Below are 144,179 nucleotides of genomic sequence, written 5' to 3'. Positions count from 1 at the left end.
GTGGATTGTCATCCACCACCCGATATCCATGAAATGCTGCTTGCTCTGAAAGAAGCCCCAGTCTTCACAAGTTTGGACTTGTCTTTTCAATACTGAAAACATACCCCTCAACAAAAATGTCTTTCTTCTCCCCTCAAAAAAAATTGTGAGGAAGCTGCTCCTCAAGCTTTCCCTCTGTCTGCATCCCTGCTAGTCGAAACTCTATCACAGACTATTTTTCCCTAATTTCCATGCATTTTTGCAGAACAAACATAAGAATGTGAATCAACAATCCCTTCCATATGATAGGGGGCTTTTAAATTTTTTTTAAAAAGGTTACTTTAGGAAAATTTATGATCATCTTATCCTCTTAATGAGTTCAAGAGCATAATGGAGGCATTTCTCCCTCTAAAGTATGCCAAGAACATGCTTTGGGTTAATGTAAAATTAAGCCTGTGTGCCTTATAAGCATACATTATATGCTCCAATTGCACCATATGACAACATGTTGGGAAACAGCATTCATGCCATGTGTGGATTCTGTCTGGGTAGTCTGCTTTTTATGAAGATAAAAGGGAAAGGAGGAGGAAATAGGTGAGTTCTATTTAGGAAGAAACTAGGAGCGTGTGTTTGGTGAGTTTTGGTTTTCAGCCTCATCTTTTTTGGTGGAATCCTCACAAGGTCAAGAATGGAAGATGCAATGATTTCAAAGCACCAGCTAGTTCCCTAGAAAGAGAGGCAAGGATACATGTGAAGATGTTTGCTGAACTTACAATGCATTATATCTAAATTTTTCTTTTTCTGTCTTTTTTCACAGAATCATGCAAGAGGTCACGCGCATTTTAGTTTTTCTGGCCTTTAAGCAAAATCTTAGTATGTTAAGTGACTTTCATTTTTTAATTTGTGATTTAGTTTGAGGTTATTCCAGCTGGGGTCCAACTCCTCCTTGAATTACTCATATATTGAAGAGAGTACAATAAAATGCTTTTGTCACAGCGACACTGTAGTTGCGGAGCATTCGAAATGCAATATCTTGTTCCATAGAAAACACTATGATTCCAGATAACACAGTCATTGATACACTGATTGCTATAAGGACCGTGATTGTACAAGCACCAGCCGCCTGTGGACATTCCCTCCTCTGCCTAATGTTCCAACTTTTACACTTTTATATTTAAATTGTGAAGGATTGCTTTAAAGATAAAAATGGCAGATAATTGCATTGTCCCACTAGAAAATATCCAAAAGGAATAATAGGATCCTGGCTTCTACTATATCACACAGCATTCCACCGAAGAATGGGGCACACGCAGGCTCCGTGAATGCTGAAAGCCTATTAACAATGCTTGCAAATGCACAGAACCTTCCTAAGCCTTCCTAAGGATTGCATCATGGCTGTAGGATGCTTCTCCTATCATTTCCAATAGAAGAAGCATCCTACAGAGCTGACATGACTCTTAGGAACTGCAGAAGTTCTGCATGTTTGCAAACAGTATCAACAGGTTTCCCACTTTCACAGAGCAAACACACATGCCCTGTTCTTCCATGGGCAGGGTGCTGTATGGCATCTAAGCCAACATCTTTAGTAGGACCAGCTGAAACATCACAGCATAATAGGGAATCTCTCAAGCTCACCAGATGTCTTCTTCAGTCTGGATGTTAAGCAGTCCCCACAACAAACATAAAAATCCAGAAAAACAAGAGGGGGGAAAAGGAATTGAGGAGAGGGGAAAGAAGTAGGTGCCATGATAGAATAGCTCCACTCTGAAGATTGTAACAGTCCAAAGATATTGGAGAGGAGGTGCTTTGCAGACTTAATTGTCTTTGTCATGAACCTTGCTGCCTGTTACGAACTTCTGGAGTGGTCCGGTTACGGTTGCCACCGGCGCGTCTGGTGGCAGCCTGGGACCGGGCTTCTCTGTGGCCACCCCGGGGCTTTGGAATATGCTCCCTGTTGAAATAAGAACATCTTTTTCTTCCTTTGTTTTCAGAAAGACCCTCAAGACTCACCTGTTCTCACAGTCTTTTAATGAGAATTAATTTTAATAATTTGTTTTAATAACTGTTTTATGCTATCTTTTTAATTGTGTTTTGTGGATTTTAATCTGTGACTTGTATATTGTTTTTAAATATTGTACACTTCCTAGAGATGTATATATCAGGCGGTATAAAAATATGATTGGTAAGTAAGTAAATAATAAATTTGTTTGATTCTGATGTAACGAGGCATCCTGGAATGAAGGCACAATTGCTGTAGGGGTGTGCAGAACTAGATCTATTTGAACTGGGCTAACTTGAACTCTAACCGAATGGGTCCCAAAAAAGGCGATGCCCGTTTGAGGTTGAACTGAGTCAAGCCCAGTTCAAATCAAAATGGTTGGAACCAGTTTGATGGCTCAGATGGCCTAGTGGCTACCATTTTCTCTGCTTTGTTTACTTTTTTCAGTTGTTTATTGATTTACTGTCAGTGCCTTCTGATTGGCTAGCAATCTCCTTTATCCTGGTTGGCTGCTTGTCATTCAAATCTTTGTGTTATAAGGACAACTCTGCCCCCATTGGCTAGGGGGGAGGGATAAGGGAGGGCAGAGCAAAAAGGAGGGAGTTTCAAAGTTTATTTAAAGCCAGGCAGTGCCTGTCTGGCTTTACTATGCCTCTGGATTCAGATGAAGAGAGAAAGCCTTGCTGTGCATTGCTACTGCCTTGCTGGCTTGCTTTGGCTGGTCCCTGCTGGACCCGTGCCCAGCTGCTTGACCCTGGCTATGGATTAACTGGCTGAAGACACCAAAAGGAGAAAACAACTTTAGTGAGTTAGCCCATTATTTTCTTTTAAATAGGGCCCAGTATGAGGGAAGGGATCCAGGTTGGTAGATACTAGGAGGGTGCTCGAGTAGGGCTAGGGCTGTAATTTAAATCCCTCCAAGGAAGATGGCCTCCATGAGGGTGCTGACCAAAGCTCAGACCAGAATGGCAGGCAGAGGGAGGGGTGATAAAGCTGTTTTGGGTGGTGGGCATGGGTGAAGGCAGCAAGAGGGGCAGCCGCACACTCCCAAGTCTTTGGCCTCACCGAGACTTTTGTGCGCAGGCTCTCCTTTCCGGATGAGCTTGGACTCACATTGCAGCCTCCTGTGGTAGAAGGGGGCGGCCCTGTCAGGGAAGAAACTCTTCCTTTGATGGGAGCGGAGGAGGAGATGTTAGTGGTTGCTAGCCCAGCCACACCCTTCTCTCCATCCTCCACCAAATTAACCCCCCTTCTCAGTGCAACCCCCACCCAGTCTAAGACTAAGGAGGAAGGAAGTCATTCCTGCTGAGCCTGGACCTTCTTGGCCCCTGATTAAGGGCAGTAATGGGGGGTCGCCAACCAGCAGGTGCTCCGTATGGGACAGTGCTCCCTGTGGGGCCACTTTGAGTACTGCCAAGGTGAGTTGGCAGTCGGCTGACAAGGTGAGCCAGTTGTGCAGTTGGCGGGCAAGCAGTCTGGTCACCCAGACATACTTCTGGTTACCTGGGCCATTGGAGATATGATGGTTCTGGACTACTAGCAGGTCCAGATAGTGGAGAAAGCTGTCTTCCACCTGCTGTTCCAGCTACTTGCCCCTGACGACCAGATCCCCTCATGTACCACTTTCTGTAGGTGGGTGGTATCCTCCCTGCGCTGGGCATGCAGAGTACTTGTGTTGGGCCCGCTGTAGTCAGCAGCACCTGACACTAGCCTGCATTTCACTACAGATGTAATGGGCAGTAATGGACCAGCTGTAATGGGATGCAGGCTGCTTTCCTGTCCCTCACTGCACACTGGTGGGGGCAGGAGAGAGAGGGGACCTCATCTGCTGCTGGTGGCATGGCCAGCACATCGCATGCAGGGAAGCCCAGGTAGGCTCAGGTGAATGTGAAGCCTCTGGACACAGACCACATTGCGGATGAGCTGTTGGTGATCATTGGGTGCCTGATGGAGGAATGGCTATCTAGGCAGCCAAACCTTTGTCGAGGCTTCCTGGCTACCGACAATGGGGCCAAAATGCTGAGGGCAGCACACTAGATGCAGTTTGTCTCCACACGCTGTATGGCTCACAATCTGCACCTGGTAGTGATGGATGCATTTGGCCTCAAGGAAACATTGAGGGAATGTAGAGGGCTGCCCCCTGCAGGGCCTGCTGCTTCCATAGCTGCTCTTGTGGACAAGTGCCACAAGATAGCAGCCTATTTCCACCTCAGCAAGAAGCGGGGTGGATGCTCAGGGAGAGGCAGCATGAGCTCGGCCTACCCTGACACATCATCCCTGGGGATCTTGAGATGTGGTGGAACTCCACCTTTTCTTGCTCCAGTGCCTGCAGGAGCAAGAGGTGGCCTTCCATGACCTGGCAAGGAACTGTAGCTTGGGAGTGTGCAGCCTGTCCAGTCAAGGACAACTTGCTGCTTTCTGAGCTGGTCTTGACATGCAAGCCATTCTTTTTTGCAATGAGCAGTTTGTATGCCAAGGTAACAGCTCTGAGCCAGGCTTTGTCCCCCACTGTTCTCCTGGAAAAGATGATGAGTGCGCTCCAGACCTCTCTGTCCACTGGGGAAGCACATGCCCTGGCAGGTCGATTGAGGGCTCTTGTGGTGGATGGGCTCACCAGCAAGTTGGGACAATCAGCAGAGCATGTTTTGACCTGCCTCTGTGACCCAACTATGAAGGGCAATGCCGTCACCCCTGGCACGCTTCCCAGATAGAGGGCCCTCCTGGTTCAAGAGGCAGAGGAGCAGAGGCTGGGTCTGAACCAGGAGGATGATGCTGGAGCAACTTCCAGTGCACCTTCCACACCCAGCAGTGGTGTAGGCACTGCTTCCCAGACCAGCAGGATGGGGTCCCTGGCAGCGCCAATGAAGCTGGTAGTTCTACCTGTACATCCCACCATGTTGTTCAAACAGGGGTGCTGTGCTGCCTTACCAGGAGTACAGGAGACACTGTCCATGCCCTGCAGCAGTGCTGAGCAGAGTGTTCTACAGTACCTGCAGGAGCTGGGGGTGGTGGACCCCGAGACAGATCTGGTCCAGTTTTGGACCACACTTGGTCAAGTCTGGCTGGACTTGGCAGCAGTTGCCAGATGGCTCCTCCTCCTGCCCCCTAACCAGTGTCCAGCGAGAGGGGGTGCTCCTTGGCTGGAGATGTGGTGACACCTCACCAATTGCACCTGGATACTGGTTTGTTGGAGCAGCTGGGTCTTCCTCAAGGCCAACCTCCCACGCTGGGCTTTCCTCAGTTGGACATAGAGGGTGGTCACACCCACCTGCTGTAACACCACTGTCAACTCACCCTGGCCAATCAGAAACCAAATGTGTCACAGTCTGCCTGTTATTTATTTATTTATTTTATTTACATTTCTATCCCGCTCTTCCTCCAAGGAGCCCAGAGCGGTGTACTACATACTTGAGTTTCTCTTTCACAACAACAACCCTGTGAAGTAGGTTAGGCTGAGAGAGAAGTGACTGGCCCAGAGTCACCCTGCTAGTTTCATGGCTGAATGGGGATTTGAACTCGGGTCTCCCCGGTCCTAGTCCAGCACTCTAGCCACTATATCACGCTGGCTCACACACAGACATGCACTCATGCCACTACCAGGCCTGTGATGATCATGGACTGGTGCTCTTGATATACCAAATATCAACAAGGGCATTCCTCCCCTTTGAACACTTGCAACTTGACTGTATTGCTTTGCCTCCCACCCAGGATTGCCGCTTGCCAGCTGACCCACTGGGATTATATCACTCTGGCCCACCACCAATCGGAGGCCGTGGTGGAGCATAGGTTTGATTTTTCAGAGCTGCACAGTCAGGCACACATGCACACACACACCCCATGGCCCATGATGAGTGTAGACTGGTGCCCTGACATGTGTCACCTTGGCAGGCTGTCAGCACAGTCAGGCCGAGCCAACCTGAAGCCAACTTACTCCAAGCATGAAGAGAAGAAACAAGACTTCTTATCAACTATATTGTTTTGTTTTTCTCAGTACTGTTTAATATGCTTGCTGTGCTATTGCTGCTGCTATGATTTATAAGGACTGACTATTTTGCTGCATCTCAGAACTTGGTTGCCTGCCTTCCTGACAGTCTTGTTGACTTGAGCTTTGGTCTGTGGGATGGTGGTGTTGTGGCAAGAAAAAATGGACAGTGAAGTTCAGTTCTCTCTAGTGTGTGTGTGGAGGGAACCCTGGGAGTGGGGGAGGAGAAATGGGAGGATCAGGCCACAGCCCATGGCAGGAGATGCCTTACGGCAAGACAAAGCTTGTTGATGGTGGGGGCTTGCAAGAACTTGGGAGCATCTCATGGGATTTTGGCCTGAGATCTTGGCCAAGATCTTGCAAGATGTGTCAGGGGCTATATAACAGATGGCAGGTCAATGATGAGGGGCCGGTTCTCGAGGAGGGCTCAAGCTGGCAGGAGCTTGTGACTCAGGTTAAAGCCATGGGCAGCAGCTCACTAAGGGTCTTGTGGGAGGAATAAGCCCTTATTGCGGGTGGGAGCACCCGCCCTCAAATAACTCTGAGGCCCAGTGCACTACCAAACACTGCCCCCCAAAAAACATGGACTCAAGGAGGGGTGTGACAGTATGTAATTTTTCCAAGGAGGGAAATTTTTCCAAGGAGGGGTGTGACAGTATGTAATTTTTCCTTGGTGGTGATTTGCTGTGAGAAGAGCTCCATGTGTCTGTCCTTGAGACTTAGAAATTTGTGCTACACTCACTGGTCTGGTCTGGTGGTCTCTGTGCTCTGCCTGCAATCTGCATTCTGCACTGCAAGATGTACAGTCAGTCAAAATGTGACTGAAGATGAAAAGATATTTGTTCTGCTTGAGCTATACTTGCAAAAAGGGTGCTGCTGCTGTTGCAATGGAGTCATAATTGTGTGTTTCTGTGTGTGAGAGAGCAACTTGTGCCAATGATGCAGTATGGGCAGGGCACTGGCACTGCATGGCTGGCAGAATGTGGGTCTGTGTCAGTGTTTCTTTTTAAGACTGTGTTTTACACCATGTTCTGTGTTGGGACTTGGGAGATTCCTTTTTTCTTTTTCTTTTTGGTACTGTGTGTGTGTGTTTCCCCACTTGGGTGGCAGTGCGTGCTGTTTCTGCCATAAGGAATAATGGGGATTTGAACCGGCCCATTATTCACCATGGGTAGTGCCTAGCAACACTAAAGTGGGTTGGGTGGTAGGTTGTGTTGGTTGGGCATAGTAGATATGGTGGGCATGGTGGATGCTACGTACCACCCAACCCACTAAGCAATCGGACAATTTTTAATGAATTTTTAACTTAAGGTTGACCTATTGACTCAGAAAAAAATTCATAAATTCATTAAAAATCACCCAATTACTTTGCAGATAGGGTGGTAAGTAGTACTCACTATGCCCTACCATCCAACTCATTTTGGTGTCCCTAGGCACTACCAATGGGAAATAATGGGCTGGTTTGAATCCCCATTATTCCCTATGGCAGAATCAGTTCAAATTGACTCAACCCCGAATTCAAACTGCACCAGTGGTCAGTTTGATAGAACCGGTATTTGAACAAGTGGCCCCAGTTCGAATTCTAACTGAACCACAGGAACCAGTTCTATGCACAGCCCTAAATTGCTGGTCTCATTTTGACCATATAAAAGCCATCAGTTATTCAGATCTGTCTCAAGCACTAATTGTAACACACATGTCCCTTATAAGCTAGAGCACTAAAGAAAATTGTGGCAATCTTTTAAAGCCTGAGTGTTCCCATATTGTGATTGATTAAGTGCCGACAAGTCAGTGTCGACTCTTAGTGACCACATAGATAGATTCTCTCCAGGATGATCTGTCTTCAGCTTGGCCCTTTAGGTCTCTCAGTGGTGCATTCATTGCTGTCGTAATTGAGTCCATCCACCTTGCTGCTGGTCGTCCTCTTCTCTTTCCTTTAACTTTTCCCAGCATTATGGACTTCTCAAGGTTTCTGGGTCTTTGCATAATGTGTCCAAAGTATGATAGTTTGAGCCTGGCCATTTGTGCCTTGAGTGAGATTCTGGATTGATTTATTCTAGAATCTATTTGTTTGTTTTCCTGGCTGTCCATGGTATCCTCAAAAGTCTTCTCCAGAACCAAAGTTCAAAAGTGTCAATACTTTTCCTATCTTGCTTCTTCAAAGTCCAGCTTTCACATCCATAGAGTGTCACAGGAAAAACCATGCTCCAAACAATTCTAATCTTTGTAGGTGTAGACACAGTGCTAGTCTGCAGCGCATTTCTTGATGGCTGGATCCTTTTACCATTGATGGTCGATCCTAAAAGACAGAAGCTATCCACCACTTTGGTGTCTGCATTATCAATTCTGGGGCTGGCTGCTGTATCTGTTGTCATTAGTTTAGTCTTCTTTACATTTAGTTGTAGTCCCATACTGTACTACTTAAATTTTAAAAGTCCAGCCCTTAAAAAAAGTGGCCAGCACCACAAAACATCATGAAAATCAGACTCTCTTCCAGTGGTGGCCAGTGCAGTGTTTCATTAGCTGAAACCACCAGTGGCCACTGTGTAGCACTGAGGAGGAGAGAAATTTGCTTCCCTTACCTTTAGAAGTTGAGAAGCAACAGAGGAGAGCATCAGCAGGGATGACTGACTGTAGCACCCTTTGTCTCTCCCTCCTCTGGCTTCAGGTGCCTAAAGGCAAGAATAGGAATTCCTCCCTCCCCTTGATTACCCCACAGTGGCTGCCAGTGATGTTGCCTAGTGAACCTCTGCTCTTTTCATGGCAGTATTTTGTAATCCTTTTGCATTTTAAATTTTTTGTTTTGTCTGAGGTTTGCAGACTCTTGCAATCCAGCACTGGACTGCACGTCTGTCCTGATCATTATTATTTTGTATACAAGAGAAATAAGAAGAAACAGTAATAAGTTTTTATTTGTTTTTCTTTATTTATGGGATGTCTAGACCTTCCTTTCAAATAAACATTTCCCTAGGAAATGATCTCCACAAGTTTGGAGACAACTTGTCTCCAAACAATGATCTCCACAAGTTTGTGATACCCACATCCCCAAGCTCTCCCCCTCTGTTATGTGTGGACTGGTGTCAATCATACAGTTGGCTTGGAATTGGGATGCAGGGGGACAGATTTGTCACTGTAATTTGGGTAAGGCTTTAGAATTCCACCAACCATCATTAAACAAGTGTTTATTATATTTCGATCCCACTTTTCCTTTAGAGAGCTCAGAGCAACTTACATGACTCTCCCTGTGGTCTCTCATCCAGTCAAGGATCACGTCCATGCACAGACTCATACAATGCCACAGCACTGGGTTCTCCCACAGCTTTCTTTCTTTCTTTCTTTCTTTCTTTCTTTCTTTCTTTCTTTCTTTCTTTCTTTCTTTCTTTCTTCATTTATTTATTAAATTTATATCCTGCCCAAACATACGTCTCTGGGTGGCTAACAATTAAAACATATATAAAAATTAAAACAATGCAACATATAACACATATATAAAAGTTAAAACAATACAATAATTTAAACACCATAGAATTAACAATCAATATTTTTAATTCAAAACCTGAGAAGGCTTGGGTTAAAAAAAAGCTTTCAGAATGTTTTTTAAAGATAGCCAGAGATGGGGACGATCGTAACTCAGCAGGGAGCGCATTCCACAATCTCGGGGCAGCAGCTGAGAAGGCCTGTCTCTGTGTGACCACCAAATGAGTTGGCGGCAACTGGAGACAGACCTTCTCAGATGACCTCAGTGGGCGGTGGGGTTCGTAGCGATTTGACCCCACTTTAGCTATTCTCTCCTCTCTTTTTTTTAATGACAACACACTTCTTTGCACTCTCTCTCACTCTCACTCTCAACCTGCTGTGAAAATGGAAATGGAAAGGTGCTTTTTTCAGCAAGAGAAAGAAAAGTCTTGTTCTGCCAGAGGCTGGCTTCTCTCAGCTCCTATTCACTTTAATGGACACTGAGAAAACTCAGCACATGACAGAATTGTGCCATCGCACAGGAAATTGCTCAGCTGTTCTGTATTAAACTGTTTCTGTAGCATATAAATCTACACAGAGTCCTGCTTGTAGTCTCTTAAGATTAGCAAAGCCTGCTTTAGATTAGTTAGTATATTAAATTTTCAGTTCAACTGCATTAAATAAAATATATTGGGGAAGGGCAAGATGGGAATGAAGCTTATATACTAAACATATGTCTAAGGTACTAGGGGAAAAGTTAATTGTTAAAACAGTTCACCAAAGTGCAGAGAACTACAAGATATGAGATAGAGAAGTGGACTTGATAGCTAAAAGGGCACACTGTGTACTAATGGAACTTCTGCTATAGACATCCGGAGCTAACACTTCTTGCCCTTGGAATTAGCACCTCAGAACTTTATGGACTGGGCAGTTGGGATGCTTCCTTCCTTCCATTTTACATACCGATGTTGCACTCCAGAGAATTATATGCACACCATCAGGATTTCTAGTTAACTATGGAAGGCAAAGGAACCTAATAGTGTGCTGACCCATAGTCAGCCATGGAAAAGTCATGGCTGTGCTCAAGTTATTCCCTCAGTGCATTGTGGCCCAAATCATATAGTACAAGTTTTGGGGGCATTTTTAATGTAAAGTGCTTACGATCTATATTTGAAGGCAATCCAGTCCCCTTCTCTCCTCCCATTCCTGGGCAAGATCCTCCAGGCATGGAATCTACTACAACCATTATCCTCCCCTTGTTGGCAGCCCTCCTGAGCAGGAAGGCTATGTACATGGCAGGGCTGCACATCCTCCGTGTCAGATGTAGAGCTGGACTTGGGAGGACCTGAATTGTGATGAATACAAATCTCCAGACTGCAACATTAACTGAAGACAACTTTGGGTTGACATTTAGAGCCTTAGGTGGAATAACACTGGGCTGGGTTAGCATTTTGATTTGGAAATCCAGGATCCAAAATCAGGCGTTATGAAGAATTTAACTGTCCATGCCAAGGTGCCACTTGCCTTCCTGTTTTTCCATACCCTTTGCACAGAGTCAATTAAAATTTGGAGAAGGTTTAGAATTTAAAAGTATGACACTAATATCTACAGCTTTCTGTTTCTGAATGCCTGTGCAAAAGTGATTTTAAAACACACACACACACACACACACACACACACACGGTGTGCCACCCTTTATAAGGCATGCCTGTATCAATCTGTATCATACAATATTTTTTCTCTATAATAGGCTCATGTCTTTAAAAGCCAATGTATTACATTTTACTTTTTTACTTTTTAATAATGAGAGCTATAACTGTGCCACAAAATGAATAAGTGTATTAATTATGAGACAAATCAAGCCAGATAATGTTTCCTGCTCATTTTCCTTTGAATTTCAATGAATACAATTTTACTTTAAAATTAAGGACCTTTTTATGTATCTAGCAATGAATAAATGAACTAATTAGATATAATAAATATATTTTTATTGAAATCTGAATGACTACACTTGTCGTTGGCCCATGGAAGTATGCTGTACGCTTCTGAATTATGCACCTCTATGTATATTAATTATACATTTGTCTTATTACTGACTTAAATATCCATGTTCAGCAAACATTCATTGGATTCAATATTGCCCTGAGCTACATAGATAAAACTCTTCTTGATTTAAACAGTTGTATGTGTCTATCTGTCAGCAGAATTGGCTCATTTTGTAACACTTAAAATATCTTTTAATTTTTACAACAGGAAATATATGAGCTTATAAGCTGAGAGTAAATTTATTTAAATCTAATGACAAAGGCAGAAGGAAGAATGGGAGAATCTTGCTAGGATCGTGATAAAATGATTGGTTTCAAAGTATCATAAATTGCGCCTCAGCCAGATTTTGCTTTGAAATGGAAACCCACTTGAGCTTCTCTGCTCCCAGCAGCCTTTGTGGCAGAAGGCTGGAAGAAGCTTCTGTTTAGAGCTTCTAGGCTGTACTGCCGCTTGAAGGTATACCTAGGACATTCTTACTTGTCTCTGTGTTTGTTTTGCCTTGCTCTGACCTGTCCTTATCTGAATCTGTATCTGCCCTGAATCTTGTTTGGTCTGTTTGCCCTTCCTTTACTATAGCATAAGGCAAGGTGGGCATGTCCTTCCCTGCATAGAAATGTATCAGCAGGTAGGGAAGGTGCTGAATAAAAATCAGGATTGTCACATAAACATTTTGTGTGCCCCAGCTTAATCATACTGCCCCAGATCCCAAGGGATGTGTGTATATGCATTTCTTATAAAGCTGAACCGAACATTTCCCTACAAATAATGTTGCTCAGACTCAAAAGGTTCAAGGGAAGTAAACTAAACATGAGAAGTTTCAGGAGAGGGCAAAATGTTTAAGATTTCTTTCTAAAATTTTGAGACAGGTGGCTTACTGCTGTTTGGCAGTATACAGTGGATGCAGAGGCAGCATTTCCATGGGTTTCCCCTTCTGCTTCCACATCTGCTGCTTCTGAACAGTGTCAGAGCTTGCTTTAAAGTCTGCAGCAGTCATGGGGTGGACCATTATGGCGATGGAAGGCTGCACATCATGTCAGTCATTGAAACCTTAAAATACCTGTGTTTTAAATGGAAGAACATCTAGCTCTTCCTCCTGACTGCTTAAAAACAACACCAATACAACAATTGAAACAATGGTGTTAAGTAGATTACTTAATCATCTGTTTTGAGTTCTTCACAATTAATATCTCAGCATTCATGGTACATGTGAGTAACCAGAGTACTCTATGTGAGTGATTTCTCAGAGGAGAGGAGGAGAGGAGAGGAACTGGGGCCAAGAAAAACTTGGCAAAAATGGGTTCATCTTCTAAGAAAGGCAGGATATAGAACTGAAGCCAACTGAAGCCCAACTGAAGCCCAATGAAGACTCATTAAGAAATGAATCTATTGTTGAATTCTACTGAAGCCCAATGAAGATTCATTAAGAGATGAATCTACTGGTCTCAATCATGATAAAACATAAGAATTATACAGAATTATGAAGCTGGAAACCTGGGTTAACTGAGCCCCACACTTCCTGCCATAAAGTACAGTTAACCTCACTATTGATAAAATCTCAATTTTATGGCATGTTACTTCTGGCTACTATAATGTGCTTCGGTTTGAAACATGAACCTTGTAACAATTTTGCAACCTTTCATTGCTACTGAAAGTTAACCAGAGATGGAAGAATTCTATTAATATTTCTAATATTATTTTTGTAAGAAGATAGGGTAAGCTGATGATCCCATCTCAGTGGTCTTTTGGCTGAAATCGCTGACACATTTATTTCAAATATTATTTATTTTTATTGAATTTTTTGGAGGGGTTTGGATAGCTAGAGCATTGATGAAATTTTGTGATGTATATGCTGAATTTGAATTAAATCCTAAGTCAGGGGTGTTGCAAAATTCTGAGGGGTTCACTTAGGAATGCAAGATCACAACCATGTTTAAAAGAAGAAGAAAAACCAAACAGATGTGCTGGAAAGAGTTGCATGATTATTTCTTATGAATTCTGCTTTTCATTCCAAATTAGTACCCGAAGTGTCTTACAGTTTAAAAGTCATCATTAAACTACAGTGAATGCTCAATTAAAATCTAATGGATTGATAAAAATTGACACCTAAATCTAAAGACAACCCACTGCATATGATGAGAGGACTTAAAATGCATGGTCAAAGTAAAACATCCTGAGTGGTGCTGCTATAGACAAAAAAGGCTTTCCTGGAAAGGAATGTTTTTACTAGGCCTGTATATGCTTCAGATTGGAAATGCGACACTGGAAACTGCATTCCATCGGGCTGGAGTTGATGGAGGAAGCTCCTCCCTCTCTCCATGTGTAGTTGGCTGTGCAGGCTGTCCTTCAAGCAAGAAGGAAGCCCGCACAACCAGTCCCCCCATCTCTGTACAGTCTCACTGATTGCAGAGAGCCTGCTCTCCATTTCATCCAAATGCAGACAGCAGAGAGGTGGCGGGGGAAGGGGGAGCAGAACTACAGGTCCATTGGACCCCTGGTTCCGTATTACATGCAAATGTGCCTCCCCTTCTCTCTTTCTCCATTAAAATATTATAACAATAGTTATAACTCAACAAAAACAACAGCAGACATATTCTTTTACAAGTATAGACAATTTAATACAAAAATTAAACACTTTTTTAAAAGTTATGCGACCACTGGTTCTGTAATTAAAAACAAAGAGTTTCTTTTCCATATTGATAGTCATGTGGTTGGTGCAGATGTACTCTTCTCCATCATCTAACCATGGTTAGGTGACTGGGAATGCTCTAGGTTCATGAGCTTACAGGCTCCTCCTCCTCCCCTCCTTTCTCTGCTCCTCTTATCTTGGAAATTCCATGCTGATGTTTTCCTGCAGCCTCAGTTATTACTACAACAAATATCGGTATATGTTTTTCAACAAGAAATTATCAAAGCAATTTACATAGAAAAATAATGAAGATGGTTCCCTATCCCAAAAAGGCTCTCATATGTTAGAATGGGAAGCGAAATCATACATATAGAATCCATTGATGTGTGTGATTCTCCATCTAGCTGAAGACATGTATGGAGATGCCTGTTTCAGTGTGTATGTGGCCCCAAGGTTGATATAGATTTGAATTGTGTCACCTTCCCATAATATAACTACATGTATGTTTGTGTTTAAAAAAAGAAAGGTCATTGTAGTGATAAGGGGCAGATGGGAAAATGAAGCTGTTAAGATTAAAGATTATTTTGCTTTCTTCTAGGTGCATTCAAGAAAAAAATGGTTCATATCTCTGTTCATTTTCATGTCTAAAAATTGTGTTCATGTCTTGATCATTCATGGAAATACGTTCACGTCATCATGAAATTCACTTGTTTTCATTCACTGATTTCTCAATTTGTTCTCATTGGTTTCTGTTTGGGGACTACTTCCAAGTTTCAACCCATAACTCTGCAATTTTCAAGTTCATCTGCATGAAATTTGCAGGCATTTGAGGACCTTTCCTAGAGAGCAAACCTGCCAAAGTTCAGATAGATAGGGCCAAGGGACCCCCCCCTTTTAGAGACTATTAAAAAGAGTAGACAAACCCAGTCTAACTGCTGTCTGAAGTAAGAGGATACAGAAATTACAACTGGAATACTGTGCTGTTGAATTAGCCAAATCTTTGCAGGCTGTATTTCTTCAAATAAAACATTTCAGAATAATAAGACAAGGCAGGTAGTGCACCCCAGTACATATTGCCCTAGTCTCTATTCTGCTGGGGGAAATGATATTAAGAGGTGGTTGGATTCTTTAAAAAAAAAAAAAAGGAATGCACTACTCCAGCTAAAGCAAAGTCAAGCCCCCATAAAAACATGACCACAATATGCTGGGAAAGAAGAACTAAATGAGGTGTGGGGTGGGTTAGTACTGGAAAGGGTTTTAAAATAAACAAAACCTAAGCAAAAACCAAGAAACTGCACACACATAGACACACCCAACTCAAGCAACCCAAGACAAATACAATCACACCACCTCAGAATAACAGCAGGGTATAAGGAAGGTGGGGATGGAGTCAGATCAAAAGAATATTGATTTTAGAAAGAAAGAAAGAAAGAAAGAAAGAAAGAAAGAAAGAAAGAAAGAAAGAAAGAAATGTTCTGGATCTAGACAAACCAATCACAAACAGATTCCGTTGCAACTAAAATCCTAAATGGGACTTCTTCTTTTTTTTAAAGCCAATAATCAAGCATGATATTCAGCACTTCTCCCTTCCCTCCCTTAAGATTCAGCTAGACAGAAGAATGAATATATCATTTGTCTTCCTTGGGTTTTATGTTTTTGCACACCTCTTTCTGAGTCACTCTGTGACTGGAAATTTCTCCATGAAGCTGCCTTGTCATATTACTGAACACTTTTGTACAAATGTTTCTGAGTTCACAACTGAAGATTTTCCATTGTCAAACTTTCCTTCCCCTCCCCCGGCCCCCACATACTTCATCCTTGCTGTGGCTCACTATCAGAATCAAATTTGAATGAAGCAGACCCAAACAGAGATGAATGCTAACAGGGATTGCTGCTCCCTCATAGTTGGTTCATGGCTATTGTGTTTGGCTTGGATGAATGCTGAACAGAAAAGAAGTGTTATTCTCATAGTGTCAGATGAAAGTACATCCCTATTTTATCATACAACTCTAAACAGAGCTGGGGTGAAGAGTAAGGAACAAATGTTCATAGTTATTTTTGCCACGTTTTGCATGGCTAATGAAACTACTATAAACATATTTGAATTGTTCAAATTTATTTATTTTTTAAATTTATTCGATTTCTATACCGCCCTTCCAAAAATGGCCCAGGGCGGTTCACACAGAGAAATAACAAATAAATAAGATAAACAAAATGGATCCCTGTCCCAAGTTAACCAAGTTCCTGAAACTTAGGTCTGTGGAGTGGAATTAACTCACTCTAATTTTATCTAATTTTATTCCCTACTGCTGCTTGACACAGAACATCATAATAAAACTTTAACTTATGACACATTTACGAGGAATTTGACAATTTTACTGTAAGTGATTAAAAATCTTGTCAAGCCATTTTATTCATTTGATTGTCTTGTTCTCAGAGCAAGGTAATGATTAATTTTTTTAATGATAATGATTCTTTTAAAAGATATATTCACAGACAATATTTTTCACATTGAATTAATTTGCTAAATAAGCAAATTTAATATGCTCTTTCTGGAAAAAGTACTTCTTCCAAAGGAAGTGAAAAAGATACTTTACTGTAACAGTGATGCTAATGTGAGTTGTTTTGTGTAATTGTTTGGAACAGGGACTCTGGCAAAGAAGCATAGTAGCTGTATTGGTATATATGTGTGTGTGTGTCTATGATCATATACCTCACATTGTAGGCTTGTGTATTGTGGGCTTGTTGATTTCTTGTCTACAGAAATTTTAGAAAGCATACATCTTATGTAAGTATACCTTTTAGAAAACATACATTACACAGACACATACATATATATAGGTATTACTATTTATTATTATAATTATTGGTCTTATTATTATAAGATCAAGCTTACAACCATATTACCTCAGAAAGTGAAACGACAGGAGTCATGTTCAGACATCATGTTGAACACTCATACAGTGAGTGCACAGTGCACACAGGTCTATGTCTGTACACAGGTAGATTTATTCACACATTTTGTTGAACACAGGTATAGCAGTACACCTGTACTCTGCATTTGATAGCCCTGTGCCGAGGTTCATTTTTTAAATGAATGCAGGGTGAGTCACTTGTTGCTGCCATTAAAATGAACTTGAAGGGGCCCCCACACTGGCTGATTTGCCCCAGGTCCCACACCCTACTGGTGTGGGGCCTCTCTGAGGACACCCTTGAATTGTTGAAAAAATTGCCCCCTTTATGTCAATATGGGGGGGGGCACTGCAGGAGTGGGTAAAGGGTTTTGCCAATTCAGAGTGAGGGCAGCACACATTGTTTTGTGAGTCATCACATGACCAAATCTAATTGACTATGTGATCCTGTCTTGGCTAGGATTGCTGTTTCCTGGAGAAGACAAGACTACTTGGACAACAAAAAAAGGGTTGCTCTCAATTCATGTATACTCTGCTTTTTCTATCTTCTAATTATGTCAGATTGTTTTGATTAGTTTTAAAAGAAAAAAATAGTAAAAAAAATCAGAAGATGTCTAAGTTCATATCGGCTTACATGACTAAAGATAATTTTCAAGTTTGAGTTTCAGCTTGTGATGCTTTGGGAGAAAATCAGATGCTAAACAATACACAACAGAGCATGAATTGATTTTGTGTGTGCACATTTCATTTTACATAGTGGACATTGATCCACCCTTCCAATAGGGCCATTAATAATAAAAGAAAAGAAATGTTAAATATATTCCAGTATGTCTGTAATAAGACAGAGTATCTTTTAATAAGAACAATAATTTGCATGCATTCTTACTGTTTATAAAATGTCAGAATTACTGTTATATATATGGAATGGGTTGAGTACAGAAACTGCAAGACTATGATTTGGATACAGAACTGATTAAAGAAAGTGGAAGATTTTATTTCTTTTTTGTATTTAAAATATTTAATAGATGGTTATTATCCCATTGTGGAGAGCAATTCATTGAGGCTATTCTCATGACTGCGGAAAACCAGGCTGAAGTAGGGCAGTCCGGTTTTCCATGGTCATGTGCAGCACCGGGAGTCACACGACTCCTGGCTGCTAGCGCACCTAATCCCCCCTCACCTAAAACAAGGTTAGTAGATCTAGTGCTCCGCTAACCCTGTTCCCCTGATTGTGAATTGCCATGGTACAAATCCATGCCATGGTGACTCATGAGGAGACCCCTGACCAGGAGGCTACAATAAGCCGCCCGGCATCAGGAGGCTCCCCAAAATGCCCCACACACTCACACAGGGCATTCTGGGTATTCTAGGGGCCGGTGGGCCCCCAATCCCCTCTGCCCCAACCGGCTCCATGACAGAGCCAGTAATTGTATGGCAGTCGATCCGCCCAAAGAGAAGGCAGTGATCATCTGCGGGGAGGTAGGCACTTTCAGGCTTCCTCCCCGCAGAAGGGTGTAGCCTCCTGGAGCGATTGTCAGGATTGCTTCATAGATTCCCAGCATTCATGCTTCCTTTTTTTGTCTTTCACAGAGTAACGACCTCCAAAGCTATTCCAGTGATTGGTAAATATTTAACATCTGTTTTGTTGAATGGGACAGAATTAATCATAGCCTACTGAACCCTAGTATTGGTACCTCAGAGGACACAACCTTGGTCTGGTAATCATACTTTTCGGAACTGAAAACACTAACTTAACAAGTGAGTGAGGTCATTCTCACAACCAGCCACAGCAGGGTAGTAGCAGGAAAATCCAGGTAGAGAGGCTTGTGTGGTGCCTGGGGACCCACTCTTATCCTGCTGTTCCAGAGAAGAGCTACCCTGTTCTTTCACCTTGACTTTTACTACAGTAAGAGGGGCAAAGCCCCATCTTACCTCACAGCCCTGATCATGTGTGCGATTGGGGCTGTCTGCAGCAGCTCCCAGCAGCCCTGCTCGCTTCCAGCAATTGACTGCCACTTATAGAGTGGCCAGCAAGCTGGGAACTGCTGCATCTTCCACTGCCTGCACAATGCGTCATGAGATACTGGAGGACTTCCTCCTCCAGATCTCTATAAAGAGATCTCTGCAGCATTTATCATGTGGGCACATGGCACAGCAGAGTGCTGGCAAGTCCATAGTTAAGTTGAGGAAGTTAGGGTTCAGTAGGCCATGGCATTTTAATCCTACGTTTCCCCCAGCCATCCCTAGTCCCAGGGATTTTGGTCGTGTGAATGACCTTAGTATCTTTCTAATCACTGGGATGCAAAAGAATCCTGAGAGTTAGAGAATGGCAAGCAATGAGTCCTTTAAAATGAGAAATCTGTCCAGCAAGTGGGAGGGAGAAGGTGAAGGTTAGCTACATGCTGAATAATAATAATAATAATAATAATAATAATAATAATAATAATAATAATAATATAATAATAATAATAATACATAAACAGCTTTATTTGTTAGCTGCCCCATAACAAATTGTTCTCTGGGTGGCTCACAACACAACATTATAACATCCAATAAAAACACATAAAACACATCAAATCACAACACACAAACAAAAAGTACAAAAAAATTAAAAAAAATTAAAATAAAAAAAGGATTTTAATCAAATATAAAAATCAAATTTAAAAAGCCTGACTGAACAGAAAGGTCTTCACCTGGCATCTAAAAGAACAAAGTGATGAAGCCAGGTGAACCTCACTGGGGAGGCTGTGCCATAAATGGGCTGCAACCACCAAAAAAGCCTTCTCTAATAGCCACTAGGGTTGCAGGTGTGTGTTTTTTTTCTGTTTCAATTTGTACCAAATCCGAATCAACCCCATTTTGTATTTTGTCCAAAATTAAGCCTTCTGAATCACCCCAGTTTTATTTTGTATCTGAATTAATCCGAATCTGAATCTGAATTAATTCAGATTTTAAAATGGGTCACATGGTCAAAAGAGTGGGTGGAGGTTATAGTGCCCAGTGAGTGGAAGCTACCACAAAACTTTCAAAGGAATTGGGCAAACAGCTGGTGAATTTTTTAAGTTTGCACGTCTTTCAGATTTTCCCCATAGGGTATGATGGAGGTTTCAGGAAAAGTATAGCTTCACTCCGGGGTGGGAGGGGTGGCCCATATTGGAGTGTGGTTGGCCCAACACTGTGGACCAGTTGGTCCAAGGAAGCTACCACAAGTTTTTCAGAGGAATTTGGCAAAGGGCTGATTTTTAAAGAATTAATGAAGTTATGAGATTTTCCTTGTAGGGTATAATGGAGGTTTCTGCAGTCCCATAACTCCACTTGAGGGGCACTGGGGTGACCCAGAGCAAGTGGCAGTGTAGTGCACATAGGTTGGGTTGCCAACCCATGAAGTACAGGGTTTTGTTGTTCTAGAGGTGTTCTGAGAGTAGATTCTTTAGTAGCATATGAGAGTGGATTCATGGTTTTTCATTAAAAATCTCATTTGCTACCACAGAATCTAAACTCAACACCTCAGAAACAACAAAGCCCAGTACCCCAATGGGTTAGCAATCTAGGGGGGTGGTTGGCACCCTCTGTGCACTACACCACCACTCGCTTCAGGCCATCCCAGTGCACCCCTGGTGGAGTTATGGGGCTGCTGAAACTTCCATTATTCCCTATGGGGGAAAATGCGTAAACCTCAAAAATTCCTAAGGAATCAGCCCTTTGCCCTATTTGGAATCTGGGTGCACCACCCTTGGGGCACTGCCACCCAACCCAGTTTTGCCCCTGAAGCCCCACATAAATAAGTTGAAAGAGTGAAGAGAATGATGAACAACAACGACACTTAATTTTTTGGCACAGTTATTTGAGAATTTTGCAGCAGGGAGCCTGTCCCTGGGGCACTAACACAGCAGCACAGCCCATTTGTGTATTCAAGCAATCTTAAAAAAAAAAAAAAACACTCCCTCCCCATGGAACAGTGACCACAGGTCATTTGAGATAGCAAGATAGACCAATGAACTGCCTTCATACTATGGAACAGCTTCAAATGTTCATTTAACTGAACTGGAGTGAGCCGTAGCCCAAAGAAATCAGCCTACTGTTCAGAATTGTTGAGATTTATCATCACTGCATTTAAGAAAGTGCATAACCATGGATCATGGTTACAAGAAAGAGAGAAACAACTAAGATTCCTGGGGATGTCAATAGATTGACAGGGGTATTCCCCACCCCCCTCCTTTTGTCTCCTGTAGTCCCATGTGGATGACCTGTCCCTTCAATGGCAAAAGTTGTGAACCACTGGCTTAGACCACTGGCCTAACCAGCTTCTAGAAAAGCTTCTCCACACAATTTATACCATGGCTTTTAGCAAGAGCTTTGGAATTGCATTGAGCTCCCAAAGATATTTGGATATTTCTGTCTCAAAATGCTGTCTTCCAGATCCCTTTGCAATGTCAGTTTGCATTTCAATCACACTGAATGCAACACGTACTGAACTAAACCATTCAACAGCTTTTTGCATATCTTATCTTCTGCTAATCACTCAGAGCCTCAGCTGGAGTGGAGAGAGTCAGAGAAGTCAATTTCAATTGCAATGCATTTCCAAAGAACAAAACATTCTGTCTGAAACACAGCCATTTCGATTTGCAAACAAAAATCTCTGTTTTTTAATTCTTGATTTTGTTTTGGTTACAAAACGTCCAAAATTGCCATTTTTGGGCACAAAATGTTTTGTACCCGAATCAAAATGCACAAGCCTAATAGCCACTCACCTCACCTCATTTGGCAGGGGCACTTGGAGCAGGGCCTCCAAAGAAGATCTTAAGTTACAGGTAGGGACATATGGAGCAAGGTGCTCCCTCAGGTAACCCAGTCCCAAGCCATTTAGGGCTTTAAAAGTTAAAACCAGCTCTTTGAATTGGGCCTGGAAACAGACTGGGAGCCACTGCAACTGATGAAGCACTGGTGTGATATGATCAAAGCACTCATTCCCAGTTAATAATCTTGCAGCCCTAATTTGTTCCAACTGCAGTTTCCAGACAATTTTCAAAGCAGCCCCACTTACAACACATTGCAGTAATCTAAGAGGGTACCAGAGCATGAGTAACTGTGACCAAGCTATCTCTATCCAGATAAGGTCACATTTGGTATCTCAGCCAAAGCTGATAAAAGGTGTTCCAAGCCACAGAGGCCACTTGAGCCTCTAGGGACAGTGCTGGATCGATGAGCATCCCCACTCTGTGAACCTAGTCTTTCGGGGGAGTGCAGACCCATCTAGAACAGGCTGAACATTATTCACCTGGGCAGAGGAACCACCAACCAACAGTACTTCTGTCTTGTCTGGGCACTTTCCAGATTAGACCCTGCAACAAGGTCGCATCATATCTTGGAAGTGTGCTTCCACACTTCCAGTGTTGTGACACCGCAGTCCATATGCAGATAGCAGGGTGCCATTCACACTTCCAATGCCTTGTTTCAAATTTAATCGCTGCAATATAGAGATAGAATGTCATATATCCCGCATAAAGAAGTTTCTGTTTTTTCAGGTTGTTAGTTTCCACAAGACTGCTCCCCCTGCTGTTTATGTTTCGGATGTGATTTGCCCGAACGGAGGCATTTTGCTGCTGTTGAGCAGCTAGTCTAGAAAGCACCCTGAATTGAGTCTCAACTTGTTCACCCTCATCCAGTTCATTGCTCCATCCAGGTACTGATTCAGGACAGTCACTGCCTCACCTGCTTCAGATGAAAAAGAGAGGTTCAATTGAGTGTCATCCATATACTGATGGCACCTCAGGCCAAATCTCCAGATGACCTCTCCCAGTGGTTTCATGTAGATGTCAAACATCATAGGAGAAACAATGGAACTCTGCAGAACCCCAAAGCACAACTGCCAAGGGGTTGAGCAATAATCCCACAGCACCACCTTTTGGAAATGGGTCTCAAGTTAGGAGCAGAACCACCACTAAGCAGTACTAGCCTATCCAAAAGGATACCATGGTTGAAAGCCACTGAGAGATTCAAGAGAATTAACAGAGTCACACTCCCCCTGTCTCTCTCTCTTTGCACAAGCCATCCCACAGGGTGACCAAAGTAGTTTCTGTTCCATAGACAGGCCTGAAGCCTGATTGAAGTGGATCTAGATCAGGGATTCTCAACGTTAGGTCCCCAGATGTTATTTGACTTCAATTCCCATAATCCCCAGCCACGGTGGCCTTTGGTTCGGGATAATGGGAGTTGAAGTTCAATAACATCTGGGGACCCAATGTTGAGAATCTCTGATTTAGATAACCTGTTTCCTCCAAGAGTATCTGAGTTGGTCAGCCACTACACTCTCAAACACCTTGCCCAGGAAGGGAATATTGGCCACAGGCCTATAGTGGTTTACTATAGTTGCTGAGGCCCTCACTTCCTATCCAAAGCAGATGACAAAAACATGGCAAAGAATAACTGCTTTGTCCTTGTTCCTTCTCCAGTCCTCACTTCCTCCTCCTTTGCAGACTCATGCTTTTGTAGGACCAGAGCTCCATGTTGAAGTCACTGTTCCCTGGCATTAGTTATTTTAAGATATGTGTTTATATCTAGTAAGGCTGTCTGGAAGAGGGGATGTGACAATGTTCTTCACACCATGAGACCACAATGGATATAAGAACTGCAAAGTCATGCAAAGTCAGGATCCCATAGCTCAGCACTGTATCTTGTGATAGTGAACAAACATGCCAAATGGCTGTGGATGCCGATTCCATTAGACTTCACCATGTTTTGTACATGTGCTGTCCTTGCACACGTGTCCTTGGACAACTGAGTCCAAGTAATACAGATGCCGGAGGACTTCTTTAATATGCACAAAAATGTTTTATTTGCAAGTGCCATATTTCCAGCTGGATGAAATAGATCACCTCATATTGGTCATAGTCGTGACAATTATTAATGAAATATAGATGGAACTTCCAGAAAATGAGCGTTTTATTAGAGACAAGACATGATGTTGTGTTAGACTTTACTTCCTGTAACTGTGTGTTTTTTAACCCATCAGTGTAATTTCACAAAACAGGAGAAAAGTAACATCTCCAAAAGTGATGTAGAGTCAGAAGAGCTCACTGTACGGGAGGCCTAAATGACCTCCAAAAAGGTAATACTTTAAAAAGCAAAGTCACACTATATAGCACTAGAGGTAATGGAAGCAAAGGCTGGCTTTTTTTAAAAAAGCAATTCCATTAAATGCCCCTCAAACACCTGCCTCTACAATTGATCTGCCAAGACTGCAAGAATAACCACAGTTATGTATTTTTCCCCATTTTGCTGTTTATCACTCAGAAGCATCTGTTATCAAAACCATTGAGACTCTAAGACTGGTGGGGGGGGGGGGAGGGATGGTCCAGAACAGGAAGGAAAAGATGTTGTGTGGTGTGTGTGTGTGTGTGTGTGTGTGTGTGCGCGCGCACCAGGAATAGGCTATTGGGAGCTCTGTCAATATGTAAGGATATGTGAATGTGGCATTTTTGAGCCTACATACACACTGGCAAGACTAATAAATGGTGCAGAAGACTTAAAGAATATGTAATTTAATGCTAACAAATAATACAACATCATAGGTTTGTATCAAAATGTTTTTACAACAATACAATTAACAATAAAATTAACCAGCATATTCACATTGAACCACTATCCTTTCACATTACATTAAAGCTGAGCAACCAATTATTTTACTTGATAAAATATTTTTTCAGTTGGATAAGTCATTCCATAAGTTAATTTATCTGTTCAACAATATGATCCACTTTTCCTATTCTCTTCCAGTATCCAACAAAATTTTAACCAGATCCAGAACACTACCAAGGATGATTTAAAAGGTTGTTCTATGTACATGCACACTGGTCAGTTTGGAATAGGTTGACATAGGATGTGGGGAAACAATCAGAAAATTTATCCAGAGTCTGCTTACAGCAGGTTTTCAAGTATAGTGCTATTATTATAATACTACTATTATGACCCTTTGTAGAGATGCCAAACTTGTGTTCTAGCTTCTGGGCTGACTTGGGATGAATATGTCACAAAGATTTCTTGAAGGATTCTCATGGCAAATATGTGAGGTGAGAAATTCCAAAATATCCTGCCGGACTTCCAATTATTCTCAGAATGTTCTCTGAATAATTATCACTCTGTGGCTTCATTTGAAAATGGAAAGTTAATCTGCACCTTTTTGCAAATCAATTTTGGGCTGCAGCAGGAGGCTGGAGGCATGTCAAGGTGGGAGGCTTGAGGCAAAGCTAGAAGTGCCCCCACCCTTGCCTCTTGCCTCTTGCCTCCGGCCTCCAGCCTCACCTCCAGCCTCTGGCCTCCTGGAGGTGAGGTGAGGTGGGAAGCTTGGGGAGAAGTGAGGCGGAAGTCTCTCAAGCTTGGATTCACAAGCTTGGGTCCCCAGCTGTAGCTCCCATCATGCCCTGCTGCAATGGATGAGAGAGTGATGGGTGCTGGAGTCTAGCCACAGCTTGGGAACCACAAGGAAATAATAGAATTGTAGAGTTATGTTTGTATCAATCTGAGGATGGCCACACCACAGTCTTCAGAGCATGGGGAAAGAACCCATGTTCAATTCTTCATCTCAACCACTAAACTAACCAGGCAACCTTGTGCCAATCCCATGCTCAGATTAATCAAAAATTAAATTTATTAATAAAAAATATTATTCTTACTTCCATACCTAAGAAGGCATGACTCTACCTCCACTGCTGAGAGACACTAATTTCTGAGGCAAAGCTGGTAATTGCTGGTAATAATCAGTTTTCATTCATATGCAAAATAAGACAGATTTAACCCTCCACAGAACCATCTTTGTGCCCTGTTCACTGTCTTTGGGAATACTGGAGTTTGAAAATTTACTGCTGCAGTTTATTCTTTTATTTAACACACACATTTGTATACTGCCCAAAATGCAAGTCTCTGGGTGGTTTACAACAAAACACTAAAAAGAACAGATAAAAAGATTAAAACATTACAACAATTAAAATTTAAAACATTAAAACCATTAAAACACAATTAAAACAATATCTAATTAAAAGCCAGGGTGAACAAATGCATCTTGACTGCCTTTTAAAAAGTTGTAAGAGATGGGGAAGCTCTTATTTCAGCAGGAAGTGTGTTCCAAAGCCTCGGGGCAGCAATGGAGAAGGCCTGTTCCCAAGTAGCCACCAGATGAGCTGGTGGCAATAGCAGATGAACCTCTCCAGATGATCTCAATAGGTGGTGTGGTTCATAGTGAAGAAGGCATTCTCTTAAATACCCAGGGCCCAAGCTGTTTAGGCTTCATAGGTTATAACCAAGACCTTCTATTTTGCCCAGAAACATATCAGCAACCAGTGTGGATCTTTTAAGATACACATTCTGGACCCACGGCAGTTTCTGGACAACGTACAAAGGCAGCCCCATATAGTGCACATTGCACTAATAAAGTCTGGAGGTGACCACCAGATGTACTACTGTGCTGAGGTCATTTATCTCAAGAAATGGACACAGCTGGCATACCAGCTAAAGCTGGCCACTGCCTCAACCTGGGATACAAAGGAGAGATTTGTGTCCAGAAGCACCCCCAGACTGCATGCCTGTTCCTTTTGAGGAAGTGTGACCCCATCCAGAACAGGCAGATCAAAACCATCTCCTACATTCTGACCCCACACAATAAGTACCTCCGTCTTATCCAGATTCAGCCTCAGCTTGTTACCTCTCATCCAGCCCATCACTGCTTCCTGGCAAACATTTAGGGAGGTTATCCTTTCTACTGATGAAGTTGAAATGGAGAAAAAGATTTGGGTGTCATCAGCATACTGATAACAATCTGCACAAAATCTCCTGATGATCTCTCCCAGCAGTTTCATGTAGATGTTAAACAACACTGGAGACAATACGGAGGCCTGAGGGACACCATACCGGAGTTCATTTTGAAGAAAACCATCCCCAAGGGACACCATCTGGAATCTGCCCAAGAGGTAAGAGTGGAACCACTGCAAAGCAGTGCCTCCCACCCCCAACCCCCTCAGATGCTCCAGAAGGATACTATCTTTAATATTATTGAAAGCCTCCAGGAGGTCCAAAAGGACCAACAGAGTCACACTTCCTCTGTCAATTCCCAATTGGAAATCAGGCCAACCAAGGCAGTCTCTACTCCATAGCCCACACGAAAGCTGGTCTGAAACAGGTCTAGATAATCAGTTTCATACAAGACTGCCTGAAGTTGGGAGGCCACCACCCTCTCAATTACCTTGCCCAAACATAGAAAGTTGGAGACAGGCCTATAGGATTTCCTCAGGCCTAACTCTGAGGAATCCAAGACAGGCTTCTTCAGAAGTGGTCTAATAATTGCCTCCTTAAGGCAAGGAGGCATCCTGCCCTCCCTCAGAGAAGCATTTATGATCTCTACTAGGCCTTCTACAACAACCTCCCTGCCAGATAGTATTAGGCATGTCAGGCAAGGGTCAAGGGAATAGATGGTAGGCCGGACCACTCCAAGCAGCTTGTCCACATCCTCACGAGTCACAGACTGAAACTGATCTAGCTTAACCAAATAAGAGGAGTCGCTGGACACCTCCAATTCAGACACTGCAGTAATCGTGGGTTCTAAATCCAAGTCGGCCCAAATACAAGAGATTTTAGCATTTCTTTCCTGCTGCAGGTGCAGAATATTCCAGGGGGAGGGGGGGAACAAATTATAGAATTTTGTTATCCAAGCCTACTTCTGATTATACAACAGCTTCCTTAACAATGGATATGTTTTGCTGCCTCAAAGAATGAAAAATATATTGCTTTCTCTTTGTTCTGATATGTGATCTCATTTGCCCACAGACAGCAGCCCCATATTTCAACATATGCCTCCCAATCCCAACAGGCATTTTCTGCATGAAACCCCTTCATTTCCCCATACAATGCAATTTCTATTCCGCCCCCCCCCAATCGTCACCAGTTTTGTACAGGGTCCTTGAAGTTACTCCAAATGAAAGAATATTTTTAGCCCTGGTCAGTCATTCTAGAGTCTGGGGACACTGTAATGTATTGACAAAAGCACACCTGCAAGCCCCACTCCTGTGCTGATACAGTCTGAAACCCTGCCCTCCACTCTCCATTATCATAGCATTTATCTGCAGAGTCAAACAGAGTCCTCATGGAAAAAATTCTTCCTATGATAAGAGTGCTGGGACATCCTAGTATTCCACATCTCTTCACCAATACACCATTTGTTTCTGCACATGTGTGTTTGTGTTCAGAGCACATCAGTGCAGAGACGGTGCTTGCAAGCACAATCCTGGGGATCCTGTATGCAACAACAGCATCCCTAGATTCCATAATGACTGAACAAGGCTTTTTACATAGGCACAAAAGTGCCTGTGTGTTATGGATGGAAAGGGAAGGAAATGTTCTATCATGTTATTTCACTCAAACGCTGACCTTCAGTGGTTTCTCAAAACTTTTCCTTTCCAGTATTCCTGCTAGAGGAATTTTAAAACTCAGAAATGTCTGTTGAATGAGTTTGCCAGTTTTCTAATGAATCTGTGCAGGGAAAGCTAAGTTATGAGGAGCAGAAGCTGAAAAGCACACACCAAATTGCAACACCATGGGCATAGACAGGGAACTGTGGATGCAAATAATAATTTAACTATAAAAATTGCCATGTTTCCATCATTTTTATTTATTTATTATTTTATTTTTACATTTTATATCCCGCTCTTCCTCCAAGGAGCCCAGAGCGGTGTACTACATACTTGAGTTTCTCTTTCACAACAACCCTGTGAAGTAGGTTAGGCTGAGAGAGAAGTGACTGGCCCAGAGTCACCCAGCTAGTTTCATGGCTGAATGGGGATTTGAACTCGGGTCTCCCCAGTCCTAGTCCGGCACTATAGCCACTACACCACGCTGGCTCCCTAGAGCTCTGTGTCTAACAGCTGGATGACAGGCAGAAACCTGGCTGGTGGAGTTCACTCCAGCATTTGGAGATGGGTATTGCACCTATTGAATTTCTGGCTGCCAAGCAGCTGAAGTACAGGCAGAATATTAACATTATTAATATTAATATTAATTTGCATCCTCCTGTGCTAAGCTGTTTGCACCTGTGAATGTCTGCCTGTTATGCAATGGTTAAAGGTCCTGGGCCCTTTGGCCCCATTCTGCCACCAGAGAATCAGACAAGTACAATACATTATATACCATGTATCTGTTTGCCTGGAGACAAGCAGTGATTAGCCAGAGTTCCACATCGTTTATGTGCCTTTGCCTGATTACTGCTGAAAGAGGTAAGGTGGTAATTAGGGCTGTACATAATCACAAATTCTGCATCAGATCTGAATCTGATCTGTTCTGGAACTGCAGATATTGCTTTTGGTTCGTTTCAAATCTTCAGAAATCCAGTCACAGATTTGGTATCAGATTTCCAGAACGAAATCCAATAATTTTCAGTGAAAATCCACAGAAAAGTCTATTTTAAAAAATAAAAATGGTTAGACAGGGAGCACTAAAGGCTCTCACACAAGTAGGTAAGGATGGCAGGATCCTGAGCCCTTTCTCATGAGCAAGAGAGCTAGCGGGGAGGAAGCCTTTAAAAGCTTACCTCCCTGCAGATGACTGAGGGCTCCCTCTTCGGAGGGCAAAGCGCCCGCCCAGATGATGAGCAGCTGCTGCTGGTAGCTCCAAGGATCAGGGTGCCAGGACACATCACCCCATGCAGTGCATTATGGGATCCCCCTTCCCCTCCCCAAAGCTGGCTGTGAGCCCCACAGTCTGTCAGCCCTATCTGCAAGCAGCCAAGGCTGGCCAACAATCACAAAAACAGGGCTAGGAGAGCACTCACTCTCCTAACCTTGTTTTAGAAGGTGGCTACAGAGGTAGGCTTGCCACTGAGGTGCCGCTGGGATCGGGCCCAATCCCGGTGACACACATGTGCAGACTTCCTTAGCCCGCTTTTGCCTGCGTGTGTGAATAGCTTCTCTGTGTATTTAATTACAAGTGAATCCACTCGGGAGGTTTAGCTACACTTGTGCGAATGGATACCTACCACTCCAGGTGGAAAAGAGAGTTGGAGGAAAGGCTGCATCCTTATGGTTTCTCCTCTTCTGCATTGATAACTCTGGGGTATGAAAATGCCAGGGTCCACCTCAGGCAAATAACATATGATATGGAGTGTCAAATTGACCAGGGCTCTATTCCTGTTGGTGTCCATTGGGGCAACCAAGCTCTGAGCTTTAACCCTGCTAGATATATCTAAATTTGATAACTGTACCAAAATATTGCAGAGTGTTGACACAGGCACAATGCAGTGCCTTGGAAACAGCAGTCTTGGAAGGGAGATACCCTCCAAATCCCCTACAAATAATGTATTTGCCCCTGCAACTCAGGAGAGATTGAAACAATGGCACAAGAGCTCTTTTATTGTCAATTCTACCAAGATATGCGGCATAAATAAATAACTCCTTTTATTAGCTGGCATCCAGGTTGTACAGATTCTTTTTATCTCGATTATCTTTTAAGTGACCTGAATGATTCATAATCTTATGATGTGGCTAAATTTTGTTTAATAGCCAGTAAAATTTGCCAGGAGCTCATTAAGAATCTTTTCTAGATGATCTACGTATGTGCTTAACCACTGTATCATAACATTGCCAGTTTATTTTGCTGGACTTCTGCTTGTAAACTGTACTGATCTGTGACTCTAATAAAGTATTGTTTGATTGATTGACAAGCAAGTGATGTCACATCCAATGGCCACATGGGTGGCGGGCAGGCAGGCAGAGATATGGCAGGATGGCTTCCCCACTGCCCCCACCCCCATCTCCAGCTGTAATTGGGGGGAAATGCAGACTTGGTTTCCACTGCCATTATAGTTTCAGAATGTTGATAATTGCCAAAAATGCTCTGGAAATTCCTGAAACCATATCAGATAATTCTGGACCAAAATAGGCTATTTCAGATCAGAATCATCAATATCCTTCAGAATGGCCAATATTGGATCATTTTTTGAATTCCAGATCCAATACTGCTCAGTCCTAGTGGTAACATCCTGACCCATGCTTAGCCCCCTTTATGCTGGTTTATGCCTAGTTAACATCAGGTTCAGTGGAGGTGTTTCACTGGGCATTTGGGCTGGGCATCAACACCAGCCCATTTTGGAGGTTTCATTTAGCAGTGATTTTTGTTCCCTCCACATTGGTCTAACAGCTAGGGATGTGCAAATGGATTTGGGTTTGTACAAATCAAGTTGTACCCGAATCTAGCTGATTCGGTTGATTTGGAGACAAAACAAATCACCCCTCTGGTTCATTGGTTAGAGTTGGGTACAAATAAAATAGTGCCTGATTCAATTCAAATCAATTTGAAATTTGGATCCTTTCTATTAATTCATCTGGATTCCAAGCTTTCATTTTTTTAAAAAAGCTAAGCTCTAGCCCTTGTAGAAGTGTTGTTAATGGAGCAAAATGTGTGGTCTCTATTTTTCAAGTGTTTTGATTCTTTGGTGTATAACAACTTTCCCTCAATGAATCCCTATGAAGATTCATTACACACCTTCATTTCTTCTATTCATTTTGACTGTCTTTTCGACAGTGCCAACTGTCAACTGCCATGTGCCAGCTACACCCCACTCCCACCCACAAGGCTGTGGGGTACTACTCAGTTTATGTTCTAGGATTTTTTTTCAAGTGTTTAGGCTCTTTGGTGTCTAATAACCTTTCCTCATAATGAATCCCTGTGAGGATTCATTACACACCAATGAGTCTAAACACTTCAAAAAAAATCCTGAAATGTAAACTGAGTACCCTGTGGGTTTTGGGGTAGTTCGAACATGGGATGCCACTAATTCTCCACCCCCACCTGCAAAGCAGTGGGGTCAAAATGAACAGAGGAAATGAAGGTGTGTAATGAAGACACCAAAGAATCTAAACACTTCAAAAATACCTAAAAAATAAACTTAGTACCCCAGTGTGTGTGTGTGTGTGTGCGTGTGGGGGGAGGGTATAGTTGATACATGGCAGTTGACAGTTGGCACTGTCCAGTGATAGTCAAAATGAACAGAAGAAATGAAGGTATGCAATGAATCCTCATAGGGATTTATTATGAGGAAAAGTTATTAGACACCAAAGAATCCAAACACTTGAAAAATAATGACTGCACATTTTGCTCCATAAATTCACTTCTACAAGGGCTAGAGCTTAGCTTTTTTTTTTTTTTTAATGAAAGCTGGGGATCTGTGTTAGGGTTAGGATATGGCAACTTTGAATCCCCTTTGTTTCCTATCGTAGAAATGTTCTAAATCAGTAAAAACAAAAAAATCATTAAATATCAACCAAGTGTCCCAATGCCTTGAAATCTGGGTGATAGGTGGCAACCATGGGGACCTACCTATCACCCAAATTTGGTGCAGCTGGGACCTTGTTAAGTTTTCTGAATTGGTCTGAATCCAAATTGAATCAATGCAAATACAAATCGAATCTGGGGTGATTTGAGGAGGTAAATTTGGATACAAAACAAATCACGAGTGATTTGTTTTGGGCACAAATCAAATCAAAAAAATTGATTTGTACCATGTATGTCAAATAAAATTATCACTGGTTTTAAGCCCAAACATTCATGTCTGCTGCTTTATTAAGCCTGGCAATGCTAAAATAGTATTTTCATTTTCCTTTTGCTGAACACACTTACATTAAGTGAGGCACATATGGCACTCCTGTTTTAAAAGTCAAGCAAATGAGGCACTCCTGTTTTAAAAGTCAAGGAAATGTAATTAAAGCCAAAAAAAAACACCCTTTGGTTTGCAGAGATAGTTGTGGGTGTGGCAACTCCAACTGTGCTCCAAAAAACAAAGAGATCTGATGGTCCATGCTGAGACCTGATGTCCAGTCTAAGATATTGTACTGCTCTCTAAAATCAGAACCATGGAAATATAATTTGGCGGGGTCCTCCATTAGTTCTCTTTGAACTAATTGTGCTGATTGTAGTTGTTGCTTGCTGAGGTAACAGCACTCACCATATGCTCAGAGGCACGTGTTACCACATTCTTCTTAAATATTGCTGTAACACTAATCCCCAACTTTTGCTGTTGCCACCAGCCTATACAAGTAATGCATTGGAGCATGGAAGACCTAGTCAAATTGTGTTCCCATGGTCATAGTTTTACAGAGAAGTAAAATATTTTAGCCTGGATATCAGGTCTCATGCCCCTTTGGCATGAAAATCATGGGCCATCAGATTTCTTTGCTTTGGGGGTTTCAGTTGGAGCTGCCACACGCATAAATATCCCTGTAAACCAAATACTTTTTGCTTTAATTAATATTGATCATGTTTGTATGTTCAGGGTGCCATGCTTCCATGTTGCTGGAAGATGTAATTTTGAAGTAAAGGTAAAGTGTGCTGTCGATTTTGACTCCTGGCACCCACAAGTCCCGGTGGTTTTCTTTGGTAGAATAAAAGAGGCTCTGTACTGGAGGACTGGAAAGTAGCAAATGTAACACCAATTTTCAAAAAGGGATCCCGGTGTGATCCAGGAAATTATAGGCTGGTTAGCTTAATGCCCATTCCAGGAAAATTGATGGAAAGCATCCTCAAGGATAAAATTGTAAAGCACATAGAAGAACAGGCCCTGCTGGGAGAGAACCAGCATGGCTTCCGCAAAGGTAAATCTTGCCTCACAAACCTTTTGGAGTTCTTTGAGAGTGTCAACAAGTGTGTGGATCAAGGTGATCCAGTTGACCTAGTATACTTGGACTTCCAAAAACCTTTCGACAAAGTTCCTCATCAAAGACTCCTGAGAAAACTTAGCAGTCTTTGGATAAGGGGACAAGTACATGTGTGGATTGCTAACTGGTTGAAGGACAGGAAACAGAGGGTAGGTATAAACAGAGAGTTTTCACAATGGAGGGAAGTAAGAAGTGGGGTCCCCCAGGGATGTGTACTGGGACCAGTGTTTTTTAATTTATTCATAAATGATCTAGAATCAGGGGTAAGCAGCGAGGTGGCCAAATTTGCAGAATTTACCAAACTTTTTCAGGTACTGAAATCCAATACAGATTGTGAGGAGCTCCAAAAGGATCTCTCCAAATTGGGTGAGTGGACAACAAAGTGGCAAATGCTGTTCAATATTGGCAAGTGCAAAGTGATGTACATTGGGATGAAAAACCCCAACTTCAAGTATACACGGATGGGATCTGAGCTGTCAGTGACTGACCAGGAGAGAGATCTTGGGGTCATGGTGGTCAACTCGTTGAAAGTTTCAACTCAATGTGCGGCAGCTGTGAAAAGGGCCAATTCCATGCTAGGGATCATCAGGAAGGGGATTAAAAATAAAAGTGCTAATATTATAATGACCTTATACAAAATGATGGTGCAGCCACACCTGGAGTACTGCTTACAGTTCTGGTCACCACATCTAAAAAAGAACATTGTAGAACTGGAAAAGGTGCAGAAGAGGGCAACCAAGGTGTTCAGGGGCCTAGAGCATCTTTCTTACAAGGCAAGATTACAACACCTGGGGCTTTTTAGTTAGAAGAAAAAAGATGACTGCAGGGAGACATGATAGAGGTCTATAAAATCATGCATGGTGTGGAGAAAGTGGATAGAGAGAAATTCTAGAACCAGGGGTCATCCCATGAAATTGATTGACAGGAAATTTAGGACCAGCAAATAGAGGTAATTTTTCACACAATTCATCATCAACTTGTGGAATTCTCTGCCATGAGATGTGGTGACAGCCAACAACCTCGATGGCTTTAAGAAGGGGGTGGATAAATTCAAGGTACTAGTCAGGGGGCTATAGGCCACTTCTAGCCTCAAAGGCAGGATGCCTCTGAGTACCAGTTGCAGGGAATAACAGCAATTGAAAGGACATGCCCTCAACTCCTGCCTGTAGGCTTCCAGCGGCATCTGGTGGGCCACTATGTGAAACAGGACTAGATACTGGACTAGATGGGCCTTGGCCTGTTCCAGCAGGGCTGTTCTTGTGTTCTTATGTTACCATTTCCTCCTCCCGCACAGTATGATATGATGCAACATGAGACAAAACCAAAGGTGAAGCCTGGCTCTCTCGCAAAACAATCAATTCATCCGTCAATTACTGTATTGCTACAATCCAGAACCTATGTGAATCAAGACAGACTGCAATCCAGAAACTCTTTGATTTAAGATAGGCAGCCCTCATCCCTTCCTCTCCCTCAAAGAATTCTTCATATCTTCATAACTTTAGTCATTTTTAGGTCAACTGCCTGGAGTTGTTTTATATCAGGTGGCCAATCAATCAATCAATCAAATAAACAAATAAATTAATTAATTAATTAATTAAATAAAAAGTTATGGATTTCCATAAAAAATCTGCAGAGCCTTCCTGGCAGTTTCCAGTTGGTACTTTTTGCTTGGCCACTTTGTATATTAATGTAACATTTCTACAGGAAATTTAGAAAGGGAGAAATTCATATTCAAGATCAGGTAATAATTTTTTTTAACAACATCTCTAATCTACATTATTAAAGAATGAGGCCAATGCAGATTCAAGATATGATTTCCTTCTTAGTAGTCTCTGTCCTGTTGATTAAGTTATCTAAGGAGAGCCACCATAGCTTGAACATACAAATATTTCGCAGATAGAAGGTTTATTGAAATATGCTATTATTTGAGTTTTATAGAATGCATTCTTTTAAATGTGTCCGTTTTAAATATTTTGATGGTTGTGTTCATATTCTATACTCTATTACTTGCATTGTACATCACCTTGATGATGATAATGATGATGATTAGAACTTTTAAAAAACTAAGGTGAGTAGATCAGAATCGTGAGGTAATACAACTGAACAAGGAAGTTAGACTGGTATATCGTACTTCTCTCTTCCAGCAATACTTCAGAACTCAAAGGACATGGTTTTTTAATCAGTGGGTCTGAAATGTAAATGAAGTAAAACTCTGACAGCTTTAGATCAAAGGCAGAGGGAAGGATGGGAAATTTCTCAGCTAAGTCTCCAAGGGACCAGCCAGAGTTAAGTCAGATAAACAGAACAAAAGTTAAATAAATTCACATCACAAATTTTACTGAGTTTTGCTCTAACAGAAGAACCCAGAGGTAGTGGTAAGCCAGTGTAATTAGCGGGTTAAGATGGTAGCAGGCAGAAGGCTAATGCGTTTGACATTGTAGTGGCAGCCTCCATGCCTAGTAAAAACTTTCCTGATAAGTCATGAGCTGAAGAGGAAATGTCATCAAAGGGACTTGGAACACTTTGATGGGCCCATGAGACACAATCCTTAAATAGTTATTCAGTTACTTGGTGATTGGTAATTCAGAAGAAGCAGGTTAATACTTTCTCTGAAAGAAGAATGAATTAGAGATGGATGACTTAAGATTAATTTCAAAAGCAATCAGCTGGGAATTGGACTTCAGAGCACTTTGGTTATTTTGGAACGGAAGAGAGGGATTGGAGGATAACTCCCAGTGTGTCCAGAAGTGGATAACAAGTCATCTCTATCATTCAGAGCAAGGTTAAGAATTTTGTTTGGGGTTTACAAAATTGCCTTTCTCCCAGGGGCTAAGGAAGAAATTAAGTGCAGATCAATAATGTGTCTTCTCCCATCTCTTTGGAATGGAAAAGGGGTGGCTGTATTGGAAAAGGAGAAGACAGAGCAAAAGTCATTTGAGATGGCTGGTTAATTCTCCCTTATTTCCAACTCTGATTAAAAAAAAACAAACCAAAAAACCAAAGCAAGCCAGCAAAGCAAACAGTTGGATCCAAAGTACGGATCCTTGAGTTGCAGTCAAAGTAAGATCTTGAGAAGGGCTGACAAGTTGTCCAGATATGTTCCATAGTGAGTTTGGTGGTGACAGCAGTGTGTATCACAGAGAATGGAGAATAGCGCAAGAGGCATCAAAAGGTGACATGCAGATTTGTTTAGAGCAGGGGTAGGCAACCTTGGCACTCCAGCTGTTGTTGAACTATAACTCCCATCATCCCCAGCAACAACTTATTGGGATGATGGAGTTGTAGTTGAACAACAGCCAGAGTAGCAAGGTTGCCTACCCCTGCTCTAAACAAAACTGCATGCCACCTTTTGATGCCTCTTGGTTTAGAGGAATTACATAGAGCTTTAAAACTTCCTTGCACATGGTCTATAAGAACTGCTGCAGACCGTGGCTGATTTCAGTCTGCAGGGGGTCCTAATCCAGCTGCTATTTACCCTAGAAAAAAACTAAAATCTCCATTGGTGCCAATGGGAGTTTTATTCCCTGGTAAATAGCAGCTGGATTGGGAGTCCCTGCAGAATAGGACCATGGCAGGGGATCGAGCATAGCTTTCATACCTCCTTTTGTGGCCCAGATCCATGAGTGTGCCTAATCTGGATGATGTTGTTTAAAGAAGGGATCCTCAATGTTGGGTTCCCAGATGTTATTGGACTTCAGTTCCCATAATCCCCAACCAAGGGCCACTGGGTCTGGGGATTATGGGAGTTGAAGTCCAATAACATCCAGGACCCACCGTTGAGGATACCTGCTTTAAAGGAAAACATCATGGACTATAAGACTTTAAATGTCATGGGCCTTAACCATAATCCCGAGATTGTTGCACCAGAAAGGGATAGTACAGTGTCTTCTTTCTCCACAGTCCTCCAGCAACAGGAATTCTGCATTTGCATGGAAAGCTTCCTGTGTAGTGGACCAGGTAGGGAAGGGGAGCAGGGGTGATTTTCATGTCTCTCCTCTCCCTTCAAAAGCCTTTACACTGACATTACCAGGAAATTGATAACTATGGCCAGGCACAGAGTAATGGCAATATCCAGCAATTTGGCTTAATTTTGAAGGCACATTTCCTTTTTAAGGCACACTTTTTGTGGCATGTTAGTGTCTCCAAGCACATAGCTTGCAATTAATTGGTTTAACACAACAAGGAGGCTCTTCACACAATTTGTGTGAAGAGCCTCTAGGGGGGTTGCGAGGAGAGCAGGCTTAGCCCGCTCTCCCTGCAGATGGCCATCCAGTCTGCTCTGGGCAGTCACAGCGGCCGGCCACATGATTTCTGGGGAGTCTGGGGAGTTCAGGCCCGCACAGCCCCCGGAAGCTCCAGTATGCCCTGTGTGAGCGCGCAGGGCATACTGGAGAGACCCCCGAGCTGGGAGGCTGCTTTTAAGCCTCACGGCTGGGGGTCTACTTGTGAGTAGCCATGATGTGGAGCCACGCCGCAGCTACTCATGATTTTAAAAACCGGGTTTGTGGAGCGCTCGTGCCACAAACCCAGTTTAATGGGAGGGGTCGTTAGGTGGGTTAACCGCCTGGAAGCCACCAGGCTCACCGGTGGTTCACACAGTCAGGCGAAATCGGGCTAGGCTCTCCTAGCCCGATTTTGCCTGATCAGAGCACTGCAAGATATTCCCCTCAGGGGATGAAGCCACTCTGGGAAGAGCAGAGGGTTCCAAGTTCCCTCCCTGGCGTCTCCAAGATAGGGCTGAGAGAGGTTCCTGCCTGCAGCCTTGGAGAAGCTGCTGCCAGTCTGTGTAGACAATACTGAGCTGGATAGACCAATGGTCTGACTCAGTATATGGCAGTTTCCTATGTTCCTATGTCAGAATAGCCTTATGGTCTTTGGACAGCACTGGATAAATGGTATTCTGTAAACTTAGCAACTGCAAGGTCCAGGATGGATTAGGTCAGGGTAGGCAACCTTGGCACTCCGCTGTTTCTGAACTACAACTCCCATCATTCTTAGCCACAACTTATTACGACTAGGGATGATGGAAATTGTAGTTCAACCACAGCTGGAGTGCCAAGGTTGGCTACACCTGGATTAGATCAACCTAGGTGATTGTTATTGGTTTCTTAGCCTTATATTTGTAAGGAGTGTCATGAAGGGTCTTTTTTAGAAATTAGTGTCAAGTTCAATAGACACATAAACATACACAAGTTCACTCCTTTTTAACTTCCAAAGAGGTAGTGCGTTACTCTGTTGGGGCAAAACCAACAAAAACTCCGGCAGCAACATTGTCCACAAAAGCTTCGGTTGCAATGCATGTGTGTGCTAATCTTAAAGTGCCACACAACTCTTTGTTGTACTGACTTCCTTTTAAGTGAGTCAAGTCTCAACATCCAAGGGCAATAGGATAAAGTGAGTTGTTCATTTGGCAAGAATAGACTCTGTTTATAATTTCTTCCTTACTCCTTGAAGAGTTCTACATACAATTTTAAACAAACATTATCACCATCTTTCACTGTTCCTCACTATTTCCAACCTGTCATCTTTGGACACCAGTTTTATCCCAATTTACCGTATGTTGAACTTTAGTTGCCTAGGTACTAAACTTCAAAGCATAGAAGAAAAATAAAAATCAAAAGCCAAGATTAAACCAAAGGATTTATCTCTCTGTTTTTATTCCAGGAAGCTGAAAAACAGTAAACAGAAATGTGGTGAAATAAAACCTGCAAAATGTGCTTGCTTCACTTTTATAGTTACTTCATGTATGCTTCAAATATTTCAGGCTAGTTAATAAACTGAATGTGGCTCACATTCGAATTTATTGCTACAATCTGACAGAGTCTGTGAGGGACTGTGGTCTAAGAGCACAATCTCTGTAAGGGCCCTGAGGGGGCAGATACGGCAACCACATTAGGCAACGTTTTATACTGAGGACTAGGAAATCTGCCAATCAGTTCTAAGCTATAGCATGGGTTTCCTGTGGTAGGCTGTAGCACCATTTGGTGCTACATATCTCTCTCACACCTTTCTGTCATAGTTTCCTCACACATTGCTACTCCTCTTGGATGGGGATGGGGCTGTAGCTCAGTGCAAGAACACCTGCTCTGCATGCAGAAGCTTCCTGGTTCAGTCTCTGGCATCTTCAGGTAGAGCTGAGAAAGACTCCTGCCTGAAACTTTGGAAAGCCACTGCCAGTCAGTGTAGACAATACTGAGCTAGATGGACCAATGGTCTGACTCAGTATAAGGCAGCTTCTTCTACTTATTGGGATGTGCTGGAATATAAAAAGGAATTCATGTATATAAGCACACATTCCCAAAGAGATACATTGAAAAGGGGGGATGCAATCTGTGAACAGCCAAGCCAAGCCTGCTGCTCTTGTGTTGATGCCTCTCTAGCATTGGTTGGGGTCACTGGAAATACATGGATTCTGACCAGTATGCCATCTGTTTCAAGACACAGGCTAAATTACTCTTGAGTAGTTGTACTGAAATCAAATAGTGCTTTCGAGTAACTCCTAAATAGTCAATCTGTGTAACTTTGTTTGGATGTCATACAATGCCCCAACTTGCCAGATGTACACATTTGGGAGAGAAGGTCATAGCTCAGTGGTAGAGCAGCTGCTTTGCATGTGGGAAGCCTCAGGTTCAATCCCTGGCATCTCCAGTTAGGCTTTGGAAATGCCCCTATCTGGAACCCTGAAGAGTCACTTCCAGCTAATGCAGACAGCACTGACCTAGATGGACCAATTGTCTGACTCAGTAGAAGACAGTTTCATCTCATTATTTATATGTGTAAGGTTCCACCTCCTCCTGCATTCAGGGGTCCAGATAGCCTCAGAATTATGGCCACTGGGGGAGTGCTATTCTACCAGCCAGCAATCTGTTTCTTTCACAGGCTGCCCCAGGGAACTGCTGCCCCCGGTAGGGATGTGCACAAACCACTCCGGCAGTCCATTCCCAGACCGCCGAACCGGTTCGAAAGACTAGTGTCGGAGCCAGTTCGAAGGGGTGTGTGTGGCGGGCTGGCGATAGCTTTAAGGCATGGGGAGGGTGCTCTTCGCCCCCCAGCTGCATTTACCCCACAGGGGCTGTCTTTAAAATCACTGCTATGGGGCAGCTGTGTACCTCCTTAGCACCTGAGCCAGCATAATACCCAAAGTGGCCAGTGTGCATGTAAGTGCACAACATGCACACGTGCACCAGCCACTTCCAGAATTACGCTGGCTGGGGCAGCAAGGAGGTACACAGCTGCCCCAAACCCCACGATTTTAAAGACAGAGCCAGTGGAGGAAACATGGCAGGGTGATAAGAGCACACTCCCCACACCTTAAAGCTACCCGCCACTGCCACTGCCCATTCCATGCACATCCCTAGTCTCCAGCTCTCCAAGGGAGTCACAGAGCTCCTTCTCCTGGCAGCTTTGCTCCTGGACTGGCCCTTCATCACTGGCCAGCTCTGGTTTATATAATGTTTGGCAGGTGGGGCAAGTCTCGTGAGAACTCAGGCCAAGATCTCCTGTGAGTCGCCCCTGATCCTGCGATGACTCACCATCTTCAAGCACTGGTGCACTGCTATCCTGTGGGGGCCAGGCAGATGCTCCCTGGAAGGGGCAAACAACTGTCTCCAGGGCTGCATCGCCAAGAGGAACCGACACCAGCCACACCAGCAGGGTAGGTTCCTGAGTGCCGGCCCAATCAGTTGCAGTGGCCTGTGGCCTGCCGGGGAATCCCTAACATTATGAATCCCTGACATATATATCTACAGATATATATACCCCTGCTAACTGAGCAGAGAAGCACCTTTTAAAGTGGCGATTCTCTTCTATTTAGCAGGGGGAGAGCAACTGGCCCTATCCAACCCCAGCACAGCATCTGACCCGTGGCTATTGGGTTTATTTTTAGAATGTGAGTCCTTTGGGGACAGGGAATCATTTTATTTATTTTTCATTTTTCTGTGTTAAATGCTTGGGAAACTTTTGTTGAAAAGTCTTATACAAGTAGTCGTTGTCGCTGTCATCATCGTAGTATATAGATTTTGTCCCAAGGGTTTCTGCTAGGTGAAGTATCTGAGGAATTTCAAGGGAAGTTTCTATAAGCAAAAGTTCTCAGAGGGGAAGGGATTATTATTATTATTATTATTATTATTATTATTATTATTATTATTATTATTACATTTATATCCCGCTCTTCCTCCAAGGAGCCCAGAGTACTACATACTTGAGTACTACATACTTGAGTTTCTCTTTCACAACAACCCTGTGAAGTAGGTTAGGCTGAGAGAGAAGTGACTGGCCCAGAGTCACCCAGCTAGTTTCATGGCTGAATGGGGATCTGAACTTGGGTTTCCCCGGTCCTAGTCCTAGGGAATATAAGTCATATTTCTGTCCATACACAAGTAGAAAAATTAACTTGAGAATTAGCCCTTAGTAAGGCCCAAAGGCTCAGTAAATGAAAGTACAAGCGTAAAAGGTACACAGTGATGAGGCATAGTAGTGTCTAAAATCAAATCAAGAGCGTACCAAAAAAAATGCTGAGACTGAGAAAGGAAGCTGGAAAATATTATGCAGCCAACAGCTACTAGGTTTTTAAATGTATTTCTTCTTGGGATACAAATAAATTTAATAGTGACCCCCCACTTCTTTCTGACTTCTTGGATGCTTTGACATGCCTTGCGAGCCAAAAAGTCTAATATCAGAGGAAACATCAGGGGACCTATATTTTAAATAGAGCACAGCAGGAGAAACCCTTTTAAGAGGTGCTGCAAATGTTAAAAAGGATTATAACAACAAAGGGATCTTGGCTATAAGTCAGACCATATTAGAATGCTAAATAGTAGGGAGTTAGTGAAGGCGAAGGAGTATAGCACTGGAGTAAATTATGCTGGCAAAGCTTTGTACATCCATATACTCTTAAACATCTTGGGAATATAAGGCTATTCTCGTAAGCATCTCACCCCCCCCCCTCACCCCCTGCCACGAAAAGCTGCTTTGGTTGGGATGATATGGAACAGCATGGGGGGGGGGGATATTTAAGCAATCCCACACAGGCCCTCAGGCTTCCAGAACTCTCTGTGGTGTCCAGGTCAAACTTTTCATAATCAGCTGTTCCCCCTAGGGGGAGATGCCCCTCGAGATGCATCATGTATCTCCTCCAATATATGTGAGGTAATGAAATTCTAAATTACATAGTATTCTATCTTCAGAATAGATGACATGATCGTCACATAATTACAATGAGCAAGTGCCTTATAATTTCCATGCCAAAGATTTTCAGAATCCATTTATCAGTGAGATTATCCACATCATATTAGGCAAGGGGGTGGGGGAGAGAATATTCATATCAAATGCTCACCACTGAAAGATGATGATTAAATGTCACATCTGTGGTGACTTTACCACAAGAACAATTACCATGGAGTTCTCCACTTAGCAGGCTTCACCATGAGTTTTCTGGGAGGCTTTACTGCGAACTCAAAGTGATCCCAAAAATCCAACGCAAGATCTTAATTTGTTTACCCTGGATAGGAATCGGACAATGAAAACCCCAAATTGTGTGTGAAGTGCTCCCCTAATAGCTCACAGGGAGTTTGGGGTAAATCTGACCAATATGTGCACACACACCCTCCATTCTGGAGGAATGCAAGCTAAAGGGATTTAAAGGCCCTCAGGGGTGCGCCTAGGTCCAAAAGCAGCCTGGACCAGAAGAGCTTCAGATGCCTTCCCACCACCACTGTGAGGCCCACCTTTTAAAAAAAATTCCTTCTGCCACCCCACCACTGCTCCTGTCTCCGGGGAGGTGGGCTACAAATGATCAGGGGGCTACACAGAGTCCCACCGCTACCCCGTGCCTGCAGTTGCCCCACTGCCCTGCACCGATATTTCCCGTCATCAACTCTGGGGGTGGGGGGTGAGCAGCGAGTGGAGCAGGCCTCCCGTGTCCAGTGGGCATGCCTGCGCAGTGTGAATAGGGAATGTCGCAAGCCGTGATGTCACCAGCATGCACCATTTCCTATTCGCACTGCTCAGGCACACCCACTGGACAGGCCTCTGCTGCTGCCATGGGGCGGGGGGGGAGGCCTGCCACTTGCTGCTCAGCCCCCCACCCCCAGTGGTGAAGATGGCAAATATTGGCACGGGGCAGCGGTGCAGCAGCGGGGCACTGGCGGGTAAGGCAGCGGGGCTCTGGGAGGCCCCCTGATTATTCGGAAGCCCCCTAGGAGGCAGGAGGCCATGGACCTAGTCCCTGAGGTCCGTGGCTAAATCCACCTCTGAAAGCCCTGTATGAAAAACTTCCATGAGAATTTGGTTTGATTAAAAGCACCCTTGCTATGCATGCCAGGTCACATTGCACAGAATTTCAAAGTCAGTGGCAGTCACCTTAACTAATTTTACTTGAGGAAGTCTGGCGGGCCACTGTGGGAGACAGGATGCTGGACTGTAGTTCATGTCAGAATGTGGTGGCCAGGTTGGTCTCTGGGTCATCTAGGAGAGACCATATTACTCCTGTATTGAAAGAACTACACTGGCTGCCGATACATTTCTGGGTAGAATACAAGGTGCTGGTTATTACCTATAAAGCCCTAAACAGCTTAGGCCCTGGGTATTTAAGAGAACGTCTTCTTCACCATGAGCTCCATTGTCTGTTAAGATAATCTGGAGAGATTTGTCTGTGGGTACCACCAACTCGTCTGGCGGCTACTCAGGAACAAGCATTCTCCGTTGTAGTCCCTGGACTTTGGTATGCACTCCCTGTTGAGATGAGAGCCTCCCTGTTTCTGGCAACTTTTTGAAGGGCACTGAAGACACATTTATTCTCCCTGGCTTTTAATTAGATCTATGGTTCTAAAAAAAATTAAAAATTAATACTGGGTTCTAAATGTTTTAAAATTCTTAATGTTTTAAATGATTTTAATTGTTAAGTGATTTGATGTTTTAAATGATTTTAATTGTAAACCGCCCAGAGATGTGAGCTTTGGGTGGTATAGTAATATTTTAGATAGATAGATAGATAGATAGATAGATAGATAGATAGATAGATAGATAGATAGATAGATAGTTGCCAGTTACTTATTGCTTGGCAGAGCTTTCAGAAACATAATAAGATTTTATTACAGCATTATGTCCAAAGACATGGTTGATAATTGCTGCTTCTCCTGTATCTCAACACACGAACATTATGGCAGAAATCAGATGCCAGATTCATACAGTTAGATACACTAAAATGTTTTATCAGGAACTGATAAATATGAAATCTCCATTAATTGGAGACCCATCAAAGTCAAACCCTTGATATCCTCCAGAAGCCCTGCAAATGAATGCCTTCTAGATTAAGGTGACTTTTAGTGGCTGAGCTGTGTTCATGGGGGTTTAAAGAGCAGCCCTGAGCATACTAGCCCATCACACCTTTTTCACACATAGACCAAATGTGGAGTGGGGGAGCAGGGTCACATCTGCCAACCTTGTCCCACACATTGTGTATTGAACCATCTCTGATGGCTTTCAGAAGAGCACTGAAGACATACCTGTTGAGTCAGACTATTGGTTGATTTTTTAAATAAAAAACTTGGTTTTAATTTAATTCATTTATCTGTTTTAACTTTATAGTTTATAGATGTAATAACCATCCTGATATTATTATTATTATTATTTTACATTTATATCACACTCTTCCTCCAAGGAGCCCAGAGTGGTATACTACATACTTGAGTTTCTCTTTCACAACAACCCTGTGAAGTAGGTTAGGCTGAGAGAGAAGTGACTGGCCCAGAGTCACCCAGCTAGTTTTATGGCTGAATGGGGATTTGAACTCAGGTCTCCCCGGTCCTAGTCCAGCACTCTGACCACTACACCACGCTGGCTCCCTGATACCTGGTTATAGGTGGTATAAAATGTGCTAAATAAATAAATAGACCATAACACAACATAAAGGTAAAGGTAAAGTGTGCCGTCAAGTCGATTTCGACTCCTGGCAGCCACAGAACCCTGTAGTTGTCTTTGGTAGAATACAGAAGGGGTTTACCAATGCCTCCTCCCACACAATATGAGATGATGCCTTTCAGCATCTTCCTATATCCCTGCTGCCCAATATAGGTGTTTCCCATAGTCTGGAAAACATACTTGTGGGGATTTGAACCAGGAACCTTCTGCTTGTTAGTCAAGCATTTCCCTGCTGCGCCACTTATAATATAGCATAAACAGTGTATTTGAAAGTCTGGAAAGGGCTTCTACATGCATACAGCTTTGAACACGTAAGCTCTTCATGCAGTTGAGAACCTTGCACGACTGCAGTTTCTGATCACATGAAGAGCCAACATGTGCACAGGCCTCTTTGGCAGAACACATGGAGACAAAGGGTGAAATCAGCAGACACAATTCTTCTTCCCTGTCCATGTATTCATTCTCTGTAAGAATGAATGAGTGAAAAGGGCAATGGTGACTCATCATCAAGCCAAATTCTGCTCATCAACCATATCTTCAATCCCCAAAACAGATTTTTATTCCTCCAAAAGTGTCTTGCCTTTCCCCCGGCCACCACCAAATTTAAAGTGAAGCATTGCTCTGGAAGCTTCCCCTCAGTCTGCACCCCTGCTTCTAATGATAGCATTTCAATGGGCAGCATCCGATAAATATTGGGGTTTTCCTTCTTTTTCTTCCAAAAATACAGTAGTTGTTTTTCAAAGGTACTGTTCGTCGCCTAAGCCCTTTGGAACGGAAAGGCATAAGAAATGGAAGAAATAATACAACATTGCAGTTACGCACTGCCCCCTTTAAAGAGCCGTCTCCAGCCACACAGGATCCTGTGCTTCATCTGTGTGAAGTCCGCCCTGTAACAAGACTCGTTTTATTCGGAAGGAAACCAAAAACGGTATCGCTTAGGTATTGAACTATATCTAAGTGAAACTACACTGCCTGCAGGCTCTCTGTGTGAAAGCAATTCCATTTAACACAGTTGTAAGGCACACATTTGCCCCCAGTCAAGTAGCAATGCAACACAGGGGCACAACCCCACCTGGTCAACGGCAGGATGTCCATGTAGCAAAGTCAATAGAATCTGTCCACCTGCATTACACTCTTGATTGAGCAAGATACTGGCAGAGATATGAATACAGAAGAATGTTCAATCTCCCTTTTAGGCCGAGAGACATCACTGAAACACATCAATGCAGGGGTTTCTCCAGAGCCGGAGCCGGCAAGAACTTCGTGGGAGAATGCAGTCCAGCACAAGGATCCTCGAGTGTTTCCATTTAATGTTTTGGTTGCAAGAGCTGTTATCAGTCTTGCTTCTGAAAACCTTTTCCCATATGTCAACATCACTGATCTTTCTAAGCTTGTTCAGCTGGATCAATATTATATCAAGTGCAGTTCTGTGTCCGTATATAAATGCAGAAGACAGGGTGTGGGGGCGGGGAAGAGAGAAAGAGAAGTGTCCCATGATATTTGGCTCTGGCCTGCTCGTTGGAGTGTTGCCAATGCCCAGTCTCTAGGTTCTTTGGGATACCCCTAGATATCATTTTGCTTAGATGTAATACTTTGAAATTCAGCTTGTAACACAGCCCTGGAGTATTGGGGAAAGAGTTTGGTCTTATTCCTAAGGCAGAGAGAGGATTGTGCATCTTGTAGGCTGTGCATGAGCATAACGGGAACTACAGAGCCTCTCAGGATCCTGAAACGCTTGCATTTTACATTACAAAGAGGGGGGAATCCTGATGATTTGGAGAAAACACTGGCTAGAAGGCCTACTCATCTGCTCCATGGCCTACCTCATCTACATCTGGCAGCACAATGTAGGTACACAGATGTGGCAGTACTGTGTTGCATTGGGGCAGAAGACAGCCACTAATAGAACATGGATGATAGCGGCTGCTTATGTGGATGCTGGGGCCAGGTACAAAGCGTGCCAAATAAGCTTGACCCTTGAAACTTATTTTATCTAGTGTTTTGCTGACAGCAGTGTATAGGATCAGGCCATGTTACAACATCACCGCGTGCACACACATAGTCACATACACACAATTAGACATGGCCACTAATAATTAGACTGATACACAGCCAAGTGCTAAACAAAGAGGTCATTCACAAAAATAATCTCTGGCTACATATAAGCAATTCATGCATCAAGTTAGTAATTTCAGCAATTATTCTTACAACAACCATGGATTTATATATTAAAAACATTGTAAAGGTAAAGCGTGCCGTCAAGTCAATTTTTACTCCTGGCATACACAGAGCCCTGTGATTTTCTTTGGTAGAATACAGGAGGGGTTTACCATTGCCTCCTCCCGCACAGTATGAGATTATGCATTTCAGCATCTTCCTATAACGCTGCTGCCTGATATAGTGCCAGCGGGGATTCGAACCAGCAACCTGCTGCTTGTTAGTCAAGCATTTCCCCACTGCGCCACTTACGGTGACCATAACACTGTACACTTGTTTTAAATGCTTTCTTAATGAAATTCATTGGCCTAAGTAGAATTCCATAGAACAGCCTCCCATCGGTTTCTATTACTTAATAAATCTGTCCATTTACCTACAACAAAATGCAACAAGGAATAGAAGGAGAAAGTCCCATGAAGTGTGCAGTCTGGAGCAGTTTAATTATCTGAACCCAATCATTTCAAAGAAAGATCAGTTTATGGTTTATCACCACATTAATAATAGGAAACAGTTTAATAGTGCAAAGTAGGAACTGGATGATTTGTTTTTTGTATAACAGATACACCAGAGGAATTCTGTGCTTGTTGGTTAGCGTAGCTATAAAGTGAAGAATTTAAGAGTGATGAATGCTACTGAAGTCTAAGGCCACAGTCCAGCAAAGGGTCAAATACTCTTAGGACCACTGAAATCAATTGGCTTGCCTAACGCTGTGTTGGTGTGTGGCCAAATTTCTTGATTCATTTCCCCCTCGCCTCCCACATATATATTTTTCCACCTGAGGTATGAATAAGGGACTTAACTCATATTGCACATTCTTACCTTCTGTGCAACACCAGCTTTTAAAAACATCCTTTGACTTTTTTTTGTTCAACTCCAATTGAACTAGCAGGCCGATACTATGAATACTGTATATGTAAGTCCTACTGATTTACTTGAAAGACTATTTCTGCAGGTACGTCAGTATTATATTGCATTTCCTGCAACAAACAGGTAAAGGATGTATGGCAAATAGAGGTGTGCACAAAACCAGCATGGCCTGTTTGGTTCGAATTCAAACCCAATTCAAAGCAGGGTGGGTAGGTTCAGTTTTGGTTTTACTTTTATCCCCCTTGGTTTGGTTCAAATTTGAACCCAATTCAAAACAGTGTTAAAAGGTTCTACATAGAGTATAATTGGGAATTGAGCAGGCCCATTATTCCCTATCCAGAGCACCCAGGGGCACAAAACAGGGGAAGGTGGTAGGCACCCATGGATGCCAACAGCACCAAACCCCCAAAGAAATCAGACACACCTGCAATTTTTAATGATTTTTTTTGAAGAGTTTTACATTATTTGCACTTTTCCCATAGGGAATAATGGGGATTTGAAGATGCCCCATCTGCACCCTTGGGGGTTGCCTTGGCAACCCAAAGTGGGTTTGGGGGCAAGGCACATTGTACCACAACTCCCCCCTAAAGCTCCAAGCTGGTGAGGTTCATGGATTTTTAAAAAATAAATTTTGAAAGATTTTCGCCTGTTTGACAGAATGTCAATGCAATGAATATGAATTCATTCAGAAAAAGAACAATGTGTGACCTTAATTGCTGTGAACTCCCTCTGTAACACAGGCTCTGTTTGATTCGGACTGGCATTGCCATAGGAATGCTCTGTTTGGTCTGAGTTCAAACCTTCAAACCGAACTGGTTCAAATTCGAACCAGTTCAAATTCAAACCTGTTTGAACATCCCAAATGGAAAACTGAAATCCTGTACCTGTATTGAGGTGCCCCAGCCCAGTCAGGGTTCTAAGACATGGGTGCTCAAATATGGGTGTCTAAATATGTAGGTATGCCGTCCACTTGACATGTTTGCTGCAAGTAATAGTGGCGTAACATTGGTGTACACATAATTGTATCTGTCATGTAAAATATGCATAACTTCCCAAGTCACCATGGTTCTCCAGCATGTTCCAGGGCATGTTTAGCAACACACATGTGCTCTTTGGGGCCATTAACACAACCTACCTGGTGAAGGGAAAGGTTCCCAAACATTGCCTTCCTCCCAGACAATTATTTCTTGCTTGGTGGGAATGTGGAGCATGCTCCCACATGATCAGCCCTGCTCTATGCAGCATGGAGCAGGGTGATTGATCTGAGGCCGAGACTCACTGTCCCAGCCTCCAGAGATCCCACAATGCACAACACATGATGCATTGGGGGATTCCCCTAAGAGAATGATACTCTAGGCACCCATCTCTGTGTGTGGCCAGACTGGAAGCAGCCCAGCTCGCATGCGGGCAAGTAGCCCAGGTTACGGTAGCACTCACTCCCTTATCCTTGGCTGGCAGCTGGGCTAAAAAGCCGCGTTAGAAGGTACTGGCCCACCAGGATCAGGCCCGATCCTGGCAGTTCCTACGCACAGCCTAACCCAGGCTGGCCGTCCCTTGCCTGGGTTAGGTTGTGTGTGAGAACAGCCTCTTTGTGTGTTTATTGTGACCAGTACCAGTACATGATGAGTGTAGCACCAGTACATGATTATTGTAGTTGTGGCAAACAAAATTTCCACATATTGAAGCAGCTTTGAATTTCCACAGTCTTGAAATGAGAATAGTGATGGGGAGAAAGGGGTGTGTGTGTGTGTGTGTGTGTGTGTGTGTGTGTGTGTGTGTGTGTGTAAATGAGCTTCTCCAGTTTGAGAAACCTTTCTCGAAGTCAATTCTGAATTGAGCCTGAACTGGTCTGGAGTTTGAGTTCAGCTTGAGCTGGACAGAAATGTGAGACTGCCCTACTGTCATCCTTTCTCTCCACCTCTTATAAACTTAACTGGCGGCAGCAATGGGAAGGCTTGAAGTAGGACTTCCATTAGGCCATGAACCCCTGGAAATGTCATCATTATCCATCATTATCAATCATGGCTATTCCTGCCAATGTCAGGGATCACATTTTCCATCATTCCTGGTGAGTGTAAGATGATCTGGGCCCGATGGGGGTTCTGCCACAAGCTGTTCTTGCTACTGCCACCAAGTAGGAATGTACACAGAACACGCCCCCCCCCCCGCACTCTCCCGGGAGTGTACGAAACTGGTTCCATGCACATCCCTACCACCAAGTAAATTTTGGAAAGGGAAGAGGCAGCAGGAGGTGGTGTTGCATGGGAAGATGCTCCTACTGTGGGCTGTGGGTGGGGAGGCCACCCAGGCTCCCAAGATCACTATCATGGAGCTCAAACGTCAGATTGGACTCAGGTTAAAAATTATGTATTGTGTTTTTCTTTCAAAAATCTGTTGTTCTCCCCAAATCCATTCCAGAGCCTTGGCATTCTTCTATGCCAAGGAGAGTTTTTTCCATCACTAGAAGAGATCCATAAGTTATTTGGCTAATGGACCTATCATATCACCCATCATGAACAAACACCATTGGGAAAAGAAAAGAAAACAGCTCACAAAACATATGAAGGGGAAACTGGGACAAAATTAATAATCATTTGTTAAAATGAAATATGAAACCATCTCAGTTTTCCCTCAGCATGATCTCTACAAAGCAGATGTCCACTGCCTGAGATGAACCTATACAAACCACTTAGTGTCTACTGATTGTATCATCAGTCTCTTTCTCTTTCTAGACCAATGATGCTCAAGAACAAATTTGTCATCTGGCCCCAGCCAAATGACCATTGTCTTAGCTAGCAAATGGAGATATTAGAGAGATGATATACATTCCTTTTCAGAAAGAATAAGAAATGTGCCACTTTGAGACAGAAGCAAACATTTGTAGCTTTGGTGTCTTTCTCCATCTTTCTGTGGGTGCAACTCTGTGAAAAGCACCCTCAAACACAAATATATGCATTTATAATGGACAGGTGAAATTGCAAGGCACTTCTAAAGTTCTGATGCTGGCCCTCTGAGAACCTGCTAAAGCAAGTGAAACTAGGTCAGATGATGGCAGGACAGGGGTGAAGCCTGAAGGAATACTGCAGGTTAAGGGATGGAACTAAAATGAAATCTTCAGAGCCAGGGTGGAATCTAGAAGAATATAGTACCAGGTACCTGATTTAACACAATTTTACCAATAAAATACCAGCTGGATGGCAACCTTACATCAAGATCATGAGAGAGGAAAGACTGGAAGCTATTTATTATTATTATTACCTGACATCCTGACTAATGAAGCATCAGATCTTCATGAGATATGTTTGTGCTGCTGAAGAGTTCCAGACTAATGTAGCTCCAGAACTCAACGTAAGAACATAAGAACAAAAGAACAGCCCTGCTGGATGAGGCCCAAGGCCCATCTAGTCCAGCATCCTGTTTCACACAGTGGCCCACCAGATGCCGCTGGAAGCCACAGGCAGGAGTTGAGGGCATGCCCTCTCTCCTGCTGTTACTCCCCTGCAACTGGTACTCAGAGGCATTCTGCCTTTGAGGCTGGAGGTGGCCCACAGCTCTCTGACCACTCGTGCACCGGGGGAGGGTGGTGGATCTAACTACCTCTCCTTCTCAAATAAGTCCTCTGTGCCACCCAGACATATGTCCCTGTGGGTTCCACAGCCCTTAGGGTTATATTTTCAGGTGGAAGAGGAGGCTTCTGGGGGAAGGGAAAGCTGTCAAAAAAACCAACAACCCACCCCTGAGAGTGCTTGTGCCACAACATTAGTCTGGAACTCAGCAGCACCACCAACATGTAGCACTGATGATTCATTAGTCAGGAAGTTAGCTGTTGTTGTTGTTGTTGTTGTTGCTGCTGTTGTTGTTGTTGCTGCTGTTGTTGTTGTTGTTATGCCATTTACTAACTACAGCTGCTTTCACTCCTTTTCAATTTACTGGACTGGATTTGGCCAGGATGTGACTGAGTATGTGAAGTTATGTAAGGTTTGCCAGGGGGTGGAGAAAAGCTGGGACAAAGGGCAGACACCTATACAATCCTTGTCTGGCCTAGGCACAGCCTTTCACAAAGTGGCAATAGACATCCTTTGTATATAGAAATCAAAATCAGTAACAATAGACATCACAAGCCAGAATAGCATAGAGGAGCCAGCATAGCATAGTGGTTGGAGTGTTGGACTAGGACTTGGAAGACCTGAGTTCAAGTCCCCATTCAAGCATGAAACTCACGGGGTGACTCTGGGCCAGTCATGTATCTCTCAGCCTAACCTACCTCAGAGGGTTGTTGTGAGGATAAACATAACCAGGTACACCACCCAGAGCTCCTTGGAAGAAAAGTGGGATATAAATGTAAAAATTAAATAAATAAATAAATCCTGGGGCCTATCCAAACCAAGACTCCCAGGGGAAAACTGTATATATTGACTAGTGGACTGTGGCACTACGTGGCTAGAGGTGGTTGCCTTGGGCCAGAAAGATGCAAAAACAGTACGCCAGACTCTGCTGGACATTTTTGCCCGGATTGGTTGGCCAGGGGAAGTCCTGACAGAGGCAGGTGCTGAGTTCATACATGGGGTGGTGGAGAAGCATTGGAGCACCAATGGAATGGAGCATCTCACCCCTGTGTCTGGCAAGCACCTGACACAAATGGATCAGTGGGAGAGGCCCAAGGGACTTTGGGGACCACAATCCAGAAGTCCATTAAGGAACGTTCCAATGACTGGGACTTCGGGCTGCCACAGCTGTTGGAGGCCTACCGAGCTGTGCCACACCCAAGGCTAGGATACTCTCCCTTTGAGCTAGTCCATGGGAGAGATGTCAGAGGGTTTTGGGGACAGATGTGACATCAGTGGGAGGGGAAGGGGGAAATGTATTGAAACCCCAAAACACACTTAAAGAGACCCTGTCCCTTCTTCAGCACAAACTGCAGGAGGCCCAAACAAAGTGGAAGGACTGGCCTGGCCTACCCACCAGGGAGCATGTATCTGATCCAGGAGAACAGGTGCCATTCCTCAGGCCAGCCAGGACCAACAAACCCAAGGAGGAGATGTGGGGGAAGGGAATGTCAAGCTGCTTTTGAGGCATCGAAAGCAATCCTCAATAAATAATAATGATAAAATAAACCATCCTCCAAGACCCAGACTTTAAAAGAACTGTCACTCTACTCACTGAAGCTTCCGAGAGGGGCACTGAGGCAGAGGTGATGCTATTGGGTCCATACCAGGTCCCTCATACGGGCGTGGTACTTAACCAGAAGCAGTCCATGGGGGAGAGCCACTGGCTACAGGGGGTTCATCATAAGAAGAGGAGGAGGGGGGGTTGTGATGGGGGCCTTGTCACAGGGACCTTTTGAAGTCTCCACTGGAACCTAAGAATGCTTGGGGAGGGTGGAGGCAACAGGACAAGAGATTCAAATGTTAGGTTGACATGTTATTGTTTATTACTGTTTTGTATGTTTAGATAGTTAAATTAGGAAATTAAACGTTGTGTTCTCAACCCTGTTGAGCCAGGAGCTGTCAACTACCATTTCCAGCCACCAGTCTCAATTTAAGGAGGGGGGTGTAGTGATCAGTCACTGACCAACCCCTCCTCTCCCTTAAAGAGCTAACTGGAAGTGAACCCTGTCCTGACTGACAGGCTGGTCAACTCCAGGGATCAGCCAACCAGCATACCAGGTGGGTGGGATCTAGGGAGCCATGAGGAGGAAGAGAAGGTTCCTTTGTTAGAAAAAAGCTGGGCTGCAGGTGCAGCAAGACGTTTGGCCATTGAAAAGGCTGCAAAAGGAGGACTGTGATTCTTGGAAGATAGGACTGCAGTGGCTTGAATTCTCAATCCAAGGGTTGGTGAGTTCAAGGCAAAAGAAGCCAGGGCTTTTGGTTTCTGGAAGTTTAGTCTAGGGAAAAATTGTTTAGTCAGATTTTGCATTAGACTTTTATTTTCTTTTGTGTATATCTCTGTATATCCCTGAACCTGTTCTATTGTGTACCTGTAACACAACTAAGCTAAGAAAAGCTGAGCCTGTGCCCATCCAGACAGGGCATTGCAAAAGACTCTGTAAACTTTTAAAGGTGCTTTTGTATTTTCGTACACCCATGTTCATTGCAACTGGGTAACCACAATTTTTAAAGTGTACCACCCCAATAGCATCTGGGGTGCTTTTTGGAAGTATTCTTATAACCTACTGAGTATTTCTTTTACCTGTAGCTAAAACCTGAGAGAGCCTCAGACAGAAGCAAGCTGTAGTATTTTGCATAAAGTTTTTTCTTTCTTTTTATTTCAGTTTTAACATGCCTCTTTGAGTGGATTTTTAATTCAGGAAAGGGTTTTTTTCTGGTGCAAAACACATTCTCAGATGTTCAGCAACTCTACCAGTTTTTTCACCATGTGTAAGTTTGCACATGGAAGGTTTTTGTATTTTTCCAGTAATACAGGAAAGAGTTTCCCTGGGATTCCACCCAAGCCCAGCAGGGGTCAAACTCTGTTGATAATTTGGGTGGTGGTGGCAGCCTACAAAGATACTGGAAAATTTTGGGGAGACGCCTTTGTTCAGAAAGCATGGAGGAGATGATTCAGCATTTTTCTTCCCCTCATGTGGGCTTGCTCTGAGACAAAGGCTTGGTAATCCGCTACACATGTGAACTCCAAAAGCAAGGTGGGAGAAGGGGAGAGTGATCATGTTGGAGACACAGGTGCACCCTATCAAGATTCTCTGCCCAGCATTTTACTGCAGGTGAATGAAAAACTGACCCAGCTCCTGCCTCTTACATGATCACTCTTCTCTCCTACCTTGCACACCCAATCTTCTACCCAGGTGAGGAACAGATAGTGTGAATTGCTCTAAGGTTGGGCTGGATTAGACTGTCTTTTTTGGAGCACCTAATACATCCTCTAGCTTCTCAGACAATCTGTTGCTATATTAATGATGTAAAACATGCACAATTCTAAATGTCATCTTAGACTACTAAGTCCTTATTCTGTATGTCACAGTTGTGCATTGTAGCTAGGCATACTTTGGCAGACAATATTTGCTTTCTCAATTCCCTGCTATTATAAATATTAATGAAGCGTGTTTAGAAGCCATTTTGATTAGCAATTTCATTAGCTTTGAATAGACAAAAAATAACTTAATGTCAACATTAAATTTAAGTTTATCTTGCAAGCTATCGTAGTTACAAAATAAGAAGCCTTTAATTAAAAAAAGCCAACACATTAAATTAAAATGAAAATATTAGTTGTTTCTAACTCTTTGACCTACTTATTTCATTGCAGCAAAATAGGGCTAATTGAGTTACAATATATTGTTTGCTTCTGAAACACATTTTGTTGCTCTAACTTCACAAGATTTACCATAAGTATGAAAATTACAAGTGGAATTCATATGCATATCAATAGGGAAACTAACACTGTAGTTTATTTTGAAAGCTGACAGACTGGCCACATTCACACGTAACATGAAACCTGAGTTTGCTGAACCCTTGGTTAATTTTTGTAATTGTAAATCACATAGCAGACATTTGTACAACCACTGCCTGAAAGCCTTTGGTTTCATGGTATGGGAGCCACTCCCTCTTCCTTGTTCACTGAAGCCGCAGCACAGCATACTCTGTAGCACTCATGTCACCAGATTGTGAGCAAGGCATCAGAACATCTGCAGGGTGGCAGCCATTTGTCATGATCTTTGGTGGAGTGGGGTGCCAAGTGCTATTGTGCCTTTTTGGAATGGATCACCTGCCCTTGTCAGAGAACGGGCTTTTAAATCCCTTTAAATGGCATGCAAGCCCTTCTTGTGACAGCAATTGCACCTCCATGCTCGTAAGAACCCCACACCAAAATAGTTTTGCACAAGTACAATTGCTGGCAACAGGGAGATGCCAACAGGCACTCTTTTTCTATTACTCCGGGAAGGGATCATGATGAGTTTCTAGAAGGGAATATGTATATGAGGGAAGGAAAAGGATCCTTGGTTCTGGTCCACTGTGACCAAGATGTTTTTGCTATGGCTGACCCTAGCTAAGCAGTCCATGGACACTAAACCACACTCCTGCCCCGCTGTTGGCTTGTTATCCATGCTGTCCTCATGAAAGGGCCAGTCAACTGGGGAGGACCAGAGGCGGCAAGACCTTCAGACCTCCATCGGACTGCGCTATCATGAGGTAGGCCATCCAAATAATGGAGCCTTTGCTTGTGTGGGGCCCCTGCTATAACACAGCAGTACAGTCAATCATAATAAAACATAAGCATAAAGGAAAAGAAGAACTAAATTCTAAAATGCTAACAGTAGAGCTGCAATATAGATCTAATAAACTTTGTCTGAATAGCTTCCAGTGTGGCGAAATTACCAAAAGGGCCCAACTAAGCACCATATAATAATAAAGGGTAGACCTTGGTGAGAAATAATTTGAGAGCGGCTGGAATACAAAGAGCCCCCTTTGTAAAATAAAAAGATCTAATTAGGTGGGCTGAGGCTTGGGCGTTCTGCACAATATAATTTAGATGTGCCTGGCGCTGGCCCATGAAGTGGAAGACCACACCCAGGTACTTAAATATTTTAACTTGTTCCAAGTAATGTCCAGTCATTCGCCATGTATGGCGTTTGGGGCGCTTGGCAAAAACTAACACTTTAGTTTTTTGATGATTGACTTCGATGAGCTCTTCAGCACAGTAGGAGCTGAGCAATGAAAGGGCCCGTCTCAATCCTATTGGTGTCAGGGATATAAGGAACATATCATCGGCATACAACAAAATGGCAAGATGTTTATGTGCCAGTTTTGGGGGGGGGCGTTAATCGAGGGAACGCTCATGATAGAAATAATAGAGTTGATATATATATATTAAATAAAATGGGGGCCAAAATACAGCCCTGCCTTACCCCTCTGGAGGTGGGAATTTCAGCCGAGACTTGGCCTGTGTGTTCAGGCGGACTCTTAGGTGGGTGTTCTCATGAAGCTTGTAAATCAACACTAACAAGCGCTTATCCAAAGATAACTCATGCAGCTTTGTCCATAGTCTTTCTCTAGAGATTGCATCGAAAGTGGCTTTCAGGTCTATAAAAGCTGTGTACAGGGCAGAGCCTGGCTTATTGGAGTATTTCTCTACTAAGTGCTGTAATATAAATGCTTGCTCCGTAGTGGACCGCCCTTGGCGGAAGCCCGCCTGTTCAGGGGCAAGAACATTATGGGATTCCACCCAGTCGGTAAGCTTAGCCAAAAGGTGTCTGGCATATAATTTTGAAATAATACTTAATAAACTTATAGGTCGGTAATTTGATGGATCAGTTCGACACCCTTTTTTGTAGATAGGAACTATTATCGCTACACCCCAATCAGAGGGGACTTTAGCAGTACTATCTATATATGTGAACAGGGAGGCCAGGACAGGCGCCCACCAATCCAGATTTTGATCTCAATATTAATACAATCCCTGTCCGGGGCTTTAGCAGGTTTGACTAATTTTATCAGCTCTTCAATTTCTGCGCAAGTTATAGGGGGCCAGCTAGGGAGGGAAGAAATATCTATGTCCAAACTATAGTTTGAAGAATCAACCCGCCTATATAAAGAGTAGAAATGGCGCTCCCAAACCTCATGAAAGATGAGGGGAGAGGGGACCACCGAGGATCTTGCCAGAGAGGCCACATGAAAACAATTTACCTTCAATACACTTCTGCCAGTTAGAACAATTACTATCAGTTAGTAATAAGGAAATCAAGCCAATTAGAGTTAAATTTATCCTTAGCCATGCGTCTAGCATAGCTAACCAAACGCTGGCTAAAATTCTAATTAACCCAGCCTCTAATCAACAATGATCCCTTCCTCTCCAGGCAACCCTTTCATACAACCAAAGGAGAATTTGCCATGTGTGCAGGCAGTACAGGGTGGGCAGATTAGGGAAACACTGGGACCAGAGACTACAGACAGATCTTCACTCTTGTTCAAATTTACTGGGTTTGGACCTATGTTGTGGCATATGCAGATCAGCCACTATGGGGAATCATGGGAGAGGTGAGCCCCGATTATCAGCAATCCCAGGAGAATAGGGTCACTGTGCCAGGCAAAAATATACATGGATATGTTCCATTGGGTGGCTGGACTGGCAGAATCCAATGGGTCCAATGGGCAGCCAGTCTGGTTGCTTCTTCATGGCAGTCACCAAGACAGAGAGAGGTATTGCAGGGATACCCATCCCCATGGCTTGCTTGTGGGCATCAAGCTGGGCATCATCACCAAGCTGGGCATCATCTGCTGTCTGCCTGCATGTTTGTCTCCATGGCCTTTCACTCTCATGAGAAAGTGGTCCTTGGGAGAACATCACACATTATTAGTGATTCTGCCTGATCCCCATGTACCCCTGGATGGTTCTTCTCATGAGTTGTGAGTGGGTCTCTACATGTTCTTCCATTCTCATGAGCATCCATCCATCCATACTCATCTAGGAGCAACCTCTCCTTTGACTGGAGACAATGCTGCTCCTGCTGGATGGTTCTTATCATGAATAAGGCTAGGGACCTCATAAGTTAATCCAAGGGGAAGGGGCTGGGCCCCGCTTCCCAAATTTTATTGTACAAAAAACCGGGCAGAGCCATTAGAGAATTCTACTGGGCTGCACAATTCATGCTGCCAGCGGTATTGCATGTGCTTGTGAACATACTTCTTCTTCAATTTATTTTTGGTGAACAAGTCACATAGTTCCCATCTTGCCATTCCATCCCCTCTTTCTTCTGTGTGCCAGAGGGGGGAACAAGGGACACAGTGGGAAGAGGGCATCCCCCCATGTGACTTTGCCATTTGACAGACTTAGAAGCTTGGGATGGGATGTGGCGGCATCCTTTTTGCCAGGAAAAAGCTTGAGTACCTCGGAGACAGGGAGCAGGGCAAGTGCTCGGAGAGGTGGCCATCGAGAATGGCAGGCATGGAGCAGGCGTGTTCCTGGGTGGGTCTGGGCCACCCTGTCTATGGTTTCAGTTCCAGAAACAGCACAAAACCCCAGTCATGAGGGCATCTGTATTCAGAGGTAATGCTGCCACCCGCAAGCCTCAGGTTGGAGTGGCGGAATTCATTAGAAACTGAAGGTTCAAATTGGAGTTTGGCAAGGGAAATCACAGGTCGCTTGGGGTGATTCCTACCTCTGCCCCATTAAACTCTGGTTTGGCATTATATGTGAATGAGGCCACTGAATCAATAGCCCTTTTAATTTGTTATAAAGTTCAGGAGGGCCAGTTGGTGAAGGGAAGGGGAGATGAAATGGGGTGGATACTTGGAGTCACCAGAGTGTGTTGGTCCAGGGGGACTGCAAGTGGACTCCAAATTGTCTTATTCACATGATGGTGCTCCATGGACTTAATATCAGTGTAGGGCTCATATGCAGAGAAAGAATATTCCAGGACCTGTGAATAGGTTTCTACCTCCCTCAGGTGCAGAACCTCAGGGACTCTATCATCCTTGGGACTGAGCTCTGGTCCCACCAAGCACAGCCCACTAAGCACCTTTTCCCTATAGCTGTCATTGTCTGTTGATGCAGGTGCTGGAGAAACAACAGTCTAGGAATTGTAAATTAATATCTATTTACCTCCTGAGCAGAGTCATAGAGGCCCTTTCATCACCAACACACTTGGGGACTGAGTTCTTTTTTCTTTTCTTTTTCTTTCTTTCTTTCTTTTTTTTTTTTACTTTGAGCTGAATGGGAACAGGCTACTAATGTTTAGGGGGGAAAGTGGTAAGCCACTTTGAACTTTTAGGATCTTACTAGGGCCACAATGTGATAAATGAGGTGTCAAATTGAATTATTTAAAAAATAGATTTGCATAAAAAATAGGAGTGGTTGTGCCCATGAACCAGAAAAATATAACAGAAGAAAGAAATACTGCTTGTGGGAAAGCAGGATAATCATGGAAGCCTGCACAGAATCAGCCAGATCAGGATCTGCCTTACCTCATTTTCCATGTTTAGTCAGTGCAAGCTAATTTGTGAACTCCAATCTCTGGGACCTCAATACAGCTCGGGCCTGACTCGGGCCTGGTGCAGTGAATGGAATCTTGGGCTGGACCAGGAAGACCTGAGTTCAAAACTCTCTCTTTCCAGTGAATGACTATGGACAGGTCATTGTCTTTGGCCCCATTCGCACGTAACACAAAACCACAGTTAAAAGGGGCAGAGGTTGGAATTCCTGTAGTCTGAATGCGTAAACCGTGTTTTCATGGCAAAAGTAACCTGCAGTTTCTGGAAGTTGCTGAACCACAGTTGGATGAACATCTGTGATGCGATTCATGGTTACAAAAATAACCACGGGTTTTGCAAACTCCGGTTTCACATTATGTGTGAATGAGGCCTCTTAGTCTAGCCTTCCTTCCTGGGCTGTGTGATGATAAATGGGGTGACCCCTTGTATGCTACCCTGAGTTCTTTGGAGGAAGGATACAAATGTGATAAATAATAGCATTGTGTCATAGTTTCATTTTGTGAGCAGAAAAGTGGATTGGAGTTAGAGTAGAGGAAAGGGAAATATTTAAGACACAAAGGATTGTTCCAGCAAAGTAAATTTAAGACACCCTTTTGCATTTCCCAACATTTTCGTGCTTAACCCAGCACGCTGACATCTCTTTAACACCTGTGATTTTGTGAATATTTAAAACAAAACCATGCATACTTTCCCATCAGTTTAAACACACTGCACTATGCCAAATACACATTGAATTTCAATTAAAACAGCATGCACTTTCCAATAGCTGCCTTTGATTTCATGCTTTTGTGGCTCTAATGCCTTTGCTACTGCAGCTTAATTAGCGAGTGCACAATGTTCTAACAATGAACAGACAAAAAGAGGTTGACATTAGCTAGCTTTTCATCACATTTCACCCCTCCCTCCCATGCTGGGAGGGAGGGGTGAAAATAGATGACTGCAATACAATTGGCCATACTAGCTGAAAAGGTGAACCAAACCAGAACTCTGCATTTTCATTCTGCATTTGACCTAGGAAGGAGGACAGGAGACAAAGGCTGGATTAAACAATGGCTACTCCTGATGAATAGGAGCTAGAAACATGGCAAGATTAAAGACAGTAAAGGTAAGGAGCTGCCATAGCTCAGTGAAATGTTCTGTATTCAAAAATTTCCAAGTTCAGTCCCTCAAATATACATATAAGTCTCAAATATACATATATACCTTTCCTCAAATCAACTATTTTTAAAGCCATCTCAGTGCTGGCCTTATATTCTTTTTCAAAAGTTACTGGCTGACATACAGAGCAAGTGTCCACTGGTACAGAAAGAGAGCAGCTTAACAGAACTTCGCAACTAACTGCACCAGTGCAGTGGTGAAATGGCCATTTTTGATTACCTCCCCTTCCCTAGAAAGTCCTCTGTGTCACCCAAAAATATGACCCTAAGAGCTGCAGCTGCATTTTCAGTTGGCACAGAGGGCATCCTTGCTGTAGGCCAAAATAAAAAGAGAGTGGAGGGAAGAAGGAGGGAGAAGGGAAAGGGGGAGGTCACAACCACCATCACCACAGCCTTCCGTGACTTATTGTGCTCTGCTCAAATTCAAGGTGAGCATTACAGCAGTCATGAAATTTCTTCTTTGGCTTCCATTTTAATCTGAGATGGAAAAGGTCCTACCTTCTGGTCTATTTCTAACACACCTCTAAATCCCCTCCCCACCCACCTTCCCACTTACCTTCCTTGCTGCCCCAGTGGAAGATGTGGGCAGAGGGGCAGCTAGGTAATTTTGGACCCTGTACCTAATGAGCTTACCAGGGCGGGGGAGGGGGGTGCAGCATAAGTATCATCTCCATGTCATCACAAACCCACAGGTCTGGGCCAGAGTGCATTTGGCGGTGGAGGGACTACACAACCCCCAAAGGATCCATACATCTTCTTGATAATTCACCACAAACCCACAGATCTGGGCCAGAGTGCATAGAAAGAAAGGAAGAAAGGAAGAAAGGAAGGAAGGAAGAGGACATAGCTTTTTGACTATTCACAAACTAACTGAGGCACAACACATGTCCTTTGCTCCACAGTTCAAACACAAAACCAACTTGGATATAAAATTAGGGAGATAGTTCTATGTCTTGGCCACGGAGGAATTCAGACGGTGACTGCTGAGTATGTGCATTCAATCAGGCTAAGAGGAAAATGCTAGTGGGGAATGTAGCTCCTATTTTTAGGCTCTTCGCTGTCAAAGGTGGTAAGCCTTTTAGGAAGAAGGTCTCCTGGGAAAGCACAATGTATATTAAGATTGTGATATCTATGAAGTTAATAAATATGTCTGCGCTCGTGCACCGTGCACTAGTACTCTCTCACATCAGCTGTTTTCAGTCATTTGATAACAGAGTACACTGTACAAGGAGCACAGGAGAATGACCCCTCTCCAGTGTCAATGTGCTCCATAGCCATGCCCCTGTTATCCCGGGCTTCAACACTTGCCTCTGTCTGGAGACAAACACTCCTGTTTCCCCTGTTCCCATGGACAGTGGACTCAATTATGAAATAACTGAAGAAGCCTATTATTAATGGACCATCCAGTGCAAACTTGGATAATGTCTGATCATCTCTATCTGTCTGACTGTCTGTCTGTCTATGCAATTTATAAACTTCCCCAAACTTCCCTCTCTGGGGAAGGTTGGAGCCACGGAAGGTTGGAGACAGGCCTATAGTTGCTTAACTCTGAGGGATACAATGCAGGCTTCTTCAGAAGAGGTCTAATGATTGCCTCCATAAGTAAAGGAGACATCCTACCATCCCTCAGAGAAGCATTTATCATCTCTACCAGGCCTTCTACAACAACCCACCTGCCAGGTAATATAAGCCTTGTTGGACAAGGGTCAAGAGAACTGGTGGTAGGCCGTACCACTCCAAGCAGCTTGTCCACCTCCTCAAGAGTCACAAACTGGAACTGATCCAGCCTAACCACATAAGAGGAGTTGCTTGATACCGCCGCATCAGGCACTTCAATAATTGTGGAATCTGCATCTCAATACGAGAAATTTTGTCCACAAAGAATGCATTAAAAATGTCACAGCAGGTAATTGATAGGGGTATGCATGAAACCGGCTGGTCCAGTTTGGTTAGGGTCCAAAATGGACCTGAATTGGACTAGGCCAGTTCGGTCTGGCATCTCCATGAACCTCCCCAATTCAGTTCAGTCCAGGGGTGGGTGGGTTCCACAAACATTTCTTTTTTAATTTAAGGCCAGGCCATGCAGAGGCCCATTGGGCATATGCGGTGGCCTCCAAATTGGCTCTCAAGACGGGGGTGAGGCCCAGAACGGTCCAAAGACCACCTGAACTGGGTGATTTGAAACATAATGGTGGATGGAGGGGGAGAGGGAACCTCCAGAGACCCCCTGCAGCCTCGGAGAAGCTGACCTGGAGGGGATACATAAAAAAAAAATTCCAACACCTGTTTGGGATCAAACCTGTTCACAGATCTCTAGTAATTGATTATTCCAAATTCTGATTCAGGGAAGGAGGAGCATGTATGAACCCACTCACAACCCTGAACAACTCCACTGGATGAAGTGAGCTTGTGGATACAATACGAGCAGGGGGAAAATCACATTTTTGCTACACATATTGCCAGAGCATAGGTCTTCAAGTGCTCTGACTTAATCTGTTGGATTTGAATCGAGTATTTCTCCACTTGCCCTCCAGTTGAATGCCTTGCTGCTTCAACTCCTGTAGAACTTCTGTATACCAAGGGGCCAGTTTCAAAGGTGGTCAGAGAGGAAGCTTAGTGGTCGTGTCTACTGCTGAAAAACTGCTGGATCATCTCTATGCAATAATAATATATGCCAGCCTATTAGGTGTGATAGGAGGATTTTTGTGTGATATGACAACTAGATGTTCTCATCTAGTATCTACCCTACAAACATTTTTTTTTGCTAAATCTGTGTGGATTTTGTATTCCGATGTGGCCTTTCTCACATGTTTTCCCATGGGGGGAAATGTTTATATCAGAACCAGCCTTTTCCTTACAACTGGGCACTAACGGACTGTAGGAAATTGACCACTTCATTGTGTACTTGAATTGAATTGTTCTCAATAAAACATTAGTGCTTTGTTTTACGGTATCTGCAGTGGGACCATCTTAAAAGGTCCCTATTCCATATAATTGTCAGCTAATGGCATGGGGATGTGAGTGTAAAGATTACATTACCTGGATCCTTGGGCTTTTAAGGTCTCAGGAGGGGAAACCTCAGAAAATGTTAAAATTCATGGGATATAGGAAGTTATCCCGTAATTTTAATCTTGCACATTCAATCAACACAGCTGAAGAGAAGACCTACACCGTGCACAAATTGGTCTCCATTTGCATGCACAAATGTGATCAAATTAGGTTTGAGAGGAGCGCTGCACGTCCCTATAGTTAACATAAAGCAACCTAATATTAGCGTTGGAAGTATAAGTCACAGAAAAGATGTAGTCAAAAACGGCAGTACTTCTTAGGATTTTCAGATCTTGTGATAATGTCAAAGTGGGTCCTGCAACAAAATGTTGCATCTGCCCAAACCTAATGCCTACCTCAGCATACTATGAACTGTTAGGGGCTTAAGCAGAATCCTCCCCACTCCACCCATCAGGGTTGAATTTGGTCCCCCACCCCACCACACCAGCCCAAATACAAGCATTTGTATTTGGCATTCTCTGACTGACCACAGTTTTTTCCCTTCACTTTTTCTTTTGATTTACAAATTTGTTTATTTCTGCATACCTAGGGAGTCCTCCAACCAAGTCGGCAACACTCCTTTACTTTGGTGTGGCCCTGTCTTGCTTCCAAATGTATAAGGCACCCAACTACTTAGGTTTGTTATGATATATAATGCATGATACGCACATCATCTATTTGTCTAATCTTGCTATCCAGTCCAACAGGTTCTTGTGGTGCGGGGGGGGAGGGCTTGAAGCAAAACAAACAAAACCCCCAACTGGGAAGTATTTTCTTTGGGGAAAGAAAGAGATGAGAAATTACACTCCTCACTGGGAACATTTCACTGGCCATATATAGTCTAGTGAGAAGTTTTTCACCTGCTACAACAGAAAGCATGGAGAGAGAATCAGCAGAAGAGGGATACATTAAAGGAAGTCCTTTTGCATTAGTAATGCCAACTCTTATCTAATTATATGAGAAGTGGAGGTTTCTAGAAAGAGGTTTGGGAAAAGTGGGAATCTATTGGGAAATACTAAATTTGAGCTCTTCCATCATATTTGTTATAGTTCCAAAAATCTATTTTCCAAGAAGCAATAAGTTCCTCAGTATAGCCCTGAAATGGTATCACAGTGTTGGCCACACAGCACCAAGGAGAAGACAGTATATTACAAAAGAGCAGCAAGGCATAAACAAGTTGAATGTGAGTCTAATGAATGCAGGGAGGATACATTACTGATTTTCATGAAATCTTGTGGGGGCCTATTTGCTACAGCTCGAATCTCCGATAAACAGCTTGTTGCAAATATAGTCCTGGTTAGCACAAGAGTCTGAAGCAAATTTGGAGGAGGAAAACCCCAAATTTCTTTGCTTTCGCATTTGCATGTAACGTATGGATTTTAAAATTTAGAATTGTAGAATTAGATTTTGACTTTCAAAATGCAATTAATCTCAGCTAGTATTTTCTTTTAGTTTCAGTAACATTCACTTCAGTCAAATTATTTGCCTTTTTAAAAAAAATGTGTTTTCTTATTTCTAATGGATGTGGTAAACATTCTTTTATCCTTTCCTTGCATAATTTGGTTTCTGGACCTATTATGATGGTCATGAAGTCTCTCCTATGAATTCCTTTTAATTCTCGAAAGGACTTGCTGGGTGACTTGCAGAACTGAGGACAGTGAGGGTCAGGGTGACTGAGAGTTGCAGAGTAGAGATGTGCACAGAACAGGATTTGCATTTCATTCTGAGCTCAGAACGGAATGCAAATCCCTGGAACATTCCGTTGAAACAATCAGCCAAACTGGTTGTTCTGATGGAATGAGCTCAGAATGTTTCAAGTGCTGAGAATCTCCTTGCTTCTTGGTTGGCTTGTTATATATGAAATATGATAAATGGAATCTACCCAGTGAATAAAGGGGACCTTCAAGGTTTTGACATAGGACTTCAGTTAATGCAGCCTAAATGGGATTATTTTTATTCAGCTTGTAGTAGCATATCATTTCTAGTGGGCAAATAGGCAGGAAAAGTGGGACAGTTTTAAAGAATGACAGCAATGTGTGGAGTATGTTCCACTGAACACACTCCAGACATTGCTTTCATTCTTTAAAACTGTCCCACTTTTCCTGGATGGATTTGCAAATTCTTGCTTTCTCATAATTCTCAATTCCTTCAACCTCTCAGCACTGGTGGGAGTGGGGGGGGGGCTTGGGAAATACATGCTGCCTCTCATAAAGAGTCATAAATTTATATTCAATATTTGTAGCAACGCTACTGTAATCTCATCAGGATTAATTTGGAACTTTTCCTGCATATAGACTTCACATTTCCCTTTGCTGGATTTCACTTCATTGTTAGCAATTCCTTAAAGTGGTTAACAGCTTGAGTCCAGGGAATTTAAGGGAGTGCCTTCTTTGTCATGCTCTCTGCTGCTTATTAAGATCATCTGGGGAAGTCTGGTTACAGTTGCCACCAGCTCCTTTGGGGGCAACTCAGGGCCAGGCCTTCTCTAGGGCTGCCCCAGGGCTTTGGAATGAGCTCCCTGTCAAAATAAGAGTTTCTCTATCTCTGGCTGGCTTTAAAAGGGCCCTAAGACGCACCTGTCTTCTCAGGCATTTTGGTTATAATTTTTTTAAAAAAAACAAACACCTGTTTCCATTGTAGTCTGTAAAACTGTTTTAATTGTTTTTATTCTGTTTTTATGGTTGTGGTATTTTTAAATCCACATACACCCTGGGGATACACATACCAGACAGTCTGTAAATATGATAGATTGATCTGATTATCTTTTCCTTAAAAACATTTGCTATCTCTCTGCTTTGTATAATCCAGTGGAGTGGTCATTGTTTGTTTCTCTCTTCTCATTGAGCTCTTGGGCCTTTAACAGCTAAATGAGAGGGAGGAATGAGCAAATGCAGATTTTCCTTGCAAGAAGATGCATTGATGGGACAAGCTGGGACATTTCTGCCTGTCATACAGCTGTTAAAGACACAAGATTCCTGCCAGAAAAGGATGGCAAACCTAATGATCAGTGAATTGTGTAAGTACACTGCCCACTTCCTCATCATCATTAAGAGGATGCAGCACACTAGCCCAAATCCAAGACTGATTGTAACACATCCCTGCCATTATAATTAGTTGATGTAGTATTGCATAGAGACTTTGTTGGTTTGAGGGGGGTGTTGTTTTTTTGGTGGGGTTTTTTTTTTAGCACTGACCCCATTATGCTTGAAACCTCCTGAAGGGATTCCATATTTTGTTCTGTTTCCCAAGCCCCATGCAGCACATTTCGGCAGGAAATCAAATGTTAGTGAGTTCTAGTTTTTCACTCCTATTGCTTTGATTTTTCCTTATTGTTCACATTGCAGGAGGGCCATACACAATGCTGCAAAGTATCCTGAGGTGTGTAGTCTTAAATCTGCAGAAACAGTGGCAATATATGCCCAATCCGTTACACTGCACAATGGGGTTTGTAGTGTTTGGGCACCACAACAACTTTATTGCTATTGAGCATGGGTATCTTGCTCAAATCGGGGTCTCACCAGAAACTGCAAGATATGGCGGGATTTCAGGAGATGATTCAGTCTGAAAAGTTATTTCAAAAATAAATATTTGCATCAGGATTTTGAATCATCAGAACACAATATTTGACTTGAATGGCAGGTTTTGTGAATTTTGCTGGCATATTTTTAGGGATAGATATTGGGTGAAGGTAAAGTGTGCCATCGAGTCGGTGTTGACTCCTGGCGACCACAGAGCCCTGTGATTGTCTTTGGTAGAATACAGGATGGGTTTACCATTGCCATCTCCCGTGCAGTATGAGATGAAGCCTTTCAGCATCTTCCTATATTGCTGTTGCCCGGTATACGTGTTTCCCATAGTCTGAGAAACATACCAGCGGGGGTTCGAACTGGCCACCTCTGGCTTGCTAGTCAAGTCATTTCCCTGCTGCACCATTGTTTGTTTGTTTGTTTGTTTGTTTATTAAATATATATACCACCTAGTATAGAAATCTCTAGGTGGTTTACAGAATTGAAACATAATATAAAATATTTAAAATCCATTAAAAGATTTTTTAAAACCATTATAGATAAAAACACACATTAAAATTTAAAATTTGAATAGGTATGTCTTCGGGGTCCTCCTAAAAACAAACAGAGAAGGAGATGCTCTATTTCATCAGGGAGTGCATTTCAAATCCCTAGGGCAGCCAGAGAGAAGGCCCAGTCCAGAGGCACCACCAAACGAGTTGGTGACAACCACAGCTGGACTTCTCCAGATGATCTTAATAGATGACAGGGTTCATGACAGAGAAGGCGCTTTCTTAAATACCTTGGACCTAAGCCAAGGGCTTAGGGCTTTATAGGTAATAACCTATAAAGGGCTTTATAGGTAATAACCAGTACTTTATATTTCGTTGGGAAACATATCGGCAGCCAGTGCAGTTCTTTTAGCTTCAGTGTTATATGGTCCCTTCTGGTAAACCCAGAGACCAATCTGGCTGCCACATTCTGTACCAATTGTATTTTCCAAACTATGTACAAAGGCAGCCCCACGTAGAGTGCATCACAGTAGTCAAGCCTAGATGTTACCAGCATATGTTTCTCCATTTTAAGGTCGTTTGTCTCCAGAAATGGACATATCTGGTGTATCAGCTGAAGGTGATAGAAAGCACTCCTTGCCACAGTCACAACATGAGAAACCAGGAAGAGTTTGGGATCCAGGAGCACTGCTCCACTACGAACCTGATGTTTTAGGGGAGTGTAACCCCATCCAGAACTGGCAGATTTAAATCATCTCTCAGATCCCAACTCCCTACAGACAGTAGCTCCATCTTGTTTGGATTCTACTCTAGCCTGTTATCCCTCATCCAGCTCAATATTGCCTCCAGACAAATACTTATGGGTGTGTGTGTGTCATGCCATTTCCTGATGAAGTTGGTATGGAGAAATAGATCTGGGTGTCATCAGCATATTGATATCATCCCAGATCAAACTTCCTGACAGTCACTCCCAGCGGTTTCATGTAGATGTTAAAAAGCACTGGAGACAGTATGGAGCTTTGTGGAACCCCACACTTTAGCTCTCGCTTTTCAGAGCAACAGTCTCCAAGTGACACCATCTGGAATCTGTCAGAGAGGTAGGAACAGGACTACTGTAAAACAGTGCCACCCAATCCCACCTCCTTCAAGTGACCTAGCAGGATACCATGGTCAATGGTATTGAAAGCCGTTGAGAGATCCAAAAGGATCAGCAGAGTCACACTCCCGCTGTCAATAGCCAGTTGGAGATCATCCATCAGGCCGACCAAGGCAGTCTAGAGCCATTAGGTGGCTCTAGATATTGATGCTGTTCTCACGATCAGCCAAAACCTGGCTAGGGGAGCCTAGCCCGATTTCAGATTATCGTGGGAGCCACCGGGCTCGCAGCCAAGCCTGGTTGCCTCCCGGTGGTTAACCCGCCTAAGTACCCCTCCCCTTAAACTGGGTTTGCGGAGCAAGCGCAAAAGCCGTGGATCAGGTTTTTCTGCTCCGCACTTTTTCTGGTTTTCCGCTCCGCAAACCTGGTTTTTCTGATCCGCTGCTCCACACCGTAGCTACTCATGAGTAGACCCCTGGAGGGGAGGTGAAAAGCTGCCTCCCGGCTCCAGGGGTCTCTCCAGTATGCCCTGCGCACTCGCACAGGGCATACTGGAGCTTCCAGGGGCCACACGGCCCCCGAACTCCTCAGCCCCCGCCAGCTCCGTCACGGAGCCGGCAATTGTGTTGGTGGCCAATCTGGCTGCCCAGGGCTCCTGCCCTGCTCATGTGCAGGTAGAGCGAGAGACCCAGCTCGTTGAGTAACACTTTATCATTAGCAAAGAAGAGCACAAGCCCTACTGAGAATGAAGGCCTTGAATCATGGTCAAATATTGAGCCTCTGCACATCTCTCATCTTAAGATTTTTTTAAACAGAAAATTTCAAGGATGTCATCCCCACCACACACTTGGTCTAAATTCACCTTGCACTTTGCTTCCATCCAAAAAAGCAAAGTTGCATTGGCCTTTTGTGACTGAGCTCTCTTTATTTTCTGTTCACATCTGTCAAATCAATGCCCTTCTTTACTCTGAGATTCACACTGTCTTAAAATCAATATGACCAGGTAAAGTTGTGAGACACCATTTTCACAGCTGCCAAGAGATACTAAACTCCATTAATATACTCTTTTGCCACATCTAATCCAAGCATTAAAAGTAGCAATCATGAGTATTCAAATTTACCCTCTGTAGAAGGGCTGAAAATACCCACCACAGCATAAGGACCCAGGTAGACTTCGAGTTTTCGTTTGAAGTATGGTGAGGAATAACAGAAGAAAAATGCAGGGTTAATAATTCATGACAGATGCTCTCTAGTCCTACTCAGCATGAATCCAGGTTGGAATCCAGCTGCAGAAGAATTGTTTCTGGACCAAAATACGGGCAAACCCGTTATTGTGTTTGCATCATGGCAGAGCCAGCTGGGAATGTTCTCAGGCAGCACCGAGTTCTCTGCAGATGTTCAGAGGACTCCGGCACATTGGCAAGTTGATGATGTCATAGACATGACAATGAACTGGAGTCTTGCACATCTGCATAATGATACCTAATGGTCATTGCAAGCTCAGTTTTAGAGTCGAGACCGAAGCCAATATTGAGTTTAGATATCATAATGCACTCGACAGTTTTTGGTGAGCTTTGAAAGGTTTTCCCAAAACCACATTTAGGCAGTTTCATTTAGGCAGAACATTTAGGCAGTTTCACCTTTTATCCCTGATCATCACACTCTCAGTAATTAGAATTCATCTACTACTATCTCCAGGGCAAAAACAATTTGTTATCTTGGTAATAACTAAATAAACCCTAAAAAAGTAGGCCTGTGTTAGAATCACAGTGCAGGTGCGAGGCTGAAGCTGACAGATAGCCACCTAGTTGGTTCATGCTCTTAACCACCACCTTATCTCTTTGATTAAATACGGTCAGTGACATACTGCTGAGTCAAACACAGGCAGTGGAGCACCTGCCCGTGGTGCTGCATGTGTATAACCACTGTTGGGCTAGGGTGGAACAGAGTAGGTCTGCTCCAAATTAAAGTTGCACAAATGCAGTTGCACAACATAATGCCCATTTTTCCCCATTGGGTGTCAAATTGTGAAACGTCTTTGCTCAGTTTTAAATCGGAGTGGAACTGCTCTGTTCTTCAACAGCCATGACCGCAGTCATACACACACAGCAGTGCGGGTGGTGTTCCAACCACCCGAGTTTTGCTGTGCAGTATGTGAGCCACTATAAATAAAATCCAGAGACACTAGTCACCTACTGTGCTGTTGCACAGCCCTAAATTGTTCAGACTTCCCAGAAACTATATCTAATTTGCTCCCAACTTGCTCCTGCTCCCATAGCTCACCAGGGTGCTATGGAATTTTCCACTACACAGAACTTGGTGGCCGAACCCTCTTTAGATACAGTAACAAGACAGCATGACCCACATTCTTAACAGCAGGGGCCATGTTCTTGGAATTACCACAGATTTCTAGCAAGGGATGCTGGCTGTCCATGTGTGTTTGGCAGAAGATAAGTTTGATTCACAATCTGGTAGGGATGTGCATGAAATGCTTCATGCATATCCCAGGGGGTGGGGAGGGGTACTACCTGCTCCTCCGGTGAGCCACCCCTGCCCTGCACTGCCCCACTGCAGCACTGTTGTTCTTGAAATCTAACTTGAAAGCAGCAGCCATGCTATTGTCCCCTTTAAACTGCTGCGCCGATGGGATGCTGCTCTCAGCAGCCCTCATGTGGCATCAGCATGCAACAGCATGCTGACCACGCAGATGGCATCGGCGCATACGTTGTGCGAGGACTGCTGGGAGCAGCATCCTATAGGCTTCCAAGTTAAATTTCAAGCATGACAGTGCTGAGATGGGGGGGTGGGGGAGGCAGCAGCAGTTCACCAGAGGAGCAGGTAGGACCTATCTGCCTCCTTTTAAAGGTACCCTCCGGCCCATGCTGAAATGTTTTGACTGTAGGAGGTGCTGAAACGATGTGGCTCCGAAGAGGCACCAAAACTATTTGAGCACATCCCTACAATCTGGCTCAACAAAAGGATTCTGCCACTGAACACAGACCCTTCTGGAATAACCATCATATTACCTTTAGAAGCAGAACATAGATAATTGCTGATATTTTTCTGCAGTAAAAGATTGGGAATCTGATCTTACAGTTCTGAAGCATTTCATGAAATAAATGCTGATGTAAAGTCAGTGCTTTGACTGAATTTCTCAGCACTGTGTTGCCATTGTGCACCGCCTGTTGCCAGGCATGTCAGGTTGTGTGGGTGATACACATTCAAGAAGTCTCCAAGGCAGGATATTTTTGGCCTTTCCTTTTTATTTCAGATTACAAGCTTCCATTCTAGCTCTGTTCTTTCTCCAACTTAGCCAGTTGTTATGGTTGTTACACTGCTTTTCAACAAAAGTTCTCAAACTGGTCTAGATAGTAAAGGGAATAAGAATAAGATGGTTCCCTGTCCCAAAGAAGTCTAGTCTTTCCCTTCTGGTTCTGCATGCCTAGTCTTAAAATACTGTAGACGGCCAACCACCCAACAGGCACCAGTTCCAAAATGCAGTTGTAATCAAAATATCAACTAAAACCAAATTTGAAGTAAACGTTGGGGTTCTTCTTCACTTCAAATGGCTGAAGAATTTTGAAGGACACCAAAAGAGTCTTGATAAGGGAGGAGCAATTTCTCAGGGGGCTTCTGTACATCCCTGGCCCTAAATATACTTTGAAATACTATAAATTTATATGTAGATCTATGTTGTTAGTGCTTTGTGATACCTCTAAAGAATTTTGAGGCTCTGCACACAAGAGCCTACGCAAGCAGCCATGGCTGACACACGATCAAAATAACGAGGTTAATGGAGCACTCTCCCGCGAGCCTGGTGGTTCCAATGATCACTAGAAACAGGGCTGGGCTCAGGGGCGTAGCAAGGTTGGAGTGGGCCCAGAGACAAGATTTTAAAATGGGCCCCCCCACCAAAGTCCAGGGCCTCCGCACACCCCAGGCCCCCAAGGATTTAAGTCTGATATTCCAAAATAAGTATGCTGCCTGCAAATACATTTCACTGAATACACACACACACATCACAATATATAGTGATATACATTGAGTACTATACATTTGTATTACTTTTAATGCCTAGAACACACTAGAAAGATGAATTATTAAAATGGGCCCCTCGCTGCAGATTAGCAAAGGAGACTTTCAACCATGCAGGGTGAGCCTATGTTTGTTTTCCCAGAATTCTGAACAAATTCAGTCAAGTTTGATTGCAGGAGGTTTTTCACAGGAGGCTTTTAAAGCCCTTTAAGACACATCTCCTCTGGAATGGAGGTGCTGCATTCACATGTTGGCCAGATTTACCCTGAAGTCCCTGCAAATTATTGGGGAGCAGTTCACACACAAGAAAAATAAATAAAAGCACCACACATGCTTCACAGTTCTCACTCAGACCTTCTGGGTTGCAAAACAACTTGAACATAAGTGCATTTATAAATGAATGAATGAATAAATAAAATTAATAAAATACTGTTCCAGAAGTTTTTGCAATTTTCTGCCATGAAACAAGCCACTTATAGGACTTTTTAGATAGTTTTTTTTAAGTCAGCAAATTTTCAAAGCTGTTTCAAAATAAATATTCAGAGACTTCTCGGTCCCTCCCCCCCCCATCCAAGCCCTATGGCAAGCAGATCCCTATATATGGGGGGGGGGGCGGGAAAGGTAACCACAAAAAGGAGTTCACACTCTACCTGGCAAATGCTGGTCTGGGTTGAGCAGGGCAGCAAGAGGTCTTCTGCTGCAGAGAACACTCTGGCTGCCTCCTCCTTCCTAGCTTGCTTGGGCCCTACTCGAGTTCAGGCTTCACTGCGGCCTACACGGAGGCCTCCGTGGAAGCCCCGCCCACCCGCCGATCAGCTGAGAGGCGGGAGAAAAGGAGCTCTTTGCAGCTTGGATTGCGGGCCAGCAGAACAAGCAGGAGAGATGGCGAAGAGGGCAAGTGGCTGAGAGGCTATGGGGCTGGGCAGGGGGCAATGGGGAGTCACATGAGGTGCCCCTGGGGTGCCCCTCCAGGCAGTGGGGCCCCCAGACAACTGTCTCCCCTTGCCCTATCATTGTTACGCGCCTGGCTGGGCTCCTGTAGTCTGGTTTCTAGTGATTGCTGGAATAGCTTTGTAGCCTTGCTATTTCAGTGGGGCTGCACCTTAAGTAGGAAGCAATCTGTATAAGTCTTCCTAGGTAGCACATAAAATATATGACTTGAAGGAATGAGATATATATATATATATATATATATAGTTGTTTACGAATACCAGTTATATCAGCATCATGACTCCAGAATTTCCTCAGGAAGACAAAAACTGAACTGAGAAACTAATGAGACAGAACAGAAGCATGTCCAGGTATCACAAGAAGCTGTCAGAATGATTGAGATCTGATATCATTATAATTGGATCCATGATGTGTGTGGTAGGGATGTGCGAGCCAGCTCAATTCAGACTGTGGTTTGAATTGAACCAGACTGGTTTTGCGAATCTGAATTCAAAAACAGACCAGTGCTGGTTTGAACCAGACTGGTTCAGACTGGTTCAGGGGCCCACTCATAAGAACATAAGAACAGCCCTGCTGGATGAGGCCCAAGACCCATCTAGTTCAACATCCTGTTTCACACAGTAGCCCACCAGATGCTGCTGGAAGACACAGGCAGGAGTTGAGGGCATGCCCTCTCTCCTGCTGTTACCCCCCTGCAACTGGTACTCAGAGGCATCCTGCCTTTCAGGCTGGGTGGCCCACAGCCCTCCGACCACTCATGCACCGGGGGGGTGGGGGGTGGATCTAACTACCTCTCCTTCCCAAGGAAGTCCTCTGTGCCACCCAGAAATGTAACCAGCCTATAACTTCCCGGATCGCCCCTGGATCCCTTTTTGAAAATTGGTGTTACATTTGCTACTTTCCAATCCCCCAGTACAGAGCCTGATTGCAGGGATAAGTTATATATTTTAGCAAGGAGGTCAGCAATTTCACATTTGAGTTCTTTGAGGACTCTTGGATGGATGCCATCCGGCCCTGGTGATTTGTTAGTTTTTAGTTTTTCCAGACAGTTTAGGACAACATCTCTTGCTGAAGGTCAGCAAAGATGGCCCATGGCAGGTCTCTTTTGGGCAGGGGTGGGCAAACCCTCTAGCTGCTGTTTAACTACAACAATATCATAGCCAGCCACAGTGGCTGATAGTGAGGGATGATAGGAGTTGTAGTTCAACAACAGCTGGAGGGCCAAGTTTGCCAACCCCTGCTCTAGGGAGGCACTCTTTAACAGTGGCACCATTACAGAAAAGGCTCTGCTCCACACTCTCACTGCCTATACTTCCTTCACAGAGAGGACTCATATAAAAACTTCACCTTGATATGGGGACCACTGAGTGGGATTGTTTCTGACAAGACATTCCCTAAAGCATGCTGCTCCTAAGCTTTCTAGTAAAGGAGGTTTCTCAGAAGGAATATGCTTCTCCAAAGAGAGTTGCAAAAAGGGAATGTGAATGATCTCAGTTAGGACGTTACCTTTATGGATCACAGGTCAGAATGCTCATTTCAACCAAAGACCAATTTAAGATGATTCTAGCAACTTGTTCATTCAGTAGGATTTCCATCCTTATTAACAGCAGAGCAGACTACTTGCCATGTGACAACAAATGGTGTTGAAAACTCTCCTTTTCAAAACTGGTTCCCTATTTTGGGCTACTATTTGGGTTCCCTATTTTGGGCTATTTTGGGATGTTTGAGAAACAGAAGGCCCAAGCCTCCTTGGACACATAGAATGAAGCTATTCCCACGACCAGAAGAAACTGAGCTAAGGGTGCCCAGCCTGGTTTCTGCTGGTCGTCAGAACTGCCAGGAGCCATGAGGCTCCCAGCAGCAAGGCGGCAGCAAGCCTGCTTATGGAGCCACCCCTTTAAATGAGGTTGATGGAGTGAGCACTACGTTAACCTCGTTCAATTGATCGTGTGTCAGACATGGCTGCTAGCAGCCACAGCAGGCACACTCGGGAGAGAGGGAGGGAGGATCCCTGGCACTGGGATCGCATTACTGGGGCTCTGGGGGTGGGGCATCACACAGCAGCACTTTTCTTCCCCCGACCCCCAGAGCTGCTGGGCGAGACACAGCAACATACAGGAAGGCATCTTGTTCAGGTGCAGGAATGCATCTCGTCCTGCCACCACTCGTCTGGGCAGGCTATCCATCCGCCCAGTGACAGGTACGTGATCATCTGTGGGGAGAGCAGGTCAAAGCTGCTCTTCCCACAAACCTCCTCCTGGCACTTCACACTGCTCGTGTGAAGCACCTTAATGTGTCTCATTCATTCATTCATTCATTCAATTTCTATACCGCCCTTCCAAAAATGGCTCAGGGCAGTTTACACGGAGAAATAACAAACAAATAAGATGGAACCCTGTCCCCAAAGGGCTCACAATCTAAAAAGAAACATAAGATAGACACCAGTAACAGTCACTGGAGGTACTGTGCTGGGGGTAGATAAGGCCAGTTACTCTACCCCGCTCAATAAAGAGAATCACCACATTAAAAGGTGCCTCTTTGCCAGGTTAGCAGGGGTTGATTCATGATTCTTGGATCCTGGCCAAGGTATTTAGGATAGAGGTGCAAGCCTCACCAATGTCAGGGGGATGTACATGTTAATCCTACATGTGTTTCCTCAGTAACTTAGTAGCTAATTCCCTGTGTCCAATGGGGCTTACATCTTGGTAAGTGTATTTAGAACTGCAACCCGAGATATCTTAGCAGGAGATCTTCAACACAGCATTTGGAATAGGACTTACTGGCCACATTCACACGTAATGCAGAACTGCCATGCCCCCCTCCCCCCACTCTCCCATCCAAATTTGGATATTCTGGAGAGCAGTCTCTTTGCAGTCAGCAAGACTGCAGAAAGGAGAGAAAGCTGGCTGTGCAGGCTTCCTTCTTTATTGAAGGACAGCATGCAGAGCCAATCACACCAGATTTGAGGGAAGAGCTTCCTCCCTTAACTCCAGTTCCAGGGGAAGCATCCTGCAATTCCGAATGTGTACATATTGCAGGCTGGCTGGAACCTTGGATGTCAACATCAAAACTCACTATTTCCCAAGTGGTTCAGATTAGAGTTCCAAATCTGAACCCTCAGTTTTGTCACCACACATAAACTGGGTTGCCTTCATTCGGAAGTAACATCCATGGAACCACAGACCCATTCAACTCTGATTCCGCATTATGTGTGAATGTGACCACTACCAAGTAAATGTGATTAGGATCAGGGGTCAGCAAAAACATTTTCATTTAACTTGATTGTAGATTGTGGACTGCCTGTGAGCTATGTAGCAAAAGATATCACACATATTCCATAATGCAAGTCCTAGGGGTGTGCACAAAACTAGCTTGCCTGGTTCTGTTTGAGTCCAGACCACATTCAGACTGGACCGGGCATGTTCGGTTTTGTGCACCCCCAAACACACACACACACCCGGTTCAACTCAAGTTTGAGCTGGTCCAGAGTACAAAAAGTTAAACAAAGAAACCTCACCACCAGGCTCAGGGTAATTTTGCAGCCCCCAAGGTTGCTTCCCCCTTTCCCCGCCAGCCTAACTCATTTCTTTTCCGGGCCAGTTCAGCCTGTTTTCAGGCCTTTCTGGTGAGTTATTATAATTTTTTAAAAAACTTTTTGAACCACAGACTAGCTCCAAGCCGGCCTAGGGGGTTTGGCTAGAGGTTGAGCCAAACCGGACCTGGTCTGGCTTGAGGGTGAACCCTCAAGCCAGCCCAATTTGCACAACCCTAGCAGGTCCTGGAGAGTGATTAGCTCTCTGTTCTCTTGCACATGTTTCTGCATGTTCCTGTATTCATTGTTACTGCACAATGATGCCCAATTTCATTTGAATGTATTGACTGTGATTGGGAGACTAATTCTCAGACAACATAAAAATGACATCTTCATTTCATCCATGAAGAATGAAATGGGATTTCTGTCATAGCATGTTTGTCATTTGAAGGCTCAGTCAATTACTATGGATTCACTTTCAAGACTCTAGCTCAAAGAACATTGCCACACATTCTGATTATCAGGCTTGACTCTCCACTGTGTCCTTAAAGAGATTTTAAAAAACTCTGCATTGCATAGTCCAATCTCTGTAATAAAAAAAGATCATTCCAGTCCACAAATAAAAGTTACATATAGGAAACTATATTTGAAATACTTTCAGGTGGTTGTTGTCCAGGAGTAACTGGAGAGCAATTAGTTTGGTGAAGCAAAGGGGCAGCAGAGAACATTATTAGGGGAGTGAGGATTTTGTTATTTATTAAATACTTATAAAGGCAACACAGTTGGTGTTATTAGTTTATTTACGTTATTAATGAAGCTTGCTTGAGATGTTCAACTTATTCTGAAAATGAGCCAGATTCCTCTTAGGAAACGGTGAATTTTTGGATTAGGACCAAGCTTCCAGTCTGTTTTCCAGTCTAGTTTTCTCGCCCTTTCCAAGACCATGTGGCAGGAAAGACTAGGGTGGGGAGAGCTGGCTTTCCAGGCAGTTAAAATTTGCAGGGTGGATGACCCTACACCCACTCTACACATGGTCTCACCTAGCCCAGTTCCTGGCCAGGAAGGAAGGAAGCTAAGGAGTTGGCTTACCTGCTGGAAGACTGAAAGGGAATCTCCTGCCAACCTGACTGTACTGGCTCCTGCTGCTTGTTCTAAGGTAGAGGTGAATGAGGTTTCTTTTATTTTAAAGTTTAAAAAAAATCTTAATACAAAAATACAACTATAACAAAGAAACAGCATACAACAAAGAAAACAAAGAGTAAAGGAGTGCATCACAATTTAATTTTGAGTTCCAAAAAGTGATACACAGAATCCATCGGTTCAAAATTATCTGCTTTTATATTCCACTCTGATCTTCTAAAATAAGTCAATTTTGTAAGTAGTGTAATGTCCAAAATACTAATGTTGTTTATAGTAGGGATGTGCGAACCAGTTAGAATTCGACCCAGGGTGGTTCGAAGGTTCGAATTCGAACTGAACCAGACATCAGGTTCGAGCTGCAGGTTTGAATTTGAACCGAACCGCTTGTGGGGTGCTTGGGTGGCCCAGAGCGAGGGTGCCAACCACCCCCATGGGTTTCTGGTTCAGGTCCCATTATACCCTATGAGAAAAATAATTAAAAATATTTCAAATATTCATAAAAAATTATAGGGGTGTCCGAATGCTTCGGGGTTTGCATGGTTGTTGGCACCCATGGGTGCTCCACAATAAGGAATAATTACTGGTTTGAGTCCCATTATACCCTATGAGAAAAAATAAAAATAATTTTCAAAAATTCATTAAAAAATCGTACGAGTGTCCGATTGCTTTGGGGTTTGGGTGACAGGTACCCCTGGGTGCCAGCTACCATCCTACCAATTTTTGGATGTCTGAACCAGTTCAAACCAGTTTGAACCGGTTTGAAATAGTTCAAATTCGAACCGAACCAGGGGGAGGTTCGAGCAAAACCAAAACCAAACCACCCCCTCCTGGTACGAACCTGGTTCGAATTCGAACCGAACCGGGCAAACTGGTTTTGTGCACATCCCTAGTTTATAGCAATCTGTTAATGAAGGTGGATATGAACATTTCCAAAAAGATGAGATATAGGGAGGTCATGCACATGACTGTTTCAGGGGTGGGAAGAGTGGGCATGGGGGCCATAGGGTTGAATCTGCCTCCCTGCAGATGATCTTCTCTGCTCTTTTCAGCATACTGGCACGCGCCCAAACAGTCCATGCTTCTCCCAGCAGTGTGGATCACTAGAGGCCAGGAAAATGAGTCCCAGCCTCCAGATATTCCTCAATGCACTGTGAGACGTAAGAATTGCATTGGGGGAATCTCCTGTGAGTCGGATGCTCTAGGCACCTGACTTTGTGTATGCTTGGGCTGCATGCCTATACACAACCCCGGGATACTGGGGGAGGTAGCACTGGGATTGGCCTCAATCCTGGCACTGAACATGAGCAGCCCTACCCAGGTAAGTCTTGCCTAAAGTGGGTAGGGCTGCTCGTGTGCACAGCCTCCAGGTTTTGCAGCTAATAAACCCCCCACCCCCAAAATCCCCAGTTCTAAATCATCCTCTAAAACTACCACTTTGACATAACCAAAAAGGACTATATTTGATCATATGTTAAGATGTATCCTATTATCTCCTGTATAATATTCAGAACATTCAACCATAATTGTGTAATTAAAGGACAAGACCAAAATGAATGGTAAATTCCGGCTTTAGGACCTTGACATCTCCAACAGCTATCTTGACCAGACTTAAAAATATGTGACAATTGGACAGGGGTTAAGTACCGACAGTACTGTAGCTTCAAGAAACTCTCTTGAAGGGTATCATTACACAAAGACTTGGACACTTTTCCATAGCATAGACCATTCTTCCTGGGAAATGGACTCTCCCAAATCTTTCTCCCATTTATAATAATAATGTGGCCATGTTTGGAAGCTTCTCTAAGCTATTGAGGCCTTTAAAAATAATTGAGTCTGTAGGAGCATAATATATTATGACTATATTGCCTGAAACTTTGCTGTAAAGTTCCAGTTTGGTGGATGGAGGAGCAGGGAATTATTTGGGGGGAAACACCCTTTCTACACCTTGGAGTCATCCTTGTTTACTTATTTAATTGTAAGATGCTTCTTCTACAATCTTATATATCCAGCAGCCATTACTTGTACCTAAATCCTTTTGAAATAAATGTGACAACTTAACTCGTTGTGACTAATTTAAGTCCCACTCAGTGATTAACAAAAGTTAATCATTAAGTTAGATTAACTTTTTCTGAACAGGGCCAACTAATAAGCTTGACTGGTTTCAGTTGGTTGTTTTTCTGTTTAAGTATGTTTGTAGTTGATACTATCCAGGTTTACTCAGAAATAAGTTCCATGCATCTTGGGGAGGGCTTACTACCATATAAGTCTGCAGACAAGTGATGTTTAGAGCAGAACTGAAACATATCCCACCACCCGCTCACCAAATGTTCCTCACGATTTTCCTCAGAAAGAGCTCTCGGAATATGCAAATATTAGGAAATATTCAGCAAATGTTTGACATTTAACATCAGCATTTGACTTCTGATTTTGCAAACAACATCTGGAAATATTTGGCAGTGTATGACAATTGACTTGTCCTAGTGTTTAGTGCAACTTGTACTGATCTCACTCATTTATTTAAGCAATTCAGTTAAACTAATGTCAAAACTGTAATACAAGATGTCCCTTTTATGTTAGATTGCAATCCTGAGATCTAAATTTCAAATTTTGGTTCACATTTCATTGTCAGAATTGACTATGTTTGGAATTCTTTTGTAAAAATCATTCAAGCTTTGTTTCGCCATAATATTTAAGCTGAAACTCCTCAAACTGCTAACTGTGTATGAAATCAAGAGGAGCATTTGAGAGTACATGGATAGGCTCTCGGTGTGGCTTATCGGTGTGTTTTTATAAACTGGAAAAGTAAAACATAAGAATATATAGCAAAGCTCAGGATTTCTCAGATGCATCACTTGGAGTCAAATCCAGCATCAGCATGTGGCATCCCTGGGCAAATACCAGAGCCCCAGCACTCCAGGAGCTGACATTGGAACCCACCTACCCACCCACCCCCTGCTTGAAAGAATTCTTCCCTCTCCTTGAATATTTTCTCTTTGTGTCACTCCTTTCCACTTCAGAAAGCTGGAGCTGCTATTTTAATTCTTCCGCAATGCCCCCAGCATAGAATTAGTCGTGCTGTGTGTCCAGAATATTGTTAGGCATTATCAGGGTTGAACACTGCTCCATTGAGTTACTATGGGTTTTCCCAATTCATGGCATTACCAGGCATTCTGCATCTGCACCTATAAATCCTCAATACAGCATCAGCTGTGACTGTTCAAAACATGGCTTAATCATAGGTGATTTCCAGCCAACTGCTCATTGGTCCCTGCCCATATTAAACTGAGTATGTCAGGACCATGCAAGGAAGACTTGTTCACTATAAAGAATCACCTAATGAAGGCTGACAATAAGTAAGTTCCTCTTAAATGTTTGTTTATTGCAAGGGACATTTCTAGCTTGTCTCTTAAATCAAATGGAAGTAACATCCACCAGTGAGTTGGGTGAATACATACAGCAGCTCTCAGATCAACCTTGTTTTTAAGGATTGCTCAAACCGAAATGTTCATTCAGTGGAGTAGATGAAAGGAAAGATTCAGCAGCTAAACAACAAAAGAGATATAAAGGCTATGGCAGTGGGGGATGCAATCTGATCCTAATATCAAGCAAACTGTGCAAAATCGATAGAGTTGCCAGAAATACAGCCAGTAATAGCATGGTGAACAACATGTGGGCTGAGTGGCTTTGGGCTCAGTTTACCCAGAGGACAGCGGTTGTACCACCAAATGCATTGGGGTGAACCAGTCCTCCATCTGCTCCTAAGCAATGGCTTCCAGCTGCAACATGCAGACTCTAGGCAGCTGTTCACTGCTTCCAGGGAAGAAAGGGAGGAAAGAGGATTTTACAATACATTCCCACAGTATTTTACTGTACACACAACATGATAATGCAACAAATGCGCACCAAAGTTACATTGCCCATAACAATCACCCATTGCTCTGTTTCTTTTTCTGATTATACAAAAGGTGTAATGAGTCCTCAACAGTATCCCAATGTGATTATTTGGAACCAGTTATAAGATGTGTAAAAATATTTCTCATTTTTGTATGTGAAGTCAATCGTATATTTTAATGAGGGTTGTCAACCACTGGCTTATAGATCAGGACTTACATGTATATTCTCCCCGAAAGGCCACATTTCTACCACCTACCTACCCACTTCTTTTGTCCTGACTTCTATATTTAAGTTTGGGAAGTGGATTTGGACTGACTATGGAGGAGGAAGACTGGCAGGCCATTTAGTCATCTTTTTGCTAATTAGTCCATCAGCGCAAATATCAAGGAAGCTTGGTCTACGACCCTTGGTGTGCAGACACTGTGCCAACAAAGTTCCATTTAACTCACCTAAAACTACAGCCAGTTTTTCTTGAAGGTCCATGGCCAGACTTTTCCACTTCTGACGGGAGTGTCCATGTGCCCAATCGTTTGGGGATCCAGTAGCTAATTTTTTTCAGGAAATTTATTCTCTCCCAAACAAAAGTTAACCAAAAAATTATGCTCCATTTCTTTAAACAAGACGATATCCTCACAATGTCATGCATATACCATAACTTAACAGTGATTCCTAGAATGGGAAGGTCCCCTCCCCACGCCACAAGGCAACAATGGCTGGGAAGATTTAGGAAGGAATTATTATATACAAGGTAATCCAAAAAACCACCTAATGGCGCAGCGGGGAAGTAACTTGCCTATGGAGCAAAAGGTTGCCAGTTCAAATCCCCGCTGGTATGTTTCCCAGGCTATGGGAAACACCTATATATGGCATCAGCAACATAGGAAGATGCTGAAAGGCATCATCTCAGACCACACAGGAGATGGCAATGGTAAATCCCTCTTGTATTCTACCAAAGACAACCACATGGTTCTGTGGTCACCAGGAGTTGACACCGACTTGACAGCACAACTTTACCTTTAATCCATCAAGCACAGCAATCTAGTAAACTGACAAGAAAAAGAATAAAACAGGGATTTGGTTTTCTTTCATTCCATTTGTATAGTTTTCACAAGTAGATGATCATCTCACTGCCCAATACAAGAGTGGATACCTCATTTAACATGCCACATGTTTCTATCTTTCTCTCTCTTGCCTCTGTAACTACCCCATGCTCTTCTTTATGATAATCTAATTTTGATGAATTTCTCTTTTTGTGTTGGTTGAATAATTAATAGCAGTTTCCTTAGCGCCTCTCCCCCACCCTTTGCTTTCTCTTTGTATTTCTCAGAATATCACTGCATTTTTCTACTCAGTACTATTTAGGTTGTTGAATGTTTGTAGGGAGGGTTTCAACACCTGTAGATATGGCTTTTCACATTCTATCAGTGACAAGGGAAGTTATGCTCGCCAAACCATTCCCTGCCATCTGGTTTCTTCTAGGCACAAGTTTATCTGTGGAAATGTGGTGGCTATAGCACAGAAGTTGCATAAACCTAGAATAACTGAAGAAGTACATCACACCTTAAAAAGTTGTCTCAGCTACCCACATTTATACCTTTTGGTGATCTATGCAGTTGGCTCCTTTTGGGTTCCAAATAGCTTTCAAATTTGACAGATTAAAGTCAAAGTTGGTGATGGCACAAGGACACTTTGTCCAAGGTAGGATATGATAATGTTGCAGCACAGAATGACAGAAGTAACCCCCCGCTCACACGTGATTATGAAAACTGGAATGGCCACCGGGAGCTTTCCCATACAGGACTTCCAGCTCTTGGAGTATCCGATGAGGGAGTATCTGATGAGGCTTCCAAAGACATTGAACTGACCTTGGCAGGAATCCGGCTGTAGTGAGAACACACTGCCTCCTTTCCGGAGGAGATTCAGGGTAAAGTCCCTTTGCAGGAAAGCTCCAAGCACAGGAGTGATATGCTGCTTGTGTCTCTGATTGAATATGGACCAGGCTGGTTTGGACATATTGTCAAAACCAGCCTTACTCCAGTAACAAGGAACGTATTTGGCTCATACCATTTCCCTTCTCTTTAAAAAAAAGTCAGAAATCATCAAAGCTTCTTTAAGAGCTGTGTAATACATCACCTCTCAGTGCCCATGGCTTCATTCAAAATGCATCGGAATAAACTCAATTGCGCTGAAATACACTGAAGTCCATTTCTGCTTATTTCTTCATTGACTATGTGCTGCTGTTGCCCCACTCCACAACTCTGTTATATATAAACCTTCCATTACATATTCAGTGAAGAAAAGGCTTGCACAATGTATGACTCACCACACTGAGCACAATCAACCATGTGCTGTGTCCTGCCAGGGACTTTTGACAATCTCAGGCAGGCAGCAAAAAAAGTGGGGGGGAGGCGGTCTTATTGAGATCCTGATAGAGTGCCACATGGCTAGTGAACTGTATTCAGCTTGGAAATTTACAAAATGCACAGTGAACAATGGACATTTGGCATGGGATATTCTCTGCGCCTGTTGTCCATGCCTTGCCACAAGTTCTGAAAGGGCAGTTTCATAGTACTTCATCCTTAGTCCTTTCTTACATTGCCATTGGAGAGCTATAGGAATGGCAAGCAGAATCTATCCTCAGCTGAATTAAATGGACTGCTGGTTTGGGAGCCATATCAAATCTAGCTACTACTCAGAGCATTTTGTAAATAAGCAGAGGCCGTTAGTATAATTAGATGCCGTCTAAGGAAATTGGGGGGAAAAGAAACTCATTTAGAAAACCATTTGCTATGGCACATAAAACAAGCTGCACAAGTGTGGTTCAGAGTGATTTTGCCGCAGAACTACACATGCCCCAGTGTTCCTGAACAATAACAGTTATTCAACACCAGCTTCGTTTCGTTTGTTCCTCACTAAGTTCTGCTCCAGTGGCACTCCTGTTGTTCATATTACAGTTTTACGCATCATAAAAAAGATTGCCTACTTAACAAGAAGTCTTCCATTATGAATCTCTGTACATAAGTATATGCAGGTTTGTGTGCCCCTACTGACCCAGTGTTTCTGTTTTTAAAAGGGGGGGGGGAATGACCCTCTCCCGAGCAGAGAAGAGAAATTGTGCCGTAGCAATGCATACTGTATTGTACAAGGAAAGTGACCTGCAGCACTGCCTAATACAAAATGGAAGTTATGGGCAGCTTGAAATGTGCAGGGAGAACATAAAGCAGAGCCATTTGAGAGCCTTCAGGTCTACTGCTGGGAAGCCTTTTTACAATTTTCAATGCTGTATGTTATTTTATTTCTAAAATTTCCATTCCACATATCTCGAAAGGGCGAATTAATGTCAACGTCAGCCATAATATATCAGCACACAGTGGCTTCATTCAAAAATCCCCTTGCATGAGAACAATTTTTTTCCTGTACACAAGGGAACACTGATCCCCCCTTTCTGACTGCAGCTTCAGTTTCTTCAAATGCTTCTCCAAAGAGTTGGAGACCTCCAAGTTGTTTCATTAACTAAGGTCACTGCTGGTGGTGCTACTAGCGTGTCCTGACCTTCTATGACCCTATCACTGCAAAGGCCCTAAATTACTTGATTTTGATGCTGAAGGGCTGGCAGTCACAGTCTCTTACAGTTGGTAAGAAACTCCTGAGCTGTCACATGCACCATGCATCACCCACCAGATTTCCATGTGTTCCATGCATCCAAGCTCTATGAGCATTATAAAATGAGAACTGCAGAGTCAGAAGAGACTTGCAAGGCATCTTATTCAACACACATGCACTAAAGTGGTATTTCTTATAGCATAAAATGATTCGCTACTTGTTGATATGATCCAGCATACGTTAGTTCAGCCTTCTTTCCTGAGATTGCTTACTCATGTGTAGACATTAATTAAAAGGGTACTGCTGTCAAGCTTCAAGAGTAGCGATTTAATTATATTAATTAACATTCTTCTGGAGTTGCATCATGTTCTTAAAATTAATCACATGGCTAAGTGCTTTCCAAGCTGAGGGCTAAGGTCCTCTTCACCTAAGAGGATCAGGTTTCTGTTAATGGATGCATATTTAAATATGAGGGTTGGGGAGAGCTTTTCTCTGGGCAATCTGGGTAATTTAATCTGTGAAGCTGAAGTAACTATTCATTTTCTAACTTTGTTCACCACAATCTCAACCTGTAATAGTAACAAGTTTCTTCAGAAATTGAATCAGCAAAGAAAGACTTTTTGCATAAGATTTTCCTTAATGGCTTACTCAAATATTAGCCTTCTAATACATCACTATGGGCACAGAATAGTCAAGCATTTTTAGGACAATTTGAAAGAGGGCAATTTAGCACATGCTTAATATTTCTATTGTAATCAATCGGACTTAAAACTGATTCACTTTGGATGAATCATGCTCTACATATCAACTTCTATGCTCAAGTGTTCCAATTTTTTAATTGTAAAAAAAAAATCAGACAGGAGGAACCATTTTAACAAACATGTATTAAGACAAAGAAACAAAAAGTGATACCATTTTCATCTTTCATTATAATCCCTCTCTCAACTTTATATACTATATAATTAAATAACCATTGCATTACCCGTGTTTCCCCAAAAATAAGACAGTGTCTTATATTAATTTTAGCCCCCAAAAAATGCACTAGGGCAATTAGCGGTACATCAGAAATTACTGCTAGGTCTTACTTTCGGGGAAACAGGGTACATTCCTCAACACCCTCCGCTCTTTAAATTAAAACAAAAAACATTTTAAAAATGTTTATTGATTTACCAATAAAACAATTATAACATCAAGACTACTATTACTCTATGCATTGCATATATATCCTGCCTTTCTTTAACATTATATTATATCAGGATTAAATAAACCATTTATACTAATATTACTTTCCTCCTACACCACTACCCATTTCCCTCTTGCCTACTGCTAGTTTGGTTTTGCAATGTGTACCTTGCCACATGACTCTCAAAAGTGCTCTCGGGGTGGTTTGCAACATATAAAATATCAATAAAACATCCAATTAATACTGTCCCAGCTTTTATTATATAGCAAACAGGGAAGAAAACTTTGAACAAATAAAACCTGACCTCTTTTCAAATGGATCACCTTTAAAGCGGCCCCACCCCCGGAAGGCTGGCAAAGCTGTCAGTATTTGTTTTATGATTGAATGTACCATAGTGGCTAAGAATATGAGGTATACTCTGAGAAGTTCCCAACGCAAATTTCAGCTTAGCCCAAACTCATTGCATATATAGTGCCCCTCCTTTTTTTAAACATCTGAAGAGGTCTGTCAGTCTCAGCAAACTGCCCACAGAGGTTGGGGCTATTCACACGGGCAGGCAAAACCAGGTTAAGGAAGCCAGCACGGTTTTGCTGGCCTGTGTGAACTGCCAGCAGCCCAGCAGAGGCACGGCGACAAATTCAGTTAGGGAGCCTACAGCTTAGCCCAGGTCTGGGGCGCAAGGGTGCCCTTAAACTGGGCTTAGTGCTCACGTGTCGATGCCATGCAGCTGTGCACGGCACCTACATGCAAACAGCTGTGTGAGAGGGCAGTTCATTAGAGGGGTTCTGGGGGCTGGGAGGACAAATCCCAGCCCCCAGCCTTCCACACTGCCAGCAGTAGCCGACAATCATCTGGGTTGGCAATGTGCCCACCCAAGAAGGAGCCCTCAATCAACTGCCAGGGAGGTGAGCATTTTAAGGCTTCCTCCCCTGCAGTTCAGAGCCCTTTCTCACTGATCATGAGAAAGTGCTCATTAACTAGCATGTGTGGGGCCATTTGGAGCTTTACCCTGTGTTTTACCCTGTGCTCACTGATTCTTGGGTAACTTAACTCACCCTCACTCATCCATGCCTCTGTTCGTCCTTCAAACAAATGAGTGCTTCACACATCCATTATGTTAAGCATACATTCTAGTTGTATGCTGGCTACATATAAAATTATGTATATACTGGCTGCACATGGAAAGTAATTTACTAATGGCTTGCATTATCCCCAAATTGAGCCTGGGAAAGTTTGTGCAAAATACTCTGAGCGCTTGGGAATAGGCAATAATAATATTATTATCTTAATTTTCTTCCTTTTCCTGTGCCTTCTCAGGCAGTAATCTGATATCCCAGCCCTCTTTTGATCTGGAGTATGAGTAGTTGTTTAGCAACTTCCTGTTTACTGAAGAATGACAGCTTGTGGGTGGGGGGTATTTAGCAGAAAAGATGGCATATGCCATTTTTCTGAGATTTGTTTCATAGTTGCTCAAGGTGCCATCTGTAGCTGATCACTGTGCTTGTGGTTGTGTTAAGTATTTTGAACTTCCAGTCCATGCTTCATGGTCTAATATGAAGCAAGTAAGTTCTAACAATAAAGAGAAACCTAGACCTCCCTGCCTTGAAAATGAGACTCTGGGCTAGTTATCACTGAGATAGTAAACCTGTGTCTGGGCAGAACTATGTCAGATGGCAGGTGCTAACATGATTAAAATGGCTCTCCAAACAAACAAACATCTTGGCACATATAAAAATCGCATGTTAGGGAGACAGTTTGACTATAACACTTTCCCCAGACGTTTTACTTGTCTATGGAGAGAGAATTGTTTGTGTGGAGGAACATTCAGTCCTCTGACAAAAGACATTTTATATCAACATAATGAAAATAAATTAAAATCACAGCAAAAGAAACAAAGCTGCAGCTCATTCGGCAACAGTCCCATCAAAGTATTGGCCCCAATCCAGCTACAGTTAGTTTTGACCATTTCCCATAAAAAGCACTGTGACTTTTAAGTTAGTCGCCATAGCTATCATCTTCCACCAAAGCTTACTCCGTATTTCAGGAAGCCATTGGCAAACTGCCCTCTACGGACCACTCCTACCTGGGTGGACCCTCGGAGAGTTGCTCTGCAATCACCACATGAAGGCTATGAGCACAGAAGTGGTCTCAAGGATAAGCAGTGAGCCCTTCTGAAGGCTCTGTGCCTTTGGCATCTGCCCAGCTGTGCCGACCCCTGATGCTGGCCCTTTCTTTCAGTGGTTTCAATGGCTGAGTGACATCCGGACCAAGTTATTCAATAATACTACTCAGGAGTTACTCTAAAAGACTGCTTAACTTCAATTTGACTTCCTTTGAGTAATTTAGTCAGGATGTCAGCCAATGAGTCTTAAGTCAGACCCAGCTTTAACTGGAACAGGGTCATGTCATGACATGACATTTTGATGATGATGATGATGATGACGACGATGATTGATGATGATGATGTGATATATATTTTTAATCCAGGATGACCACAAATTTCAAAAATAACATTTATATAACACATTTTTCCTGCTGTGATACATGTTTGCCTGTTTGGATCTAAATATCAGCTTCATTGCCTGCCCAGAGCAAAGTCAGGGCAAGAAAACTATAGGGCAAGAAAACTATATGGGCAAGGGCAAGAACAGGGCAAGAAAACGATATGTAAAAAATTACTGGCATATCAATTTGGGGATACAAATAGACCCAATCCAACAGTGGTTTTTCATAAGAAAGAAAGATTCTTTGAAATGGGTAGCTTAATTATTTAAATAATAGACAAATTCATAGGTGCAACCTTTGCAACACGACAAAACAAGGCACCACCTATGGCTTGACCGGCAGATCAAAAGCTCTCAGCAAGCATGAGTTCGCTTCTTTGGCTTAAAACTAATCTCCACTCTCCAACGTCTGTTGTTGTTTTTCAACTTTTAACTGCAATTTAATCTTCTGTATGAAGCTTTAACACAAGGATTTTTTCCTTTCCTGATGGGTTGAAGACAAGTGCAGAAAATAACAACTTGGCACTAGGGAATGTAGTATGGCTGATAATTTGGCAAGAAAAATTACAGACTTGACTTCTGAAGCTCCAGGGCAGCAAGTGCCCTTGCCTGCAGCATATAAGCAAAACAGAGCATCTTGAAAAGCTGTTTATTTTCTTTGGGCTTGCAGACTTTCATAATCTTATTCCCATGAAGGTTCAATGTAACAGTTCTTTCAGACTCTCCAAGCCCACAGAGATAAACTCTAACCAAATATTTGCTGCACTCAGAGCTTTCAAAAACCAACCTTTTTCCTGATTCTCCCAAGGAATGGCAGGCTGCCTTATCAGTGATAGAAAGCAGTAGAGGATACTTTTTGCCTATTCGTACAGAGCAGTATCAGGAATGCAGTAACTTCAACTAATAGAAAATGGTACCATCCAGGGGCGTAGATTGGTTCAAAGAACCCAGATTGGTTCAAAGAACCCAGCCTCCCCCTCCCTGCCAGCTCCTGAGGGTTCCTCAGATCCACCCCTCCCTATTTTCTTCATTATCTCCCTCACTCCAAGGGGCCACCGGGGAGAAGGACAAACATGGGCCCCTTCTCCCCTAGCTATGCCTCTGCTACCATCCATCTTATTGAGAGGTGTGAACTAATCTGAAAATCATACATTTGGTCTGAAACACTTGCATTAGTTACCAGCCAGTGGTAAGCTGTCCTGAAAGATTCTGTAAAATTTCTCAGTTCCCCAAACCACGTACCAACATTTCAGGTGCCCAAATCAATCTCTACCCCCTGCTAACTTGGCAAAGAGGCACCTTTTAACGTGGTGATTCTCTTTATTTAGCAGGGGGAGAGTAAGTGGCCCTATCCACCCCCAGCACAGTATCCCCAGTGACTGTTGCTGGTGTCTATCTTATGTTTCTTTTTAGATTGTGAGCCCTTTGGGGACAGGGATCCATCTTATTTATTTATTATTTCTCTGTGTAAACCGCTCTGAGCCATTTTTGGAAAGGTGGTATAGAAATAAAATAAAATAAAATAAAACAAAATAAAATAAAATAAAATTTCACCCTGTGAACAGGGTGGAGAAAATGAGCAGGCCTGCTTGAATCATCCCTAGTCTTGATTAGTTATTTCCTACTAAGTTAAACCAGAAAGATTTGGAAAGCTGGACTGGGTCTATAGGTAGGCCAGAATATTTGGTACTTTGGCTTAGATACAATTCAGAAAGTACACTTGCTGATTATAAGGAAAAACTCTCGTCATCAGTGTCACAACTCCTACCAGAGCCAGAGGAGGGGGGGGAGTTCACTGGGGTTGAATCCTTGTCTGTAAAGGATTCCCAGTAGGCTGCCACCATCCACTTTATTTTGATGTAGGAAAACCCACTCTCCAAATAATGTTCATGGGTGGGGGACGGATGGCAAAACCCTCCCAAAAGGGGCTAAGCAATCCAAAGGTGTATGGCTAAGCCAGACCCAAAATGAAGAGTAGCACACTTCACCAACATGGGTTTATTATTACATTAAAATAAAAACAAGATTATGCAATAAGATCAACAGTCTCTTCAGATTGTAGATTGTAAAATAGAGAGACAGTTTTCATTAAACCTGGCAACTCAGAATCCAAGCAATACAGAAAATAAAAGTATAAGTTCCCTCACATGTCTAACTGAACAGGTGCTAACTTGTTACTAACTGGCTGTAGCCTTCCCATTTCCCCAGCAGCTCTCAGCCTGCTGCCTCCTCAGGGCCCTCCTGGGACAGAACTAACTAAGAGAACAAAGCTTTCTTTTCTTCAATAGGTGACTGTGTGGGTAGTTCCTGCCCAATCCTCGGGACTGGTCCTTCTATTTGAATTTCTGGAGCTTTCCCCCTTATTAGGAAAGGCCTAGCCTGCCAGCAGTTGCTCTGAGAGAGGCCTAGTCCTCCTGCAAAGCCCTACCGTTACTACAACCAGTAGCAACAAAATCAAATATGGTTTCTTAATAAATGTGAATTTTGCAATAAAGAACAAATCTGGCAGTCAGTCATTTACTCAGCTTATATCCTGCCCCACAGCCACAAAGGCTTTTAGATCAGTTCACAATAAACAAAACTCAGAACATTCCAGTTAATAAATACAGTATAAAGCCTATATTAAATAATTACAAACAGGCTGTTTGACTGCTTAGTCAGCCTTTATATATTTGTGTGCCACTAGTATAAGTAATTAATTTGTAAGGTTAATTCCTTATAGGCTGGCAACAATGGATAAATAATTGGACAGTATGGGCATCTACACGATTACGAGGTGCCCATTAAGAGGTGTTCATTATTGGACATTGCATCGCAGAACTGCATTCATGCAATTAAACATCAGAGTGGAAATGCCCGGCTATACTATAGGTGCAGGCGGTGCTCCAACCACTTGCATTTCGCTGTATGGTATGTGCCTGGTGTGTGTGAGCCACTATCGTTGGAGTATTTATATATTGCTTTTCTACAAAATTCTCAAAGCTGTTTACATAGCAAGGAAGGAGAAGATGATTCCCCAAAAGGGCAAACAATCTAAAAAGAAACACAAGGGAGATGCCAGCAACAGCCTGGGAGGGACACTATTAAATAAGGCCTATAGCTATCCCTATCTATCTATCTATCATTCTCTTAGACATACCTGTCACTAATCCCATGCGTGGCGGCTCTCATGAGAGTTTGTAAGCGAGGGGAGGCGGAGAGGAAAGCGATGGTGGTGGGGAACATAAAGCCAACAGACAGGCCAGTGAATGGGCAGGCTGGTGGGTGGGGAAAGAAAGCAGTGGCGGGGGAGAGAAAGTGAAAGCAGTGGTGGCTGGGGAAGGAGAGAAAGCAGTGGCAGCGGTGGGGGAGGGGAGACCAGGGGGAAAGAAAGTGGCGGCTAGCCGGTCAGAAAAGGTGGCTAGCCAGGCAGCTGGCCAGAGAGAGAAAACATTGGAGGGGGGGAGAGGGAAGAGGGGGAGGGCTGAGAACAAGGGTCTGAGAAGGAGAGAGAGGGGCCGAAAATGAGGGAGAACTAGAGGCTCAGATGCTCTGAGCCTGGACCAGCTAGTTGTAAATATTCCATTAACAAAAAATATTTCAGTTAAACAAGTTGTGTGAAGGGCTTTCTATCTTCAGCGAAGCTCCAAAAATAGTGGGAAATTGTGGCTGTTTAGGGCCACACATTTAACATGTTTTATTCAGGCAATGTGGATATGGCATTGCATCCTATGTTGTGGTTAGTTTCAGTTTCATCACTACTTAGGAAACCTGTATGCTGAGCAGGGGGTTGCTTCCAACTCCACCATTCTGTGTCAAAGGTAGGCAACCTTGGCTCTCCAGCTATTGTTGAACTAGAATTCCCTTTATCCCAGCCACAACCTATTCTATTCTCCGTTCTGTATGGTTGCCAGTTGGGTACTTGTAACATGGAATTGAAGCTTCAGTTGAATATACTGCAAGTGTATCTGTTCCAATAAACAGAGAAATCTGGGACTTGAGCCATATGAAAAAAGATGTCTTAAAAGAACACTGAATTCCCATCCCTACACAATAAGGTGAGTTACTATAATTATTTCCTATGTGCTTGTGCCATATTAACAGTTGGTCTTGGCAGTTTGAGGCTTTCAATCTTCATATGACCATACTTCTTAACAAAGTCACTAATTACGGTCAAATACAAACACCAGAGTGGGAGCTCGTGTGTGTGTGTGTGTGTGTGTGTGTGTGTGTGTGTGTAATCCTTACTACAATAGAGATTGGTGAGTATTTGTATGTTTGTGTGGGGCCTTTAGGAATCCTTCTAGCCTCCAGCTAGAAAGCCAGAAAACTAGTAGAAGATTGGAATGAGCAGCACCCTCCCTCTTAGATTTTCTTAATGCTTGTCACACGATACAGTATCTGTTTCTGTCTCTTTCGGAGGGATCATATGGACTGGTGTAAAAATTTGTAGAGACAGTTCTAGCACTTTGGTTTATTGACACATTTTGTTGTAAAGATCTGTTTCTCTTTTCATCAAGATATTCCCACATAGAATCTCTATTCTTTTTATATGCAGATTGGTCTATGCTGTTAAGATGAATGTTCTAGCTCTTGATAAGGCTCTATATTAGCACGTCGACTCTCAGCATCATCTTCAAATTCCTATCCTTAGTTTTACATATTTCCATGACTCTGCCCCAGTTATACCTTTATTCTTCTTTCTTTGTTGCTAACCTCCATATGACTCTCTATATATCTGCACACCAGTTCAGATGATTACTGGTCGGCACATGCAATAAGGATAGGGTCATGCCAAGAATGTACTCACCTCAACCTCATGGAGAATGTGGTGTCCAGTGTGTTGTTGGGGGCATTCATCTCAATTGCCCCTCTACACATGCTCCAAACCCTAGTTAAAGAGCACATTGGAATGTACTCCAGTGATGTCAGGGTGGATGCACTCTCAGTGTGACCTTATCCCGATCATGTGTATCAGGCTACAGTTATCTGATCCGATCCAACCTAGTGCCCTTCAACCATTCCCACCCCCTTCTCTGTGCTTTCTGCCAGATTGCCACTTATACCTTGAATAGCCATCTTCCATCTTTTCATCAAGTCACTTCCACTTCTCCCTTGCATTTGTCCTCAGAATCCACTGTTGGTAAAGGCTTGGATTTGGGTTTTGTTTTTGTTTTTTGAGCCACCTCAACTTCATCTACTAATTCCCCCTAAACTAATCCCTGCTCTTTATTGCCTAGAGCTAATGTGACAGCCATTCTCCAGGGCCTCTAGCAAGGGTCTTCCCAGCCATATTTCCTGAGATGGTTTTAACTGAAGCTGTGGGGGAGAGAACTTGGGGTCTTGAGATCTACAAAGCATGTGGTCAATCATCACATCAGTTCTTTTGGCCCTCCCAGCAGAGTCTGCACAATAGCCAGAGATAACTATTATCTCCGTTTTTTTCACTGGCAACAATCTTCTGCTGTTTAATGTTTCTCTTTACAATGTCATTGAGTGCAGCTAGTTTACTGGCTCCTTGTGAGGTCAGAATTCTTGCTCTGTCCTCCTAAGTCTACATAACATATGGGCCACCAAAATGAAACTATGATTTGTAGTGGAATTGTTTGTATATTATACTTTAGCATGAAGTTCTTTTGTTTAAAAAAAGGCAGGATATATATTAGATGTGGGGTTAAAGTTATTTCACCCTTATAGTATTCCGGTTTACATATGGCGTCACCTTAAGTGGCGCAGCGGGAAAAAGGTTGACTAACAAGCAGAAGATTGCCAGTTCAAATCCCCGCTGGTACTATATTGGGCAGCAGCAATATAGGAAGATGCTGAAAGGCATCATCTCATACTGCGCAGGAGGAGGCAATGGTAAACCCTTCCTGTATTCTATCAAAGAAAACCACAGGGCTCTGTGGACACCAGGAGTCGAAATTGACTTGACAGCACACTTTACCTTTTCCAAGGCTATCACCCATCTAAGCAGCTTATAAAGCCACACCTGCTTAGCTTTAGCAGTAGAACTATGCCATGCACTTTCGGATTATTCTCTGGGCCACAAATTATATGTGTTTTTACACTCCCTCATCTGATTTTTTCTCATATTTCTTTGGGACATGCCATGCCATGTATTATCATCTAGTAATAGGGTCCTGGAACCAGTTTCCTGTAAGGCCATTTTCACAGCTACTATCTTAAAGCAATCTTTCAAAGTAAAATGACGATCATTGTTACTACTAGAAATTAAAGTGCTGTAATTTTTCCTTCCTTCCTTCCTTCCTTCCATTCATTCATTTATATACCATCCTTCCCAAAGTGGCCAGGGTGGTTTACACCAAAACCAGAAATACATAAAAATTAAAATCAGAAAAAAATTAAAAGCAGATTAGAATTACAATTAAAACTAAATATCATTGAAAGCCAGGCTAAAAAGATGGGTCTTTAAGGCTCTCCTGAAGCTGCCTGCTGCTGATGATGATGATGATGACGATAATGCCAGAGTGCTGTATCCTTGATGTTTCATAGTAAACAGATCTTTAAGATCTTCTTTGGAGGCCCTGCTCCGAGTGGCCCTGGTCAAGTGAGGTGAGGAGGGTGGCTACTAGGGAGAAGGCTACTTTGGTGGTTGGACCCCGTTTATGTAACAGCCTCCCTAGTGAGGTTCACCTGGCATCATCACTTTGTTCTTTTAGATGCCAGGGCATTTTCCAGATTACATGCTGCAACGTACTCACAATGTGTCCGCTAAGTGCCCCTTTGTATTGCCTGCATTTCCACATTGGTGTCGCTGCATTGTCAGCAAGGTGACGTTCATATTTCCCATGCTTTGATTCAAATTTTAATAATGTGTTTTTGCCCTACTATGTTATCAATGTGCTGCAGGAAAGTAGCTGTATTTTTCCATTGTAGGAAGCCTTGCCCCGCATTTTATCCAGTGCAGTGTGTGGCAGTAGGGACAGTTCTTTTCCCTCCCCATGCCTGCTTCCTCTGTGGGGAGAGAAACAGGCAGGGAGAAATCTCTCCTTTCCTCCCCACAGATCCCAAACCCCACACCTCCCCTCTCCTCCGCTTGCTTCCAATATAACTTGTGCTTGTCAACACAGAAGGGGAGGGCAGGGCAGCTGAGCTGATTTCTGAATCCAACCGACTGAGGAGTGGTGGAGGAGCTGAGGGACCTCTGGCTGCCGCCACCCAGGTATGCCAGTTCCTCTCTTTCCACCTTCCAGGCTCTCCACAGGATTCCCTTTCACTCCCCCATTTAAAAAACTACTTTAAAAAGTTATTCCTGGAATTACTTGCACAAGGATGCAACGGCATAAGGTTTTGTTTTGGAACGGTGCTTCCCCTTGCTGGCGGATTAGTTCAAGGCAGCAGAGAATACACACACACGCACACACAGACACAAACAAACAACACATACACACACGTATATAAGAGGTCATTACATCACACACAGTCCACAACTCCATTGGCGCAAATGGAACAGGAGGAGGGGCAGATAATTGTGTTTCAATGAGAATATAGACACTCCTGCCTGGAAAATATGTTGCCGTGGACAGAAAATATGAATGGCTACCAGCTTACAACGAAGCATTAAACAACCCTTTACTCTCGTTTTGAAACTGTTGCGCTATTCCGTCACAGTTTGCAACGCATTAACCGTTGCAAATCTCATAGTCCAGAAAATGCCAAGGTAAAGACCTTTCTGTTCACACTGGCCTTTTAAATCTGATTTTTAAATTTGATGCTTTAAAAAGGTTTTTACATTGTTTTATACAGTATATTGTATTTGTGTGTGTGTGTTGTGATTTCATGTGCTTTATGTGTTTTTACTTGATGTTTCAGTGCTGTGTTGTGAGCCGCCCAGATAAACATGTATTATGCAGTAACTAACTAATAAAGTTTTGTTTATTATTATTATTTATTATTATTATTAATAATAATAATAATAAATAAATAAATGATAATGATAATAATTTTATGTAAAGAATTTTCTGCTCTTCAAGTCTAGAAACCTTAATCTAATCCATCATGGACAAAGAAATGTTTTAGCAAATTTGTGCATAAAATTGTAAAAGAGCTCTCAGTGATATCATGTACACCGAAGGAAAGCAAAACTATTGAAAAATAGTTCAAAACACGATGTGGAAGCGAAAGCAGCATATATAGTTTAGTCTAGTCCACGAACAAGGTCAGATCCTGAGACATGCTCTTAGTGTAGAACTCCCAAGAAACCATGAGCCTCTCTTCCTTGCTATCATCTTAATATCTCTCTGTATTGCCTCTTGCCTTCTTCCCTTAGGGGAATTTCAGATCAGCTGGGCTTCCTTGAACAGTAGATTAGATAACAGTGATCCAAATCCCACACCACAACATGTGGCTGGGTTTCAGAGTAGCTGCATACTTCATCTTTCTCCTGTTGAGAGTCCCATGTTCCATAACCCTAGGAAAAAAATAGTCCACTTCCTGAAGTTTATTAAGCTGAGGCAGAGAAAAGTTTCCCCATTTTTAAAAAAAAAGCTTTTTGTTGTTGTTGTTCTATTAAAATGGAATCCACATGTAGGGATGTGCAGTTCGGTCCGGATCCGGACCGGTTCGTCCCGAACCGGTCCGGATCCGGCGGCTCGATCCCGGACCGAATCGGGCCCTTCCGGGACCGAGCCGGACCGAATTCGAGCCGGTTCGGGAATGAAATTGAGTCTCTGGAGTGTCTCTTTAAAGTTCCAAGTCTGTCCTCCATTTTGTGTCTCCTTCCTGAAACTTTTGCTCCTCCTTGCATCCATTTTGTGATGCTATTTCCAGGCATTGTATTGGCTGCGCTATTGATCCTTGATTGACCAGAATGAGTCCTTTGGTCTGGTAGGCTGCTTGGCTGTTGCACTGTTGAGAGCTGGCACCCTGTTGGCCGTGGGGGGAGTGCAAAGGTGGGGGCTCCCAAAGGAGGGAATTTCAAACCTATATAAACCCAAGCCTCTTCTCTGGAAACTTCTCTTGGCTGCAGTTGTGGGATCATCTCTGAGACCTGCTTGCCCTTTGCTGGCTGCTCTGGTGTCTCTGTGAGTCCTGACTGTGTCCTGTGTCTCTCTGTGTGTGCTCTGTCTAATCCTTTGTCCACCTGCCCTTTGTGACTCTCTGTGTGTCTCCTCTCTCTGTCTGTCTCTTGTCTGTATACTGTGTGTTACTTCACTTTACTTTCTTCTTAATTTCCCCCAATTTTCCCTGTTCCTTGTCTGTCTGCTTTTCTCCCCCCCCTCCCCCCCTTTCCCTTCTCATCCTTTGGGCCTACCCTCCCCCTCCCCCACTCCCACCCACTGCATCCTCATTGCTTTAAAACTTCTTCCATTAATTATTGCTCTTTGTCCTGCCTTGTTTTTGTCCAACTTTTTGATTTTCACATTGCATTGCATTGGTTTCATTTATATATTGCTTGCTGGTTTTGCTTAAATTGTACCATTTTGTTTGTTTCTGCTGACTGCTGCTGCCCTGTGAGTTGGTTCCCTGAATCCCTCCCCCCCACCCCCAGAGGATTCTGTTGTTGTTTCTTGTTGTCCCATATAATCAGTTTTGGTTCCCTGCTCCCAACTTGCCCCTCCAAGTCCAACCACACCCCACCCCAACCCCACCCCATCCAGCCTTCTCCCAAGTTTGCTGCTGCCAAACAGAGTCCAGTTTTCTTTGCTTGGTTCCACTTATTCATTTGCTATTATTAATTTGCAGCAATTGTGGTTTCATTGTCTCTGTTCACTTAGTGGCCCCCCTCAGAGTCTGTGTTTGGTTCCCCCTCCCCACACCCCCACCCCCAAGTTTTTTCTGCTGGTTATAGTCTTTCTTTTCATTTTTTTTAAACTTCTGGCTTGTGTTCTCTTGATATATATTGCTATATATATTTTGCTACCCTCCTCCTCCTCCTCCCCCCCCCCGCCTGCCCCCCCACCCTCCCTCCTCCCAGACCCTAGCCCAGGCCCAGCTCCTCCCCCAACCACCCCATCCAGCCTAATCGCTGCTGCTGCCCGAGTTGTTCCAGTTTCTCCTTTGCTGTTTGTTGTTGCCCCCTCCCCTTCCCCCCAACACCCCTCTGCCACACACTAGCCCCCAACCACACACACCCTCTCTGCTCCCCCCACCCCACCTCTTTTTCTCCTTGCCCCTGACTCTCTCCACTTACCCCAGGCCCCCTGCCACACACTAGCCCCCAACCACACACACCCTCTCTGCTCCCCCCACCTCTTTGGACCGCTGCTACTGCTGTGTCCTCCCCCCACACCTGAATCCCCCCTCCCTGCTGCGCTGCGCTTCTCCTCTCTCCTCTTTCTCTCTATCCTCTCTCTTTCTCCTCTCTCTCTCTCTTTCTTTTCTCTCTCTCTCCTCTCTTTCTCTTTGTCCCTGCCCCCCCTCTCTTTTCTCTCTCTCTTAGTCTTTTCTCTCTCTGCTCCCCTTCACTTTCCACCTCCTCTCCCACAGCTGCAGCCGCACACAGTAGCCTACCCACCTGGCGGCTGCCATCGGTTTTTTTTTTCTTTTTATAGTTTTTGGTTGATTTTGTCTCTGCTTGGGGGTGAGTTGAGCGACACAAATAGTGTTGTCTCCTCACTTCTGCCCCTCCATCGTTGTTGAACTACCCCGGTTGCCTGTGTGCCTCGTGCGGCTGCCCTGCTGTGTCTCAGCCCAGGGTGGCTGGCTGGCGGCGGCGAATCCGTGACCAGCAGTGAGCGGCAGGAGAAGGACCGGAAGAAGAGGGGTTAGTGCGTGTGCGATTGTGCACCTTTTGTTGCCCCTTTCTCTCCCTAGCTGGCGGTTTTAAATAGGGACACCCCTATTCTGAAATGCATTTGGGTGTGGGGAGGAGGGAGGGAACCTTGGAGAGGAGATGTACTGTTGTAAAACTTGTGTCTTCATGCCCATGCCCAATAAAGAAATTGCTGCTGTGTGTTGCGTTGCATTGCATGCGTCTTGCAGGTGGTTTTTGAACAGGTGCCTTCCAGAGTGCTTCCTTGCCTCTGGGGCAGTCTGAGTGGGGTCCAGGGTTCTGATGCGATGCTGCCACTACATGCTGGGCCCATGCCATGCCAGAGTGCTTCCTTGCCTCTGGGGCAGTCTGAGTGGGGTCCTGGCTGGGCTCTGATGCTGCCACTACATGCTGGGCCCATGCCATGCCAGAGTGCTTCCTTGCCTCTGGGGCAGTCTGAGTGGGGTCCTGGCTGGGCTCTGATGCTGCCACTACATGCTGGGCCAATACACACGTATGATGATGATCATGATGTTCAATCCATGAGGCTGCCATCAAGTGTTTGCTGCTGCTTGCTTGCCATGGCATTGGGCAGGCATAGTCACAGAGTGGGTGGGTTCAACCTCTGTGTTGGTGTGACTGGGTTCTGGTTTTGGTTGTGTGCAATTTAGAGTCACTACATAGGCTGCATTGAGTTTGATGCTCCCCCCACAGGAGCATTACTTGAGAACCACCCCCCAGAACCCACACTTTGTGTTCAAGTTCACTAAATAAGGGTTTCCTCCTTTGATCTGCAGGTTCCCAAGCGTTGACTGCATCCCTCCCCCACCCCCGGTAGGTGCTGTGCCCTCCCCCCATCCACTCTCCCCCCCCAAAAAAGTTAAAAACTTGCCACCCACACCACAACTACTCCACCCAACTGCCCGTGCCACCCTCCCACACCGGGGTTCCACCCATTAACCCCCTATTTTTCTTAAAAAAACCCTCCCAGACCCATCTCCCCAATTGGCTTGGTGGTTGACTCCCAAAAGGACACCCTCCCCCTCACTTCGATTGGCTTCCCCCCCCCCATATCAAAAAGTCTTCCTTTCCCCCCAATTGGCTTCCTTTTTTGAAAACAAACTTCCCCCCCGCCGCCTCCAAATCAGCTGCCTTTTTTTTGGCCCCTAAGCCCCTCCAAATTATTTTTTTGACCCTCTCTGGCCTTCCTCCTAAAGTCTCCCTCCTTCTGACCTAGCAGCATGTCTGAGCGCCGTGTGGCGGGCAGGGCTCGCTCAAGGCTGGCAGGCAGAGGTGGGAGAGGCCAGGTGCGGGGTGCGCCTGCGGCACGGGGAGGGAGAGGACGCGGGGAGCCTGAGGACACCCCAGTTCTCCCCATTGGAGAATTCTTTGCTCCGGCCCCATCTTTGGTGCGCAGGATTCAGTTCCCCACGCCTGCTGCCGCCAATCGCGGCAGAGGCAGAGGCACCGTTAGGGCTGTGGCGGGTCCCTCCTCGCCGGCGGCACCAGGTGCTGCTGAGCTACCACCAGTTGTTGAGGTGGAGGAGACTGTGGAGTTGGAAGAGCAGGTAGAGGGCGGTGAGGACCGTGAGGCTGGCAGCGATGCAGCCAGGTTCTCCCTCCCTCTGGGGCCCCTTCCCCCTATCCTTTCGCCGCTCAGTGGGGCCCCCCCTCATGAAGCCCGACACTCTGGTGGGGAGCGGTCTGGCGAGGTGGTGGAGGAGAGGCCTGCCTCTCCGATGCCAGTTCAGCCGGGCCCTTCCTCCGCTGTGGAGGGCGGAAGGGGCGGGTTGGGTGGCAGCAGTGGGCAGGCAGCGGCGGCCGCCCCCCCCCCCAGGACTGCAGCCACCCTGCGAGAAACGGCCTAGGACGGCTCCCAGGGCGCAGGAGGCCAAGGGCAGTGGTGCATTGGTGCATTTTGAGGTCCCTCAAGATGACCCATTCCACGCCCGCTGTGTCCACTGCAGGATGCTTGTCAGCCGTGGAAGGGACCCTGCGCACCTGGGTACGACGCCTATGTGGAGACACCTAGAGCGTCACCACCCAGGTCTCAGGGGACAGGCTGGCAGCGCTAGTGCGCCTTGTGCATCTGCCACTAGGGCGGGCAGCGGCAGTGTGCCAGCCAGCAGGCAGGCTACACTGCCCGTCCAGCGGTGGACGCAGTCCTCGGGCAGCCAGCGTATTGTTCGCGTGGACCATCATCACCTCACCCGCCTCATAGGGGAGATGATTTCCACCGATGACCAGCCGTTTCAGGTGGTCGAGAACAACGGCTTCCGCCGGATTCTCCAATACCTGGCTCCCGAATATGTCATCCCCTCAAGGACCACGTTCAGCCGGAACGTGGTCCCCTCCCTGTACCGCCGGTGCAGGGAGCTCGTGTCGGCCGAGCTGCGTGCAGCTCCGGCCGGGACAAGCGTGCATTTCACGACTGACCTCTGGACCAGTGTCAGTGGGATGCACGCTTCTTTCCTGGCCCTCACTGCCCACTGGTGGGGACCGGAGAGTGAGGGGACCTCCGCGGGCGATGCTTCCGGGTCCGGCGCGGCTCCCGCTGCACTACGGCACAGGTGGGCCGTCCTGCACGTGGAGACGATGGACACGAGGCACACCGCGGAGGAGGTGGCGGCCGTACTCGACCGCCAGATAGAGGAGTGGATTGGCGGGTGTCCACACCTCTCCCGCGGCTTCATTGTCACCGACAATGGAGCCAACGTTACCGCCGCTGTCGAGACAGTCATGGACTGTGTGAACATACGGTGTATGGCACACACGCTCCATCTGACCGTCAGGGACGCCCTTGGCCTTAAGGAGCTGAAGGCGTCCCAGGAGAAGGGGGCCCGCCCCATCGCAGCTGCTGTTGCTGCCACGGCCACGCTTGTGGATAAGTCCCGCAAGCTGGCCGCCCACTTCCACCGCAGCGAGAAGTCCAGGAGACTGCTTCGCCAGAAGCAGGATGACCTTGGCCTTCCTCGCCATCTCATCCCTACGGATGTGGAGACGCGGTGGAACTCCACCTTCCTCCTGTTCCAGCGCCTGTTGGAGCAGGAGAGAGCCCTTGTCGCCCTGGCGAGGGACGAGTCCTTGGATGTCTGCGACTTCTCGAACGCAGAGTGGAAGCAGATGTCCGAGGCGGTGTCGGCACTCGAGCCCTTCCAGCTTGCCACGAAGGGCTTGTGTGGCGACACCACTCCCTTGAGCCAGGCGCTGCCCACAGCTGTTGGTCTCGAGAAGCTGATGGGTGGACTCCATATCTCTCTGACCATGCCAGAGGGTCGTGCTCTGGCTGGGAGGCTGAGGTCTGGGGTTGACAAGCGGCTCGTTGATGTGCTGGGAGACAGGGAGGAGTATGTCCTCGCTTGTCTCTGTCACCCAGCCCTCAAGGGCAATGCCGTGAGTGCCGACGACTTGCCCAGGTGGAAGGGCATCCTGGTCGAGAAGGTTAGGGAGGAGGAGGCCGCTAGGGCCCGCAGAGACCAGGGTGTTGGTAGTGGTGCGGGGGCAGCCCTCGCGGCCCAACCCGCACCCAGCAGCAGCATGGGCGGCCAGCCGGCGTCAGCTTCCCCTTCCCCTCCCTCTTCCCAGTCCAGCAGTGCGGCATCCCAGGCGGCGCCATCGCAGCAGCCATTTGCTACCGACTCGAGATCCGCCCAGTGGTTTCAGCGGTTCTGCTATGGCGCCATGCCTGGTATGCGGGAGGCTCGACCTGCCAGGCCCCCCTCCAGTGCTGAGCAATGCGTTGCGCAGTACTTGGAGGAGCCTGTGGAGGGAGACGGCGTGGACTGCGCACAGTTCTGGGCGAGCCGCCGCCAAGTCTGGCCGGACCTGGCGGTGGTGGCTGTGCGCCTCCTCTCCTGCCCCCCAACCAGTGTCCAGAGCGAGCGGGTGTTTTCACGTGCCGGGGACGTGGTGACACCCTCTCGCTCCCGCTTGGACCCTGGTCTGGTGGAGCAGCTGGTCTTCCTTAAGGTGAACCTCCCCCTGTTGGGCTACCCCAAGCTGGAGTTTGAGCCGGGCGAGTGATTACCGTGGGTTGCCCCATGGTTGGTCGCCTGCCTGGCTCGACCTCTGTGCTTATCCCTACCCTCCCCCCTTCCACCTCTAGCTGAGCTGACGTGACAGATGCTGAGCCGTGCCAGCCAGTCACAGCGTGTAGTGTGCCCACACAGAGATGCAGTTGTAGTAGTAGTTGTAGTGCTGCGACTGGCCAGATGTTTACAATGCCCACGCCCACCTAAAAAGAAACCCAATGCTGACCAGCACAGGCCCTTTATCTATCCACCTGTCAGCATTGGGGGACCTGGCGTGGGCACGGCACACACCCCCAAAGTAGCACAGCCCACGGAGTACTAGACTTAGCGGCAGCGGCGGGTATACGTTCAAAAATGCAGTGTAGATATGTAAATACTGTATGTAAATAAACATGTAAATAATTTTTTCTTTAAAAACCCCATGTCAAAATCAAGCCTCAAAATTATGCAAAAGAAAGGTGACAGAGGGAGAACAAAATGATGAATGCCAAATGAATTGATTTTATTGAAAATGTTACCAGAAATCATGTGTGGGGGGCTTGGTTTACATGGAGAAAATGATTGGGTGATTTTTTCAAATGAAACGAATGAATTATTATCATCTTATGTTCATCTTGATTGTGGTCACTGTTGATGTTGGCTGATGGCAAAAAACCCAAAACCATCAGAATAGCAATGAACTGGCTGCCAACACAACATATTGATTGATAACTGTGCAGGGGGGGAATTGGGTCTGTGTGTGTGTGTGTGTGTGGTGCAGGCGCAGTCTGTCTCTTCCTGTTGTGTGTCTGTCTGTCTGTCTGTCGGTGTGAATGGATGCCTAGCACTGTCTCTGTGTGTGGATGCTTTCTATGTGTAGTGTGGTGTGTGTCTGTCTACATGTTTTTTTCCCTCCCCCCCATGCCTCCCTCCATCCTTCCCCTCTCATCCTCTCCCCTTCCTCTTCACCACCTTCCATCCTCCCTCCCTTCCAGCCCACCACCGCCTCACCTGCCCCCAACCCCGGTCTGGCAGATGATGAGAGTCTGGTCTCTCCCACCGAAGCACACACGTGAGCACGTGTGTGCACAAATATGTGGCTGACCAACTCTGAGCCGGACCCTCCCCCCTTCAATCCCCTCTACATCCCTCTCCCCCTCCCCTTTCCTCCCCCCTGCCTCCCTGCCTCCCTGCCTCCCTCCCTGCCTCCCTCCCCCCTCCTAGCTAGCAGCGCACACATACACACACAAAACACCTGTGGTGGCAAACACCACCAGCACACATGCACTCACACTGGTGCCACCACCTCTGCCTTGGGCCTCTGTGTCCTTGAGCAGATATGTGGTGGTGGACCAGAGAAGCATTTCTTTCCAGCAAGGCAAAAGGCATGCACTCACTGCACACACACACACACACACACACACATGAAGAGGTGAAAAGACGAGAAGAGGCAACTTCTAGAACCAGCAGCAGCAGGTGAGGGTCGTGTAATTGTGTTGCTTCCCAAGGCCACTGCCCATGCTCAATGCTCAGTCTGCTGAAACTAAAGAACTAGCTACAATCACCCTTCCTCACACGCAGCTCAGCTCAGCTCAGCTGCACAGCACACTGACTAACTAGACACTACAGCTGGTGGTAGAAAAAACAGAAGTCTAGATTCTAGAAGATGTCCTGGTGGATTTTAAACTTTCAAATCTGTGCTAGGATTGCCTCACCCACCTCCTCCTCCTCCTCCTCCTCCTGCCTGTAATTGTGCCCTCTCCCCTTGCAGTTGCGCCGTCGTGATGGGTTGGTGATGTGCGTGCGCCATCTACTTGTTAGCTCTCTCCTCCTCATGTTGGCTGGGCTTGCCAGGCACTGGCTGGCAGCAGCTGTTGGCTGTGTGCTAGGCTCAGGCTGTGGCACGCGTGACTGGACTGGGAATGTTATTGTAGCGGCAACACTGGTTGTGGTGGTAGCAGTAGTAGCTGTTGTTGTTGCTGGGCTGGTGGCTGCTGGCCTGTGCTGACTCTGCGCACTTGGTCTGGTCTGGTAATTTGGATGCAGATGTAGGGTGTGTGTGCATCATCCATGGGGAGCAGCAGAGCAGAGCAGGTTGGCTGGCTTCTGTCTGTCGGGCCTAGTCAGTGGCAGGCACTGAGTGAGGCGGTGGTTTCTTTGGGCGTCACATCACCCATCATGCAGAGCGGCAGGTCTGCTGCTCTGCTGCTCCGCCTCCTGCTTCTTCTCTGTGTGTGCTGCTCTTGTGCTTAGTGTGCTGCTCCGCTGCTGCTGCTGTGCTGGCAGGCAGCACAGCAGTGGCCTTTTTGTTAGATCAGAGAGTGGGTGTTGTCTCTCTGAGTGTCCTCCTCTTACTTGCTTGGATAGGAGTGGTGGTAGTAGGTAGGCATTAAGATGGACTGACTAGGTGTTACGTGTTAGGGCGCCCAGAGAGAGGGGCCAAAAAGATGGGGTGGCAATTGTTGGGTTGCTCCTAGTATTATTGGTGAATTTTTGAAGAAATTTTTTTTCCATTGGCTAGAATGGGGGTTTGGGGCTGCCCCAGACCCGCCTCTGTGGGGTGGCAGCACCGCCAAAGTGGGTCCGGGGCCATGGCAGAAATGCCCTCAGTCCCTCCCAGCAATCCCCGTAGAGATAGGAGTGATGGTTCTGTTGTTTTTCTGAGGTGTTCTGAGTGAGTGTGGATTCTGTGATAGCAAATGAGAGTGGATTCATGGTGTCTCATTGGAAATCTCATTAGCTATCATAGAATCTACACTCAGAACACCTCATAAAAACAACAGAACCATCACTCCTATCTCTACGGGGATTGCAGGGAGGGACTGAGGGCATTTTTGCCATGGCCCAGGACCCACTTTGGGGGTGCTGCCACCCCACAGAGGCGGGTCTGGGGCAGCCCCAAACCCCCATTCTAGCCAATGGAAAAAAAATTTCTTCAAAAATTCACCAATAATACTAGGAGCAACCAATTGCCTTGGGATTTTTGGGGTGGAGGACACCCATGGGTGGCTACCACCCACCCCAGCTTTTTTGCCCCTAAGGGCTCCACATTGTGAGTTATGGGCAAGAATTAATTTTTTTTAAAAAAATTGTAAAAAATCAGAGGAAGGTCCAATCGACTTGAAATTTGGGTGGCAGGTAGAACACAATGTCCCCTTCAAAACCAGCCACTTTTTGTGATCCGAACCGGTTCGGTTTGGATCCGAACCGGTTCGAAACCGAACCGGACCGGGGGGGGTGGTCCGGCAAAACCAAAACCGAACCTCCCCGGCCCGGTCCGGACCCGATTCGGACCCGAACCGAACCGGGAGAACCGGTTTTATGCACATCCCTATCCACATGTTTACTGATCAATGCTTGCCTTTGTGTGGAACCCTCTGTTTCATGAGGTATAGTCAAGAATCTTGCTATAGAAGATAGAGGGAGGAGCTATCAACACTCAGTCTTGTCATGATCTACTTGGGTCTGGGTCCTAATGCTCTTGTTTGCTTTTAAACTGTTTTGTTAGGGCCAAACTAGATATGATAGGGGAAACCATGTTGATTTGTTTATTCACATCTCTGATCAATTCACATGTAAAGCAGAAGATGGAGGGTCTAATTTTTACTCCAAAATATATGTGAGAAAACTAGACCCTACCCCTCACCACCTGACTTGTTGAACTTTGTTTCTTCAAGTATCTCCGCAGAAGTACCTGCAGAGACAGAATGTGAGAACTTAACATGGGTAGGGCTCAGGGGATCAGCTCTGCTCACCTGTACACACCTTTTGGGGGTAAAAATTAGACCTCATCTTCATTTTATAGATGAATAGGGCAGATGGGGTGGGGGGAATGACTGTCCCTGTCACATCTCATTTGGCCCTAAGATATTTTGTGTGTCTCTGCAGACTTCACTCCAAATTTAAATATGGAACACACAAAACATTAAATTAAAGGCAAGACACAGATTTATCACTACATTGCATTTAAATTAATAAGACTCAAGTTAGTCATCATCTCTCATGTATTTCAGTTGTGCTAAATCATGACTAACTTAGTCTGAATCCTGCCTGGAAACTACAGAATTGTGACAGTCCTAGAAGATGGAAATCCCAAACTGTCTCCATCCTCATGTAAGTTTTTATCATTCTAAATAATAATTAAAACACCATTCTCAAATGATACATGCTTGTCTTTCTCAAAGGGGAGAATTCTAAAGCTGTGCAGTAGTCACTGAAAATGCTCTCAGATGACAGACTGCCTACTGAAGTGTTTGCAGTGGCCCAGTAAATCAGTATGATGGGACTATTGTGACCAGATGCACTGAGGAGTGTTACATAGGACTCTGTTTTATACCAAGCCAGATCATTGTTCCATCTAGCTCCGTATTGTCTACATCTACTGGCAGTGGCCCTCCAAGATCTCAGACAAGAGCTTTTCCCAGTTTCCCCCTAACTGAAGATACTGCCAGGAATTGAACCTGGAACTTTATGCAGGCATAGCAGATGCTCTACCACTGGCCCCATCAGCCATGATCCCATGTTCTATAGGCACACATGTTTCTATGCACACGGCACAGATCTTCCCAGCCAGGTGTGTAATTGTATGTGGGGGGGGGGCCTACCTCTACCAGCACCTGAGGGAGTGTGCCTGTTGCTCCAGCATTATTTTCACACTGCCCCACAAACAGTTGGTGCCAATCCTCTATTTGGGGTGCTGAGTTCCAGTACACCATCCAACTTCTCCCCAGTAGGGGTTCATTGCTGTCAGAGTTGACAGTGCTAAGCATTATCGTTAAGCAAAGGAACAGAGGGGGATCCTGCCAGGTGGCAATACATGAACAACCTGCTGTTACATGAGAACATCTCTGGTTGGGGTCTCTGCCATAGTAAGTAGTTTCGTGGTTGACTGTGACAATGCCTTTGCTTCAGTGATTAATTCTGTTATTGCTGTTCATCAACATTATTATTTAGAACAGTCAAAAGGTGGCATACCTTCACATGCAGTATGCCAACAGGTTCTTTACCCTTTCTCTCCTCCACTTCTATCTTTTCATTTGATTTTCATTCAGTGAGTTTCCTCCCCCCACCCCCGGAAGCAATTTCATCTTTAAGGGTTCTTTTTCCAAACCGTGTATGTGTGCATGCACACGTGCATGTGTGTGTGTGTGTGTGTGCCTGTGTTTTATTTAAGTTCTGAGTCACTGCTTCTTTAATAGAAAATGCTAGTGACAAGTACACCTGTACACCGATTTAGGTAATGCCATTAGCCAGAGCTGTGACAATAGGAAGCATGTAATATCCTAAGGCAAATAGCTTTGTATGTTCTTTTTCTATGTCACACTCTGTAATGACATTTTAGATCAGTAAGAACGTGTCCGCAGGGGATCCCAGTGATAACTACTTTTGACAAGTAGTAATAACAGAAGTTTAGTCCAACCATGAAATGAATGACTCATGTTGCTGCTGCAGACAAGATTACTGGTAGTGGACTGCAGAGGCCTTGAAATTACACCACTGCTCCATTCAAAGGTGGTACATGCTCCTTCAATCATCCTGCACAGGGCAACCCAATCAGAATTGTTGGAACAGCATCATAAAAACACACAATGGCAATTCAAGGAATGCAACAGGAAAGAACAATATTGAGTGACCTGGTAAGAGAGAGTACTGAAATATGAACTTTACTATGGCACATATACTGAAATTTGCTCGGGGGGGGGGGCGTGTTTCCCATCCCTGTTGTTCTGTGTAATGGGTTTTTTTTTGGTGTGTATTTGTATGCATTTGTGTATGCATTGGAGGGGGGATTTTGCTCATGATGTCATGAAAATAATCTCTTTTCAGTCTCTGATTGGTCTAGTTTCACACTGGTTTCAACCAGAGAACCACCTCTAATTCTCTCAATCAGAGAACCACTTCAAATACCATTTGCAGGTTTTGAGGACCCTTCATATGGATTGTGCCTGCCAAATTTCATACAGATATCTTCAGGAGGATCCATGTTACAGGGCTTTGAAATGGCTCACACAAGCTTGATTCCTCTCTGTGTGTGTGCTCTCTCTCTCTCTCTCTCTCTCTGGCCACACAGCACTTTGTAAGAGAGAAAGCACATCGTTGACCCTCAGTGACATGTTTCCTCCCTTATAAAGCACTTACAGAGCACCGGCAGAGCTGGGACCTTTTGCCTAGTTGCACTACAGTGCACATGGAGAAAGATGAGGGGGTTGCATGTGGCCCCCTGTCACATCCTTGCAGAGCCTCTTGGTGTGTGTGTTTTTGTTACTCAGGATGTTAGCTGGTGTTTGTAGTATTTATTGGATTATTTTGGCAAACCAGCAAAAACGTTGTGTTCTTTCTTTCTTTTCCCTCTACACTTGCATCCCTGAGACCATTGTAGCAGTTACAATGGTCAGTTTTCCAATGCTGCCTCTGACTTTGATAATATACCAAGAAATTGCGGTGGGTGGAAGGGGCAATGTAAAGAAAGGATGCTCAGTGTATTCTCAGTCTTTCACCCTTTCCCCTCATCTTCATCTCGGGGTTTTCCTCCATTCCCTCTCCCTCCCCCCCTTCCTTTCTCTCTCCATATCTATTTAGGCACTTTCCCTCTCCTGGTGGCAGCAAAAGAAGGGCCTTCAAAGACAAACACTGGGAAGCACTCTCTAGAGAAGTTCTTTGTAATGTTGCTACCTGCTATGATGGTTCAACCCTAGGTCAGCCACACAAGAAAGCTGGCATTGTTTTGAAATCGTGTGCATCCCCAAAGTACCAGAAGAGTATAGGGACCCAGCACTATCTGGGATGGGAGGAAGAAGGGCAGTGTAGCAGGGAGAGGCAAGTGGGCATTGTTGGCATTGGGAGAAAGCAGGCCCCTTGGGTGGCATGTATTTTCAGAAGGAGGGAGGGGTTGGTTTCCCCTCCCTACATATTTGGGAGTCTCAAGGATCTGCACCCTTAGTCACAACCATTAGTTTGTCTGGCTAAGCAATCCCAGCCCCACAATCTAGAACTACCAGCATGTTTGGAGCTGGCAAATTGCAAATTGGTTCATTGGCCAGCATGAGAATGTTATAGTTAACTAAAAAATTGTGATAGCTTAAAAATCTTGAGAGTTTTGCAGCAGTGCCCGGAGTTTGATTGTCTTTCAGTGCATGCGTTTATTTGCTCCCACACTCCAATAAGACACAAGATGCAAGTGTATGGTAATGAAGGGCCTCAATTTGTTAATCAGAACCTGAAGATGCTCACCGAAATCCAGTTGCTCCTTCCCACTGCACTGTTCCTTCCCACAACTGTGACTGAAGAAAACCTCAGCTAAGTAGCTAAAGGTACAGTCAGAGGCAGGCAAAAAGGAACACACACCCCAGGCCAATCAGGTGAATGGCCAAAAAATTCCTGCCCGGCCCCAAAAAGGCAACCAGCAAGCCCAAACTATACCAAGGGAGGGAGGGTTCCTGCTCTTGACAGACTAAGGGAGAGGGATGCTAACAACCATGGCATGTGGCAAACCCCGCCCCCTTCACACCCAGAAGCCAATGAGCTTCATTCAGGCCTTGTACCTTTGTGAAGGGGGATGGGGCAAACAGGCCGCACCGTTCATTCGAGCAGTGAGTAGCCTGAATCTTATCTTCTTTGGTGGCCTGTTAATCAGTCCTTAAAAAAAAATAATGACCGACTCCAAAGTAAATTAGTTGTGGATTGCAAGCTTAGCATTAGTTATATGGGACAAAAATTAATACATTTCCATCAAAAACTATAACAGAGATGATAAAAGTGATATGACAATTTAGAGTTACAGCAAACCGGAGTGAAATTAAGTGAAGCTAATTACCAACACATCATCATCTATATTTCAGTTCTATAATTAAATTGTGAAATATACCTTTAAGAAAAACTGTGTGTTAATTGGGGGCTGCTCAGAAAAGTTAGCAACTAATTGAACTGGCATGAGCCAGCTATAAAATGTTCACCATTTTAAAAAAGCCGACATTTTAAATTAGTGTTACATTGTAAATGTTGTCTTTTTAGTGGTGAAACTTGAATATCAGGCTCATGCCAACTCAATTAGTCACTTGCTTTCATGAGCTGCTCCCAATTAACACTCCAGTTTTCAAAAGAAATATTCCACCAACCAATTAACAAAGTGTAATATGGGTAATTATTGCTGGTTTTGCTAGCAAGTTATACCTAATTTGGGGAAATGACTAAATCCTGTTCAAATTAAAGGATCCTGTGCATTTTCTAATCGTACATGCTTTTGTGGCAAAATACTTTAAGATTTGATAGGGAAACAGAACCAACACCTTTTTGTGATGGAGCTGAAAAAAGCATCTTCCTGTTGTAGAATCCCAGTGTTTGCTCATGCAAGATCCAGATGTGTCCCAGGTTTTCTTCTTCTTTTCTTAGAAGCAGCCAAGCCTATTAAGCCAGCCGACTGCTTCCGAGAAACTGGAAGAAGAAGAAGAAAACTGGTTTCTGCATTCTTCAGGTGATGGAGATGGAGGAGATTTGAACAAAACAGAAGACAACAGTAGTTGTGGGTTTGCTATATGTTGCGCACTTCATTCTTTTAGACCCTATCCTGTATTTTTGCAAACTGCTGTTGATTGGTGTTAGAGCTTGTGAAGAAAAGAGGCCCGAACCTCCTCTTTTTGTATATAAGACTTTTGTATTGCAATTGCTTTGCTTACTCCCTATGTAAAAAAGCTGTGCAGGGGTCAAAGGTTCACTGCTCCTGTTCTAAAGTTTGGTTTTGGAGAAAGATGAATTGTACTGGTTTGATTTTGGAGGCACTAGAGGGTTTGATTTTATTGGGTATGTTTTTAAAAATGGTTCTGCTGATTGGATTGCTTGGAAAAATGGCAGGACAGTTAGAGAATATAAGGAGGCTGCCTTCAGCAGAGAATAGTGCAGTGCATGTTGGAGAAGTGAAGATCAAATGGACATCAGAGCTGGAAAGAGTTGCAGAGCTAGAGTGGGGGGAAAGAACTGAAAAGAGTTACTGAGAATAAGGGCTGAAAAACCACTAGGAGAGAGTCAATCTCTCTGAAGAGCTGAATAATTCACCAGCAGTTCTGGGAATGAAACCCCAGAACTGTGAAGTGAGAGCAGGACCTAAGGCTAAACAAGGGACAAGCCAGATCTGCAGGAGAAGTGGAGCTGATTGCAGAAGACCCTGAGGTCATTCACACAATCAAAAACTGTGTTCTAACCAGGTTTGGGAGTTGTGTGTGCTCCCAATTTTTGGTTGTGTGGAAGTGTGATGGAACATGCATATAGGAGCTGGAGAGAGAGAGTGAGAGTATGTGTTGCCATACTAACCTGGCACGGAATGTTCAGGGGGAGGGGTTTAAATAAGGACACTTAGGAGCTGATAGTTGGAATTGGAGGTTGTTGGAGCTGATTTTTAGGAGTGAGAAGTTGGACAGAGTGTAGCAGAGAGATTGTTCATGGGTTTGTGGGAGACTTGATTGGTGAATGTGTGGAGACTGTGGAACCAGCAGTACACTGGGACAGTACTCTAAAAGTGGGGGTAGTGTTAAGCCTGGGAAAGAAACCTTGAATGAAAAGGTACCCAGAAGTGAAACCTCCTAGTAACAGACAAGAAAGGTCTGGGAAAATTCAATAAGTCTACAAATCAAATTTTATTTACCTCTGTCCTAGTTATCTTACCTTCCTAAATGCTACATTTTATCCAGAAGGAAAAACCACCTTCAGCTGATGAACTTAGCAATTTTGTAGAGAAGTTTATGTGTCCTGCCTTGCAGAGATCTTTATTCCAATCAGTTGTAAACAATAAACGTATTCTTGTTTGTGTTCTACACCTCAGGTTTTGTTTCATTTTGTACACTGAACATATATGCCTATCCTGTGCTCATAAGGCTATGTAACTAAGGTGTTGAGTACTGAGAGAAGGGTAATGAGTAATCATATGGTGGCAGCAAAATAAAGTAAAAACTGGATAAATTTCTAGAACTTGGAGACTAAGTTTTTATAAAACAATATAAAAACAAGTCATCTCTCTGGACTTGAGAGAGATGTCAGGGTGGGTTCCTGACAGGAAGTAAGGTAGGAGGAAAACCTGGGTAGCTGTTCCTCCTACCTTGCTTCCACAAAATCACTTCTGCTCAGGTTTTCCTCCTAACTTGCTTCCACACAACCGGAAATTTGGAGCACACACAGCTCCCAAACCCAGGTAGAACACAGTGAAGCTCTTCTCATGATCCATGAGAAGAGCTTCTGTTGGGTCTGTGGGGAAAGCAGGCTTAGCCCACACGATTGCCGCCTCCATTACGGAGCCAGTGGAGGCTGTGGGGATCGGGGGCTGTGCAGCCCCTGGAAGCCCCATGCAATTGCATGGGGCATCCTGGAAAGAATCCCGAGCCCAGGGGTCTACTTATGTGTCACTACACACCACGGCGACACACGAGCAAAAAAAAAAAAGAGGCTAACGAGCACTCACTATGTTAACCTCATTTAAGGGGAGGGGGAATTAGGCAGGCTAGCTGCCTTGGGAGCACCGGACCCGCTTGCATGCCCAGTGGTTCCCACGATCACTGGGAAGCGGGCTAAACTCCCTTAGCCCACTTCCCAGCGATCGTGGGAATAGCCTCAGTTTTTGTGAATGATCTCTCTAGGTAAGGACTCTGAAGTTAGGGCCCAGTACTAGACAGGTCAGTTTGGATATGTTTTGATCACATTGTATTTCTTCCTTGTGCTCATTTGGTTGCTGTTTTGGTACTAAATTTCCCAAAGGAACTATTGTTTTAAACTGAACTGTTTTCAAAGTAAAATTTGAAAACAAGTAAAATTTCCTGTATTTAAAAATCTGTAGCTCCTATCCATTTTCTCTACCTCATGCCTAAAGAACGTTACTTAATTTTTTAATACAATCGAAGTTGGAAGGCTGTTTTCATTTGACTCGGCCAGGAAAAGCCTAAAAGTCTACTTCATGGCAGTAGTTAAACTAAAAAATCGTGGAGCTAGTTTAGACCGTGGCATGGGTGGCAGCACGGTGTGATCTGTGATACAGCTGGAAGGGATATCTGAAATTCTCAAGCACATTGAACTCATACTTTTAAAAGGAATCAATGCTGAATGTATTTGGTGACTTTAGATATCCATATGTGAGTGTGGACAATTCTAGACTCCGAGCAGTATTACTCTGGAGGAGCAGGATATAAATATTTTATATAAACAGGCAATTTTTGTGAATTGCAAAAGTTCAGAAATTGTTAAGGTACTTCAGACCACTGGGAAAGTTGGATGTGGGTGCTCACAAGGTGCTAAGGAAATTGTGGAGAGCTGGTCTTGTGGTAGCAAGGATGACTTGTCCCCATAGCTAAGCAGGGTCTGCCCTGGTTGCATCTGAATGGGAGACTTGATGTGTGAGCACTGCAAGATATTCCCCTCAGGGGATGAAGCCGCTCTGGGAAGAGCAGAAGGTTTCAAATTCCCTCCCTGGCTTCTCCAAGATAGGACTGAGAGAGATTCCTGCCTGCAACCTTGGAGAAGCCACTGCCAGTCTGTGAAGACAATACTGAGCTAGATAGACCAGTGGTCTGACTCAGTATGTGGCAGTTTCCTATGTTTCTGTTTGTATGCCTTTCTGTAGAAACAGAAGCAAGGTATGTACACCTAATGGTTAAGATGTTTCTGGGCCCTCCAAGAGCTGGAAAATTCCTGGAAAAGTCTGAAAATGGTGCTATGGTCCAGGGTCCTGGTCTGGTACCAGCCTTGAGGGTCCAGATGGACAGACTGCAACCTGTGTCAATCCCAGGTTTCCCTACAAGAGAGTCTTTGGTCAGAAGCATGCTGTCTACTAGGTGAACCGGCCGTGCAGATAAAAGGCGGCCAAACGAGTTCTTCCTTGGATAACTGTTATTGCCTTGAAACAATGTTTTACAGTTCTTGCCTGAGTTTGTTATTCAAATGTAACTCTGAAAATATTGGCTTTATCTATCTGTCTGGAAGCTGTCTGAGACCTTCACATACACTAGTAGAATGCTTGCTAAGAAATACTGCAATGCAAGGTAGAGGAAAAATACTGATCATTCACTGACTGTAATCCCATGTGCCATCCCTCATGTGGTTCTCACCCCCTCCCCTTTGTTCTCCCCTTGACACCCCTCATACCCGGCATGTTGATGCCTGTACAAGTTATTTACATGTTTCTCCAGAGACAGTTTTCTTACTAATAAGGGTCTCAGGTATGTGGAGATCAGGATGACCTGGGTATGCACATGCTGGGTTTTGGGAAATATTGTTTATGGTCTATGGATTGACTGGCATAGAGATCCATTACAGAGTCACTGGCTTCAGTGGTAGATCTATGGGTCTGACCACTATAAAGAAGCTAAGCCTCCTATCTGATTTCAGTGTCACTTAGAGAGGTTTAAGTGCTTTGAAGCACACACCTGCATCCACTTGCCTTCTGGGCTGGAAGTTGGCCAGAGAGGACTGATATGCCCACCCACCCCACACACAATAGCTGTCCAGGTCTAGAGATTATTAGGGTTGGGAATGCCATTTTAAAAAATTATGCAGATTTCAGGGTTCCCAAGATGAAGCATCTGAGAATGTTCAAGGGAACATTCTGTTTAAGTGAGTTTCTATTAATGATGATTTTTCCCCCCCGGGAGGCTTCTGTACTTCCCAAGAGAGATTATTCCATCTGCCTGAAGGTTGTAAAGTATCACTGAGAAACATTTGCTACATGGACTTTTTCATTTACAAAAACGGCAGCGCTCCTAAATTTTATTCCCCTGTGTTTTCTCCAGATTTAAAACTGTTGATTGTTTAATACTAGCTGGAACATATCAAATGCTGACAAGCTTCTTTCCACTTCCCCTGCCATCCCTAGACTACCATTTCAGTCCAGATGGACTATGATCACTATATAGCCCCTTGTATGAACCAGGGGAAGGGGAAACAGGAAATATGCATACCACAGTTAGAGTACAACATTCCAGAAGGAGCATACACTCTGGAAGTCCAGCAGGACCAAGAGACAGAAGTTACACATTGCTTTTTATAGACATGATAATTATCTTCTAATCATGTGTCTAGAGAATTGCAAACTTTGCTGCTATCTACTGCTGTAGCATCACACAATCGAATCGTATGGATATTTACCTGGTACTAAGCCACACTGTGTTCAACAAGGCTTACACATTTGTAAATTGCTCAAGATAGCAGTTTTGGTTTGGGGCTACATTGTCTTTGTCTAATTCAGCTGATAACTTTGCTCATTGCTTTCCTTTTTAATTAAAACAGTGCCTGATTCCTTCAGACTTCACTTATTTACATAATATTTAATCATATCACGGACTAGTAACTATATAAAAACATACCTTTGCCCTTTATCCTGCAAGATTATATCCAGCATTGCTCAGTCCTCCTATCTTTATGGCACTTCGCTATTTTGCTTTATTTTCCACAGTGAGAATCTGCATCACACCTCCATAAACTGAGCTGACAATTATCTGTAGTCCACTATTTCCACACACCCTGTATCATGGTCTGATGTGCCGTTTCATATATTGGATTCCCTGTTTTCCATGTAATTGCAATATAACAACAGCAGCAAGAAGAAAGCCAATCTCCTTAATAGACTGTTTACAATTTAGCTGTGTTTTAATTAAGATTGATTATTTCTTTGATTTTTAAGAAGTGAGGGTTAATTCTGCACAAGACACGGCTAAAGCTAAACATGTTTATTTTTAATTAACGTTTTTTCCAGATCATTAATTGGCAAATTATAGTGAAGTGTGGGTTTCTAGGTATACTAGAAAAACGGAATAAACAGCAAGATTATCCATTATTTCAACATTTTAAATGAAATCAAGGTGTGATCAGATTTTATCATTCCAATGAAAGGCATATGGGTTTGAAAGGAATTTTTATTTTTTTTATTTTCCCCCAGGTAAAAAATATGAACAGATTTATGCAACATGTCAAATATCGTCATGCAGGGAGTACTGCTTCAAAATGAATGCAAACCTCCAGAGGTTCAACCAGCTGCAGCCTCCTCTGAGGTCACTGCTGTTCCATTCCCCAGCAAAGTGTACAGGTACTGCCACTTAAAGAAAAATCTTCTATAAAAATGATACATTTTTACCGAGGCTGGAGAGTTTGCAGTAATTTCTGATATAAGTAACATTTTTCATACAACCACGTACTTCAGAAATATCCCATGGGTGCAAAATCTGCACGTTACCTGAATAATTGGGAATGATACCAGGGGAAGTTGGTAATGTTTGAAACATCTGTTGCTCATCTGACTTTATACAGCTAATGTGCACATTATTCTAATGGGGAGGCTAGTCCTACAAATGCTCTTTAGCAGCTATATCCCATGATGGCTTGTGCTACTGTTGTCTTTACAGAGCAGGGCGGGGGGCAGAGCTATTAAGTTCAGAGAAACTCCTCAAAGAAAACATTGCAACAACAAATAACAAAAAGCCCCAATCATGAGGTTTCTGGGCCATCCCCATAATACTTAGGATGCCCTACCCCTCCATTGCCATACATAAGAACATAAGGACAGCCCTGCTGGATCAGGCCCAAGAAGGCCCATCTAGTCCAGCATCCTGTTGCACACAGTGGCCCATCAGATGCCTCTGAGAAACCCACAGGCAAGAGGTATGTGCATGTCCTCTCTCCTGCTGCTGCTCCCCTGCAACCGGTATTGAGAGGCATCGTGCCCCTGAGGCTGGAGGTAGCCCCCAGCCCCCAGACTAGTAGCCATTGATAGACCTGTCCTCCACGAATCTGTCTAAACCCCTTTTAAAACCATCCAAGCTGGTGGCCATCATCACATCCCATGGCAAAGAATTCCATAGATTAATTATGCGCTGTGTGAAGTACTTCCTCTTGTCAGTCCTAAATTTTCCAATCTTCAGTTTCATTGGGTGACCCCTGGTCCTAGTGTTGTGAAAGAGGGAGAAAAATTTCTCTCTGTCCAACCTCTCCACTCTATGCCTAATTTGATACACCTTAATCATGTCTCCCCTTAGTCACCTATTTTCCAAGGTAAAGAGCCCCAGATGCTGTAGCCTTGCCTCATAAGGAAGGGGCTCCAGGCCCCTGATCATTTTGGTTGCCCTCTTCTGAACCTTTTGCAATTCTACAATACCCTTCTTAAGATATGGTGACCAAAGCTGTATGCAGTCCTCCAGATGTGGCCACACACAAGTATCTTTGTGTGGCACTTGATGTGCTCCACTTCCAGATCATTAATTGGCAAATGATATTGCAGTGTGGGGTTCTGTGTAGGCTAGAAAAACTGATTAAATAGTGAGATCTTGGCAATGTGATCAGATTTTATCATTACCATGGAAAGCATATGGGTTTGAAAGGATGACTTATATGCTCCATTCGACCAGGACAGGGAAAATTCTGACAGAATGATTGAAGGGAACCTACTGCAGGTGTTCCTCCCTGCCTCCTGTAACTGCTTTCACACCATACCCTCCTGCTGCTTTTTGAATTCAAGGGTGTCTAAGGAGCAGTTTGTGCATTCAGTGAGAACAACTTGTGAAAGGACACGGCCAAACGTTTATGCACATGCCTGGAATGTACAAGCACATCCTGCTAAATCATGGCCGATATCTTCTCTTTGTATTGGTAGTAGTGAGGAGTTGAAGGGAGGCACAAATAAAACAAATTCCATCTCCCAGTCAAAAGCCATCAGAATATATAAAAACATATGTGTTTTCAGAAGTTAATACCTAAGGAGAAAGATACTGAGATGGAGAGATGTGTGGAAGCCACATTTGCAAATTTGGAAGTCCTTGCCTGCATCTTAAATTATTTACTCATTACCTTGCCTTGTTTCCATCATGGACTGCATGATGGAGCATGCAGTATACATGAGGTTCAATCCCATAACATTGCAATCCAGGCATTAACTAGATCGCGCTTCAGCAAAATGGTTGTGTCATGTGCCCTCAGATCTTGCCATAAGACCTAGCTATTCTGCACATACTAGATGCATTCCTCCAGGGGCTGATATATTAACCCTGGTTCTTGTTTGAGAGCCTAATTGCTGTACCACACTGGCCCTATTGCATTTAGACGCTAAATTAAGATAGGAGCACCAGAGGATTATACAAATGAAGATATGTTCATTGTAAGAGGCAAAATAAAGCATACACATTTATCTCTTTTACATCCCAGTCCTTATCATCTAAGCTTGGAGATTTGTCCCACAGAGTTCAATGGAATTTGCACCAAAGCACATGAGCATAAGACAGCAGCCTTCTTTCCTTGAAATCTCAGGAAAAGGCATCCTACATTTTGATATATTAAGAGGTTAAAAATGTTAGTATTCAAACGGACAACTGAATTTGGCATCACATTGCACTGAAATAGCTGGAACTGAAGTGCACATTTCTTTAGGCAAATCAGTTCATGGCTTGTCTCCTTTATTGCCAAAGTCATGCATTTCTCATGGCACACTGCAAGCCACCTGGCACACATTTTAGGAATGAACTGGGTAGTAGCTGAGGATGTTGTATATCAGTTAAGAGCATGAGCTGTGAGCCAGGATGTCCCTGGTTCAAACTCATTTCACTTTAGCCATGAACTCATTAGGCAAACCACAATTCTTTCCATTTTAATTTGTGTAGCTCCGTGGTAGAGGGTTGTATGGAACTGGATCGAGTTATTGTTCCAATTCAAAGTACAGCCCTACTGCCCATGCTGCACTTCATAGTTCTTCCCTCTCCTCCTCATTCTTGAGGAGGAGAGGGAAGAAGAAAGATAGGAGCACTGAAGTACCAGAACTTCAGCAGCGAATGCGATGTGCTTGAAGCAGCAGGACTCATATAAAAGCAGCAGTGTTGAGAGAAAGCACAAGCGCACCAGTGAAGAGAAACAACTAGCATGAGTAATTTTGGGGAAGTGAGCAAATCCAGCAAGTCCTTGTTACCTAGGGAGGGGAAGGCTCATGGTTTGGTGGCAGAGCACATACTTTTCAAGATGTCTCAGGTGGTAGAGTCTCAGTAGGTAGAGCATCTACCACGCAATGGTAGAGCATCAGCTTTGCATGTAAAATGCCCCAGGTTTTGTTCCTGGCATCTCCAGGTAGGGTTGGGAAAGCCTCTTGCCTGAAACCCTAGAGAGCCGCTACCATCAGTGTAAACAATACTGAGCTGGATGGACCAATGGTCTGATTCAGTACAAGGCAGCGTTCCACTTTCCCATCCACACTAGAGGGATAATAATACTGATCTGTATTGCAAAGTTGTTGTAAAGCTTACAGAGATAATGAGGTCATTCACACAATCAAAACAGTGTTCTATCCAGGTTTGTGAGCTGTGTGTGCTCCAATTTTCGGTTGTGTGGAAGCAAGGTGGGCGGCGGGGGGGGGGCCTGGGTAGAAATGATTGGGTGGAAGCAAGGTAGGAAGAAAAGCTACCCAGGTTTTCCTCCTACCTTGCTTCCACACAATCACTTCTACCCAGGTTTTCCTCCTACCTTGCTTCCACACAACCTGAAGATGGGAGCACACACAGCACCCACACCTGGGTAGAAAACAGTTGTGTGAATGACCTCAAAGTAAGTGGATCACTTTGTGCACATTAAATCACTCTACAAATGTTAACTACTGTTTATATATATCAATATCCGACTGTATTTCCATCATGGAATGCTAGAGAGTATACTTGGTGTTCCAAGGTAGTCTTCTATCCAGGCAGTCACCAGACCTAAACCTGCTTGGCTTCAGCCCTCAGACCACGTGCTGAGATAATGAGGATTCCTTACTTGATAATATAGGGTGAAATAGGGCCGAATGAGTTCCAGTCACCTTGTTCAGACACCATTCTAACATTTTCATTCAATTTTGATCCTGTTCCCTCCACCGAAATGAGCTCAAAAGCCACAAAGGAACATGAAATTTGTCCAGGAACTGAGAGCAATACTTTTGCCTAATCATATCAACAGCTGTCTTCTAACATTCCACCATGGAATGATGACTCCATTTAGACGAGGTGGGAGGGAGCGTTACACATTTACAAATGGCAAATTCAATGTGACCATCAGGCAATCCATTAGATAGCCATAATGCTCACAGCTGGATACTTGCTGAGAAATGGCATTTGATACCATCATTGTTAGCCTTCATATAATGCAATATTTATCATGGTAAGAGAGGAGGGGAGTATTTTTAGCTGCATCTTGAGTAACATATCTCCATGGTAACCACTTACTTGCCTTCCCTGTTGCTGTTACACGGAGTGTTGTCACATTAATAATAAATGGGAAGCATCTAACACATTTGGTTGCCGATTGGCTCATAGCCATGGGTGTCTCTTGTTTATAGTTTGCAAAGGGTTTGGAAAGCTTGGGACATGTCATCAGACTTCCGTAATACTTTTTCTCAAAGAAAATTGCTCTGAAATTCTCCTAGTGTTAAGGTGAACTGACTCAGAATGGTGGGGGGGGCATTATTGTGTGTTTATTTCATTATTTTTAGGATACCATGGACATCAATGATACATTGGAGAAGTTTGAAATGCAGGGGCTATTCACACAACCTACTGGGCAGGCAGACATGTGGAAGGCTCCCCAAGACTTGCCTTCCCCCCAGACAATCGTAGTTTTGGTGGGAGTACACTCCACGCTTCCACACAATCAGCCCTGTTCTGGGCAGGGTGGATTGATCGGAGGCCAGGACTCATTGTACTAGCCTCCTTGAATCCCACAATGCAAAGCATGACATGCATGATGCATTGGGGGATTCCCCCAAGAGATGGGAGCTCTAGATGCCCGTCTCTGCAGCTGGACTGGAAGCAGCTCAAGCTTGCACATGAGCAAGTAGCTGAGGGTAAGGGAGCACTTGCTCGCTTAACCTTGGCTAACAGCCAGGGTAAATAGCAGGCATAGGTGGTGCTGCCCTGCCAGGATCAGGCCCGATCCTGGCAGTTCTCACGCACAGCCTGACCTGGGCTGGGTGTCCCTAGCCCGGGTTAGGCTGCATGTAAGTACAGCCTTGCAGTGGCATGGAGTAACATTTTCTAGTCTACATTTATGGTGATAACCAAGAGAGGACATGCCTTTTTCATCTCTTATCTTACAATGAAGCTCCTGAGCACATCTAGGGGAAGGGAGAATGGGATTTTATTGCCAACGTTTCAAACTAGAGCTGAAATGAACTCACAACATTCAAATGGAAAGCCCCACAGTCAAATTGTACAACTTACAAATAAGAACTAAAGATTGCAAAATCAAAGTTCTGGATGTGCACCTCCCAATTAGCTTTTGCTAGAGAACTCAATTTTGGACACATTTCAGTGCCAGAATCCAGTTTAACAGTTGTTTAGGCATGAATAGTTGTACCAGAATGTGAATGGACGGGTGCTTCTGAATCCACATTCAAATATGCATGCTATTGAAAGCAATGCGGTGTGGTTATATGGAAATTCGACAATCAGATATACATTTATTCCAAAAGCAGTTCCTGATCCAGAAAATGGTATGCCCTGTAAAGCCTGCATACATGCCCAGATCTCCTTAGCTGGACTGAGGGAAGTCAACAATTCCTTTAAATGATAAATTGATATCAATTTTCTGCATTACAACTTGATTCCCAAATGCCGCTCTCAAAATTCTCATTTAAAAGTCCCAGGTTCTAGGGGAAATAACTGGAGAGAAATTAATGACAGTGAAGTAAAAGCAACCCTGATTACTCAATGAAAGAGAGATTAAAAATGGCACAGGCATTCCCCCTCCTCAGTCAATCAGATTTGCAGTGTTGGCGGGAAGGAAAGGGAAGGGAAAGCAAGCCCAAATGCCTGGAGAGCTGCTTCAGATGACCCTGGAAGTCATCAGTAGCTCCTAAGCTACCATATGCCCACTCCTGCTGTAGAACAACAACTTTGCAAGCAAGGCAAATACAGAATGAAAGAACTTTTGGCTAGGTATAGGTGTTGAGAGTCTGAACAAAAATAGGCTGGTGTATCATGGGGCAGAGTGAGCTAGGGGTGTGCACAGAACAGTCTGGTCTGGTTTGGTTCAAATCTGAACTAGACGTGAACCAGGCCAGGCCAGTTTGGTCTGGCATCCCCTCACAGCCACACCCCCCAGTTTGGTCTGGTCTGGGTTAGGTTCACAAACAAAAATCTTTTTAAAAAAAATTTTTTTAAGACTTACCCCCTCCAGGGGGTTCTCCAAGACGGTGGCGGGGGTGGGGTGTGTGTGTCTGGGGAGGTTCCCCCTCCCCTACCAGCCTCCCTGCCTTAAAAAATGGCCCTGCTAGACTGTTCTTCGGCCCATTCAGACCTTTCCCCCTGTGCGGTGGCCATTTTGGAGGCCGCCGTGCCTCACAACAGGCCTCTGCATGGCCTGGTTTTTTAAATTTTCAATTTGCGATCCCCCTGGTGGTGTTCAGTCCGGGGCTGAGCCGCACCTGGAGTAGTTCGACTCGATCCCGAGCCTTTGAACTGAACTGGTTTCAAACTTGTTTGTACATCCCTAGAGTGAGCAATTAATTGATATACAGCATAGCGACACGGAGAAATTTCTCCAAAGCGAAATTATCTCCAAATTTCAGGGTTTCCCCCAAGGAGATTGTTTTTAATGAACTGCCTTGGGATTGTTTTTAATGAAAGGCGGTATATAAATGTAACAATAACAAATGTTACAATAAAAGTGGAAACTGGCCATGGGACAGTTCTTATCATAAAAAATAGGGAATCATAAACCAGCTCAGGACACAAAGCTTGGGACATATGAATCATATGGCATGTGGCTAATCTTACTATCTAAAAAACATATTTTTAATTTCATTATCCTTAAATAACTTACTTCATATGAAGCTTGTGTTTCTAGTATTTTATTCCCCCTGGACTGTCAAATAAATAGTACTACAGCACAAGAGCTGAACAAATGTTCTGAAACAAACATTTTAATCTGAAAGTGGAGACCAAATGCTTCCACAAGGCCTCACCTTAGCCCTATTCACACTATGTCCTCAATGCATGTATGATCTGTGTACAGTGTATACATGTACAGATCTATATGCATGTACAGCTATCCGGGCTATGTTCAATGCACATACTTTAGTGCACTTCCTACCTGTACCCTGCAGTTGAGGGGGTTGCGATACCCAGGTTTAGAAGCAAGTAAATGTTTGTAGAGTAAATCACACAAAAACATGTACATGTGTACAAACATCTCTGTGCTGCCTGAGCATACCCTATGTTTGTTTTTAGACTGTGCATCTAGGGAAGCATCTAGGCTGCTCATGTGGAGTGCCAGGATCGCTCCTGATCTTGATGCTCCCAATCCACCTAACCCTACTTTTTGCCCTGGCCTTTAGCCAGGATAAAGGATGAGGGTAGGGATGTGTGAACCAGTTTGAACTTGAACCAGTTTGAATTCAAACCAGGGTGGTTCGATGGTTCGAATTAGAACCAACCCAGCCATCAGGTTCGAGCTACAGGTTCGAATTCGAACCAAACTGGGGGTGGTTCGATTCAAACTGGTTCAAACTGGTTCAAACTGGTTTGAACCTCCAAAAGTGTGTAGGATGGTAGCTGGTACCTATGGGCACCTACCACCCAAACTCCAAAGCAATCGGACATTCGTATGATTTTTTATGAATTTTTGAATTTTATTTTTATTTTTTCTCATAGGGTATAATGGAACTCAAACCAGCCCATTATTCCCTATTGTGTAGCACCCATGGGTGCCAAAAAACACCCAAACCCTGAAGCATTTGGACACCCCTATGATTTTTAAAATGAATATTTGAAATATTTTAAATTATTTTTTCTCATAGGGTATAATGGGACCTGAACCAGCCCATATCCTCTATTGTGGAGCATCTAGTGGCACGAAAGTGGGGTGGGTGGTAGGCAACCAGGGGTGCCTACCACCCACAAAACCCCAAGGCAATCAGACACTCCTCTGATTATTGGTGAATTTTAAGAGTATTTTTGAATTCCTCATAGGGAATAATGAGGATTGCAGCAAATGTATAGCTTCACATCGGGGGGGAAGGGGTGTCCTAGAGTGGAGTGTGGTGGGTGGTAGTTCCCATGGTGGGCAAGGAAGCTATCAGAATTATTTGAAAGGAATTGGGCAAAAGGCTGATTTTTAAGTTATTTTTGAAGTTTATGCGACTTTAAGGTTTTTCTCCATAAAGAAGCATGGAGGTGTCAGCAAATGTATAGCTTCACGTCGGGATGAAAGGGGTGGCCTGGATCAGAGTGTGGTGGGTGGTAGTGCCCAAGGGGGGCCAGGAAGCTATCAGAATTATTTGAAAGGAATTGGGCAAAGGGCTGATTTTAAAGTGATTTTTGAAGTTTATGCGTCTTTAAGGTTAGCAATGAGAGTGGATTCATGGTTTGTCATTGAAAATCTTATATGCTACCAAAGAATCTACACTCAGAACACACTTCAGAAACAAGAAAACCCATGAGGGTGGTTGGCACCCTCGCTCTGGGCCACCCCAGCACCCCCCAAGTGCAGTTATGGGGCTGCTGAAACCTCCATTCTTCCCTATGGAGAAAAACCTTAAAGCCACTTGTGGGGTGCTAGGGTGGCCAGAGTGAGCGGTGGTGTAGTGCACAGAGGGTGATAACCACCCCCATGGGTTGCTAACCCATGGGGTACTGGGTTTTCTTGTTTCTGAAGTGTGTTCTGAGTGTAGATTCTTTGGTATCATATAGGATTTTCAATGACAAACCATGAATCCACTCTCATTGCTAACCTTAAAGACACATAAACTTCAAAAAAATTCCCATGGGTGCTACACAATAGGGAATAATGGGCTGGTTTGAGTCCCATTATACCCTATGAGTCCCATTATACCCTATGAGATATATATAGATATAGATATAGATATAGATATAGATATAGATATAAAAATTCATAAAAAATTGTACGAGTGTCCGATTGCTTTGGTGCTTGGGTGGCAGGTACCCATGGGTGCCAGCTACCACCCCACCCACTTTTGGAGGTTCAAAGCAGTCCAAACCAGTTCAAAATGGTTCCAAACGGTTCAAAATGGTTCAAATTCGAACCGAACCAGAGGGTGGTTCACACAAAACCAAAACCGAACCACCCCCTCCTGGTTCAAACCTGGTTAGAATTTGAACCAAACCGGGCAAATCAGTTTTATGCACATCCCTAGGTGAGGGTGCACCCTTAACCCTGGTTACGCTGAGCTGGGCGGCAAGAGCACCTGGCTGAGGGAGGATCCCAAAACGCACCATGCTCCTTAATGCACCATGCTCCTGGCGCAGTGCATAGTGGGATACTGGACGACTTCCTCTTCTGGCTCCCTGCTCTGCCATTCACCCGGGCACCAATTGTATGTCGGGCAAGCAGCAGAGGCTGGTCAGGGATGGAAATCATGTGTGAGGAGGCAGGCAGGAGCCTGCCAACCTGCCAGCCATCTGCCCCACCAGCAAAAACGGTCATGTGCATGATCTTAAGGTCTGAATTGGGCCCCTGTTCTACCTCTTCTTTGCTACCTTTTTGTGGCTTTCTTGCTTTTCTGGTCTGTTCCCTGCAACCTGCTTAGTGCCATACTTTCTCCCATTGCATAATGCCAGAGTGTAGGAAGAAAACATTGCCATCACTCTGATGTGGCTTTGTGACATTGCCACATAGGCATATCCTATTGGCTATGTGGCATTCTCATGAAGTGAAATCAGAGTGAGAGCAGGGTTTCCTGCCCTTACTCTGATATTCTTCAGTGCACAAAGGAGAGAAAAAAAGAGTGTCAAGTAGTAATACCAAAGAACTGCTGAAAGGGTCCCCATGTTTGCAGCCCACATATAGGGCTGTGAAGAGGGAGATTACTGTTTCGGCCCAACACATATTCAAGTAACGGGATGACAAACATCCTTCCATTCTCAGTCTTAGGTGATCTTCTATAGAGAAAAGCTACAACTATCTCAAATGCCTTATTCCTTAAACCAAAGTATTTGTTTTATCTTCCCCCCTCAGATGTGATAAGATAACACATCCCAGTTTTTTCTGCTCCTTTGACATATGAAACAGGCTCCTTGTCTATACCAATGACAGCTTTACAGATGATACAGCCTTATGCTTTGCAGAAAATCCAACAGATGAGTTGAGTTTTGGAAATGGAATTGGAAAGGAGAACTAGCATTCATTGTACCTATCTTAAGATTACATCTATATTATAAGAAGAAGAAGAAGAAATAAATTCCTGAAGCAGACCCAGGTACAATCTCCATTCTTTGGGAGTTTGTCTTGAATCATCTCAGGACAGCTTCATGCATTACAAAATTACCAGGAGCATTTCCAGATGGCGCTTTAAACTCGGAATGGAGGGTGTGCATTCACACATTGGCCAGATTTGTGTCAAAGTCCATGTGAGATATTGGGGAGCATGTCACACACAATTTGGGTTTTTCATTTTGTGTTGGAGCCTAGCCTGATTTATGACTGGGGTTAAAAAAACATTGTGGTGTTTTGTTTTGTTTTGTTTTACAAATTCAAACTTGGTAAAGCCTGGCAGTAAACCTGCAGTAACTCCTGTCTTCTGGGAAATGTCATGTATGCCTGTGACCCATTCTGTAATGTATGAGAAATAAACTCACTCTTTTTAATTGCCGTTGTGACTCTCCATCATGAATATACCCCATTTTATTTTATTTTTTTAAAAAGCCATACACATTTGCGTTCTGATTAGGACACATACATCAGTGTTGTACTATTATGTATCTAATGTTCTCATTTTCTTACAACATGGACCCAAGCTGTAACTGTAAAATTGTTCTTGTTAAATTTTATTTTTGTCTGCTCCAGTGCTGCAAAATTTGTGTTCCAACCTACTATCCACTAGCAGTATGTGGAAATTTTGGAGGCACTCTACAAGTTTCCTCTCTTTGCTAGGACTCTGAAAACAAAGAGGTTGTAAAGCCACTGGTCATAAATGGCCGGTGGGATATGTTAGTGAGTTCATGCCCGATCTATTCTCTCTCCCCATTTCTAAAGCACTAGGGAAATGTGGGGATTGGTTGCAGGGGCCGGGTGGGTGTAGTTTCACAGCTATCATTCTTTGCAGGCACCTGCCAGGTCCCCTCATTCGGCATTGCTAACTGAACCCCTGCTAACTGAACGACCCCTGCTAAAAACAAAGAGGCATGTTTCAAAGTGGCAATTCTCTTAGATTTATCAGGGGGAGAGCAACTAGCCCTATCCAACCCCAGCACAGCATCCCTCCAGTGGCTGTTGTTAGTGTTTACCTTATATTTCTGATTTAGATTGGGAGCCCTTTGGGGACAGGGAGCCATCTTATTTATTTATTCTTTATTTTTCTAGGTAAACCACATTGGCAACTTTGTTGAAAAGCAGTATATAAATAGTATTAGTATTAGTATTAGTATTAGTATTAGTATTGAGCAGCAATTCCTCCTATCCACTCTGGGAAATAGTGCAGGCTTGGCTGCTTACCCTTTTGGGGGCCAGGTAGGATTTTTGTCCCCCATCTTATTGGGGAGTCTTTTTGCCTGCCTCACATTGTTCTTTATGGTCTGTCAGGCTCACATTAATCACAACAAGGAGGTTTGATGGCCCTGTTCACACATGTTCACCACTCGTGCAAACGAGTAGCTAGAGGAGAGAGGGCCTGTGTTTACCCCTCTCCCCGGTGGTCCCTTGAAGTGAGGGAGATAATGAAGAAAATAGGATGGGGTGGAGCTGGTGGCCCTAAGGAGCTGAGGATGGGTTCTTTCAGCCCATCTACTCAATCATAGCTACACCCCTGTGTACAGTGCACACAGGTACAGTTATTCACAGTATCCTGAACACAGGCACAGCAGGACACTTACTCTCTGTATCCTCCATTTGAACCAGGTTCACTTTTAAAATGAATGCAGTCTCACACAAAAACATGTGTAAATGTAGACATCTGTACATGACAACATAGTGTCAGAATAGGACTACTGCAGTATCAGATGCATAGGGGCGCTTAATGGTGAGCACCGAAAAGCACGCATTTGGCACATGTTTGGTGTGTGGAGAAGTTCTGGTCAGTCCATGGCTTTGGAATCTTGACTGGAACTTCTCTAGCAAGAGGGTGTCGCCAACCCTAATGGCAGAACAGGTGGGGGTGGCTATGCTTCTAAGAGATATTTGAGCCCCATTTGGGTTAGCTTGAAGGAGTGGGGATCACACATAGGGCTGTGATCTCTCACTGAGCTAGGATGTAATCGTCCAATAGTTTGAGGCACTCTGTTGTTGGATCTCAGCGTCAGTTCGCGACCAGTGGAGAGCCCAGTCCCATTTCTTGTTATCCATGTGGCTCTTTGGCATGGTAAATTTGTGGCCTGTTTCATCAAAATCTGTTGCTTTGTATCTTCACTGATGTAGGGGCAAGGACACATCTACAGTAGAAACCTGTCAAAGAGTGGTCCAATCCCCTCCAGTGTGTCGGGGGTGGGGGCATGCTCTTTGCCCCGGCCTCTGCAAAGGCAGGAAGCAGTAAGGATACAGCCATTGGCTGTTGGGGCCATATGGAGGCGGGGCTTAGCAACAGTTGCATTCTCAGCCGGGCCCCAAACGCAGTCTTCTCAGAGCAGCGACCACTTCCCTCCCATCATGGTTATAGTGTGGGCTTCAGCTGGTCATCCTTTGGGGGGACCGGGTAGGAATTTCTGACCCTCGAGAGACTGGCCTTGGTCGGGGGTCTTTTTTGCCTGCCTCACACTATAGACCTTAGACTTTAGTTTGTAAAGTTGTGTTCCCTTGGTCACAACGGCATGTACAGTGCAGTTTACTGTGCAATTGCTTGCTGGTGATCACCTTTCAGGCATGCATTTGGCGTGAGGGGAGGTCATTGCCAGCCTCCTTTGAGGCTTTCCGGCTCGAGGAGTGCTGGTGGATGGCTTACTCCCACCTGCTAAGGGATTCAAACCCTCTAAGGCTTTCTGGCTTGTGGGTAGAGAGCAGGGATGTGCACGGAACCAGGCAGGGTGGTTCAATGGCAGGGGGTGCTGCTTTAAGAGATGGGGAGGGTGCACTTACCCCTCCCTCTGCTCTTCCCCCACCACTGCTCCTTTTTTTCTAAATTCCATCGGGGAAACTGGATACAACCAGAAGTCTCCAACGTGCCTGCCTGCGCCGGGCATGGGCATGCATACATCAGACACTTCCAGTTGTATCCGGTAAATGGGGGCAGCAGGGAGGTATGCCACTGCCGTGATAGACTTTAGAAAAAAGGAGCACCATCCCCGATGGAATGTGCACACGCCTGTGCCTGGCACGTGCAGGTGCGTCGGATACTTCTGGTTTTATCCAGTAAATGGGGGCAATGGAGTGGCGGGTGGGGGTGTGTGTGTACTCTGCCGCCCTGATAGACTTTGGAAAAAAGGAGTGCCATTGGGGGAAGAGCAGAGGGTGTGGTAAGTGCACGCTCCCATGCTCTTAAATCAGCACACACACACCCGCCATCAAACTGGCTGTACTGGTTCCATGCACATCCCTAGAGGAGAGTTCTACAGCAGGTACCTGCACCTTAGGTGGCTAAGATGGGCAGCAGGGGGCCTTAGGCCGGATGATGCTTGGAGCAGAGGTGTTTCGCCCTAGGCTTTAGGATGGTTGGCTCATGCGGAAGCTGCGAGTCTTGTAAACCGCACTGTTGTGGCGTTGAGCACCAATCCTCTCCTTTGCATTCACCTATTACAATTAATAAAGTTGTGGCCCTTATTTTACTCCACACTTAAGTCTTGTGTCTTTATTGTCTGGGTGCAATATCACTTTCCTAATGAAGAATCCAGTGAATTACAATTCAGAGTGATAGCTTCAGGGTCTCAGGGTTGAACTGCATGTTCTGCCTCAGACTCATACATTTAAAGGCCGGCCATGTCTCCTCCTTTGCAAATTCAGTTTGGGAGAACACCATTGGTACAGGTGAAGCTTTGTCCAAGAGGGAGGAGACACTGCTTGCTGGTTTTCTCCAGTCTTGAATAACTTGGACTATAATTTTTGAGGACTCTAATTCCCATCATCCCCAGCCTTTGACAATTGTGGCCAGGGATTATGAGAGTAGTAGTCCAAAAAAACTAGTCACCTTTCTCCTCTCCCCACTACCACCAGTGTTTCCAGCAACATAGGTTTCCATGCCTTGTAATGGAAAAATTGATCTGCCCAAGGAGAAACATTGGAGAATATTCTCTTATGTTTTCTCCATATCATTTAACTGATTCTGTTGACTTCTTCAGGTTTTAAAAAGTTTTAGTGGGTCAACTGCATTGGCCTTGGTGATTTTTACTGCTGTTTCATATGTTGTTTTCATGCTTTGTGACTTTAAAAAAGGAGTTCCTTTTTTAAATAACTTTAATTAATTGCTTTGTGAAATCACTTTAAAATCCAGTTGTAAATAAATAAATTAAATAACAATAAACTTCTGTTAGGGTTGGTGTGGCAGGAATAAACCATTTAAAACTGGATTGTTTTGTATCCTAAGAGAGAGGTGCTGTGTACACAAATCTCCTGGAGTATAAATACATTTTTCAGCCATTCATAATCACATTTGTTTTCATCTGCTCATGTAGCACACACCTGCTTTGTTCTGCCATTACTCTTGGGTACAGGAAAGATGATGCTCAGATTTGCAACCTAATTTGTTCTCATAGTCAGTTCCCAGCCACACACAATAAAAATGATCTTTTCCATGTTCAGTGAAACACAACAAAATAATGAAGCCAGGTGTGCCGTGCTTGTTACCTCTTATATAAGCAGACAACACTCAGTATTGAATAAGTGCCTTTAGAAGATCGAATGAAAAATCTGATCACCTTTGACCAGTTCTGGGATCAGTTAAGAATGGAAATTGAGAAATGTGTATAGTGCAGGAAGTGGCTTGTTTTCAGAACAGTGCCATGCAAGCATTTCTAATGTCGGTCACCGTTTCTGTAACTGAAGCAATGATAGATTTGGAACATGCACTGCTTAAACAGTGCCTTCAGACTAATACATCCACCTGCGGGGCAAAGACATTCATCATCTGTAAGTTGAGCTCCAATATAACACGGGAGATTTCTGGCTTGCATGGTATTGAACCTCTTTAATATACATAAGGTTCTTCGGCCAGTGTGATCACTGTGTAGTAGTGTTCAGGGACATTACAAAATAACGCTGTTTGCTTGTTTGTTTGCTTATTACTGCTGTATCCTATCCTTTCCTCAAGGAGCTGAGGATGGTGATGTGGTTTACCACTGACCTTTTTCCTAATTAATATTTTTAAATGTTCACAGATGATTGCCTGAGTGGGGAGCTCGCTTGCAGAGGTGGGGTCTGAAGCCAGGACTCTGTAGACGTGTGTGTCAAAAACAGCTGCTTGTAGCTTGAAAGTTGAGAGAATGAGTCAGAGAGAGCTGAGCCTTGGCTGAAGAAGGGACCTTTTAGGGAGTGATGGCTCTATGGTGATCTGCTGGCTGCTTTTGGAAGTCTATTTGATTCCACTTGGTTTTGCCTGTGTGTTTGTTAAGCAGAGCAAATATTACAAAGACATCATATATCTCCAGTGGTCTTAAATTCAAAGGAAACTAAACCCTATTAACAGTGCTACTGAAACTTCTTATCACTTGAGGAAGTCAGGAGATCATTAACAGGGCACTGAATGAATTCTCCCTGCCCTCAGTGCTCTCCTCACAGGCCACAAAACCACCCTGACTTCTTAATTTCTTGAGTGTTGTAGTACTCTCAGTCCACTCCTGTCCGAGCTGAGCCTTAGGCTGCTAATAAACAGGAATCAATAAGTGTTATTTTTCCCCTGGCAAAATCTCAACCTAAACAGGAGACGTTTGTAGTCCTTCCCGGTAAGCCTGTGTAGAAGTCCCTTCCTCCTGTGTAGAAGCCTTTCTCCGGTAGCCCTGGTGGCTCACCTGGACATTGATGCCAATTCCTGAAGACCCAAAATCAATCAAGGAGAGGAGAGCTGGTCTTGTGGTAGCAAGCATGACTTGTCCCCATAGCTAAGCAGGGTCTGCCCTGGTTGCATCTGAATGGGAGACTTGATGTGTGAGCACTGCAAGATATTCCCCTTAGGGGATGAAGCTGCTCTGAGAAGAGCAGAAGGTTTCAAGTTCCCTCCCTGGCTTCTCCAAGATAGTATGAGAGAGATTCCTGCCTGCAACCTTGGAGAAGCCGCTGCCAGTCTGTGAAGACAATACTAAGCTAGATAGACCACTGGTCTGACTCAGTATATGGCAGTTTCCTATGTTCCTATGTTCCTAATCTCTGCAGGGTCAACAATCCTAGCCTGAAGTGGTCCAGGCATAGATTGAACACTTCTGTAGGAACTAGGCATTATTTTTAGATGATACATATATATATATGTCATGACAAGCATCATCACAGAAAAAGCATTCTTCCATGTGTGAGAAAGGAGGAGTACCTTTTCTAGCAGTTCACTGAATGTCCTTGGATCACTCACTGGCTGCATTTACACGTAACGTGGAACCGCTGGTCCAATGGACATGCGGTTCAGCTCCCCGTCCCCTGCTCTCACATCCAAATTAGGACTTAACAGAAAGCACCGTCTCTGAAGTCAGTGAGACTGCAGAAAGGAGGGGGAACTGGCTGTGCAGGCTTCCTTCTTGAATGAAGGACAGCCTGCACAGCCAGTCATGGCTGGAGTTGAAAGAGGAGCGTCTTCTCTCATCTCTGGTTGAAGGGGACGCAGCCTGCGGCTCTGCATTCAGACACAATGCAGGCTGCATCCAGGGGCAGGTCCAGGGTGTGTGCAAGGGTGCAGTTTCACCCCCTGTGAATTTGGATCCAGATCGGCAGTTCCTCGGTGGCGGCAGCTTCATAAAACTGGTTAACTTCACTTTTTGCTGCTATTCTTGCTTTTTCTCAGCAGGGGGAGCAGCAGCAAGCAGCACCAGCCTAATTTGTTCTCCTGGGGTCTTGTGCTCCTCCATTATTATTATTAGCATTAGCATTAGCATTAGCATTAGCATTAGCATTTATATCCCCTTCTTCCTCCAAGGAGCCCAGAGCGGTGTACTACATACTTAAGTTTCTCCTAACAACAACCCTGTGAAGTAGATTAAGCTGAGAGAGAAGTGACTGGCCCAGAATCACCCAGCAAGTCTCATGGCTGAATGGGGATTTGAACTCGGGTCTCTCCGGTCCTAGTCCAGCACTCTAACCACTACACCATGCTGACCCTACTCTGGCCCGCCTCTGAATGTACTGTAATTTGCCACGAGGACAATGGAGTTCCTGGCCGTTGAGCTTGTCTCTCCCCAGGAAAGTAAAACATACAAAACCTCAACTCTTATCTATTTGTTTTGTGTGTCTGAGAGAGAGATTAAGCAATCAACCCCTTTTTAAGCCACTGTATTCCTCTTCCCACCTACCCCCATCCCCGTGTGTGTGTGCGTGTGTGCATACACACAAGTGAGAGAAGTAATATCAATTGTTGTGCATGTGTTTCCTATTTGTGTTTTTTGAGAGTTTTACACTTTTAAAAAATCACTTTCAGTTCTAATACAAACTTGTAAGAAAAACCCTCTCCATCCCAACAATTTATCTTCTTGTGGGAAATTAGTCAGTTCAATGTATTAAAAACTGTAATTATGAGAAGAAGAAATGGTCTACCAAAATGGATCTGTTTTTGTTTCTGCCTTCTGGTCTCTGTATGTGAGTCTCTCTCTCTCTCTCTCTCTCTCTCTCTCTCTCTCTCTCTCTCTCTCTCTCTCTCCACACACACACCATTAAATATATTTATATGCTGCCTTTTTAGCAACAAAGATGGCTTAAATAGCAAAATATGAGAATATGGTTCTCAACATGTTTCCCCTTATTACTCTTTTATTTTGCTTTGTGCTAGTAACAGTAGCTCATATATAAATAACACATATTGAAGCTCTTCTCACAATCATTGAGAAGAGCTTTGGGGCTAACTGCTTGCTCCGTTAACCTCATCTTAGGGGTCGGGTAGTTAGGTGGGCTAACTGCCTTGGGAGCACCAGGCTCACCTGTGAGCCTGGTGGTCCCCACAATCCCTGGAAAGTGGGCTAAGATCCCTTAGCCCGCTTTCCAGTGGCCATGAGAATAGCTTCATTGTCTTTTTAATAAGCTTGTAATGGACTAAAATATCCCAACCTTTTTGAAAGTAGCCTCACAAATTGCTAAAATGAACATTAAGCCTCCTCCACCACCAAAAGTCTATTTCTATACACTTGTTTCAAAATAAGACTTTGCGAATCAGATGACAAGAAACTCATTTTAAAATCTCTCTTGCCAATGAAATGGTTGGCTGTCTTTAAATCCTAAGAAATTGGGGTAACCATATATAACATTCTGCTGTCCTGTTTGAAATCAAATTGATGGCCTTTCCTTCTGTAGTGTATAGACAAACACTATACACACTGTATATGCACTGTAATATATAGACATACACTATAGTTTATGCTTTTTGCTTAAACAATATACAAACTGGGCTGCTTGCTGCTGTGATAGGTGTAAAAGAGCTGTTTGAGTTTGCTTCTGAGTATACATGTTGAGGATTGGAGTGCATGTGGCTAAAGGTCACTATAAATATGTATATGTTATAGACACATATTTTGTTATGTCACATATCCTGTCCTTCCTCCAAAGAATTCAGGGTAGTGTACATGATCTTCCTCCCTGCTTTTATCCTCACAACAATCCTGTGAGGCAGGTTTGGAGGAGAGAGAGAGAGAGAGTGTGTGTGTGTGTGTGTGTGTGTGTGTCTCACCTAAAGTCCTGCAGTGGGTTTCATGACTGATTGGGGAATGCCACATCCCCCAGTCCTAGTCTTAACACTCTAACCATTACACCACACTGGTTCTAAACAGTGTGTGGGTATTGACTGCAGCAGAAAAGGAGATTAATTCTTAGCAGTGAAGTAAACTAGTGGGGAGGAGAATGTTGGATAACTTTAGAAAGCATGAAAGGGTTTAATTATCAAAATGTGGGGAGGCTTTGGGCCCCGGGCAGGCCCTGTTGGCCCAAGCCCTGGATCTTTTAAGTACCTAGCAACATCTCTGTGAGGGAGAGGGGAGAGTGGCAGGATTATGCATGAAAAATCTGGTATCTGCAGGTATGTTCAGAATTTCTTCTAAAATATTTTTTAAAAGTTTCAGTATTCCTCTGAGTGTGTTTGGGTGTAAAAAAGTAGTGCATTCAGCTGATTTATGTTGAGGGTTGTAATTTTTACCCCGATTAATTAGCAGAGCACTAAAGAAGCTACCCACTACAGTTACAGAGTAGAATGCAGAGTTTACTTGTTGCACCTATTTAGAGAAGGCACATGGAGATTTTTGTAGAACTAAATACTAAGTAGATTTATTGGTGAAGGACACTTTGGATAGGAAAGACCTAACCCTAATCTATAGAACTACATAATGGGGCTATTCCCACGATCAGGAGAAATCGGGCTAGGGGAGCCTAGCCCGATTCTGCCTGATCGTGGGAGCCACTGGGCTTGCAGGTGGTTAACCCACCAAACTAGCCCTCCCCTTTTAAAATCGTGTTTTAAAAATCGTGTTTTTAAAATCGTGAGTAGCCACGGCACAGCTGAAAAGCAGCCGCTTGGCTCGGGAGTCTCTCCAATTTGAGAGGCTCTGTCACGGAGCTGACAGTCATGTGGGTGGCCATCCCAGCCGCCCAGGGCTCCCGCCCTGCAAAACTGGCAAAAGCAGGTCTCACTGACTGCCTCAGTGAATAGGTAGGAGGAGAGAGCGATGTTTCTATCTGCTCTCTAAGAGGAAAGGAAGGGAATCTGACTCTCACAGGAAATGCCTTAGGAGTCCTATCAAGGTTCATAGAGTAGAGATAAAGTAGGGACAGGTAAGGAGTCCCTTACTTACTATCTCTGTTTCCAATGCCCCTAGTGGTCATTAGGATAGTTGGTGCAAAAGGTTGATGCACTGGAACTCCATCTCCAACAATTTAAATCGTAGGGCAAGGGGCAGGGGTGGGGGGAGAAAGGGAATGAGGGAAGTGGGGGAAGAGGAAGACAGAAAGTGGTGTGAGGTGGCAGAAGGTGGTGTAAGACTATGTGCAGTTCCCCAGGGGTTCATCGGAATCCAATCTGGCCCTCCACCAGATTTGAGTTTGACACCCCTGGCATAGTACCTTTGCAAGAGAGAGAAAATCCAAGCCCTGATATTTTTATATTGCAGGAGGGCAGTATTCCTGTTGCATCCCCTGTAATTTCATCCTGGATCCACCCCTGGCTGCATCCAACCTCGTAATGCTCGCGGAACCTCTGGCCCATTCAACTGCAGTTCCGCGTTACGTGTGATTGTGGCCACTCTTTCTCTCAGTCTAACCTACCTCACAGGGTTGTTGTGATGATAAAGGAGGGAATTACCATGTATGCCGCTCTGCAGTCCTTGGAGGAAGGGTTGGATAAAAATGTAATCGCCATAAAAAATAAATAGGAGCTGATCTACATGCTATACCTCTCATGTGGCACGCAGTTCACCTTTGCTTTCACAGAATTCTGAAAGCATCCTACAGACAAAGGATGAAGAGTCAATTCAGTGAGATACACTTGCTTGCCCCACAGTTCTCAGGAAGCAAGGAGCCTGTACTGAGACTTATCAGCTGGCTAGACTTTCTCCATCTTTTTTTTGGGCGGGGGGAGTTGACAGCTAATCTGCCCTAGCAATTTGAGAGGCAGAGAAATATGGCATATTAGTCTTACAAGATAGGAATGGAAGAAGAAATCCCAGCCAGCCAATAACTCCTCCTCTCTAGCAAAGGTTGGGTCAAATAATGGCAGACTCCTTCCTAAGAGTGCAGGAGAAGAGGGGCAACTTAAGCACTTCATAGCTGCCCAGCCTTTCGTGACTATAGGGGCAGCTTAGGGAAGCAGCTGTTAGCAAAGAACCAAGTTGTTTGCTGTGTGAGTACCCTAACAAGTAGTGCAGTTCTGAGATACTGCCTGCCACCTGAAGCCTTTGTAAGCATTTGTCCTGAAAAGAATTGAGAATGTCTTTAAAAATCTGCTGCTAGATTTAATTGGGGCATTTTATTGGTCAAGGGTTTTGATTAATTAAACGAACAGATTCATCAAGTCCACACTGCAGCCCTAGATTATTTACAAGAAAAGAGAGAATGAAAAACCTTGGTGTTGACCCTGAAGTGAGAGCTTTTCTTTTCTTTTTTTCTTTATTGGATTGGATTGCAGAATTGAAATGATAAGGAAGTTCATTTTCACAAGCATTACAATGAGTACTTAGGTCTCATCTTTCCATCACCCTCTATCTTTTCACAATCTTTGTGTTTCAAGGTGGTTTGTTCAGGGATTGGGAACAAAAAAGTAAGAAAGTGGTAAAAGAAATGATACCCAGAGTATAGAAACAACAGAGAAGGAGAAGGCGGGGTGTGGGTGTGTGCATGGAATCTGGGGATGACATACAGCTTCAAATTCTGATGCATAACTATTAATTGTAGGAATAATCAATGAACAATAATTAATATCCTTTCACATCTACTACCACAAGATCAAAATGATTACAATATACCATAGGATCATTTACATCACCTAATACAGGGTCAGAGGAACCACCAGCCAGATGGGAGTTGTGTGCACTCCCAATCCATGATTGTGTGAACTAAAAAACAAGATAGGAAGCGGGGAGAGTGATGGTGTGGAAGCTGGGAGCAAGGAAGGAGAGGCATGCCCTGCCCACATTTCATCTCCTGCATTCTACTGAGGGTGAACGAAAAGCCATCCTACCCTCCTCCCGTCTCTCGCATATATGCATGCACACAGTATTCCAGTGACTGTTGCTGGTGTGTGTCCTATGTTTCTTTTTAGAATGTGAACCCTTTGGGGACAGGGAGCCATCTTATTTGCTTTATTTCTCTTTGTAAACCGCCCTGAGCCATTTTTGGAAGGGCGGTATAGAAATCGAATTAATAATAATAATAATAATAATAATAATAATAATAATGAAAGGTTTTTAGGCCAAAGCTTGCCGAGGTAAGTGTTGAATTAGTCATATAATTCTCATATAGTGTATGAGTAATCCTATATTGCCATTTTAATCTAAGGATTACTGGTGGCTGACATACTGTGCAGCATACTGTCCATCAAAGACGGATGTGCATGTGCGACTTGCAAGGCAGCCAAGAGCCCATCCTTGCTGGCAGTGAAGGAGGTTTTGCACATACTCTGTGGTGCGTAATCACTGCTCCACTGCTACTGCCATTTTCCCCAATACCAATAGTGCTGGAGCGTCAATTACGCATAGCTGAGTGTGCACAGAGCTCCCCCTACCTTGGCTGCCATTGAGGATGGACTGTTGGCTGGCTCACAAGCCATGTGTGCATGTTCCTCTTCGATGGGCAGTGTGCTGCATGGTGTCTCAGCCAGTATCAGTTATGTCAAGCAGTACAAACACACTATGGGCTGCACAGCTGTATGATGATAACATCTCCCTCCAACACACAGTGTTCCATTCCAGTCTTGCATTCATGAGGTGGACTGTCCAAACTATTCCTAGCTGTGCAGTTTAAATGTGTACACAAATTGATTTTTTAATTTGTTTTGTGCCCATATCAAATCACCCTTGATTTGGTTTGTGTCCAAATCTGTCCCCCCGAATCACCCCAGATTTGATTTAGATTTGATTCAATTAGATTTGGACCTCTTATAAAGCCCCTAGGGGCACCAAATCTGGGTGTTGGGTAGGTCCCCATGGGTACCACCTGCCACCCAAGGTTCAAGGCAGTGGGGCACTTGGCTGACATTTAATGATTTTTTTTCTTCCTGATTTTGTATATTTCTGCCATAGGAAATAATGGGGGTTCAAAGTTGCCCTATCCTAACCCTAGTATGGATCCCCAGCTTTAATTGTAAAAAAAGTTAAGCATTAGCCCTTGTAGAAGTGGAGTTATGCCGCAAAATTTGTGGTCACTATTTTTCAAGTGTTTGTATTCTTTGGGGTATAATAACTTTTCCTCATAATGAATCCCTATGAGGATGCATTGCACACCTTCATTTTTTCTGTTCATTTTGACTGTCATTGAACAGTGCCAACTGTCAACTGCCTTGTGTCAACTATAGCCCCCCCCCCACCTCCCACACACTATTTTTGAGGAAGTTTTGAAGTGCTTAGATTCTTTGGTGTCTTCATTACACACCTTCATTTCTCACTGCTTTGCAGGTGGGGGTGGTGAATTAGTGGCATCCCAACCCGCAAGCCACTGGGTACTCAGTTTTTCTTTTAGGAATGTTTGAGTAGTTTAGATTATTTGGTGTGTAATGAGTCATCATAGGGATTCATTATTAGGAAAGGTTATTAGACACCAAAGAGTCTAAAGACTGAAAAAAATCCTAGAATATAAACTGAGTAGTGGCTCAGCGGGGAAATACTTGACTTTCAAGCAGAAGGTTGCCGGTTCGAATCCCCACTGGTACTATATCGGGCAGCAGTGATATAGGAAGATGCTGAAAGGCATCATCTCATACTGCATGGGAGGAGGCAATGGTACACCCCTCCTGTATTCTACCAAAGACAACTACAGGGCTCTGTGGGCACCAGGTGTCAAAATCGACTGGACAGCACACTTTACCTTTAGTACTCCACTGCCTTACGGGTGGGGGGGGGGGTGTAGTTGGCACATGGCAGTTGGCACTGTCCAAAGACAGTCAAAATGAATAGAAGAAATGAAGGTATATAATTAATCCTCATAGGGATTCACTGAGGAAAAGTTATTATGCACCAAAGAATCCAAACACTTGAAAAATAGTGACCATACATTTTGCTCCATAACTCCACTTCTACAAGGGCTAGAGCTTAGGGTTGTTGTTGTTGTTGTTTGTTTGTTTGTTTTTAATGAAAGCTGGGAATCTTGGGGAATTAATTGGAGGAATCTGAATCTTGAATCAAATCTGGTGTGATTTGATTTGGACCCAAATCTTGCCAGTGGACCACATGAGTGATTTGTTCTGTCTCCAAATCACCCAAATCAGCTAGATTTGTATACAAATCTATTTGTACCCGTATCAATTTGCACACCCCTATTAAATATTACTTTAACTGAACAGTTTGGGTGACTTGGTCTTTCAACCGGCACATGACTATGTGGGAATCGAATACTGCCCCCCCACACACACACACAGACACACACAGTCTTTCTGTGACACAGTGATATATATATTGATATATATCCTCAAATATGTACTTATCTTCTCAAAGTCAAAATACATGTAGAGCTATTTGCATGCTCATTTGTATGCAGAGGAGGTCATGTACCCTAACATTTTGGTGCTTATGGAATAGATCATCTCCTAAAGCCATTATGCATGCTGACTTCCATGAATTCCCTTTGTCCTGAGTAGATCTTTTATTGTCCATTTAGCTTGCCAACTCAAGCGCTGATTCACTCAGAAGAGCCCTTTACATCTGATTCACACATTGGACCATGACAGTCAACCAAGGGAAGTCTTTGGAGATGAATTCACCATGCAGCATAGCCTGCAGTGCTACCACATGACAATACGGGCATCTCTAGTGTATATACGCCTGTTAGCCAATCCCATGGATGTTTACTCAGGTTTGTGCACAGTTACTTACTTGGTGTAAGCTCCATTGAACATGTTGGCTGACATACCATGTCACTTTATGTTCACCTTGTAATGTTATGTTTGTGCAGCTGGGCAAGAGCACAATTTACACTAGTTCAAAAATCGTGCAACCATTGGAAATAATGGCC

At 44.1% G+C, this 144,179-nt stretch overlaps 1 long non-coding RNA gene across 2 annotated transcripts; it reads left to right on the top strand.

The window, feature by feature from the left end:
• The first annotated feature begins 42,741 nt into the window (after positions 1-42,741).
• LOC128340981 (uncharacterized) lies at positions 42,742-130,080 on the top strand. Of its 2 annotated transcripts, XR_008314125.1 has the most exons (5): positions 42,742-42,835; positions 61,649-61,738; positions 109,514-109,613; positions 119,407-119,553; positions 129,501-130,080. It is a non-coding gene; the product is annotated as an uncharacterized LOC128340981 (long non-coding RNA). The 2 variants fall into 2 exon arrangements; XR_008314123.1 differs by lacking the exon at positions 109,514-109,613.
• Positions 130,081-144,179: the final 14,099 nt, after the last annotated feature.

The sequence above is a fragment of the Hemicordylus capensis genome, chromosome 1, assembly GCF_027244095.1.
Source record: "Hemicordylus capensis ecotype Gifberg chromosome 1, rHemCap1.1.pri, whole genome shotgun sequence".
Lineage (NCBI taxonomy): Eukaryota > Metazoa > Chordata > Lepidosauria > Squamata > Cordylidae > Hemicordylus > Hemicordylus capensis.
This window is presented reverse-complemented; position numbering and strand designations above follow the sequence as displayed.